Below are 144,179 nucleotides of genomic sequence, written 5' to 3' on the forward strand. Positions count from 1 at the left end.
GCAGTAGACTCTAAGGAAAATAATGAGAATGGGTTTTTTTTAATAAAACTTTTTATATAAAAACATGTTTGGGGTCACTGATGGATCATAGAGTCTTATGCTGATTCTAAAGAAAGAAGTGATTTTTTTAAGGGTTTTGATACAGAATGGAGGGGTAAACATGTGGATAGTCTAAGGGAATTACAAATTAGGATGGAGGAAAAATGTAAAAAATCAATATTTGGAGCCAAAAACTTGAATGCAATAAGAAATTTCTGCCAAAGGTTAATGATAAACAAGGGGAGAATAAGGTACCTGAGTATTATAGGATACCGTTAAAAGCAAGCCAAAAAAAAAAAAAAGATATTTAATCCATAGGCAGTATAAACTTTGTAAACTGTGGGAGATTTTTAGAAAGGGATGAAAAGCTTAATTGGGAAAGCTTAATAAGAGACAATGAAGAGGAACCATCAGAGCCTAAAGAGAAAAGAAGCAGGTGGATTGCTATTCTTTTTGTGACACTCGTATCTCTTCACATTTAGGATCTCTGCAACTGCTCACATGGTAGGATAAAAGCTATGATTCAGGGGTGCTGTGATAATGAAATACCTCTCCTTCTCCCTCTGCAGTCATGCAGCACATCAGAGAATACCCTGGATCACACCCACAAAACTACCGCAGTGCCTGTGCTTCTAGAATTTTGATGTGGAGGAGGGCCCTTTAGCACCTGGAGAGGGCAAGTTCAGGGAAGGAGAAGACTCACAGAAACTCCATGTTGCCAAAGACACCTTGGATTCCTTACTAATCAGGTCACTGACTGTCTTTATAGGCATTTGCATGTAGTGCTTGGTGAGCCAGGATTTGGAAATTAATTCTTTAACCCGGAGCTCAAGATCCTGTCCAGGGAATGAGTAGTACTGGAGTTGAAAGACTCTATGTGACTGAATTCCAACTAGGATCTCAAATGTCTTCTGTTTCCTTCACTCATTTTCTTTTTGATGAGAGAATAAGTAAAGGAGGGGATCCCTAATCTTGGTCCAGGCTCCTTTACTTTACAAAGTCCTTTCCCTTTCTTCTCTGCACTAAGAAACACTTTATTTTCATCCAATTGATAATATTTGTCTCTCCTCTATTTTGAGTGATACATTTCCTCAATTCATCCACGTCTATTCATTTGTGTAGGCTGGGAGGCTGCCTTGTATCCTTCGGGGTATATTCACTGTTCTGATCACTGTGTTGCAACTACTTAAAGAATGCAGGAAGGTATTTTACTGAATTAATTTCACTGTTGACAAAACACTAAGGACTGCCAATGTAAAGAAATGGTTATAGTTTCCAAGTAAGAAAAACCAAGTGCAGAATCCTCACAGAGGTGGCGACTTAATGGCCTTGATGACAAAACCAGTTAGATTTTAAAGAAAATGGAGCTCAACCATCATCAAAGCCAAGGCAGCAGACCTGTCCCTTGTCTTCAGAGCAGGCTGCTACCCTGTTCTGGCGAACCACTTCCATTTGCAGCAGGCACTATAACATTACCATGCATAACAATCTGTCACTATTATTCATGGCTTTTCTCCAGTCTCCATACTTTTGACATTGCCATTAAAGAGATTCAGTGTGCTTAGTAGCTCTTTAAAAAATAAATAATTGAAAGCTAAATTATATTAAACCGGGCCAATGCTGACCCCTTCACCTCAGTCCATTGCTATCTCCTTAAATGTATTCCTTCTTAAATCATATTGTAATTTGAAGATGCTGAAGTCTAAGTTTTTTGACTCAAATGCAGTTCCTTGTGATGCATAATTCATTTTCACTTTGTTACTGGTGCTGCACACGCAATCGCTTTTTTGGCAGCTAAATGCAGGATGAAATCAACAACTCTGTAAAGGGTGAGGAATCGGAGTGGACATCTTGGCGGAAGAAATATTAAGCATGTCACAATGTTTTGTACTCTGTCTGGTGAAATGGAGACAAAACCCTCCAACAACCCTCAAGTTAATGAGAGAGAATGGCATTTTATGGCTGAAAATTATCTACCACTGATGTCATGCTGATGTTGCCTTTAATTATTCTACACATCACAGAGCATGATGACTTTTGAATGTTTTCGAGCCTCACGATTATTTGGTGAGCCTCTTCTCTATGTCTCACTGTTTTTTTTAAAAGAGAGAGTGCTCTTTGGTTGCCTGTCACTCTGATACTCCCTAAGGGGAGTGAAATCACATGATCTCATGACAAAGAGAAAACAGACAGGAATCCCTGAGTGATAAGACTGTCAACACAAACAAGAGTTTGGGTGTATGGAAAATTAGGTAAATTTAGACCTGCAACTAAAAATTAAATCGACTTTAAATTACAGAGCCAAATGACCTCACATTTTACACATCCAGAGAAGTGACCTTCCTCTGCACCTTTAGAAGGCCATGTTTTCATGCTTCTTAAGATTAGTTGTGAAATCAGAATTTTTTTTTATTCTAAATATATAAAATGCAAAAGTTAGTAACAGTTGTGCTAAATGAGTATCAGACAATGCTTAATGTTTGAAAAAAAGTATATTGTCATAAAATACATTCAACCATGGAACAAGAAAAAAAATGTGCTCTGCTATATTTCCAAATCCCTACTCCCTGTTCTGTTCCTTACACCATTACACTACTAACTCTGCTTTCAGTTCTTACCTCTGTGGCAAGACATTTCTTACATAGCAGTAGATGAGGAGCTGGGGTGTGAGTGACCCAAGGGCATCAAAGTCTATCCATTTAGAATTCCTGAGCATGACCTTGAGGAAGAATGCACATATGTTTGCACGTATGTTTCCATGTGTATATGTATAAAGTGCAAGAGAAAGAAAGCAGACAGTATGTATTCTCCATATTTTAACTACATCATTTCCTTATCAGTCTACATGCTAGACTTTTCTGCTGTATTGCATTGGCTCTTTCTGAACACCCTGGAAGAAGACAGAGGAAGACAGATTTTCAGAAGTAAGGGAAAAACAACCTGAAAGGTTAACTGGTTAGAGGGACTGCTTGATCAGGGCTGATTAAAAGAAATAAATCTTTGTAACTTGATACAAGGACAATGAATGACCAAGATAGGACACAGAGAGGTACATTGTCCTTTACCATTCTCCAGTTTACAGAGTGACAAATTTGAGACAGAAGAGATTTATGAGGTTTAAGGGTAGCTTTGGGATAAAATTTAATCAATTGGTCAACCTGAGTCTACTGAACCCTCCAGTGGGAAAGTCCTATGCTGGACACTAAAAGAACATCAAAAAAAAAAGTCCTGGAACATGGGGTGAATTTTTAAAGTAATTACAAATACCTGCAAGTCAAGAAAGAGGCATTGGAAGTTCGGTATCAGAAATCCCAGGATGAACTCTTTTTAAATTGCAAATTCCACTTTGCAAGAATCAGAATCCTTCTAGGTCACAGTTATTTTCCATGATTTCACCATGTCCTTTGAGAGTAAGTAATATCAATTCATAGTTTTTTCTGTTTGGAAATGTTTAATAAAGTCAAGGAAGTTGGACTCTCTCTCTACTTGAGTGTATATATTTCTGGCTTGTTTATTTAATAAACTAGAAAGCTCTTAGCATATCAGTCCTTTTTATTTATTTCTTTTTCTTTTTCTTTTCTGATTTTGATCAAGGACAACAGGAGCTTCCTAGGAACTGGACTGATTGTAGACCTTAGACCTAACTATTTCAATAGCTGTGAAAAATGTGAAGTGTCTCTTGGACATCATAGCTACCTATGGGCTTGACCTCCCTGGATATCAGTAGAGATGTGTGATAATGTAGCCAATGATCCTGTTACTGCGGAATGGGGTTTTCTGAGGAAGTTCAGTCAAACCCACTGTTACCAAGTCTTCTGTGATTATTGGAGGTGGTGTTTCTGGACTCTCTTTTTGTGTCCCTGTTTTCTCTCTTCTGTTTCATTTTGTTAGATTATTTCTTTTAATGAAACACTTCTCTAAAAGATCTATCTACCAATATAACTAAGCAAGACAAGCAGAAAAAAAATGGGTTACTATGTTAATATCTTTCTTTAAATATAAATTTGTGAAAACAAAGGAAAGCCCTTCTGGTTCTAACATACTAACTTTATAAAGCCAGAGAGTGAAAAGCATTTTGAAAGTTTATCTTATCACATGATTTATTAGACGTACAGCCTTATTCAGACTCTACCTACTTAGGAAGTCAAGTCCAATTTCACATCAAATCAAGATGATTTTATTTTCTAAGAAGGACCGATAATCTACCTGATATGAAAGAAAATAACAGATACTTGGAGGGGGTAATTAAATTCTTTGTAGAAAGCCAGTGATATAGATTGACTCTTTTTGAAGTATAAAATAAAAGACACACTTGCAGAAAAAAAAAAGTTACAAAGTGGTTACATTTCCTCCACAAAGCAGCATTTTAGTAAAAATGACCAGTTTCAAGAACCACACTTTTATCCCCTTAATTTTTAGCTGTAATTGCTTATCATCTCTCCTTGGTCCTATTGATCTCTTTACAGAATGCACACACATCCTCCGTCCTCCCTTTGACATAGTGCTCAGTAGATTGTTATATGACTTTTGTGAGCAAAAAACTACTTTTTCTTTGTAACTTGTTTTTTTTAATATGTGTTTTTTTAGTTGTAGTTGGACACTATACCTATTTATTTTTTGTTTGTTTATTTATTTTATATGATGCTGAGGATTGAATCCAGCACCTCACCTGTGCTAGGCGCGCACTCTACCCCTGAGCTACAATCCAGACCCATCTTTGTAACTTTTTAAAGGGTTACAAAAAGCAAATAATAAAAAGCAAACAATATGGAAATTATAGGCAAAATAGAGAATATGTGACCTGTAAAGTCTAAAATATTTTCTATTCTTCTTTTTATAAAAAATGCTTGTCAGTCCTTGTTCTAACAAGTTGGACTGATTACATAAGTATAGATAAGGATTCTGAGGTAGAAAGCAGTCAACTTGGTAAGGGCTATGGGTTATGCCTGAAAGCACACTAACATTTAATCCAAAAATGAGGTTAGAGAAGGTAGTGGGGAAGAATACAAGTGGACTCAGATATTCAAAAGAAGTCATTGAACATGAAGACAGGGGAGGACAAAGGTATCAGATGTGTGATCAATCAAGTATTGTGGTACTGAAAACAGTGGGAGAAAAAATACCAGATGTTATGAGATCATGATATTAAGAGGTCTTATCAGCTGAGCCTATACTACACATCCCAACTACTAGACTGAGAATATTAGACAAATTCATCGCCAAAATCAGACAAGAAACCAGAGGAACTTGTGAACAAGAACTGTTGAACCAGGTGAGAAAAAGAATTGGTGATTTTGAACAAAAGCCCCAGGCATTGGTTATACTTAGAAAAGACTCAAAAAAAAAAAAAAAAAAAGAAAGAAAGAAAGATTCTCCAACACCATTTTAAGAAAATTAAATAGTGTAGTTCCCAAATGTATATGCCATTTGGATGGTTTCCCCTTAAGTTTCACACACACCCACACCTACAATACAGCACTCCTGAAATTTAAATTATCAACTTCCTCAAAAAATTGGCTCCCTTTCTTCACCTGCAGAGCCATGGCTGATTCTGTCCACTGCATGCCATGTGAATTGGTGGGTACTCAGTTCCCTTAAGAGTCATCTTGGCCTGAGTCCAGTACAGTAGGGAAATCTGTAACTTTGCTCAACCCCACATTCAATAATTTTTAGGCAAAAGTATCCCATACCTGTCTATAACATGAGGAAAGCAAAGAAAGTTGATTTAAAGAGATATGTAGCAAATAAGTCCATGTCTCCTGCATAAAATTGATAAAATCAAGACGCGTTTGGAACAGAATCTGGGAAATATATGAAATGTCATCTACCTTAGACAGCTTTAAACAACTATGATTTTATAGATCAAATTAATGTTTTATAAATACATGCTGGGCTCTTCTATTACAGTGATGTCAACTTTCATTTGGAGTTGAACATTTATCTGAATGGTACATAGTCAGTGATTCTGAGGTAGAGCTCTGAGCAAGGCGTTCAGAGGATGATGTGGACTATGGCAATACTTTGAACAGCCATGACCTCACTGGGAAGAGAGGCAGATGAAAGGAAAAATAAAAACTGCATCAGAAATGTCTCTTAAAAATAATATGAACACCGTTAACACTGAAGCAAATCATTATAGGCTCTAAAAAACCTTTTTTTTTGCTAATAGTTAGATATGAGGTATCCCCCAAAAGCGCATATATTGGACAATGCAGAAATGTTCAGAAGTGAAATGCATGGATTAAGAGAGAGATTACCTAATCAATGAAATAACCCATTTGATAGATTAATAACGTCAAGAGATTACTAGGTAGTAACTGTAGGCAGGTAAGGCATGGCAGGAGGAAAGTCGCAGCTGGCATGAACTATGGGAAATATATTTTGTTCCTGGTTCTCTCTCTCTCTCTGCTTACTGGCTGCCTGAGCCAAGCAGCTTTGGTCCACCCCACCCTTTGACCTTGATCTGCCTTCCTTTGGCATAAAGCAATAGAGTGGGCCAATCATAAACTAAGATCCCTGAAAAGATGAGCCCTAAATAAACTTCTCCTCCTCTAATTTGTTCTTTTCACGTATTTTGGATGCAACAAGGAAAAACGGACTCAAACATCCTTTAAAATTCCTCCCTTTCTAAAATTATAATACAAGGGTAAATACTTAACCACTATGGACTTTCTGATTTCATCCATCAGTCATACCTTTGGGTGATATATTATTACTCAGTTTAGTAATAACCTTCATCCCTTGACTTTAGGTCATTTTTCTCTTTAAAAAAAATTATTGATACTGGAACTAGAAAATCTTATATTAGAAAGAGTAAAATAGTAAAAATATTAAAAACATTCTCCTTGCCCCAGCACAGTGGCACATGCCTATAATCCCAGTGGCTCAGAGGCTGAAACAGGAGGATTGTGAGTTCAAAGCCATCCTCAGCAATTTAACAAGGCCCTAAGTAACTTATAGAAACCCTGTCTCAAAATAAAATAAATATTTAAAAAAAAAAGTCTGGGGATGTGGCTGAGTGGTTAAATGCTCCCAGGTTCAATCCCCAGTACCAAAACAAAAACTAACAAAAAACACCCCCAAAAAACAAACAAAAAAATCTCCTTGACCCACTCTTACCTTGCAAGCAGTTTTGTACACCAACATAAACTACTAGAGAGAACAAAACGTAAATTCCAACATTTCTTTTTACCTTAAATAACACTGGAGATAGCTGGAGAAGGAATCTAAGGTAAACAGGACAGCACTCACCACTTGAGATTATCTCCTTCACAACATCTGGGCTCTAAAATTCCATGCTAGAGTCACTAAGGTACATCAGGGCACCCCTATGATCCCACAGCTGGGGAAACTGAAGCAGGAGGATCGCAATTTCTAGACCAGAATGTGCAATTAAGTAAGATCCTGTCTCAGAAACTGGGGAGGTAGCTCAGTGGTAGTGACCCAGTGTTCAATCACCTCACCCCCCAAAAAAACAAAAGTTGAAATTCTGCTTTTGAAAATATATACCTTTGTCTCTTCCCATGGTTATCGTTTTTGAAGTTCAAATATCTCATGGCCACTTATAAAATGCCATACATATGATTTTATTATTGCTTCTTCTCATTATTGGAGATATCAGATGAGCAGGAGAATACCATCTATTTGTGAGAAAACATGGATCAGGGAAAAAGCATAAAAGAGGACCCAGATCTCAAAGGGATGAGAAAAATTTGAACTTCAATGATGCTGCAATTTTAGAAGGGCCCATTATGAGTACCACATTTTTTTTTTTTGGTTGTTCTGCCCTCCATTCCCTGAAGTAAAACCTGACTAATTTTTTTTTTCTCTTTTTAAAATAGTGTTCAGCAAACAGCACACATGTATTGAGTTTGAAAGGAGAAGAATGTTACAAGCTCTCAAAGGGGTGGTGGAAATTATAGGTGGAGAAAATGTAATTATCCAACTTGGAGTTTTTCCAGGCCGGATCCACCTGATCAGAGACATTAGAGCAAATGCATTACACTTTTAAAAAGTCTCCTGCTGGGCTCACTGAATGAGAGTAATATCATATTGCCTATGGTTCTGGTAAATAAAAAGCATCATTAACAATAACACAATGTGAAGAGGCTGCTGAAATGATATACTGTATTTAGCCACGATGGTGCATCAAAATCACAAGCCTGGCTTTGGAAATGGGCGGACGCACTGGAGGGGCAAACAGAGATGATTAAAAAATGCAGTTGGAGCAGGAGCAAAAATCTTTCGAGCTTCTTCAAACAGAACTTTTCTCTTTAGAAGAAATTGTACTTGGAAGCTTATTCCACTTCAGAATAGGACATACTATTGTTACTGAATGTGTGAATAAAATCTGTTCTATTCTGGCACGCGGGTGCAATCTCTCCATCAATGGCAGATACATTTGCAGTGGTGGGTCACTGGCTGGGTACAGACATGGCATAGCTGAGAATGAAAAGAGTACTGCACAATGGATAGAGCACAACAAATGCACAGCTCTCCATTGCTAGTGGACGAATTTCAATAAATTTCAGCAAGAATTTTGAGGTGTCTTTAATGCATAGTATTGCCTATGGCATTATGACTTATGAAAGAAGTATGACATACTTCCACTTCTCAAAGTCATTTCAGTCTACTTGGTGAAGGTGCATGAGAATAATAATAATTATTATTATTAATTATTAATTATCATTTATTATTATTATATTAAAATGGGTTCAATTATCCAAAATAAAAGACATATAAATTGATACCATGGAAACCCAGTGAGAAAGACCCCATGAACAGTGGTGGATAGTATCAAAACATAATTCAAAGAGGAATGGTTATTAATGTGGACATTAAACTTAGATAAATATGCCATTAATACCAGCTTGTAGGCATGAGTATGACCTCCCCAGTTGCATATGTCAACTATTTGTTTTAAGTGAACAGCTTTATACTGCATTAGATATCTTTGATTTGCATTTACAAAGGGAAGCAGGGTCAGCTTGTGTACTACATCTGACATATCTGATATGTACAGAGAAAGAATCAGATACCAAATATAAGTCTATATCACTTATTCATATTTATGTAACTGTACTATCTATCAAAGGAGCTAATTTTGGAGTCTAATTTGCATCATCTCTAAATTTCACAACTCTATTATTCTCACATAAAGATTAGAGAACAATATCTCTGAGAGTGAAATTGCTCAAGGATCTTGAAAAAATATGGCAGAATTAATTTCCACTTCTGTTGACTTGAAAAACATTTTCTTACTACTATCCTCCCTTACATACCCTCCTTACAGAGGATATATTTGGGACAAAAGTAGTAAGAGAGATGTGTAAATTATGGTCAAGTAGTGTGCTTGCATGTGAGTGAACTAGACTTTTGTTGGAGAAAGGCAAAGATGAAGCACAAGAAGACCCTAGGTAGTGTCCTTTGAGAGAACCAGGGCAGGCACTTACTACTTGATAACTCTTTTCTCTTACTTTTTTTTCTGCACCAAGATCATATTTTCAAATGCAATTTTCTCCAAGAGAGTTAGACACCAAAAGTAAATACATCTTAATGGGGATGGATTGTGAAATCTCTTTCTTCATGACTAGTATGACTTTGGCTGAGGGACAAAGAGGATTGACTATGGACATTCTCTTCTCCAAGTGGGTCTATGACCCACTCTGGTGAGTTTGATCTTTTTCTGATAGCTGCATGTTCTTTTGAGGTGAAGAAATTCCACACGATTCCAAGTACCCTGAACAAGTCTATAATCTACCAACTAGTTGTGGGCATCAACACATTACTGACTTTAATTTTTTTCCTTTAATTAATTTCCTACATGTCTTCAATCTTTAAAGCCAACTCTTCTTTAGAAGCTCCATTCAAACCTTCTTCCATTTCCCCAGAAGTCCATAGGATCCACCAAATAACAGTACCCCATCTTCTAACCTTTTCTTCATTATGACATCACAGGCCAGCTCCAGTGTACACAAATACAAACTTGCTTTAATTTGACTTAAAATTGTAGTCAGTGGTCTTTTCTTGCGTCGTGGTTCAACATTTTCCTCTCTATCAAGTCCTCATTGAATCTACTAATTAATGAATAAATGTTGTATTTTAATGATGATGAAAATAGGGCTAAACACAGTCCAGGTATTAATAATATTTGAACTTTTATAAGTAAGTAATCACATGTCATTACAATATATCTGATAGATACCTGTGTTTGTGGGCTGGGCATTATGCCATAATATGGGGAGGATTAAATGCATGAAGATGCAATTTTTTTCTATCCTTAGATAATTATCTAGTTTGCAAACATTTATATTTACTCACAAAGACTGTATTTAGGGTATCAACTATAGCAGACTTTTAGAACTTTCTTATTAAAAATTAAAATCATATTTAAAATGTGAAATTTTGAATTCATCATGGAACTAATAAGAATATTAGCGATCCTCAGTGTTTGTGAGAAAATGGAAAATGAGATGAAGGAGATTTATAGCTAACCCGTCTGGGGATTCTGTCTCATGCTCAATATATGACTGGGCTCAATTCCTTTTGCTCTCCAGTATGGTTTTTAAATTAATATTTTTATACAGAAAAGTGAACAGTGCCAAAACTGAAAGAGTGCTATTGAAGACTGATAGAGAAAGGACATTGTCAATGAAGTGACTTCAGAGAAGACCTAAGAGATGAAAGGAATAAGTCATCCAGGTTGGATATTGAGGGGAATACTCCTGAAGTGAGAAATACCCAGGGGTTACAAGGAATTGACTTTTTAGAGGAACCAAAGAAAGGCCTTTGTAAATCACACCTCTGGAGTGAAAGAAGAGGTGAAGAGTTTAGTAAGGCAGTCATAAGGCAGAACACTCTGGCAATGACAAGGAGTTTATATAGAGTCATTGATGGCTTTTGGCACAGGGGCAATGCACTTTATTTATAATTTTAAAATTATGACTTAATGTTGGTTCTGATCATGTGTGTTTTATCGATTGACATTTATCATATTATAATTTAAAATTGAGAAGAAATATAATATTTTAATTCACCTTAAACATGTAAAAAATATCATGTTAAGGTCAGTAGCATATTTAAATTAAAAACAATTGGAACACGAATTATAGTGAGAATAGTATCATTATATTACATTTTTTAAAACTCTATTTAATGGCTCACTGAAGATAGCTGGATCCTTAAATGTTTCTACTGTCAATCTATTGCAATTTTAGAAATTATGTAGCCTTTGAGTAAGTCCCAAGTTATATTCCAAGAGGATGTAGATGTCTTCATTTTGTCATGAAAATAGTTTTGATGTTGCTGACCACCTGAAAGGGTCTTGGTGACCTCCTACAGGTCCCCGAACAATTCTCTGAGAACTGCTAATTGAGATGAAGCACACTTAGGTTTGACTAGAATTTAAAGGTCTCCAGAAGCTGTATTCTTCCAAATGTAACTTCTGCTTGTCAGAATTTCCCTCCAAGGAAAACCCAAGGCTATTGTACCCACAGGGAATATGGGGCTTAAAACAGGACTTACCCTAAGGCTACAGAACATAAGAGTTGAAGCTAATTTGAAGTATAGTGCTCCAGGATAAAACAAAACTAAGCAACGGGTTGACAATCCAAAGAGGAGTCTGTCTACATAAGACAACAGGCTGCAAACAATAATTAAGAGGCTAGGGGTTTGGGGTTCAGACAGGTGATTTGAAGGCTGACCATTCCCTGGATAATTTTCAGAAAAAAAGATGGTAGAAACTTCCTGAGCTAGTACTTCTGTAAATATTTGTCACATACATATAACAAATAGCAGGGGAGATATTTAAAAGGACAATAGTATGTCAGTATATGTATTCTTAAAAATTGAAAGTATCAATATTTCCAACAGGCCTTTTGAATATGAAATACATAAATACACAATTCATTAAATAAATGGAATGAAAGAAAAGGTTTTTCTTTCAATGGAAAGGCTTCTAGACAGGTAGAAGCAAAGATGTGGTCAGAAAATCACTTTACATTCATCATTACTAATCATTCAGAGGAGAATTAGTGATAATGTAAACACTGGATGAAGAACAGAATAGCTAGATGGACTCACAATATCTCTTCATGAAAGCATGTTTTCAAAAAGAAAAGTAGAAGCTAAAATTAAAAAAAAAGAAAAGAAAAAAGGCTATACTTTAACAAAGTGGTCAAAGTTAATGTCACTATTAACAGGACATACCCAGGTTTCTAGTGATGAGCTGAGAAGACACACACCCTGACCTTATGGAATATTCTTGCTTAGGAACAAATGACCTGAGTCAAAGTGGGAGAATACCAAAAAAAAAAAAAAAAAAAAAAAAAAAAAAAAAAAAAAAAAAAAAAAAGGCTACAAACTAAGCAAACGATTTGTGCTGTTCACAACTATTTTATGAAAGACAAAAAAGAACTGAGAAATTGTTTTAGGTTAAAAGACTTGGTGAGTCATGTCATGGTAACTGAACTCAATGCATAATATAAATTAGATTCTGGGTAAAAAGTTGGCATGAAGAAAAATGCTGAGATGATTGTGAAATTTGAATACTGACTAAAGATTAGATCATATATTTTTATCACTGTTAAAATTCCTGAATGCACTTATTATAATCTGTTTTTTTCCTTGTTTATAGAGAAAGCACTCTGAAGACATTTAGGGTTAAAATCATAATGTCTGCAATCTTCTCTGAAATGCTGCCAAAATTATAAGTACATGAAGATATAATGAAAAAATCAAATGTGAGAAAAAATTTAAAAAATGAATCTGGGAGAAGACACTCAAGAGTTCTTTGTACTCTGCTTGAAACTATTCTGGATATTTGTCTGTACATTTGAAAATATTCAAATATGGTTGAAAAAATCATAAAAACAGATGTTCATTGAAACACTACTTACTATGTAGAGTAAAACCCACAAAATTCTCTCCAAGCACTGTTTTATCTAGATTCCAAGTATTCTGAAATGTAGCATTTCCATTTTATCTAAATAATTGAAGTTTCCATTTCGATTTCATCCTTCTTTGAAGAGTGTTAATTACTTTTCTGAAGGTGTGGAGCTTTTGTGGCTGCTGCTGTGGATGCTTTTAAAACATGTTATATTCTAAAGTTTTTCTTCTTCTTTGTTTGCTACATTTTTTTGCACATTCTTACTATCCTTCTCATTCTTTATCTTCATCTTTGCTATTTTATTTAAATTTTATGTTAATTTCTAATTTACTACAATGTGATTACCTGTTGTCTGTATAATACCAATAATACTAAAAATTATGGAGGCCAGGCACAGTGGCACCCGCCTGTAATTCCAGTGGCTGGGAAGGCTGAGGAAAGAGGATCGAGAGTTCAAAGCCAGCCTCAGAAAATTGAGGCATTAAGCAATTCATAATGTTCAACATTCATAATTTTCAACCATCACCACTGTTCAGTGAGACCTTGTCTCTAAATAAAATACAAAGTAGCACTGGGAATGTGGCTCAGTGGACAAGTGCCCCTGAGTTCAATCCCCAGTATCCCTCCAAAAATTGAGATTTTTATGATGGCCTAGAATGCAATTAATTTTTTAAAATCTCATGTATTTGAAGCGTCTGAAAGGAATTTGTAATCCAGAAACTAAATACACAAAAAAATAGCCAGATCAGATGTATAATAGAAGGCTTATGCATAGAAGCATCCTGTTCAGGGACCCAACCTCTTATCTACAGATAACAGACTGGAAGCCCAGTTGACATGCAGAAGTTTAGACTGCCAAACAATAACTTCTATATCCATCCTTCTGTAATTGTCCGGTCTTGATTAATAACTGAAACTTTCCTTAATTTTAATCTTTACTTCCAATTTAAGATTAGTCAGATAAAATTAAATGTGGACTCCTAAGCAATCATATGAGATGCCCTACTTCCAATTTGATGCCTACAGCTTGCCCATGCCAACAACTTCCATCAAAGCACATCTGAAGCTCCTCTCTGCCCCTTGCAAACCTCTCACACTCAGCCTGTTAGTCTTTGCCAAGCTCTAGTGATGATGGCTGGATCCCTTGCTATAGCAAACTCTCTTGGCTTATTCATTTGGTTGGTCTTTACGTAGTTCCACAATATCTCCTTTGAGGTTTCTCTGCCTCTTTCTCCATCTCTTATTCTGACTGTGTCTCTGCCATTGTATGTGTGTGTGTGTGTGTGTGTGTATGTGTGTGTGCGTGTGTGTATGTTCACATGCATACATATATTAACAAACATGCAGAGTGAAAAACACAAAGAATACAAACACTTATGAACAGGAAAGTGGTTAAATAAATCATGAACCATCTAAAGAATAAATAATTAAATATTAGCACTAAAAAATTGTGCTGTCTGTCCAATCATGATATAAGGAAATGATCCTTTCAAAGATAATGGAAAACTTGTTTTAAAAAGAAGAACATATATCTTTTTAAAACTTCGTATAAAAAATTAGGTAGTATAAACTAGCATTTCTAAAATAGCAATAATGAGCTGTCTACTATGAGAAAAAAGGCCAACAAATAAAATATTCATTGCAAAGTGCTCAATGAAATCTCAAATCATCTCTGTGACAATGTTGAGAGGGGGGAATCTTAAGGACACATATGACATAACTGTACATGTATAGCATGTGATGAATTTAGTGGGAGAAATTCAATTCACTTATTTAAACATATTAACTATTGCTAGTACATAATAGAATGCATAGAAGAATTCTTATAAAATGGATAATAGAAAGGTTTAATGACCAAAGATTAAGAAAAATCTGGGGATTCTTCAGTGAGATAAAGTGGAAGGGAATAGATGGGATCAGATAAGATGAAGTGTACTTGAACTGTCAAAAGGTTAAAAATGTCACAAACAATATCCTGTGTATTGAGCTACTAAGGAGGGGTGCACTGGGAAAGGAAAGCTGTGTGAGAGAACATCATTGAGGAATATGTGTGTGTGTGTGCGTGAATGTGTATGTATGTGCTTATGTATGTGTGTGTGTGTGTGTATATATGTATTCCACATCTATTCTGTTAGAAAAAACAGACATATAATTTTGAAAATCCCATTTGAATCCCCCTATCTCAGAGCTCAAGGCAGTACATTCCCTATAGTGAATTTCTTGTTATTTGTTTACTCTGTTTTTAAATAACAATGCTAACAATAATCCTCCCCTGGGATCCAACTGCCTCCAGCCCCACCAAGGACAAATCCAGGGATTATTATAGAGAACATTTGAACACATGTGGAGCATGGTGCTCACAACCCTCGGGGGAGACCCTGGAATCAGAATCTGGAAGTGAAAGTGTGAATAACTCTTTAGACTCTGAATGATTTGTTTCAACTTAACATCCCCATGATTCTGAAAGCAATGTCCTAGCACTGAAGCTTATAAAAATCTTGAAAGAAATTAAAAAAAAAACCTTCACAATACCCAAATCCTATATTTTAACAACCGATTATTTTATTTAAGCAACTTACTCCCAATACATTTTTGTTCCATAATATATCATTTGATAACAATCTTCTGAACACATTCAAATTAAAGTCTTACTTTGAATTTTACATAAAAACTAAACCAATTGATTTTCCTATGTTTTAAATATTTTCTTTTCTTTAATCATGACAAAGTTAACATGACATAAATTGTAACATGTTATGCATTTTTAAATATACGGTTTAGTGCTATGAAGTACGTTCATAATGTTCAACCATCACCACTGTTCATCTCTACAATTTATGTCATCTGGTAAAACAGAATCTAACCATTAACCAATAACTCCCCAGCCTACCCACTCCTCCATTACTGGAAACCCCTCTTTATTTTGCTGTGATTCTGGCTATTCTAAATAATTCTATAAGTGGGATCATAGTGTTTGTCACTGGCTTATTTCACTTAGCATAGTGTTCTCAATGCCCCTAAATGCTAAGTGTATGTCCCCAAATCCTCCATTTTTAAAGCCTAATATATATACACACACATACACACATATACATATATAGCACATTCTATATCAACTTATCCATCTGTGCATGCCTGGATTGTTTTCATATTTGAGATATTATGGATAATGCAGCTATGGAGATGGATGCAGCAACATTTCTTTAGACTGTTTTTCATTTCTCTGGGGAATATATTCAGAAATAAAATTGCAAGATCATGTGATAATTTTATTTTTGACTTTTTGAAGATCTTCAATACTGTTTTCCTTTAATCACTGTTTATTTATATTGGGTAGAGTCTTCTTTACATGTCTTTTATCTGGTTGGTTTATGATGTTTTTTAGTCCTCTAATCTCTTACTAATTCTCTATCTGGCTTATTTTTTTTTTCCATTTTTAAGAGTGTAGAATTAAATTAACAACTTTTGTGAACTATTTATCTTTTTTATATTTGGCTTTATGTATTCTGATGATCTCTGAGATATGTGTAAATGTGCATAATTGCTCTGTCCTTTGCTATACTGAACTTTTATTAATCCATAAATTCTTCTGTCTCTTGTAATCTTTTTTGACTTAATGCTATTTTGTCTGATATTAGTATAGCTACCCTTACTCTCTAGGGGTTACTACTGGCATGGGGTATTTTTTCCCATGCTTTCATTTCCTGCTTCTCATAATTTCAAGTGTCTTTGGATCTAAGGTGAATCTCTTGTGGACTGCATATAGTTGTGTCAAGTGGCTGTGTGTGTGTGTGTGTGTTGGGGGGATAGGTTGTTTCTTCATCACTTAGGAGTTTCTCCTGAACTCCAAAGTGTCCCAGAAGAAAAGTGCTGATATTCATTGAGGACTCATGTAGTTTGGATCACTTCTCTTTCACTTTCAGGAGTCTTTGTTTGGCCATGACACTTGAAAATTTGATTTTAGTGTCTTTGTTGTGGGATGCCACCAGTGAATTATTTGACCTTATTTGAGCATTCAAGCATATTCAATCAGCCTTGAGTCAGGAAGATTTCGGTTTGGCATTGCAAATTATTTTGTGGCCCTTCCCACTCAATGCATTGTGCAGTGCATGTGACCTCTGTCTTCCATCTGCTAGGGAGACTGCTCTTGGAGTGGGGTGTAACCCGTTGGAAACTGGACAGCCCATCTCATACCTTATTTGGCAAAAGAACATTTCTTGGAAAACCTTTGATGCTTCTCCCATATAAATAAAGCAAATGTAGGCGCTCTCTCTCTCTTTCCAGTGTGGAAGATTGATCCCTAAGATTGGAGAGCCATCCTGACCCCTGCTTTCCAAAATTACTTCCTGTGTCCTGTGATTTCCTCACCGTTTTCTCTTTTTTAGCTTTATTTTGCAGCTAACCTGTTACGTGCAGAGGAACCCCAAATTTCATTGCCCACTGTGGACCGGGGTGAGATTTGTGAGAGTCTCTGAGCTCATCTTACGTGGAGTTTGCTACGCCCATTAGATGTAGGTCTTTCTCCAAATTTATGAAATTTTCAGGCATTCTTTCTTCAGATATTCTTTCTCTTTCTTCTCCTGGGAGTTCAACAAAGTTTATGATGGACTGCTTGATGGTATCCTACAGCTCCCTGAGACTCTGAATTTCTCATCAACCATTTCCTTTCTGTACCTCAGACTCAATACTTTTCATTGAGCTATCTTTAGGTTTCCTCATTTTTGTTTCATCAATCTGATTAAATCTACCTTTTTAACTCATACAGTGAATTTTTCATTTCAGTTATTGTTCTTTTCAATTCCAAAATTTTACTGTTGGTTTGCCTTTAGGTTTTCTCTTTATTTATATGTCCAGTGTGTTCACACATCATTTTTATTTGACACTTTCTTCACATGTTTCTTTGGTTCGTCAAACATCTTTAAGGCAGTTGTCCTAAGGTCTTGGTGTAGATTTCTAATGAGATCTTTTTTTTTTTTTTTTTTTTTGGAATGGGTTGCAGCAGTAGGAAGAGGTGCTTTAACACATGATCACCCTTTTTATGTGAACCTCTGATCTCAGGAGCAATTCATGGTCAGAGCACAGTGCCCCAATATTTAGAAGGCAAAAAATATGTTTATTTATTTATTTTTTTGCTTTAACTCCCACAAGCTGCATAATGGGGATGACTATCTGCTACTGTGCTAAGATCTAAAATGAACTCAAATTAACTGCAATTATAGTCCAAGATTTCTCTTGGGTGTTAATAAACTTCAATAGACTCTAGACTTCCAAAATATTTTCTTAGATTTTGTCAGTACACTTATCTATTGTCTAGGTGGAAGACAGGTTCCTCATGCTTCCTATTCTGCCATCTTATCAAAATTCTCCAGATGTATTTTTTTTTAATTATGAACACATATACACAACAAAAATATGAAAATTATTTGGTCATTTCATCTAGATTTTATTATTGTGAAAATAGTACCATCATTATATTTAAAGATAAGAAAAAGGAAATATTACCATAAATAATTTATCCTGAACAGAGAGACATGCACTATTGTGAACTCTTCCTATTTGCCTGTCATTTCTTTGAATTTAATAATTAGAAATTTAAATTATAACTCTGGTTAAATATTTATCACTATGTGATTAAATTAACAAGAATAAAATTTCAAAAATACTTTAAATTTAAATAAAAGAGAGAGAGCGAGTTATGTTTTAACCTTCCAGATAAAATGTCCATATCTGTTTCCTTCTAAACCTACAACACAATAAATTAAAGATGTAAACAAGAAGTACAAGAAGAATAAGATAGGAAATGACTGAAGGAAAATGATGTTAACAAAATGTTTGAAAATAAAAAATGGATGGATGAGTAGTAATTAAGTAGGCAGAATAGATCTAAGCAAAATGTCTATATTTTTAGGTTAAAAGAACAATTTAAAAGAAAGCACATTTAGACCTTGTAATTCTGAAGAAATTCATGAATTAATGGTCACTGGGACTGGTATGTTACACAACCCAACAGTAGCCACTATGTAGTTGCTACCATTCTACAACAGGTGACAAGAAATCAGTCTCTGTAGAAACTAATGAAAAGGTGTTCTGAATTTGGACACCAGCAAGGCTGAGAATTAATGTCATGACATCCCTAGAACAAACCTAATATATTATGAAACTTGTCATGTTTAGTATTAACTGAATATAACTTAAATATTAAGATATGTTAATTAACCAAAACAATAAATAGTGGTTGAAAGGAAAGATTTTTGTTTATTTTAGAAACAATAGACACTAAGGCATCATTAAGATTAAAGGAATGGGTTTATATATTTGATTGAGCAAACTATAATAAAAAGAAGTAAAATGTGGTTTGATTGAGATGCTAGGCTCACTTGATATTGAATTTGAGTTCCATGATGATAACATCCATAGATCAAGGCAGGAGAAATTGAAGAAACCATTTCTACTTAATAACTGCTCATCTCTAGTGGTTATAAAATAGTAATTCAACAGAAAACATTCATCTGAAGTCATATGTTCATCAGCAAATATCTCTATTACATAGTCTCATTGACTTAGATTTGAGAAAACTAGAAGGGATCATAGTTATTATTTAGGTCAAAATCTTACCTATCTGAGAAGTCTTTTCTAACATATTACTGATAGTGTACCTTTCAGAATGTACTTGATCATTTTTAGTATCCACCATATTAAATATCATCCCTTATCCTCTCACATTGTTGGTAATACATGTTTTTTTATTAGCCTCTACAATGATATCATTGCAATTGCCAACACTTGATTTCAGTACGTTTCTGAAAACCTATTTAGAAAAATTATATCATTTGCATAGTAAATGTGTGCCCCCATTTCTTATTTTCTAATCCAAAAGATCTAATCAATTGACCACTTGTCTGATAATGCAATTTCCAAACACTTTACTATGATTTATTTTCTCTGAAATAATTCTAATCTTCTTTTCTTTAAAAACTCTGGAGCCATAAAAAATATAAACTACCAGATTTATCTAACCAATATATTAATTCTCCCTTCTTTTGAACACTAAACTTTAGCTCTATTTATACAATTGAGAATTTGATTAGCTATTTTGAAAGTCAAATCATATTCTTGCCTCTTCTTATCTTGGAGTCATCCAAAACTTCAAGAGATATTAGTAATTTGGATTTTAAAATAGATTTCAAATTTATATTTATCCTTATTAACTACCTTTGCTTTCATGTGTGAAACCTCACCTTTATCTTTCTAAAATTTTTTATGTGATTTATTCATTCAACTTTTTAAAAATCTAAAGCATAATAAAAATCTTCTATTTTTTCATCAATTTTTTAAGAAATAAATAAAACATTTAATCTCCATGAAGGTATAAGGGGTCTATGTTAATCTGGATCTTGCACAGTCTATTTTCCCCAAATATTAGCAATAGAGCATGCATTTGGTATATGTGTTCAAAATAGCAATACACTCTTCAGGGCTGTCTTTTGATATATATTCATTCTTAAAGAAACAAGGCTCAACTAGCCTCAAATTTATTCCAATGTTCAAAAAGTTTTCCTTTGTCTTTTTGAAAAGTATTTTATTATAAAAACAATGCTTATATCAAGCAGTATTTTTATTGAAAGTTTTTCAATTTCCAATTTGGTATCAGAATCAGAAAAAGAACACACACACACACACACACACACAAACTAGTGTAGCATGACTTAGTATTATCATTATTAGTATTATTCATGAAAAATCAATTATTCCATTATTTTTACATGAACAAATAAATTATTTAATAATTAAATGACAATTTAAAGTCATAATCAATGACAAGGCCTAGAATCATAATTTTTAGGCTGTTTATCACCTTGAAAATGGATGTACTTATTTTCTAATTCTTTATTTTAACCCCAATTATTCCATAAGTGCTGCATGATTCTGGATATTTGCACAATTTTCTTATTTAAAAATAACTCATTTTATTTTTACAATTTCTTGACCTTTATACGTTTACAGCTTTATAAATAATCTGTTAATTTTTCCCTTTATGTTTTAATTTTTTTCTTGTTTACTATTAAAGAATGGTAAGATATATACTTCTTGCAGGTTAATTTTCTCAGAATTTGATAATATAATGTGTCCAGAGTGTATTACTAAGAGGGGTTATCTAATGTCATTTTATCTTTGAATGATGTGGAGAGAGAGAGAGAGAGAGAGAGATTGCTAATTAAAGTCTGTTTTAAAAGTCAGAATTCTGCTTGTGAGCAGATATCTGGTTGAATGGCCAACTGGTACTCCTGAAAGCACCTCTCCTACCTGATCTCAGTTCTCTGAACTTCCTCAGTGCACAACCTCTGTTCTTCCTGAAAGCACATATCCTTCCCAAGCTTTGGGAGTTCACTAGGGTTTAGCAACTGTGAAAAAGTCTTCAGCATAACACCAGGTACCTTTCTTTGGCTTATTCTTCTCTTCCAGCTTCCCAGGGGATTTTCTTTTGGGGGGTGGGGTTGCTTTGACCAATTTAATAAGAGAAATCCTGCTTCTGTCATTCTCTGTGTTGGTGTGTTACCTGATTACCTGGACGAATAGTGTCTGCCTTCCCAGAGCCCCAGCAGCTTTTGCTGGCAGGGGATTTTGATCTATTCCTGAGTTTGCCGGCACATTAGATGAGATGTCCCTGTAAGCTAATTACTTTGGTAAGCAAAGGGGTACCAACAATTCTGCCAGACAGCCATAGGAGCACCTTAATAGTGTTTTAAACAATGTGTACAGAAGGGGTTAAAAGCTACACAGAGAGGAGCAGAGCCTGAGGGGAAAGACACTGCAGGTGTGTGGTTAACAAGGAACTAATTGGGTAACCAGGCAGGAGGAGAAGCAAGCATAAAGCTGGTCAGCAGGCATGTGTAGAATTCCAGCAGTTAGCTGGTACTGAGCCCTTGAGGAGTTGAAATAAAGACAAGTTGAATCTGGAGTCTATTTTTTGCTGTGATCTTTGCTAGAAACTGCAAATTGGGACTTGACAGCTTTTCTCACCGCCTGTTGCTTTATTTCAGGTGGTATTGTTTTGAAAGAGCTAAGAGCTGACATTCTGGATGCCTGGCCTGGGTGACTTGCATGCAGACAAGAATGTGCATCAACCCTCCAAGGCGTGTGACTGTTTCTTCTCTTCTTAATGATCTCTGGGTGTTGTGAGTGAGGCTATGGCGAGTGAAGAGAACATTGGCCTACTATTCAGGATACAGGATTTGAATCCCAAGTGTATACATAGTAGTGTCAATTTGAGACAGTTTTCCCATCTGTCTGCAAATGAGTTTGTGTGTTAGATTATTATCTCTTCTAAATCTCTTTATGTACAGAGTTTTTGTTGTTGTTGTTGTTTTATTTTAAAGATTGATTAGCTTTCTTTGTTGATCTTAGACTCAGTGCCTAAAAATCATCTAGGCAATATGAAAAATACAGAAAAGAGCAGAAGGCATACTTTTTGTCTTCAAGAATTCTTCCAAATGAAAAACAAAAATCAGGCTCCACACTGGTGTAGAGGGATGGGAAAGACATTCTGCAGGAAGCTTGTGTGAGGATGGATCAGCCTAGAGAGCAATTGCAGGTTTCATAAGATTACATTATGGTTGGTATATCTGTGTTCCCTAAAAGACATATGTAGAAATCCTGAACCCCAAGGTGCTGGTATTAGCAGGCATGGTCTTTGGAAGGCAGTTAGGTCTAAGGGTCTTTGAAGTTTTTATGAATAAAAGAAACCCATGAGAGACTCCTAGCCTTCTCTACCTGCATAGGAACAGGTAAAGGAGGTACCAACTCTGAGCCAGAAACAGCGCTTTACTGTATACCAAATCTGCCTTAACACTAGCTTTGCCAGCCTCCAGAAATGGGAAAAATGAATTTCTGCTGTTCATAAGATACCTAGGTTAAGGTATTTTGTTATAGCAACCTGAATATATTAAGACAAAATAGATCCTGCTATCAACCTTCATAAAGAAGTAGGCTATGATGTAGCTCTTCAAGCTGGAAAAAATGGGAAAAGTGTCATTTAGAATTGATGATACACCCATGGGGCAGGGCCATCCAGTAAGAGACTGAGGTAATGACAAGTAATTATTCTGACTGTTGAATATCATGTAGACTTAACTCTAGCTCAATAATTATTTGTTTCTAAATATTAATAATTAATGTATATTCAAAAGTAAAGTAATGTTCTAGAAAAACAAAGCTCTAAAACTAAAGGAAAAATGTCTAATTACTAATATCCTTAAGCACCTTACTTTAGTCCAAGATATTGAAATATTTTCTATGAGCCAAAATCAGTTGGCATAAAAGAAATAATGAATCAATGATATGGCAATGATTTAATGCAAAACAACTTCAGATTTTTTTTGGATATAAATGTCAAGGGAGCTAAAATAGAGATTCAATATGATATAGAATGATAACACCTTGAAGTTGGACACCCCTTTATTTACAGGTGATATATTTTTTCTATTGTTCAAGTCACAAATGTAGGCATGCAAAAATATTCATTGGCTCCAACTCTCAAGATTGTCTTGTGCCCGCCCCAGAGTATTAATTAATACTATCTCTGTGGCTTTGGGGTTCATTTCTAGATATGGCTCTTGACCAGACTCAGCAATGCTATTGTGTGAGCTGGATACTTGCAACTCAGATCAACTCTGAACTCTTACATTCACATTTGTAAAATGAGTGTTTGACTAAAGTAGATCTAATTGTCCTTCTAATTCTAATGTTCTATAGTTCTTAATAAGAAATAACCTTTTTTCTAACCTGAAGATGTGATATGACAGTTTGGAAAGTGAACAGAAAGGTAACTTCTAAAGACCAGATTAATGGAATGGAAATTGCACCATGTAACTTTTATTTTAAAGGAATTACCTCATTTGTGCTGATTTTTCTGAAGAACCAAATCACAATTCTTAAAAGAATTTGCAAAATCAGAATCTTAATTCCTGGCATGTCTTTCTCCACCCACCTCCATTCAAGTTTCAACTTAGGGTGAAGAAGGAACATTTTTAAAGGAGTTTAGAATTAGACTCAAACAGCAAGTTCTATAGTTTGAAGACATTTTCCCCATTTTAACAATAGCTGTACTAAGGCTTTAGTAATTCATTGAGATCAGTGATTCTTTTAGATTAGCTTCAGAAAAATTCAGCTTCTGAATAAAACTGGCTGGTTGAAATTTTTATACAAAAATAGAGCTATTCCACAGCATTTATATTACAGTATTTCCAATTTCCAATTTCTATTTCTGAATGGACACGGCTGTAAAATTGAACAGATGCTTATGTAAGTTAAGCATACATCATTCTTATTTATATAACCTATCATTTATTAAATATTTTCTTATCTTTTCTTAGCTTTTTCTTTATATTTTATATTTTTTATTACTGCACTATAATTATACAGAAAAATGGGTTTATCATGACATATTCAAACATGCAATTAACACACTTGATCATATACATAAGCTATGATAAAGAGCTTTTGGAGGCCACCAATGCTTCATTTTTCTGCCCTTTAATCATGCCAGATTCTTCAAGCTGGGTTATTAATTTCTCTAAATTGTGCTTAGATAACAAACATCGAATTTTCTTTCCTTTACTATTAAAAAAATATTGATGCAGTACAATTACACATAATAATGGGATGCATTGTTACATATTTGTATGTGCACACAATATAGCAATATAATTTGGTCACTTTCATCTTTATTTCACACTATTTTCATTTTTTTCCTCATAGAGACAAAGAAAAATGTAACTTGAAAAGAAGGAGCTCAGAAATAAATGATTGTCAATCAAATTATGAGATGTTTCTATATTGATATAGGGATAAGTTGAAAAGAGGTACTTACATTACTTACATTTTCCTTTATACTTATTTGACGACATGAGTTCTTAATGATAATTGCCAATGATGGTGGATTTGGGCATTAATTATTGAAAACACTGTATTTCATTCACATATATAATGTTCTTTTGATGTAGTTTTCTACTCATCCCCTTGCCCAGATTTTCTCTACTTCCTTGAACATACTATGACAAATTCAAATTGATTGGTATTTCCTCTATATTTCCTACAATTCCAAAGAGGATTTAAAATATGACATCCAATATATTTCACAAAAAATTATAAAAATTGCATAAATATGACAAAATGAGTCTCTTAGAAGCAAATAGGTATCTACAGAACTATTTAGCCTATTTTATCAAGTAACTTTTCACATGTCAAGTGTTATGTATTGACAAGGAAACCAAGATCTGTAAGACAGAGTGATTGTTGACATTTCACATGTGATATCACACAGAAAGGGTGTAATATAATGAACAAGTAAATAAAAATAAAGTCCCTTGTAAGAAATAATGTAAAAGAAAAATATAATTCTGAAATGAAAAGAAAAGCTATTCCACTGCAATGGTGGGAGTGATCTTAGGTTGGGTGGTGAGCACTGGAAAATTTATTAGAGTAGGTGACCTTCAAGCAAAGGCTCAAGGTTGTAAAGAAACTAGTTCTGCTAGGTGTGGTGGCTCACCTCTGTAATCCCAGCCACTCAGGGAAGCTGAGGCAAGAGAATCACAAGTTGGAGGCTAGACTAGAAGACCCTCTATCAAAGACAAAGATAAAAGTAAAAACAGTAAAAAAATTGGGGGATATAGCTTACTCCTAGGTGAGCACCCCTGCATTCACTCCCCAGTACTGCAAAGGGAAAAAAAAAGCCAGTACTGCAAAACTTAAGTCAAGGCCTAGAAAGCTTGGTGATTTGGATTTGAGCATGTCCTAGTGACTTATTTTCGAACAAGGACCAGAGCAGTGTGTATGCAAGGCTAGAAGTAGATGAGAAAGAATTGGATAGGCCAGGTGGTGACATGAGGAGTCATATATATCATATTCAGAGGGCTCTACTTAATTTTATTTAAGATAAACACTTGTAGCACAGGATAAGTTTGTAGATCATCTGTTTTCTCTGCTGGTTGTGGGACAAGGATTTGTTGGCAACAAGGGTAAGAACAATAAGTCTAGTTCAGAAATAGTCTCAAGACACAATTGTTTGTTCAAAACTGATTCTTCTAGAAATGGAGATGGATGATCAGGTCAGAAATTCATTTCAGACTAGTTTGAATAATTAAGACCTTTAAATTATCAGTGTAAAAAGTAATCAAGGAAAGCTGTTAGCTTTCTCATCTGAAAAGGGGGCAAACAAGTCTTCTATTTCTACATAAGTGAGCCCAAATGTGTATCAAGCATTCTAGTTCTATTTAAGACATCTATGAAATACCATTCATGTAAAAACATCCAATATGAAGCCAAGTAAGGCAGTCTCAGATTACATGAAGACAGGGAGAATTATTGCTTAAAAATTTAACTCTGGAGTTTTTATCATGGAAGACTGTTTTTAAAGTTAAGGGAATAGAGACTCTCTTCGGGAGGAACATTTATGGTGCCCAGAGAAATAAAGACTAGGACAAATGTTCAACTTGTACCGCATTGATAGACCTAAGAGGAAACAGAAGATTTGCCAAGATTTTTCAGGAAGGTCATGAGTGATATGTTCCACCAAAAAGAAACAAAAAGCAACCCCCAAAATCAACAGAAATTTTTAAAAGCACATCTACCCTTTAAAATATTCTAGTGAGCACATTATGAAAGCAAAATAAACTAATAGAATTAGTTTTAGTAACCAAATTTATTTAAAATACTATTGTTTTTTTAATGTAACAAGATAAAACAATTATTACTGAAATGTTTTACTTTTATGGGGTACTAAGTCTTGGCCTTCTACTTTGTAACAGGCATGTCAGTACCTTTCAATTCATACCAGCCATGTTTTGACTGTTCAATACCCAGGTGTGTTTTTGGGCTATAGTGTTGGACATCAGGGAGTTAAAGGTTTAGAACAAATGACCTAAGAGAGAGACAAAGAGAAAAACATAAGCAAAAGAAACTTTTTTTGAAGGGGTACCTAGTATTGAACTCAAGAGCACTATACCACTAAGCCATATCCCAGCCCTGTTTTGTATTTTATTTAGAGACAAGGTCTCACTGAGTTGCTTAGCACCTTGCTTTTGCTGAGGCTAGCATTGAACTTGTGATCCTCCTGCCTCAGCCTCCTGAGCCGTTCAGGGGAAAAAATATTTTTATCTAAAAAATATGAGAGGAAAGATTTATAAGCAAAAATACTTAGGAAGTTTGTATCTAACACATAAAGTGGGCTGGTCTTTGGAGAAGAAGCACTCTTTTAAATGTTGCTGAATGGAGAGATGGAGAGAGAGAGAAGAAGAGAGAAATGCAGATAAAGTTAGACTATATTGTTCATGACAAGACAAGACTGTAATTTAGAAAAATTCTATTTCCTTTCTGAAATAAGAGGCATGTTCCTTAACCCAGTGGGATGAGAATGTGGTCTCATCTGTAGGAAACTTTCTAGAACTTCATGCATCTTATCTAGTACATGGTATGTGATCATGGTCAGTTGGATTGATTGTCTTAGTTCCTTTGTGTAGCCCTGCACCTGAAATGTTCAGTGGTATCTAAGTGTGCATTTTTTTTCTTTTTTAAAAATTTTTTTATTTTTTTTTTAATTTTTATTGTTGGTTGTTCAAAACATTACATAGTTCTTGACAAATCATATTTCACACTTTGATTCAAGTGGGTTATGAACTCCCATTTTTACCCCGTATACAGATTGCAGCATCACATCGGTTACACATCCACTGTTTTACATATTGCTATACTAGTGTCTGTTGTATTCTGCTGCCTTTCCTATCCTCTACTATCCCCCATCCCTTCCCCTCCATTTAACATTCTCCTTCCTCACTATTCTTCTTCTTCTGGCAAACATGATTGATATGTGTGCTCTTAGAATTAAAAACCTGGCTTTTCCCAATCAATTGCAATGCTCAGATTTCAATTGAACAAAATGTTTTGCTTTATTTATTACTGGTAGGTTTTTTTTCTTTTTCTTTCTCTCCCTCTGTGTGTTGCACATGTGTGTGTTGAAACTAATATTAAAGTAGGTCCATCAGAAGCAGGGTAGCTGTGTTTCTATCAGGTCCTATTGTAAGCATAAATAATGGTTGTGAACAACTGGTGGCACTGCAAGATTTAAGTTTTCCTTTTCAGCCCGGGTTTCTGTTTCTCCAGCCCCAACCCTTTCATATTTAATCTGAGTACAAAAGAAAGAAGCCTAGGAGACAGGAAAGGCAGGGACAGCAGGCAGGTCATATGGAGCAAGCGCTGGATGGATATTGCCCTGTTGTGTTGGGAAAATAAGAAGACGGGAGTTGAGAAGTCAGATCCTATAGAAGTGCTGGCTTTGTGCTGCTTCGATGACGAAGGGAGAGACATCCCTTGCATGATGGCACAGAACTGTTCCATTCCCAAGGATGTCAAGGCTTTTAAATACAGGTCACTTCAAATCAATCCATACTGCGCGCCTCCAAAATAAAGAAAGCACTAAAACAGCTCATGATGTAATTTATTCTTTCAGAGTGGTGGCAGAGTTTTCTAAACCTTTAAGCTGTGAGTAGTTATCTTTTCTTTTTTTTTTCTACCCCTCCCCCTGCACCAAAGGCCATATATCCCACTCACTTAACCCATACTTTCTATTTTTAGTTTTCTCTTTCTGATGAAACCTTTCAGATCATGAAGATAGCATTCTATGAATAAGATTAGGCGACATGATTCCTAAGATTTACTTTCTATTCAACATTCTCTCTCTCTCCCCCTCTCTCTTTATATTTATAATATATATATATATATTTTTTTTTCCTCTGTATTTCAGTGTTACTACTTGAATCTACAAATATTCCAGGAACTTTAGCTCTAATTTTCAGCATGCATACAGTCTTAGGTATGGAGAAGGATATTGTGGTATATGAGCAAGTGCTTTGAGCATGAGAAACAAAGGGGAAAAAAAAAACTTTAGGGTGAAATTCTCACACTTAGTGTGCTTGTGTTAGCTTATCCTCTTCCTCCCTGTTGTGTACATTTGTTAAATTTTCTTTTATACATATTAGGCCTTCTTGCTGAAAATAAGCTATTATTCAGAATAGTTTTACTTGCTTTTCATCCTGGCTAATGAAACAACTTATCATTGAGAATCCATTCAATTTCTACTCTACTGTGAGCCTTCCATCTTGTTCTGAGCCTATTTTTCCTCTGAACTTCTGTTTTCCTAGAAATCATAGGAGCTGGTGGGGGAAGAAAGGGAAGTAAGAATATGGCTATTCTAGGCAGAAAAGACTTGTTTAAACCCTGTTTCTACTTCTCAGTGTTATCTCACATGCATAAGTATTATATTGTAAAATTCCTGTATGTAAAATTCACATTTCCTCAAAGAAATTTTGTGTAAATTAAATGTGATGCTTTATGAATCTATTTACAATATTGCCTCACTTTTAATAAATATAAATTATCTTGGTTCATTTTAGCTATTAAAATAAAAATGCCATAGTCTGGGTAAATTTAATATGAGACACTCTTTTCTTTCCATTCTGGAGGTTGGGGTGTCAACAAACAAGGCAGATTTAGTGTCTGGGGTGGGATTTTCTGGTTAATATATGGCGGTCTTCTTACCAAGTCTTTACCTGGCAGAAGGACCAAGAGAGCTTTTTGGTGTCTCTTTGAATAAGAATACTAATGCATTCATGAGTGTGGGACCTAATTACCTCCCAAAGTCTCTTATCTCCTGCTACAATCTTATTGAAGTTTAGGATCCAAACATATGGTTGCATTCAGTCCATAGCACCAGTAAATAGATATGCCATGAGTCGTGGTGAAGACATCAATAATGAGAAATGGAAGATAGGTAAAAATTATTGGACACAATTGGTAACTATAAATCCCAAGGCTAATGACATCAGCTCTCCCCAAGACCAAACAGAGCCACAGAGCTAAAACCAGAATTAAAATACCCCACCCTGAAATTCTGAGATCATCTGGTGTGCTAATCATCAATTTGAAAAACAGTATCATACAACACAGGAAGCTTAACCTTCACATTCCGAAATTTATGGATTTAAATCCATTTTCTAAAATGTCTAAATAATGTGACCAAGTATAACTTACTTAATATCTTTTATCTATTTCTTTCAAGTATGCACCTTGTAAGAATTATTTTGAGTTTTATACAATGTATTTTACATAAAACAGTATCAAATAATGCCATATGAAATAAGTCAGTCAAAGGTCATGAGCAAAAAGGAGATAGCTCTGCAGATTCAAAGACTCAGAGAAAGCTGTGGGAGGAATGAACGTAAGTTGGAAGTGAATTGTCAGTTGAATATACGAGTAATTACTATTTGGCCTGGGTAGAAGCTGGAGCTGGTTTAATATAAGCAGCAACCTGTTTAGAAAAAGTAAAAGCAGGAAATAGTTAAGACTATCAGAAGATATCAGCAAGAAAAATTTTCAGGGCAAGATATTTTTTTTCTTTCATTCTGCTAAGATTAAAAACCAAACCAAACACACAAACAAACAAACAAAAAACCTTCCTTTCCTTAAATGTTTACATTTATATTTAGAAAATCATATATAGTAATTAAGTATATAAATGTGCTCTGACAAAACTTAAAATGGAATCTCTTGAAAATACTACTACTCAAACTTTTTTTGAATAAAACTTTGTTTTATTCCTGAATTCAAACCTGTTTTGAATTCAGGGATAAAACAGTAGGCATGAACTATTACAGGGTGTGTGTGTGTGTGTGTGTGTGTGTGTGTGTGTGTGTGTAGTATTTGGAACAATTCCACTATCTGCAAATGGTATGCGGCAGTGTTTGTATAAAGAAAAAAAGATAGAACTCTGTGGTATCATGTTTCTGTTTTTCACTAGTTGAGCATGCTCATGTTGTTCTTTTTCTTTTTGAATTGGCATTATGCACTAGAATCAAGGGTTTTGATTTTAACCCACTTATATCTCCATTATCTTTATTTCTATTTCTTAGAAGTATTTTTTCAACACAGCTGACTATTACTACCTCTCTGAAAGACACTGGAAGATGGCTTCCAAAATTAATAGTGTAGACAAGTTTACAGACTGTCAGGCTTTGAAGTAAAAATTAGAATGTCAATCTTTCTGAAAAGAATAGAGCATAGATCTAACTACTACATTATGAGAAATTCTCCAGGAAAAAAAAATATTTCTTACATGAGAGGACAAAAATTAAACAAGTGTTTTTTTTTTCTTTTTTTTCCCTCCACCTCACTTCCTAAGTTCTAGAAGTTCATTTATATTCACATACAAACAGCAACCCAAATTTGGGAGAATCTTTTAGCAGAAAATTATTAAGTCAAATAAATCAGTAGCCATGGGAATTACATAGTGGTATATCTTGAAATTCTACTTAAAAAATTGTGCAGCTGTCCCTCAGCATCCAAAAAAGTTTGGTTCTATGATCTTCCTTCAATACCAAAATTAGTAGTTGCTCAATTCGTTCATATAAAATGGTGTAATATTTGTATATAACTTATATGTATCCTCCCACATACTTTAAATCATATAATATCAAATAAATGCACAAGTCCTTTAATTACACCATATTGTTTAGAGGATAACAGCAGGAAAAAAGTCTTTACATGTTCATTACAGATAATTATTGTTCAAATATTTTCCACTCATAGTTGGTTGGATCTGAAGATACAGAACTCACAGATAGGGAAGGATGATTATATTGACTAACATAAATAGAGATGGTTAGGAGGAAGAAATCTTGAGACCATGTGATTATTGTATCACTTCATAAAGTTAAAAAAGTAATCTTCTTTGGAATATAATGGCTAGGTTGGGAAAGACACTTCAGAAAAGTGAGCTAATATTTGCAAATTGAGTCCATTATTGGATTCATAGTCAGGCTAACATTCTGGTGTCACTAATAATCCTACCTCAACTAGTATTTTTGAGTCTTAAAATGTTAGCCCCATAGATTTGTCAAAAACTATTACCTATGTCTTCTTCATTTTTAAAATGGTAGGAGACTTGGGATGCATAGTGTGAGAGTTAGGCAGTTTGGGTTTGTTCTAGGCTTATCTTCACTTTTTGATAAAACTATGAGCAATTATCTTCTGTGACTCCCAATTTTACATAACTTACACTGTATAAAAGAATCACCATTAAAGATATGCTGGAAGAATTAAATTGTACAATAGATTTTTGAAAAAGTAGCATGTAGCTAGGACACTCTAATAGCAGATACATCTATGATGCAATGAGAAAATAAATTATGGAATTAGAATTTATTATTGGGGATAATTTGGTGCCAATCATTTCAGGGAATTCATACTATAGCATATTATCCTATAAAACTATATACTTGGTGATCTGAAAATATATTTTCTGAAATACACTTTATTCAAAAATTGATATTATCTCCTCAAATATCTGAATACAGTTTTTCTTTATCTACTCTGCTCTCCAATTTTTTTCCCACTAGAAAATGATCTACTTCACATTTCATTGACTTTATCTTAATTCTTTTCATCTATCATCTATCACTATCATCTATCAACTATCATTTAATTCATTCATCTGAATTATATTTCAGTGAGATGTTGTAAGAATGAGATATGTATGAACACTTTTTTTTAATTTTAAAATAAGTTAAATTTGTTTCAGACAAAAAAAATAATATGATTAGATTGACTGTTTTGACATGGATGCTTAAGTTTCTATACATGTGAGTACCACATTTCCCTTTAGGTAATGTGGTACTCTTACCTCTTAAAAAATATAAAAAAGAAAATTTATGACAATCAGTGTCTTATCATAGTGATGATAATATACCTCCATGAGCTCATAAACAAACAAGAGGGGGTCCTAATTTTGTCTCCTCAAAAGATGCACATACAATAAAATTTTGCATTTTATACATAATATATATTTGGCCTATCTACACTATTTTGATTTATTGTGTTCTGGTGATAATTATAAGAACTGAACAGAGAAGAAATTTCCAAAAGTTTCATAGAAAAAACTTTTTCTATGAAAAGAAATATAATCAACTTCTATTTTACATTTTTTTGCAGAGAAAGATGATAGCATCATCAATAAAATATTTTTGATCATATAAATATATTAAAGGATAAAATTATGTGGTAATTTACATTAGATATATGAGTCCATGGGAAAAAAATGATGAATTGTAAATTATTAGGCAAATTCATTTAATCTCCTGTTTTAATGATGGCAATTTTTAAATCAGAGCATTTAGATTCCATTAGATACACTTAATTGAATGAATCGGTAATTTTATACTTAAATATCAACATTTATAAATACATTTATTTTGTATCATAGTAACATATGTATAAGTTTATGATGAAAAGTTTTAGATGCTAACCTAAAACAGTATCAGAGAATAAGGAGTTTTTCAGGGGTCTTTTAGTAGTACATAACCAAACATATTTGTACACACCTGCCATAAATTATTTCCTGAGAATACTAAAAGAACACAGAAAATTCCTGGAACTATTCCCTGTTTCTTTCTTCTATATAATCAAACATGGTTTATGCACTTACTTATATAACATCAACACATGTTTTCATTATAAGAAAAGAGATTTGATAAAATTGAATACATATTGAAGTTATGATAGTAATCAGGGAAGTGATGAGACCTGTATTCTACAATTGCCATGATCGGGGACCTATACCTATACATTAATTTTTAGTGTGTGTTTTGTTTCATAATGAAAAGTGACTCCACAATTTGACCCAGCCATCCCTCCCTTCTTTTTATACCCAAAGGACTTAAAATCATCATGCTGCAGTGACACAGTCACATCAATGAGTATAGCAGCTCTCCTCACAATAGTTAAACAATGGAACCAAACTAGATGTCCTTAAACAGATGAATGGATAAAGAAAATGTGGTATATATACACAATGGATTATTACTTAGACTTACAAATGAAATGATGGCATTTGCCAGTAAATGGGTAGAGCTGGAGAATGTCATGCTAAGTGGAATAAGCCAATTCCCCAAAAGGCTGAATGTTTTCTCTGATATGCAGATGCTAATTTACAATAAAGGTTGGAGAGTAGTTAAGGGAATAATCGAGTTATTTTGGATTAGGCAGAAGGGAGAGAAGGGAGGGAGGTTATGGCAGTAGGAAGGATAATAGAATGAATTGAACATTTTTACCCTAGGCTCATATATGACTACTTGACCAATGTGACTATACATCATGTGCAACTAGAAGAATGAAAAGTTATATTCAATTTATGTATGATGTATCAAAGTGCATTCTCCTGTTATGTATAACTAATTAGAATAAATTTTTAAAAAGTGACTTCAGAGTGAAGTATTTGAAAAAAGAAAGTCTACTGTTTTGGGTGTCTTCATAGATCTTCTATTCTTATTGAGCTACAAATTGAGGGCTCATTGGCATCTGTTGTTAACAATTCTTCCAAAATATGCTGGAATCCTTTATGATTACTAGTTGTGTCGTGGACTTGGTCTTCATGCATGTATTATCACTGAAGGCAGAAAGGAGAGCCTGGCTTGAACATTTCAATGAATTCTAACAGAGTGCCATTTCAATCCTCCCTGCCTAAAATGAGCAATTTCTTTTTTCATCTTCATTTTTAATTTTTTCCCTTTTATATCAGTGCATTACAATTATACATTATAATGGGATTCATCCTGCCATATTCATACAAGAACATAACATGATTTGACCAATCTCAAACACCAGTACTTTCACTTTCCTTTCCCTTAGTATGATAGCTGCACTTTACTGATCTCTTTTCTATTATTATTATTATTCTTTTAATTAGTGCATTATAATTATATACATGAGTGGGATTCATTGTGATATGCTCATATGCACATATAGCAAAATTTGTTGGATTTCATTCCCCAGCATTTCCCATGTTTATCTTTATTTTAATACTACAGATCATTCTAAAACTTTTCTCAGATACCACCATTCCCTCAAGATACCTTTGTTCATATCACTGCCTGAAATCCCATTGTATTTCTTTACAGAACTACACTGTTTTCCAGGTCATTGCAACTCCATTCATATATTTTTATGAAGAGTGGTACTTGACCGTCCCTATAAAGAGGAGACTGATAAAGGAACAGACCATTACAAATGTTTTGAAATATTTTCTTTCTCTCACAATATTTAAATCAGTAGATTTTCCTTAAACCCTAATGATAAATTGCTTGACCCCATTTGCCATATTTCTTCTATGAACCTCCTTCTAAGTAACTATAACATCTCCCCTTTACTTACTACCAAAACTTCTTAAAACTGCATAATTTGAAATGAAGCTATTATGGATAATAATTTATGTCTATTGTCCATTCATAGTGTGGTTTCCAGAAATATATTTGAAGTCAAAATAAAGTAATTAGACTTGCTTTAAATGAGAAGTGTCATTCCACAGAAGAAATTGCAATGCCCTCATTTTATAGAAGACTTGTGATTAAGTATAGTGGTATAATAATAGACTGCCTTTCAGACTGTAAACCAGAGCTTCTATTGTGAAAACACACTTCTTAAATGTATACTTTTCAATCATTCACTTACCTCCTGCTTCCTTTATCTTCTCTGCAAGCAATGAAATGTAGGCTATGAATTAGAGTCTGAGACAGCAATTCAATAATTCAACATCTCATCCTGATAGCATCCCAACCAGTTATTAGTAAAATACATGCAGATAAATTTTATAGTTGCACCTTGGGGGAATTGCAGTCAACTTGCCTTTATTTCTTTTCCGCTTCTCTTTATATTGTGGAAGACCTGTAAGCACAAATTGAGAGACTGTCCTTTTTTGTAATGGCTTTATTAAGAAAGCTGTAACTACCTTTCTTAAGGAAAATCTGTTTTAGAGAAAGAGGACATCATTGAAGCAAAGGGACCAATCCCGTATTTAAATGGTTAAACCAGTAGAATTGATAGTTGAAATTATGCAGTGGATTTTATTATTGATTACAATATGACTACCTTAAAAGAAAGGCTAAGGTAAAAAGACTGGAAAGGAATTATACTTGAAAATGGAAGGTAAAATTCTAGACCAATTTCTGTTTACACGTGGCTAAGCAGAACCTTAGTAGTCTTGGCAATTCAAGAAGAAAAGGACTCTGGGTATCAGCCGCAAGACAAGTAGGAGCAGATGGGTTGGTGGTGGGTGCAGAAAGTATCTCAGAGCTTGGGCTCTCTCAGAAGCCACAGCAGTTCTGTGGAGGCATGCTAGTTTCTGAAGCTGACTTTATTGCCCCTTCCCAAGTGGAGGTCATGATGCTTTTCACTCATTACCCTTCCCAGCAGCCTCAAATGATCTCAGAGAGGTCTACATTCCTTCTCATCTGAGTGTTGGTCAGAACAGATTGAAGAAAATCAGAAGGCTGGATGCTCCCTCTGAATATATTTTCCAAAACATGTGTTAGAGTACTAGATTGAACAAGATATTTGTTTGGCTATGGAACTACCTGAGGAAAAGCAAAATAAAAGCAAGACTAAGAGACATGGTTGGAAGATAATTAAACTGTGGCACATTTTAATTTTTTTTTTTTAATCTTCTTCTGATCAACTGATGGCACTGGTTTCACACCTAGACTTGTGCTATTCCCTGTCCTTTCCCAAATGTTGATACTCAGCTAAATTTCCTATGCAGGAAGATAAGAGAGCAGAAACATCTTCCAAGCCAATGATTTCAGTAGTAGGGTTTTACTACCTGTTCATGTTATCACCTGCCCACTATCTAGAATTCCCTAGGGAAAAGGAAAGGCTGTTTTATTAACAGTTTACAAGTTTTATTAGAGCAAATAAATGGAAACTCTTAAAAAGAAAAATAAGAGGCAGAAAATATGGAAATAGTTAATCAAACTCAGATATGAGCAAATAAGTGAAATAATAGCTTTAATCTAATAAGAAAAAAGGTTATTTGCTGTATGAGCTGCCAACATAGTGGTTTAAGGTCACAGAAAACAAAACACACTTTGGTGGCTTTTCTTAAAGGTAACTTCTCACTCATTATTCTTTTCAGTTTTCCCTGGGGACTCTCTCACTCAATGCTCATCTTTAGTGTCAACAATTTTCACCATAAAAGAGAGAGAGAGAGAGGGAGAGAGAGAGAGCGAGCTCAGAGAACACAGTGCTCTATTCTGGGACACATTATTGTATCTTTTGAGAGAATTAGAGCTTATGAAGACCAGGGGAAACAATCCAAATCCAGGTACAAAGGCAAAGGTTTACAAAGAAAATACACATTCTGTACACAGGGAACTAATTTAATAAACAGCCTTTCCCTGTTAGCTTGTGATTAAACTAAATTGCCAGCCTAAACTTTTCTGTGCAGAATTTCAAATGTCAACACATTATATTGTGATTCCTCTTAATTTCTCACAAAGAAAATGCAAAATGAATTCATTATGCTGGGGTAAGTGGAAAAAATGATGAGTTTCTCCAGAAGAGTATGCAATGGGGAGAGATTGGGCAAGACGATTATATTGAGATATTTGAATAGCTGGCCATTAGCAAGAGCATCCCCATTACTCTGCTGATAATTATATCTCTTCTGCTATGACTTCCCAGTGGAATAATAGAATGTTCCCAGTGCAGAAGATAATGAAAAATACCATTCAGGTGGTACATATATGCCAAGAATAGAATGCAGTATTTCTTTCCTTCCTGGCTTTTGCTCTGCCTTAGACTCCATCAGCCCCAACTCCCTGTTCCTTGTCACTCTAATGGCGCACACCTACGTAATATATGATAATCTGTGTTTGGTTGTTCTATGCTGTGTACAGGAGGAATAAATGTATCTTGAAAATGGAGATGGCAATGGAATATCATTCTTCCAACATAATTATCTTCTGTGTTTAGAAAGCCTGGTGTTTTCCTGAGTACATTTTTGTTAGCTATTATGTAAATGACTTTCAAACCCACTGTATTTCAGAGAGAAGCCTATGGATGGGATCTTATAAAGATAAAACTCTTCTATTTTCATTGGGAAAAAAAAGTGTTTGACTTTCCTTCTAATTTATCCATCATGTTACAGATGCTTTTCATTGTAGCAATCAAGTAAAATTAAACAAAAAAGAGAAAAACAATGAGATTGAACAATAATACTTACTCATTTTCAATAATATTTCCCCTCCCCTTTACTCTTATTTTTTAACCTCCCTCTCTCTCTCTCATTTGAACCTTTCATACAATCTATTGTGTGTTATTGCCACCATATCATATTGTGGCATTTCTGTTGATATATATATATATATATATATATATATATATATATATATATTCAGTTTAGGAAATCTTACTGGGTGCTATATGTCTTCACCAATTCATTAATTTTATAGAAAACTTAATTTGCATCTCCTTTTTTGCTGTGCAACCATCGTTTTAAGTTTGGCATCCTTCCTTGCCAGTTTCATTTTTAAATTATATGCAAGAAGAGTTCCACCCAAATAATTTATATTAGCATCCTGTAGAGGGCAGTGAAATGTTACAATGATTTGACCCTCCTAAGGGCTAAATTGAGAACTGTTCATATTTTCCAGGTTTGTTACTTATTGGATAATAGGACAAATGAGTGGCTAAATTATGCAAAAATGTCATTATTAAAATTAAAATTGTGTTTATATTTAGAGTCAGAGAGATATACTTCATCATGTGACTGTTTACTAGTTAAAATACTTACCAAAGAATTTATTCAGAATCCATGCAGTTGCAATGCGTATTGACAAGTGGCTATGACTCAAACTATGGAAAATGAAATACCTGTGTTCATGGTGTCAGCATTCACACTCAATACTCAGTTAATATCTAACCATAGTCAAAGGACTTGTTCATATAGTCAATGATTAATGCTAGTCTAACAAGAAAATGGACTACTTCTAGTGTGGAAGGTTTAATTTACAATTGCCCTATTAAAAAAATCTGGTCACATATGGAAAATTAAAGTCACATTTGCTGACAATTTACATGATTTATCAATATTGAACGTTTCTTAGTAGCTTAGTGTAGTGACAACCATTATTATTGAATTTTTTAATAAAATTATTTGTACATATTTTTTAAAATGTCTACTTCCAAAATTAATTTAAGGTATATTCACTTGTTTATCACTAAAATAAACCACATTTAAATCTATTGTAAGGCAAAGAACATGGTGTATATATTATGTATGTATGCATAGGTACTGCAAGTTCTTTATAATGATATACAGTCAATACGTTGCATATTCTAAGTATTCTAATATTCATAAAGATTTTATTAATTTTATACTCAATGCACAGTGAAAAACCTCTTGATATTTCTAAATGTGTTTTCAAGTGTATAGGATCAAATTAGGACCTTTAGTAATCGATTGATAGGTATTAAATCATGATATCATACATAGTGTTTATTTGAACCTACTCCCTAAGTTTTAATAATGCTGCATGTAACATGGTACTCTTACTTAGCTTAACTGTGAATTAAACTTTCTGAGTTGCCTTCTGTTACAACTCCTTTCTTTCTCCCAATAATTTTCAATAGATTTCCAAACTATTTCCTTTACTTGTTAAGATATCAAGCTTATTTGATTACGTTCTCAATCCTTTGTAGAGTTCTCTGCATTTTCTTGTCTATATATGTTTTTCTTTCATATCTTCTATTCTTTATTATTATTTTTTGACTATTCCTCCTAGTCCCTTTCCAGACACTCACCAGGTAAACTATGTGTTGTTTTTCTCAAATCTGAATGGACAAATTTCAGCTTGTCTTGGCCAGGGTGCATTTGCTCATAGCCTGAAGTGAAATCTTTACCTTTTCAGAGCTAGTCCTTGCTCAGGAAGATTTTATTTCTTATTTTAATCTCAGTTTATTCTAAATCTTTTATTATTTTATTAGTGTAAGATAATGTAATATTGGCTTTCATCTAATTATTTTATAATAGTGCTTTTCCCAGATTTTGAATCAAACTTTATATTGATAGAGAATTAGATACACCATTACTTTTCTTGCCCCTCCTCTGATTTCAACTATAACTGCCAGCTTGAATGCTCATTGTGCTCTGGATATTTAGGACTAAGGGTGCTTTGTGCCTCTGGTTCTTCCTACAACCTGAGAAACCACTTGGTCTGCACACTGGTGCAGCCTGGGTATATGAGAACTTCTCTTCCAAAGTAGCTTTTACCAGGGGGTACACTCAGGCTCTCATTTCTTATCATCCTTTAAGGGGTAAATGTATGAGAGGCATTTTGTATGTGATTGCTGTGGTCCCAGTTACTATTTCATAATGACTGTCTCAAAAGCATGTACAGTGGCTTTCCCACTTCCCTGAACAATAGTCTCCGATTCCTTAGTCCTTCTGGGTCACCTCTTCACTACTTGCAGAGAAGCTCATAACTCAGGCTCTGATTCATAGGAAACATAAATTAAGACACTCTTCTTAAGATAAAAGCAATATAGCATATGACCATATTGTGGAATATGTTAAAGTTTTATGTTGCTCTCAGTATCAATTGGACTTCATGAAACTTGCATTTAATGGCAAGGTTATTTGAGATGCAACGTGGTATTTGATACATTCATTTTATATTAACAAATAGGCTCAGTAATTTTCATAAAATTTTAAAATTTTGGTTTACATAATTATTATTTTCAACTGTATGTACAGTGACAAAATTATGAATGTCATTTTGTAGAATAACCAAAAGAAAAAAAAGAAAGAAAGAAAGCCATATCTCAAACTTAAAAAGAAACAAAAGAGCTGGGTGTAGGGGCATACACCTGTAATTTCCAGAAACTCCAGAAGTTTAGTCAGAAGGATATCAAGTTCTAGGCTATCCTAAGCAACTTAGGAAGACACTGTCTCAGAATTTAAAAAAAAAAAAAAAAAAAAAAAAAGGGCTGGGGATGTTGCTAAGTGGTAAAACAACTCTAGGTTTAATGTCTAAGACTACAAGAAGAGAAAAGAAAAAAAAGACAAGAGATCCTTCAAATCTCACTAAAGGAAAGAATGTTAAAAATCTTTAGTTATGTATTATTATAATTATTGGAAGAAGTTAATATTTTTGCAATGATTTATTCATGAAAATGTATTTATCACATGTGTATTTCTGGTATTAAGTTAGTAATTAAATACTTCAATATATTTGATGAAGAAACACCTGGAATATATTTATCTTTTTGGAAGAGAATACCACTAGAATGGCTACCATACAGTTGGAATACTTATCAAAAAGCCACTATTTTCTTTCAATGGTATTTATGATTTTCCATTATTTTTTTTTAAATAAAGGTGAAAGCATGGACAGAGGAAAAAAGTTTGATGTGATGAACATCTGCAAAGATCCATTCAGACAATTGTTGGGTACTTGTTAACCCACTAGTTAAAATAAAGACTTAGTCAAAATAAATATAAGGCATTATAACTAAGTTATTAACCAGATTCCTCCATTTACTTATCCATAACATTAAAGATATTTTTTTCAAAGAGTTTTTGACTAAGTAAATCAGCAGAATATATTATAGGTTTCTCACCTGTGGCTCTGTGAATTTTCACAGGGCATAAAATCAAATAAGTAAAACTATAAGGGAACAAACAGGAAACAATAGCAAGTTGATAGATTAAAAATATTAATAATCATACTTAATTAATTAAGTTAAAAATTAAAAGAATGAGATTTTCTGACAGGATGAAACAATATTACTGAAATAAATATTATTTTCAGAAGCTATATACTTCAATTTGAAAATAGCTAACATGAGAATGAAAATATAAAATAAAAGGACACATGTAAATCTTAATTACAAAGAAGATAGGGTTGTTCCATTAATGAAAATATAAAGTAATTTTCAGAAGTCTATATGACCATGAAGAAGACGTATCAATAATAAAAGTAACAATTTATTAAGATAACATAAAAATCTTAAATAAGCATCTAATAGAATTTCAAAATAAATAAATAAATAAAAACAGAAAAGAACAATACAAAAAGACATAATTATCTTTGAAAATTTTAACATTGTTCTCTGAGTAATTAATTTAAAAAATTGACAAAACATGAATAAAAACTCAGAATAATTGAACAACATTTTTGGCCATTAAGTGGACACTCTCAGATACTGTAGCCAATGAATGACAAACAGAATAAATAAGTGATTTGATCTCCTACATTAAGAAACCAGAATAACAAGAGGAAATAAAATCCAGTGCAAAGAAAATAGAAAAAACTAACTATGGAAAATAAATTCATTATTCAGAAAACAAATTTTGAAAATAAATGAAATTATACACTCAATAAAAATAAAATTGTAATAGAATTAAAGTATTCTCCATTTTATTGGACATATCATACATAAACTCTCATCACTGACAGGTCAGAATGTCAACCAATAACCATTTTGCATAAGGGTCAGGCATTTTCTGATGAAGTTAAATATACATTATTTTTTTCGATCATTTCACTTCTAGACATTTATCCATAAAAAATGGAAACATACACAAAAAGATGTATTCAAGTATGTTCATGACAACCTTATCATGACTTCTCCACAGTGGAAACCACATAAATGTTCCTTGGCTGTAGAATGGCTAAATCAACTGTAATCACATAATGGAAGACTGCTTTTAAAGACAATGGGGAGAAACCCTTGCAGCATCTATGGCAAAACTGATGAACATCAAGTTATTATACAAATGGACAGAAAATAATTTTGAAATGGTTTCTATCTGGCAAACACTATTTTAGTGTTTAGTAATTCAGCTCACTATCAACTGTGAGAAACCATTTGATAATTTGTACTCCTGATAGAATGTGATGAAAATTAAAGTTTACCTTTGTGATCTTCTGGCCCCAAATCCACACCTTAGTCTAATCATGAGATAAACATGAGACAAACTACAATTGAGGATCACACTAAAAAATATCACATCAGTAATCTGCAGAACTGTAAAGATATCAGAAACAAGGAAAGTCTGAGAAACCATCATAACCAAGAGGAGCCTAATAAGGCTAATGCCATAAGAACTAAATGTAATATATCATCCTGAGTGAGATCCCAGAACAGCAAAAGAACATCAGGCAATTAAAATGGGCTTTACTTGAAAATAGCAACACATCAGTATTGTTTCATCCATTGTAGAATGTGTGCCATACTAATGTTATTTCTATGGGAATGATAAACTGGTGTTATTAACAAGGGAAACTGGGTGTGAGGATTCTCAGAACTTTCTGTGTTATCTCAATTTTTTTCTTTAAACATAATGATAATTAATAACTATAATAGTGAATGAATGAAGAATGCCGAAACATGAATGCACAAACCACAAAATTTATCTTATAGAAACTTCTAGAATAGACTACACCAATCCAATATGAGAGGACAAATCCCAACAGTTTCCTCTTGGGAATAGGGATGTAGGACGGTCAAGGAACTTTCAGAAATGAGAACAATGTATCTATACTTTCTTACCAGTGAGGTTGTTTGGGTGTGATCAGTTTTTTCCAAGCTTATTGAATAGTGAACTTCAAATCTGTTCATTTAATGGTATGTAGAAAAAGTTACAGTGATATAACAACGAAGTATTCAAAAACCTACCTCAATTCTGATTTAGTTGTCGTTCATCTGAAATGAGAATAGCCATTCTTTGTACCCCTTTGCCTTGTGAGATCTTTGTATAAAAGCCACTTGGTAAGTACAAAGGCTCATTGTGACTGTGCCGGATGACTCACTGCCAAGTGAACTTTTAAATAGAGAACTTTCCTCCAAAATCTTCCCTCCCTTTGTTTTTTTGATCTGAATAAATGCAGGCATTCTCCCTCTTGTCTCTTCTATTTTAAATTCTAAAAAGGAGTTGAACTCTTTCTATAGCCAGGATAAAATTTTCTTTCTGCTATCATTCTCCAAATCATATTCTTTGTCCAATTCTATTTATGTCTTCATATCATTCTATTTGTTCTTCAGATGTCCTTATAGTTGGTCACATTTTATTCATTAGAAACTGTGATGGTTTTGTATTCCAAAGCTCATATATCTGCATGGGTTCTATGGATATATGGCCTTTTTCTGATTTGGATGTGAGGTGTCCCCCCAAAGCTCAAACGAGACAGTACAACAAGGTTCAGAGGATAAATGATTGGGGGTATAACAGTCTTCACCCAATCAGTGAATTAATCCATAATAGGGATTATTTGAGTAGTAATTGAAGTGTTGAAAATTGAGTTGTGGCTTTGGGGTATATATTTGTATTTGGCAAGCAGAGTTTCTCTCTGCTTCCTGATCATCTTGTGAGCTGTTTCCCTCTGCCACACTCTTCCTCCATGATGTTCCACCTTGAGCCAGGAGGAATGGAGCAAGCCCTCTGAAACTGTGAGCCCTCAAGTAAACTTTTCCTCCTCTATAGTTGTTCTGGTAGGAGCTTTTAGTCAGAGCAGCAAAAATGTTGACTAAAACAGTGCTTACTTCAAGTCTCTATTTTAATGGAAAGCACAAAAAGAAATGCAAGGAGGAAAGAGGAAGAGACAGAAATGGAAAAGGAGTGTGGGGGAATGTCAGGAATGAAGAGATGATAGGACACTGAAAATAGGATATCTGACTCAATAGAAGTCACCTATGTAGCCTAATAATGCTAAAAATAAAGTATGTGCATACTGATATTCATTGACTAAATATTTCTACTCGTCTTCTTAAAGACTTTCCCCCTAAACTGAACTTGAATTGGAGACATTGAAAATATATTTATATAAGTTTATGGTAAAGAAAATATGGTATAAAATTGAAGATGTTGGTATAATTTTGAATTTCAATGACCTCCATGATTTCTTTTTTCTTCATGTTCTTTACCTCCCTTATTTCTATATATGTATGTTTTAATGTAATATAAAGACTTTGAGATTCAAACATCCAAGATAGTTTACAAATATATATATATAATATATATATCATGTGGCTCTGAACAGAGCTTGTCATACAGAATTTTATTTTTATACTATTTATATGAAGACTTTAATATAATACATGCAAGGAATAGTAATCGAATAAAAAGTAGCATGCAACAGCCATAACTGAATTTTTTTCTGCAAATAATTGCTTCTCTTTACTGATTTCAAATGAATATATTCCTTTGTCTATGAGAAGTTCCCTAGGAACTTTAAATACAATTTTCTAGAGAAGTAAAAAATGTCATTATTAAATGAGTTTATTTAATAAAATGTCCAGCAACTGAGAATACACTGCTTTCATTTTCTCATGAAAGACATTCTGAGTGTTCAAGGTACTGATGGATCTGTGCTAAATGTCATTAGTTCTAGGAGAGGAAGAGAACCCTTAGCAATCTAGAGATGACCACACAATAAAAGGAATTGAGTTAAAGGAGGAATCACATTTCAGGAAAGTGGAGCAATTAATTATGAGGAATAAAATGACCATCCTCAATGAGAAATAAGTTAATATTGACCAAGTTAAATGAGTAAACACCCCAATTCAAGGAAGGGTCCACTTATAGAAACCGACAAAGCCAACAGCCAAGTATCTGAGAATCATGGAGGGAAACAGAGCAGTGAAAGGGAATTCTGTCCAACACAAGTTGAGAGAGAACTGAAATGTGAATTGGTCTCACAAAATGGACTGATGACAATTAATTATGTCACAGTCTCCAGTAAGTCATTGAGATGAACATAAGGAACAAATATGTCAAATACATATGTCGATTTGGTGGGGGTAGAATAGAAAAAGAGCAAGAATCAAAAATATGAATCCTATATTTCTCCATGATTATAACATAGGTCAAGTAAGTAATCCCTAAGATTGTTACCCTTAGACCATTTCTAATATTCATAACCAAATAAAGATGGGCTTCTGATATTTTTGCCAAATATGGTTGCTGATAAGAATACTCCATCCAGAATATATTTGAATGACCATTGAAAACTTCTTTACAGATTTGATTTGAAAAAAGACTAATGATGTTATCTAATGAAGCAGATGTAGAAAGAAGTAAAAAAGAAATCCACTTTGGCACATAAATATAATTATGATAGTTGGCTGAAAGATGAAGAAACAAAAGTTAGCAAAGAGACATTCAAAAGAGAAAAAAAAAACTATCCCGTTTTAGGCTGAAAACTTGTTTGTAAAGGGGAGAGTATAAAAAGAGCAGAAGTTTATATTACAAACTAAGTATATTCCAAACTTGAACTCTTAGAAAGTTTAAGAATAGAACTCTCTGATCTGTAATAAAAGGGCTTTATTAGGAAACAGAAAAATTTGATAAATAACTCAATCATTATTTTGTTAATTTTCTAGACCATTTGATAGACAAAGAGTCTAAAAAAGAATTTAAATAACTTGACTAAGTTCATTTACAGTAAATAATGAAGCTTAACCTTTACTGCAACTGAACTGACTCCAGAATTCCTTTCTTGGAATTGATTTGGATTAACCAAATCACCACACCTTTACAATCTAGCTGTAACAAGTTTTTCTGACCAATGTAAATATGGTAGAATTTATTTGTGACCAAATACATGAATATCTCTTCTGTGATAGAGCCTTGTGGTCCTTTTAGACTGTCTAGCATAATGAGATAAAGATCAAGCTATAGTAAATCTTCTGAAAGATAAAGAAAGTAAATTTAGCATTTTACCTGGGACATTCCATCTCCAAAGTAGTCATGAAACTTGATCCAGTACTCTATTGGAAAATCATCACTAATCATCTCTGTCTGGTTAGCTATCACTAAGTTATAATCATAAAGATAAGAATGGCCAATAAGGAACTGCCCTTCAGATAATCTCAGCTTACAGGGTAGGGAGGCAATTTTAAACAAACAAGGAAATAAAATTCTATTATTATTGTCACATTGACTTAGCTCCAAAAGCTGTGGCAGAAAGGCTCATAAAAGCATCTAATTCAGCCCACAAATTATATCATGTGACTGGTCACACAGGGAATTCTTATGCAAAGAGGAGGTGTCAAATCGACTCAAGCTGCCAGGGAGAACCTTTAAGTGTAATTTTTTTCTAGGTTTCTATTGGGGTATTTAACCTGCTTTGGGAAAATGTCACTCATGCTTATTACTTCAGTCTTTCTTGCCAAAGAGGCCCCAGCTAATGCCCCAGCAGGGATTGTACCACGAGCCCCATTTTTCAAGGGCTTTCTAACTCAGTCATAAAAATTGGATCTGGGCACAAGTCTGTCCCAATTGTGGTGCACTTTCTAGCTTGTTTGTTATAACCAGATGTATTTAAATTTTGTTCAGCTGCTTTTGAAGGTGGAAGGAAAATGACATTTTCTGCTTTTCAGATGAATTTTGGCAATACTAAGAATCTAAAGGGAGTTTGATTTTAAAATTAAACATGAACTTTTAGATTCTATTAGGCCCATACTTTTGATCCAGGGCCACTGCCGATGGGCATTTCTATTAACAAGCAAACAGAAAATAAAACCCAGTGGAAATCATCCAGTTAAAAAGGAGCTGATAATTCAGTTCCATTCCAGGCCATATGCTAATAGTCAGCCAACTGAGGATGCTGTGACCTCAGTGGGAGAGGCATTGGAACATCAAATTGGGAATTTGAGCCCAGATACAATTTTGGTTAGAAATTGAGAAGGAGGCTCAAAGAGAAGGGAGACATACACACACACACACACACACACGTGTGTGTGTGTGTGTGTGTGTGTGTGTGTGTATCATATCATGTAGGAAATATATGGAAGGAAATAGTACCAAGATAAATTCAACCAATGTACTTTTGAGAGCCTGCTAATGTTTCTAAAGGACTGATGAGAGTTTCTTCAGAACTGGTCATATATGGTGTGAAGGACCATGTAGTTTCATGTTGCTATGAAACATGATAGACACAGCAGGGAATCAGAATGTGTTGATGTGTGCTGCAGATAATTGCCCAGGGACAGAAGGGCTTCTATTACAGTGGAAGAGATACCATGCAGGGTCTCACTGACATCATTCTTTTTGCATCAAGGGGGACTGGAACTAAGCTTTGGTGGATTTGGCAAGGATAGGAAGAGGAACCACATGAAGAGAGGCACAGAGTCAGGAGGTTAGTCACTTTAGAAAGCCAGAGTGACAAGGCCAGAAAGATTGGATCAGAGATGTTCTCATGAGCCACAGTATAGCTTATGACTTTTTCTTTAGTAATGCTTTCAAAGTTAATGTGGGATTTTTTTTAATAGACAAAAATATAAAATGATTCTTTTAAAGATACTTTAGTAGCTAGGTAGATCCAAATTTAAGACTAGAGAAAAGGAGGCAGAAAATTGTGTCGATTTATAATATCAAAAGTTCTGTGGTTATCAGAAAAAGAGAAAAAAAATAGCTTGGACTCAGTGCTTTAGTTTGCATGAGACATGGAAGCAAAACCAAATAAATATGAGAGATAAGACATGCAAGCATTGAAGGTCATGCATGGTGCTCTTAGGACCCTGGCTTCAGGCTGAGTTATTCTGTCCCAAACCTCAGCCAATGGGTTCTTCCCATATGACAGCCTGACCATAGGGAGAAGTTAGGAGCAGGGTATCCATGATACTTATTGCTTATATTTTGGAGGAGAGGAAAATTGGAAAATTGCCTACTAGATAATTATGCAGCCTATGGTTTTGGAGGAATTAGTTACATAATTTCCATTCTTCTGTACTACCAAAATACACATTAAAGAAAAAGCATAAACAGTAAAAAATAGCAAAATCAACAATAACAACTCAGTTCCTTAAATTCCATAGTTAATAAAGAAGCCAGCCAGATTAAAATGGCACCTATTGGGTACGATGTGGGGAAATAGCCTCAAAAGGAGTGACTTTCTGGAAAGCCGGTGATTATTTCCTCACACCTGCTTTCTTGTACTTACTTTGTGGGACTCAGGTATAATGGCTTGAGATCAAGCAGCCATATTATGAGAATAAGAGCATTTGAAAATGGAAGCTTATGGATGAAGATGGAAAAGCAGAAAGATAGAAGAATTCACCATAATTGGAAACTCATGGTAGCAAGCTCTGTTAGCCCACCTCCAGAGGTCATTTCTATGACAATCAACCCATGAGAAGATAAATATCTGCATTTTTGGGGGGTGGTGTTGGGAGTGTTATTAGCATCCTGATCCATTCTGAGTAGACAGAATGAGAAAACCACATCAATTAACCATAATGATAAAAATCTATAACTTTCCTTTATTATAATTTCTGTGATTAAGGCCTGTTTAGAGGTACATTACATGTGTTTAAATAAAAATGATTTTGTCCCTAGACCTTATAAACAACAGACATGCAGCAAAGATTCAGGAAATTATATTGAAAGAACCTGTGGATAGAGAAAAAATTAATAAACTTATGATTTATTTATTCTCTCCTAGAGTGATTAATTTCATTTTTCATTTCCTGGACATTTGGTGCATACACATTTGCACCTCATCTCTACTAGATAGTTGATGGCAAAGAAAAAACCTGCACTAGCCATGTAATGATTATTATTTTTAACTCTTTGACATCTTAGGAGAGGGACATTTAATTTAATGTATATAATTACATTAAGAGATCTTAGAGATACACAAATAAAAATTAGTGCCTGAAAAGGCCAAATGAGAAGTAATATGCTAAATATTTAAAGAACACTTAAATATTAATAAGAGAGGTTTTTACAAAGCAGAAAAAAATTGAAATATTTAAAGGGTGAAGTTGCAGAAAAGAAATGGCTTTAGATATTCCAAATTGTGTTCAGACTCACAGTATTAAACATCAACAAAATAGAAAAATAATTACCTTTAATTTTCACTAATCAGAATAAATGAATAACAAAAAGGATCTGAAGGTAGAGAAACATGCACTTTAAATTCTTAGTGGAAGTGTAACTTGTAAACACTTTGCTGGACAGTTTGGCAATATCTCTCATTATAGAAAACACACATACACTTCCATCTAGTGATTCCATGCAAATTACATGACTGCACATATGTGCAAGGCATGTACATATAATAGTGTTTGCTATCAGTGGTTTAGAAAGCACACAAATACAATTTATTTCTACTAAGAAATTTGTGGTTACTTAGTTTCAGAATACAAACATTTTATTTATATTATGAAATACTAAGCAGTTTAAAAAATGTGGCTCTTTATGCTTTAAAGTGGAAGAATCCACATGGCATATTAAGTAATGAAAATAATGAACAGCCTCTATAGACATACTTACATGCTTTTTAGTAAACAACATAATCATTTTGGTTAGTGTTCCTTGTCTTCCTAAGGTCACACACATTGTAATCTTACCCTTGAGCTAGTTATTTAGTAAATTTTGTTAACTGGAAAAGGGTATTGGACTAGTCCAATGCAATTTACCCCCAATACTGGTGAAGAAAATTAAAGTTATCTTTTACCCCGACACCATTCTATCACTTTCCTATGGGGCCCATTGCAAAGGAATGTTTAATACCTGAGCTAGGAATTCAGTCTAAAAGTAGGTCCTTGTAATATGGGAAAGTGAGCTCTAGTTACTCTGATGAATACTTTATCTGGTTCATGGGAAAATTAAATTCTCCTTGCCCTTAGGCTGATCAGTTCAGGCCTATGAGATGTTGTGTATCTTCTTCAGCCAAAACACCAGCAAGGTTATTGGTCATTAAATTATCCACTCTATAGTCCAACATTGTTATTTGATTTAAAGATGTCCTACAGTAGTGAATCCCACAAACCTATTATCACTATATTTAAGGTTATTGCCTTTAATTTGTTTCAAATTTGTCAGCCCTTATGCATTGCCCTTAGTTCTATATTTTTCCCTGCTGCATCAAAGTAGAATGGAATTGAATAGACGTGAATTTTCTTTCCTTCTGAGCTGTCAGTCTGTTTATGTCACTTTGCTAGAGTGCTAATGATTCTCTATTTCATTACATTTAGTGCTCTCTCCCCCTGCCCTCAGTTCCTTTATTTTAGTCCAGGATATCTATCTTTCGAAAGATAACTTTAAGTTTTAGTCTTGGACCTACTCCAGGTTAAATAGTTCATGACAATGACAAATATCTACCATGATGGGTGACCTTGAAAATGACTGACATTTTAATTTTGTTTGGATGAGTTCTAAAATGCCAAAAGGCACAAATATGATCCGAAAATTTCACATGACCCTGGCAATATCTTTGCTGCTTTTTTCTATAGACATGCTTTAAGAAATAAAAGGGCATAGAGGAGAGAGTAGAAGGAGGGTTTAAAAAAAAAAAGAAAGAAAAGAAAAGAAAAAGAAACAGGTTTCAGCAGAAGGCATGATTGGTTTTGAAATCTTGGGATGATATTAACTAATTGTGTTACTTTGGACAAGTTGCATAAACTTTCACTCTAGAAGGCTCATTTCATAAATCGAAGGTAATGATGATTATCCCCCCAAATTGTTCAATGTATCTCATAAAAGATATTTGATACATTTAGATTTTATTAAAATAGGAAATCAATATTTTCTTATTGATATAAATTGCTGTTGTACAGAGAGAAAATTGTGAGAAATAGTTGAAAAATTTAAATTATATGAATATATATATATATATATATATATAATAAATGCTTGGGGAATAGTCATGTATTAAATAATAATTATAAAATATAAAAAAATCATATATTTAATATAACTAACATTTGCTTTCCCAAAACAATTTAGGTAAGTAACTACAGATGAAGGGGGAAAAATATCTTTCGAATGAACCCTCTTTGCCAGTATTAAAATTAGAATCTTGTGTGGGTCAACTCTTGAGCCACTAGGAAAACATCTGTTTTCTCTTCACCTAATTGGACATTGAGCAAGACATTCACTTCATTCTCTGTAGTCTCCTAATTTATGAGTTAGTGATAAATAGCCTTTCCAGCTATGGCGTCAATTCTTTTCTTTCTGGTTTATCAATGGATATAACATGGTTTGTTCATCTATGTATACTTAGGAAATCTGTTTTTCTCATCTTAACTAAATTGTGAAATTACTTTTTAGTTCCTAAGTCTTGGCTGTGTTAAGGAGAGGCTTAATCAGCAATATGGAGTTGGTAAATATTTAGTATCTAGCTTTCCACCTAAAAACTTTTAAAAAAGAAATCCTCAACTTTTAGCATTTGCTAATATTTATGTGGTAAATACTACCAGCAGGATTTATTTCAGGCTATCAACGTGATGTTTATAAAAGTAGAGATATAAGAGAAGTGTACTAGCACATCTTATGTAGTGTTTTCTCATATAGATGTAATGTGTCATAGACATGAGAGCACCAATAATATAAAATGTAGCAAAGTAATTACAAAGTGCTACATTTTGAGTTTTGTTATCTATGTTTCAGTATAGTTTATTTCATTTTATATTTATATAATGTATATAAATATAACTTTTAACTTTAAATGTCATACATTTCTGAACACATTGTTGCTTCCTGAGAGTTGATTTTAGCTGACTCTATTATATCACCAGCATTTAGTTCTCAAGTTTGATTTCCAAAATTCTTGTCATTGAAATATGCAGAATGCCATACCTTCTAGCTGCTGGAAAAGTTTGTTCAGCCCTTGAAGGGCTGGCTGAAATTTCAGTAGCCATGACTATAACTCCAGGAAAGAAAACAGAATTATAGAGATTGGTGCAAATCATTTGTAATCATGTTTATGCTAGATATTATCAATGAGTATTTTCATATGCATATTTTACTGTAAACGGATGTGTCTATGTGTGTGCATATATATATATATTTTGGTTGATTGATACTTTGTGAAATTTCAAAAACTTTCTTATTGCTGATATGTTTTAATTGCTTACAAAGTTAAAAAGCAAATGATTGTAGTAATAGGAGCTTTTTAACAATTAAGTAGAAAGATTTACATGCCTTCCAAAAGTAACTGGCTACTGCAAAATGAAATTATGATTTTTTTTCAAATCCCTATAAACTGTCAGGAAAATAATAATAATTAGGGAATAACCGAGATGATCAAGTTCTATGTGATAAATTATTTGTTATAAGTGCCTAATTCTGAGGACATTACCTCACCTGTGATGAAAAACCTGCATAGGTACAGATGGGCATTTTGAAGAACAAAACAGACCATAAAACATTCAAAATCTCAGTGTCAGATCTAACAGCAATAATAAAATTAACATATAATTTGCATATCAGTAGTAGGTAAAAAGAGTGATGTTGGTCTGAAGTAAATCAAAGGGATAATACCAAATTATCATAAAAGTTGGTTTTGGCAGACGTACAAATAGATGTAGTAAGGGTTTGATAAAATTGATAATTGTGTTGCTCAAAGTTGCCTCATAAATGAAATTGAGGCATAGTCCAGTGGTAATACTATTCCTAAGGAAAAAAATATCTAGATTGATGTGGCCATAAGCAATATGAAGATCAATGTTTATTGTAATGAACCGGTAGTAAGGCAATAGGAAAGTTTCTGATCACCCAAAAGTCCATAGTATCTTAATAGAAGCAAGTTGAATATACCACTAAGAATGGCATTTCTCAATTTTTATAAATAAGAATTGTAATAGTGGATCATCAGGTAGCTGAGAGGAGCCTACATTATAAAACAAAATCATAATTTTCTATCTATTTCTAACTTTATTTACTTTTCAGGCCTAGAATCTTTTTAATAAGAGACTGGATTTTCAGGATCCTATGCTAAAATAGTGTTTATAGTAATGAATCTATTAGCTCCTGACAAAAAAGAATATGTGATCCTTTACGTTGGTCAAAGGAAAAAAGCCAAACATTTTCAAGTTGTGGCTATATTTATCATTAATACCCAGACACTCAAAACCTTAACATGATCTAATGCATTGGTCATTTAGGGTCCAGGTGATAGAAGACTGGACCATTGTACTCACAATGGGTCTATTAAGTCCATACACCCACCCAGTGTTCATTTTGCTTGTCTTTAAGTCTTTAGTTGCAATATACATGTTGTTGAAAGATTATTCATATTAATTCTTTGGTTTATGGAATAAAAGCTATTTTAGTAGTGAGGTCCATGTGAAAGCTTATAATATCATCTTTCCCTAGGCCAAGATAGTAAAAACTAATATTATGTCATTGTGGAAGTGCTTAGTGTCACCTTTAAAGATCTACATATGCAGAGCTATTTTCTCTATAACTCTATTAATTGGACAGACTGTCTCCTACAGAAGCCAGACAGATCCTAGAGGAGATAGTGGGCTAACTTAAACCCAATAAAGTAGTTTTTTTAAATGTAGCTACCATGCCTGTGTGACATCTTTGGTGTGTGTGTGTGTGTGTGTGTGTGTGTGTTTATGTGTGTATAATGTATAAGCACTTGTTGTTTAACTGGTGGATGTGTTATTTTCTGCTTCTATAAGAAAGAAAGATCAGAAAAATGTCATTCATATAGGACAAAAAACAACATTAAAGTTTTAGTAAAAATTAGATGAGAATACAGGATGCTAACTGATAAAAAACAGTGCAGATTCAGAGGTATCTCAGGATTTGTAAATTTACGAATGTGTCACCTCTATTACACTGATGTCCTCTTTTAAGTCATCCCAATCAGGACATTGATTCTGACCTATCCAGACTGACATGATCTACAAAATTTCCCTTCCTTGGAGCTCTGTTTTATTTCTGCTTACAAACTGGGCCTGATTCTCACCTTATTTTTGCAGGAGATGTGAGTCCTTTGATATCTTATAAAGAAATTCCTCTTTTAAACTTAGCTTTTTGGGGACAATAAATCACTTTCTACCTATCATTAATTTTATAATCCATTCTTCAACTACAAAATCTATTGTGCTTACAATGGTCATCTCCCAAATTATCTGGAGCATTTACTTACACTACTATGTTATTCTTTCTCAGGACTCATGAAACATTAGACATCTGTACTGTGCAATAGAGACTGCAAGTGTTCTTCCTCTCATCAGTGATCATTCAGGTCCTTATTGGCAGCCAGTATGTGGGAAATTCTCCTATAAAATTCTACTTTATATTATATTTTCTTAAATTACTCTTCTACCAACTATTGCATATGAAGATTCCTTAAGGAAGTAGAATTTGAGATGGGAATTTGCATGCTGGACTGTTTTGTGAACAGTATTTTAATCCACATCTGTAGGACAGTGAAAAAGGATTCAGTTCACATCATAAACCTCAGTCTGCAGAGAAGTCTGTAGTAGGGTGAACTTTCTAAGGATTGCATAATTAGTACAACTCCAATATGGACCACTGTATGCAGAATATTCTTTGGAAGATAATGAGACTTTGAGTACAATGATTGTTTTTGGCCATGGAAAATTTCTGGAGAGAGGCCTTCAGTTATAAGCAATCAGACATCAACTCTCCTAGTTGGGAAGATATGTCCTGATAGTCAAAGTAAAGGGTGGAAGCAGGGGGTACAATGTAGTTAGTGTATGTTACAGGAGACTGATAATGGAAGAAGTAGCATTGGTGGAGGTGTTTGTTTTCTAAGAAGAAAGGATTTTAAACATCAAGAAGAAAAATCTTCACACACAAAATTCAAGGGACAGGAAAGGAAAAACAATATCGAAAGAACAGAAAATTACACATTTATTTGATTAAACCACAATGAGACATTATATATATATCAGTTGTAAAAGTGGAGAATACTCATATTGATGCATGGAGAGCTATTGAGTAAACAGACTAAGCACTTTGAAATATTTTGTCTGCCTCTTTCTTGTATATATATATTTTCCTCCTAGTTATTCAGTTTATTTGGATCAAAACCTGATCAATAATTAGGAAAGGACATAATCTAAGGTACAAAATTTAAAGAGATACTCAAATATAGGTACAATAAATTGGTCCAAAAATTCATAAATATCCCTCATTGTTTTGGAATACCACTGAGGATACCAACTTGTTTACTAATGCTATTATAACTTTCTTTCAAGTTCCACTTGTGTATAACATCCATTCTTCACATGACTTTCCCTTGAAGGTGGGAAGGAAATCATTACAACTTCTATCTAAAGAGCTTAGTCCTTTCTAGATTACATAGGTAGGAAGCCCATCATCCTTAATAATGAATTATCATCTTTGACTCCTCTTGTTCCCATATTTTGTTTCTGATAGGCATTCAACATAACATTCTTAGAATACCACTAAGACCAGGAGAATAATGATATAGATCAGCATATTAATTAAGGATGCTAAAATCAATTATATAAAGAGCTTTAAACAATTTGCTGGTATAAAACAATTTCTTCCTGTGTTTTCTTCAATACCTCATCAATTACAAAAATTGAAACTTTAAAACTTATCGCAATGATGGTCCTTTTGATTTTCACAATTATTAGACTTAAGTGATGTGAATGGAGGAGTTCTCTGAAGAAAATCACAAGAGGCAAATAAATGAAAAGATCATGAGACCACTGACTTCAATTTTAGCCACTTAATAAAATATGTTAACTAAAATAGACATTAAATTCTAAAAGCAATTTATGCAACTTAACACAAGCCTTCAATAAAATACAGCACATGATAAATTAAATATAAATGACATCAGAGTATGGACTTGGGTTAGGGCTTGTTGACACAATCAGGTTATTCTGATCCATTGCATTATACATGTAAACTTATTAGCTGTATTAAAGAAACCTCACTATCAATTTGATTTGAAGACTAAGAACCAGCTTATACCTAATATGAACAAAGAAAATGAACTTCAAGTGGCAATAACACCAAGTCAATCTTTCACAGTATCAACTAATTAACTAAGAAATCCTTAAATGAACTTTTCAATGAATGTCTCTTTATATCACTTGGCAAGATATTTGTAGAAGGTGGCAGTCAGAGACTGGAAAAGTTTGTCATAGGTCCTGAGTCCCCTTCCAGGAAGAGTTGATGACTCCTATTAAGTTTGAACTTCGCAAACTTGTTTAAGCACATATATCTGAATGACTATGTGAACCAATAGGGTAAACATAAGCTGATTTCCTGGGGCTTTCAATTTATAGCATAAAATTTTTAAAAAGTGAGCTGAGAAGTAATTTTAAACATTCTTATTTTTTATATTTCAACAAATATCAATGTACTATGGAATAAATGCAAGATATGTGTGAATTTACGAGATAAAACAGGAACTTCAAAGGAATTTCACACTTGCTATGGGCCCCTTCAGTCTAGATCTCAAGCCCTAAGCACACACTTCATTTTCTCTGTGCTGGGGGGGGGGGGAGTCATTGCAAACGTTGGAGTGCCTTCCTAAAATGGTTTGTTCAACAGAGTCTTTCTGGGTGCAGTGGCACTTGGAGAGGGAAATAAACTTCTACCATTGACATGCGTGGCCTAGTAAGATGTCTAATAAATTGAAGCTGAGATGTTACCAGACATGTAAGATATGCCATTCTAACAACCCCCAGGATGGATAGCAAAGTAAACCCTAACCTTGGTGTTACCTGATAAACCTCTAAGACAACTAAAGTGCTTCAGTAAAAAAGGTGTTCCTGCTGGATCTGCCTCTAGTTTGAGGGAAATCCCAACTTTAAGGTGTGAGAATCAGGTTGGGGTTTGTAAATTAAAATGTGAAGCCTTTAGAAACAGCATAAGTCCTCCTTGCAGGCCAAGCTTCTGTGGAGATCAGGTATTGCCCAGGTTAGCTTTCAATGGCTCATTTTTATATACCTCTCAATCTGAGCAGTGCTTACATTTTTTATACTGTTAGAAAAAAAACTCATATTATTTATAGACTTGTGTAAATTAATGGAATTCAGATTGCAGGGTCAATGTTTTTCTGACATACAGCCACAATTTTTGTTTATGTATTGCCCACGGATTGTTTCATGCTACAGCAGAATAGTTGAATCCTTATAATGAAGCCTAAAATATTTACTGTCTTGTCATTTACAGAGAAAGTTTGTTATCCTCTGGTTTGGATTCTTATAATGTGTGGCCTTAGACCAGGAACTTGGTAGCAATTGGGAGATGGTTAGAAGTGAAGAATCTCATTGCAACACTTTCTCTTCTGAATCAGATTGTGCCTCTTAGCATGTCTAACCATTGATTCTCATGTGCCATATGTAATCATGTATAAAAATATTTAAAACATGAGAGACACTCTACTTTTTTCTATAACGGCAACTGTAGAAATAAATGGTGAGGAAACAGCAGAACTAAGGGAGACAATTTACTAAAATGTATGGACTGAGATCCACTAAGATGAGGAAAGGACTTTGCACACTGGTGTTGAGAGTGCAGATATATACTAGGCACTCTAACACATGTCTTGTCTCTGTGGCTAGGGGTGAAGAAATTCATGCTGTGCAATTTATTTGAACTGCTTAGTTTAGCGGGTCCATGAACTTCATCTCAATCCCATGGGATCTTCAGAATCATGGCAATGTTTTCTGGCAATAAGGATTTCTGAGTTCTCTCCAGCTTCATTAGGACTTTGTAAAAAATTCAATAATATCTTGCTATTGATTTTTAAATACAGACCCACTTAAATGCACTCTTACATTGGGTACTATGCTTCACAAGTTACAGACATTATTTCATTTAAGTTTTACAACTCAGTGCTGGGTAAGGTGGGTATCATTTTCCTTTTATAGAGAGGAAGCAACTAAGCCTCATAAAGATTTGATCTTGCCCAAGACACATGAATATTATGAAAAATGTACAATTTACACTCCACACACTTTTCACTTCATTTTGTTGCCAAACTTTAGGCCTTTACTTAGAGATGCCACTTTAAGCATCAAGAAGCATGATGCCCATACTTTCCCCATTCTTTTTATCAATTTGCACAAAGCTTTGGTCAGCCTTAGAATCTCCATAGGAGCAGTATTATCATTCTTATCTATCTATTTATTTATTTTAGTTGTTGATAGTCCTTTATTTATTTTACATGGTGCTGAGAATTGAACCCAGTGCCTCACACATGCCAGGCAAGTGCTCTACAGCTGAGCCCCAGCCCCATCCCCAGCCCAGTATTATCATTTTAATAAGATAATTGGAACAAGATCTTAAGTTCAAATCAATAGTGGAAGGAAGTTCTCTTCTGCACTAGTTGTGTGTGCTAAATATGTACCATTTCTCTTCTCAGTAAGCACAAACTCTTACAGTATTTGCACACACATAAACACACACACATATGCACATATGCACAAAAAGTTTAAAGATTATTAATAACTTTAAATAACATTTAAAATTATTAAATGTTAGCTGAGTGTACAAACTAAACATTCATGAATATAAGGTTAATACGTTGGAGTTTTTCACTAAAATAAGGTACATCTATATGTGATGCCAACCTGTGTGGGAGATGAAAACCTGAAAGAGCAATAAGAAAGTTTTTCACAACTGGAAATACTTCAAATTTCAACAATATTATGACTTTCCTATGATATGGATTAACATGAAGGATTCCTTACCATTTTACCTTTTATTCTCCATGGTGAAAATTAACAAATGGATGAATGCGAAGTCTTGAGTCTCTTGTGATTCTTAGAATTAGAAGGGAGAAGTTTTTCTTTTTTTCTCATTTTAGTAAACATATGACATATGTCTTTTATAAAAAATAATATTTTAGTACCAGCATAAGAAAAAAAAAATCATCAGTGTTCTGTTGAAGCTCACTTGCAAAGGGCCGTATAGACTTTGTTTGGGAAACATGGATAGTGGTTTCATGACCTCTGATCTGTATTCAGTATAATCATAGGTTCCTATAATCTCTTTCTGAATTCTACAGAATACCTTTAAGTTATGATAACATGACATATTTGGGGGGGGGAAATCAACACTAAGATAGTAGATTAAATCTACACATTAAACTTACAATGGTTCTGAACATCCTTTAAGAATGTGTAAAAGATTTAACAAAATTTGTTAACAACTTAAAAACATTAAATTTACAAATACAAATTGTGTTTCAGTTTCCTAAGAAAGCTGTTGTGAAGACTGAATAAGAAAGTACAAATAAAGAATTTAGAGTGTCTGGCACACAGTAAGTGCTCAGCAAATATTATTAATGGTTTAATAATTATTAGTTGTAGTCAAAGATTCACTACACTTTGGCCAATAGCTTTTCATCAAATATTAATGACCATCAGTATAATACAGTGGCTTTAAAAAATGGTAATTGGACTGCTGTAGGCTGACTAACATGGAAATGACAGGCAAATATATTCATACCACTCAGATGTGAAAGTCATGTTCCCTCTTGGGGCCTTTTATGGGACACCTACCCAGAGGGCACACAGTCAGTTTCAATGTCCTTCATTCCCAGTGGGAGTCCCATTGCTAGGACACAGTGGCCTGTCACTGCTTTCAGAGGAGCCACAGCAGGAAGCCTGATTTGGGCTTAATGAACAGCCTTTGGGGACTTTCACATAAATGGTCATTAATGTTTAGCATATTTGCAAGGTGAATCCATCTCCATTCTTCAATAGGTCTTCATGCAATGGCTGGCCTTCATTCATTTCACAGTAAAAAGATGAAGAGCAAACTTAAAACATAATGGTTCTACACAGCATTTTGAGGATCAGACATTCAGGACCCAGACTGGGTTACAGGATTATATTGATTACATTGTGTGTGTGTGTGACTGTGCATGGATTAGGTTCATGATGGCTTCCCTGATTAATGCAGATTTATAAGTTCATATTTCAGAAAAGCATCTAAAAATAATAATTGACCTTGAGTTTACTTCCTAATGGATATTTGCTTAATAATATATTTCTTGGCCATTTCACCCTATTATCATTCTATGATATCACTGCACCTAGATTTTCAAATATATTGAATCAGGCTATATAATAGAGCCCTTGTGATTTTTAAATTCATTTGTTTCTAAGGCCATTTCCCTCCTCATGTCATATGTTTTTGCTCCCTCCTTGTATTGCTTAATTAAGTTAGCTACTGGTTTGTATATCTTGTTTAAAATTTCCCAGAAAAAAAGTAGTATTTTGATTGGTTCATTAGATTTAGTTCTCTCTTCTCCTCTTTAATTTATTCTTTTATCTCTATTCTTTTCCACTTTGTGTTTTCTGTTATGTTTTCTTTACCTGTTTCTATCTTTCTTAGTTGGAAATCTGTCATTATTTTATTTCTTTCACATTTATGGATAAAAAGATTAAATGCTATGAATTTTCCTCTGATCACTGCTCTAAATGCATCCCATATAAAGGTTTTCTGATTATTGTCATTTTTTTTCACAAAGGTTTAAAATTTCACTTTATATTTCTCCTTTTGCTAAAGAGTCAATAGAAAACTTTAAAATATTCCGCATGGAGTGACCGTTTTTTTGTTTGTTCATGTGAATAAATTCTAATTTCGTTGTTTTTTTTTTTTGATAGAAGTTTTTTTTAATTTCTACTTCATTGAAATTACTGATGTTTTCTTTAAATGCACTTTATAAACAATTTGGGGGATTGTCCCATGGATGCTTGAGAAGTAACTGTATTTCCCATTATTAAGGTATGCATTTCAGTATGCATTCTTAACATCTGTCCTTTTTTGGGGGGAGGGGGGATGAATCCAGGAGCACTCAACCACTGAGCTACTTCCCCAGCCCTATTTTGTATTTTATTTAGAGGCAGGGTCTCACTGAGTTACTTAGCACCTCAGTGTTGCTGAGCCTGGCTTTGAACTACTGCCTCCTGAGCTGCTGGGATTATAGGCATGTGTCACTGCACCCAGTAACATCTATCCTATTGATTTCATTGTTTTGGTCTTCTTTCTTCATATTTACATTTTACTTAGTTGATCTTATTCAAAACTGATGAAAAAAAAGTACCCTATTATAAGTGTTTCTTTATGTCTTCTTACAGCTCTTATGTGTTTTATTTCATTAAGGTAGTCATGTTACATGTCAAGTCAGTATGCATAAATTTTATATATTCATTATAATTTGTGGCTTTTAGCATTAAAGCATGCTATTTATAATAATCAGTGCTTTCTGGTTTGAAATCTTTATCTAATATAAAGATTATTCTCTTTTTCTTCAATTTTCATCCTAGAATCTATCTAATCCTTTACTTTTTACAATATTTTTTAGTTGTAGATGGACACAATGCCTTTATTTATTTATCTTTATATGGTGTTCAGGATTAAACCCAGTGCTTCACACAAGCTCGGTGAGCACTCTACCATAACCCTTGATAAGTGAGCCATAACCCTTGCCCCCTAGTCCTTTACTTTTAGTGTTTATAGATCTCTTTAATTTAGATGTCTTGTTTGGTGAATCAACAGTTTTTATATTTAATTAAATAATTTTAAACCTCCCACATTCATTGATATGAATGATATGTTTAATCAAGTTTGCATTTTCATTATTATAATATTTTATATTTATTATAAATTTTACATGATGTATATTTTTTCTTTTATTTAAAAAAATTTTCATGTGTTATCTAGAAAGGCTTTTACTTTTCTTTTATTCATAACTATTGCATTTCTATCTTAAATGCTCATCCTCTCCTGTTATCTTATTCAAGTTTTTCAGTAGGATTTATGATTTTCCTTAGTGTCATTTAATGCATGTTTCATTTACAATAAAGAATTTATTTATTTTTATTCCTCTCCCATTTTCCTTATTATTTAGTGACATTATTTTTACATTGTCAAAGCACATTATGTATATATATTCATTTTCCACCATCATTTACTTCTCTGTTTAAATCTTAAATGTAAATTTATACATTTTAAAAGGTTCATCATCAGCCTTTGTGTTGAAATTGTGTCATTCATTAGTTTGTTGGGTGAATCTCATCCTTGAAAAGATTTTGTAAGCATGGTGATAGCTGAAGAATTCCTAATGTCCTTGCAAGTTCAAAATTCTGCCTCTGGCTTTGACATTTAAGTGACAACTTCACTGGTTAGTAAGATTCTTGCTTCACCATGTTTTTTATTCAGTACATTTTTAAAATACTGCTCCATTTTTGCCTTGTTGTGTATGTGCTTTAAAAAGTTTGATACCAGTCAAATTCTTTTTCCAATGCAAGTTCTTTGATCATTTTGTTTGTAGTTCTTGAGGATTTTATCTTTATCTTTGAAACCCAATTATTCTACTAGGATTAGTTTCAGAGTTTCCTATTCTAGTCTTATTATCTTCCAAGTATTCAATGTGGGTTCAATCATTTTCTATTTATAGGAAGTTTTCCTGAATTACAGTTATAAATATTAGCTCTGTTCCATTGTTCTAGTTTTTCTTCTTTAGGGAAATTAATAATATAAATATTAGTCCACTATTTACTCTCTGGCTCTTTTTTATCAGTGCATAATAATTATACAGGATAATAAGTTTTTATTGTGCCCTATTCATAAATGCACATAACATACTTTGATCAATTTCATTCTCCAGTACCTCCTCCTTTGCTATCCCCTTCTCCCTCTCCCCAATCTGCTTCCTCTATCCTATTGATCTCACTTCTATTTTCATGAAATTCCCATTTTTTTTCCTGTTTTTTTTTTTTTCTCTCTAGTGTCCACATAGGAAAGAAAGCACACAACCCTTGACTTTCTGAGTCTGGTTTCTATTGCTTAACATGTTGCTCTCTGGTTTCTTCCATTTTTCTGCAAAGGACATAGTTTTGTTCCTTATGGCTGAATAAAACTCCATTATGTATATCTAATACATTTTCTTTATCCATTCATCTTTTGATTGACAAGTAAACCAGTTCCATAGCTTGGATATTGTGAATTGGGTATTCATATATATATATGGCATGCAGAGTTTAGTTCTTTGGGGTGATTTCTGAGAGATATATAACTGGTTAATATAGTAATTTCATTCCTGGTCTTTTGAGGAGCCTCCATATTGATTTCCATCCTGGTTGCCATGATTTAGATTGTCACCAAAGGTGTGTAAGAGTCCCCACATCCTCGCTAGCATTTATCGTTATTTGCATTTTTGATGATCAACATTCTATCTGGATTTAGATAATATCTCAGAATAGTTTTGATTTGCATTTCCCCCATGTCTAGAGATATTGAATATTTTTAATATAATGCTTGGCCATTCATATTTCTTCTTTTGAGAAGTGTCTGTTTAAAATTTGCCCAGGGCTGGGGTTGTGGCTCAGAGATAGAGCACTTGCCTACCATGCATGAGGCACTGAGTTCAATCCTCAGCACCACATAAAAATAAAGATATTGTTATAACTAAAAATAAATTTTAAAAAATATTTGCCCAGATATTAAATGGGTTATTTGTCTTTGTGGTATTGTTTTTAAATTTTTCTATAGTCTATATAAATTAATGTTCTGTCAGAAAATTAGCTGACAAAGACTTTTTCTTCCACTCTATGAGCTCTTTTTTTCATACTATAGTTCCTCACTGTGCAGAGCTTTTTAGTTTGATGCCATCCCACTTACTGTTTCTTTGTATTATTTTCTGAGCGTTAAGAGTACCATTGAGGAAGTTACAATCTATGCCTATAGCTTGGTGAGATTCTTCTATGTTCTCTTCTATCAATTGCAAACTTTCTGGACTTATTCCAATATCTTTTATCTATTTTGGATTGACTTTTGTGCAGGGTGAGAAATAGGGATCTATTTTCAATCTTTCACATATGGATATCTTGTTTTCCCAGCACCATTTGTTAAAGAGGCTGTATTTTCTCCAACGTAAGTATTTGGCAACTTTGTCAATAATCAGATGACTGTAGCTGTGTGGGATTGTCTCTGTGTCTTCTATTCTGTTTCTTTGGTCTGCATATTTATTTTTATGACAGTATGAAGCTGTTTTTGTTACTATGGTTCTGTTGTATAATTTGAAGTTTAGTTTCGTGATATCTCCAGCTTTACATTTTTTGTTCAAGATAGTTTTGGCAATTCTGAATCTCTTTCATATAAACTTCAGGATTTTTCTTTTAGTTTTAAAAACAAAATAATTAGTATCTTGATGTGGATATACTTGAATTTGTAGATTCATTTTGGTAGTATGGACATTTTAACAATATTAATTCTGCCTATCAAAGCACATAGTAGATATTTCCATCTTCTGGTATCTCCTTCATCATTTCTCAGTGTTCTGTGATTTTGTAGAGTTCTTTCATCTCTTTGATTTGTTTCTTTCCAGGTATTTTATTTTTTGAATCAATTGGAAAGGGAATTATTTTCCTGATTTCTTTCTCAATATATTCATTACTGGTTTATGGAAAACTGTTGATATTTATATGTTAATTTTGTATCCTGCTCCTTTGCAGGATTTTTTTTATCAACTTATAAATTTTCTGATGGAGTTATTAGGATCTTTTAAGTAAGGCATTACATCATCTACAAATAGGAACATTTTAAAGTCTTCCTTTCCTATTTGTATTCCTCTTATTTTCTTCTCTCATCTAAATATTTACTAAAGTGTCAAGTACCATACTGAAGAGGAATAGTGAAAATGGACATCCTGTCTTGCTGCTGATTTTAGAGAAAATAATTCCAGTGTTCCCCTATTCATTATGATATTGGCTTTGCATTTGTCACGTGTAGCCTCTATGATATTAAAGAAAGTTCCTTCTAGCCCTAGTTTCTTTATGGTTTTTGTGTTGAGTAAGTATGCAATTTTGTTTAACATATTTTCTGCATCTGTTCAGATGATCGTGTGATTTTTTGTTCTAATTCTATTATGTGATTATTACTTTTATTGATTTGCATATGTTGAACCATATGCATCCTTGGAAAGAAACCAACTTGATCATGTTGTACAATCTTTTTAATGTAATGCTGAATATGATTTGCTAGCATTTTATTAAGGATTTTATTATCTATGCCTTAAAGTGTCCTTATCTAGTTTTGGTTATCTATGTTATACTGCTTAACAGAATGAGTCTTGAAATATACCCTCATTTTCTTTTTCAAGGAAAATTTTGAAGAACCTTGGCATTAGTTCTTCTTTAAAGGTCTGGAAGAATTCGGCTGTGAATCCATCTGGTCCTGAGCTTTTCTTTGTTGGAAAGCTTTTCAGTACTGCTTCAATCTCATTTCTTGTTGTTATTCTGTTTAGGATTTCCATACAATCTAGATTCAGTTTGGGTAAGTTATATGTGTAAATTTATCCATTTCTCTCTTTGAGATTTTCCTAATTATTGGAATGTAAGTTTTCAAAATAGTCCTTAATTACACTAGATTTCAGTGGTGTCTATTGTAGTATCTTCTCTTTTTTTGTTTCAAATTTTATTAGTACATTTCTTTTCTTTTGGTTAGTCTGGCAAAGTGTTTATCACTCTTGTTCACCTTCTCAAACAACCAACTCTTACTTTCATTGATCCTTTCAGTTGTTCCTTTATTCTCTCATTAATTTCAGGTGTCATTATTTTTTCTGATTTCTTTCCTTCAACTGGCTTTGGGAGTGGTTTGCTCTTCTTTTTTTCTAAGACCTTTAGAAGCTTCATTATGTTATTTACTTGACATTGTTCTGGTGTTTTTTTTAATGTAGGCATTCATGGATATAAAATTTTCTCTTAGAACTTCCTTTACTTTGTCCCAGAGATTTTGGTATGTCGTAATTCTATTTTCATCTGATTCTTAAAATTTTAAAAGATTTTCTCTGATTTCATCAATGATTCATTCATCATTTGAAATTTTATTGTCAAAGATTCATATATCCGTATATATTAACAGTAGGTTTTTTGCTATTAATTTCTATTTTCATTCCATGATTATCTGATAAATTGTAAGGAATTATTTTAAACTTTTTGTTTGTTTGTTTGTTTTTCCTGAAGATTTACTTTTTGGCCTAAAATGTGATCTATTTTGGGGAAAGTTCTGTGAGTGGATTAACAGAAAGTCTGTTCATCTGTTGTTGGATGAAGTATTCTGCAGATGTATGTTAAGTCCATTTGATTCACCATGTGATTTAGCACTGAATTTTTTTTCTTAATTATCTTTATAATATCAGTCTCCAAGTTTTAGACATTTTTTATTAGGTGTCTAGTATGGGAATCTCTTTTTCTCATCTACAAATCTTTCTTATTTAATTTTCTTTATTAATATCTACCTTTATACTTTAAATAGGATTATACTTCAATTAATTTGATTCTACCTCCTGACTACATAACTTTTTCTTTTCCCAACTTGTACTATTTTTGAAATGTCTATATTCTCATGCATATTACTTTGCATTCTGTTCCATCATGTGATCATTGTATTTGTTCTAGTCACAGGATTACAATTAAATATAAACATTGTGTCTTGCAGTGCTTCTGCTGGAGTGCCCCTGTTTGTATGTTGATTGACTCTAAACTTCAAGGAGAATTTATAACAAATTCATATAAAAGCACCTTTCCTGAGGTCCTGAATGTTGAAAAGCTTTTGTCAGCTGGTGTTATAATTGATTGACATTTGACCTGTATATAAAATACCTAGTTTACTATCCTCAAGAGATGTTAGGCATTCCCCTTAATGTCCTCTGGTGTGCACAGTTGCTATGGGGAAGGTGTAGCCAGACTTGCTTGTTTCTCCCCACCCCATTTGTAAGTGAATTAATTGTTGTTCATGGTCACCCTAAGAATTCATTTTTGTTTTTTAAGTACAGTGAATTTATCATGAAGTATTTCATACTTGATAGGGCATACCCTGGCACAAGATAATATGTAATATAATTTCTTTTTTAAGTAAATAAAAATTTTCTCAAGTTGCATCTTCAAATGTTTGACTTATATATACTTTTTTCGTTAAAATTTCTGGTTACATGTAAGATAAACATATCCTCTTTTTATTCTTTTAAATCCTTTATTTCTATTTCATTTTACTTTTTTGTTTTTATGTCCTATAGACCTTTTTATGTTTTATTCGTGGTCACTTCTAGTTTACCTACATTTCTGTGATTGTGTTCTGTTTTGTTTGCTTCTTAAGCTATTTAAACTAATGACCCACTCCTATTTTTACCCTGTGACCACTTAGTTTTAAAGCATTTTTGCTTATGTTACTGCTTTATAGCAGAGCTGAACATATTATCTTTCTTTAGTACTGGCGAAATATTCGGTCCACATGATCATTATGTCTTGGAAGTATTTTTTTTTCCTTATAAAATTCTTTTTCTTCTTTGCCTTCTGTCTTTCTGCCACTCTTTTATTGGTGACTTTTTCTTATTTTTAGCAAAGGGTGTGAATTTGTTCTGTGCTGAATTGTTTCAGGAAATATTTGTGGAAGATATGTGTCCAAAGCCTTTTTATAATATAGTTGTGATTTTTTTCATAAAAATCTAGATTTTGCATGTAACCAATTCTCCTAGACAGTGGAGACAGGCCAATAGAGACCGTGGGACTGTTTTCATATTGTAAGAATTCTCTTTTCCTCAGCACCTCACAAGCTATTTTATAAAGACATGAAGCATTTGTGTGTTCCTTCATTTAGCCTCATTCTCCCTGCCTCCTAACTAATTTCATGATGTCTGCTGCACTAGCTAACACAGAAAAGCTTCCACACTTCCTTTAATTATATAACTGGCATCTTCAAATGCTGGCTGTTACCTCATGTATGTAATTCATAAATTGATAAACTCTTTTCCCTGAAAGACTTCATAATCTCTCTGGTACTACAACACAAATGAAGAAAAGCAAATTGAACATCTAAAAATATAATTGAATGATACATGCAACAAGATTTCTAAAAACGTAAAGAACTTCCCAGAATCCTATGCCCATGCCCGGAGAAAGAAAATGAGACAATATTTAAGACAACAAATAAAGAAAAAAAGAAGAAAAGTAATAAAGCTATAAATAATGGTATTGGTGGGTCATTATTTTTGCATATTCACTGAGATAATCTAACATAAAAAATCATATGTGATTTTAGTTTCAGGTTCATCCCACTTGGTCAATGCACCTTCAGATTTAGCAATGTATTTTATTGATTTCTTTGCTCACTGTTGTTTCTTAAATTCCATTTCCTTATCTAGCCTTCATTTATTTTACATCCTGGAATGTATGCTTTAGTAATTCATTCAGGCTTGAATCATAAAATATCTATGTCCAAAATTTTTTAGTTTCTTTATTTTTCCCTGAAAAATTAATGGCATTAAACATCATTTCCCACAAAGAACTTGAGAGGAAGTGAGCTTCCTGCTTCCAGTGTTACTAAAGAGAATCTGAGGACAACTATATTACTTTATGGAATATTCTTTTGCATCCTTTCATTTCTTGAGATATTCTAAGAGGGTTCTCTTTATCTTTGGATTTTTAAAATTTCATCAGGATACTTCTGTGTCTCTTTCTTTTTTAATCTTATATTTAACATTTGGTGAGCACTTCACTTAGAAGCTCATAGCATCTTTTAGTCCTGAGAAATTTTAAAATTTTATGTGTTTGGCCATTTTTCCCTTCCATATTCCTATGATCTCTTCCTAGAAAATTGTTTGGTATATATCCAAATTTCTGCACATAAAATTTCATGTGTTTATCTTTTATATTCCAGGAGGTGGGAGGAACTTTTCAGTTTCATGTCAGTACTGAAGAGTTTTCACTCTGTAGCATTTGGAGCGTTCCTTTCGCTTTCATTCAAGAACAAAAATTTCAGATTCTGAGTATTTGAATTGAATCCTTTTAAACAATCAGAACATCCCCTTCTGCCTCTCAGGGATATATATGATGTCTTTGCTTATTCTATTTGCTCTTTCTGAGAATGACTGTCCTATTTGCCAAGATGTTACCTCTCCTGTGTGGTGTGCCTTTCCCAAAATATTTGGCTATGCTTTGTTGTGTTATGTTTCTATGTGAGATCCACTGTTACCTTGTGTGATGCTGTGTTGAATGTTACCTGTAATGCTGTGTCTGTTTTCACAGACTCCATGGGCTATGGGCTAGGTCACAAGATGTGGTTTATTATTGATGTCTAGGTAGTTACTATGAAGCTGAAGTAGGATTTCAGGTTCCTGTAGCGCTGGCTACTTTATCTTCTAGGTGTGAAGTTACCTTATTCCTCCTGAGTTTTGGCAGCCATTCAAGTGTTTACCTGGCTCTTAACTCTAAGTGCTCACATTCATTATGATTGCCTAGGCCCAAGGTGTTACTTCTTCCTCACTTGGCCAAAGATTTGAGGGGGAGGAGAGATGCAGAAATTTCCACACATGCCCCTCAAAATAACTCACCTCTGATGGCCACAGCTCCCCTACTTCCCTGCTCCTGACACCATAACACTTTGATATTCTGAAGCAGTGTGTAATCTAGCTCAGGTTGTTTTTCACACTTTAAATATTAGTGATTTTTTTTTATCTAATGGAGATACCCCTCCCACAATACTGTGGATTCATCTTCTATATAATATACTGACAGCCCCCTTATTTATGATGGTTCAACTTTTAATTTTTCAATTTTTTTGTGACGGTGCAAAAGTGACATTCATTTAGTATAATCACAAGTTGAATTTTGAATGCTGATCTTTTCCTAGATTGGTGATATGCAATGAGGTTCTCTCAAATGATACAGCAGTGAGCTACAGCTCCCAGTCAGCTCCATGATCATGAGTGGGAAATAAATACCAGATGCTCAAAAGCACATGTTGCTAAACTAGGGTATTCTTTAGGTTGTGAATAGCTAATGTGTTTCTAGTTTAAAGTATTTTCAATTTATGATGGATTTTTTTGGGGGGGGGAGATTTAACTCATTGTAAGTTGAGATATATCTGAATTTTCTACTGATACTCTGTATTAAATCAGATGGAGGGGGGCGGTTATTTTTGTGCATTCTTGAACTTGTAGATTGGGAATTAGACAAGCACTCAACCTACTACTGTGAGGCTATCTCTGGTAATTTCATATCCATATCACTTGTTGATATCTTAGTTCCCTACCTAATTGCTAGTTGAGAGCAACCATCAAGTCTTTGAAAGCTTAGTGTCTCTTCTCTCCAAACTGAGAGGTGTGGGATTTTTGATGTTGCCATTCTTACTTCGGATTCCAGTTGGAAAATGCTTGACAAATCCATGAGACATGCCCAGCTGGAGCAATCATCTTCCTTCTTATTTAAATCCTCAGTTACTGATGCAAATCCTTTTATAATTACATTATACAGGATGAGTAAATAATGTAAAGTTCTCCCTAAATCCCCTGTCCTTTAGTCCTTTCCTCTTCAAAAAGCTATTTCTGAGCCATGAGACCACACTTAACCAATACGTACTCAGGGTTTCAGAGTCAAGAATGAGGATGTCTCCTGTAGAAAAGGAAGACCACCAAGCTTTTTGTCTGTTACCATCTAGTGGCCAATTTAATTGAAGGTTTTTCAATTAATTGTCTCAATTTACAAATTAAAAAATGACATCGGTACCTGGAAATAAAGACGTTAAAATAAATAACTGGTGAAACTGCATTATTGGGGAAAATGTTTGCACAAACCATCAAAATCTCTGGAAACCAGGGCACTAAACTCCACTGATGTCTTCCTTGTAACATTTGTCTGGCTAATGTTTGACCCAACTTGCTTTTTGAATGTCCTTCTCAATCCTTAGGAGCTCAGTTCTCTGCCATTCTTAATGCTATGATTTTTTTTTTCTTATTATTGGGTCCAGTCTGAGTTTCTTTTTCCATCTATTGCACCTATTTCTGCCATCTGAGATTACATCACTTCCACACTTCATTTATAGTTTTACCTTCAAGGTAGGAGCTTGTCCCTTTTAAACCATTTCTACAACTCCCTCTTGCCCCAAACTCTCCTGCTCATCTGTAAAGATTTGTTTTCATCCTTTATACATCTCTCTAGGTTTCTTCCTTCCTTCCAAAGAAAGTCAAATACTGCAGGTGCTGCGGCGTGCAGTAGGAGAGGCAGGCGACCATTATGCCTCCTCACAGTGTGTCTCCTCCTTAGAGTAGAGCCTCAGAACTGATAATGGTTTCGCACATAAAAATAAGCATAATCTCAGTCAACTAGCCCTGTTAATAAATCAGAGAAACCCGCCATTCACCGGCTGCTTCCACTGCTCCCAGGGTCTCTGCAATATAATAGGGCATAATTCACTCCTCACAAACACTTAATACCGAATTTCCGCCATTTACAATCTGATAATATTCAAATACTATTGCTGTATTATGCAGCTCACAATTGCAGATGCGATTCTATAACAGCCTCACACTTTGGCATGCATTATGTAAGTTGGTATAAAATTGCCTGTCTTAAAACTCTTCTTCAATTGCAACCCAATATCATCGTTTCACACACAGAGCTTCAGGAACATTAAAAATTTAGCTTCTTCCCTATTTAGCAGGTTTAGCAAAAGGGAGCAAAACAGACAAACAGATGTTCCCTCTTCTGAGTCCCCAGGAGGTCTGAGGCAAAATAGAGAGACCCCAAAATGGAGACAACGGCAATGACACTGAAGAGACATTCATTCAGATTTTAAAAGAAAAGACTGGAACACGTTTACTGTCTTCTGTGGAGAAGTGGGAATAGTTTGCATTTATTCTGGTGAATGCACTTATGCATTGGAGGAATTTTTCCAGGGGGCAAGTACCTTAGGAATCCTAACTTACTCATGTCATAAGAATTCATCAACTCCCCACATAACTTTCTAGAAGATAAGGGGACATGTGCATTTTGTATTGCTAAAAGTAGATAGTACTTCGTAGATTAGAGTGTCAAAAACTGTCCCCTTCCTACCCTGGATCTGCCCTGACAGCAAACGCTTGAACAGGAGCACATGTCTTCCATTCCACAAATCAGAATATATGGCTGAACATGAACACACCCTCAGGGAAGGTGGTGCAGGGCTTCTCATTCATCTTAAGTGGTAAAAGACAGATATAAAACATTTTCCAATTGCAAGTTTTGATAGAAGAGGATAAAAACTAAGGCTCCTGGTCTCAAGACAGGAAGATGGGAAAGGCAGCTATCAAAAAGGCTTAAAATAGCATACTGTAAAAGAAAGATAATTTTTAAGTAAGGTATTATCCTCACAAGATGCTGCTGAATAAGGAATGAATCAGAATATGGAGTTGGTAGCCCTGGTGCTATTTCTAGGGTGCTACCTGATCCTGCCTGAGTTCCCTGAACTTGTGAGCCTCAGTTTTCTTGATTGATAAAGTGAGGGTGTGGGCTACAGACCCATCCAGCCCTGATGCACGAGGAAGGCTTTGCTGAGGAGCAGATGAAAATATATTACACACTTTAATGTCTTCAGGCTTAGATCAATGAGAACTTAAAAAGGAAAGTAGTGAAGGTAATGTAGGGAGATAACACATATAGACAGATGGTTTGCCAATTAGTCATTAAGATCTTTTTTTTTTTTTCTTTTTCTCTCCTCTTGCCTTGCTGTCCTTTGCCTTTGAAGATGACTCTGCTAATGCCGCTGACTCGCCACGTGTGGGTGTGGCTGAGAAGATGAAAGAAGGCTGTGAGCAGGGCTCCCTCTCCTACAGAGGTTGTCTTTTCTGTTCCCACTTTGATTTATGTTCCTGGTTATTTGGAGACCAGTTAATCCATAGTGACAGCAGCTGACCACTTCCACAAAACTTCAGAGAAATCACACCCAGTTCTCATTTCTGGGAGGAGGTATGTCTCAGAGAGTCTGGGGATGATGACCTCCTAGAGACTACCACTGCCTCCAAGGCTGGGAGAAGTCACTGATGTGTTCTGGCCTTGTCTCTGAAGATCAAGGGAGGCCAGAGGAAGAAAACAGTCTGAGGCAAATGAAAATAAAAGCACAGCAAAACAAAATAAGAAAACAAACCCCAAACTCAAAACAAAACAAAGAATCGCCAAAGAACACAAGTGGAATGAAAATTTTAGTTCAGTTTTTTTTTTTTTTTGAGTTTGCAGGAAATTATCCAGTTGCTTTTTCCACAGAGATTTTTAGAATTGGGTGTTTTCCCATTTTTGATCGTTAGTTTGTTCATACGTGTATATTTGTGAAATTGACCACTTACTGGGATTCGAGTAACCACCTTCAAATGGACAAAATCATTCATTTTAACTTATAATCTATTTAGACATTAGGACAATCAGCTCTCAATTGGATGTAAAGAGCCCTGTATGTCCCAGCCTTGCCTCTTCTCCCTTTGATTTGGAGTTGTGTGTCAATCATTTTAACCTGGGGATCTTGAGTCATTGCTCAGTAAAAATAAGCTGTACTTGGTCTATGATAATCTCCTCAGTAGTAGGTCTGGCTCTTTACCATTAACAAAAAATTTATAACATGGTCAGGGGGTTAGTGTACACAGCAAGGAAATTTGATAGAATGGAGGGAAGACAGGAAGTGCCAAACTCACATAGAGGCTACATCAATGTCAGCGAGAGAGGTGCAGAGTAAAAGCCTCACGTGATGGGAGGCCAGATAGAAGATGGCAAGGCACTGCCAGCATAGCTTTCTGCACAAACATGCTACAGTCAGAGTCCTCTATGATGTCATTGTTTTAAGTTGGAAGCAATTAGAAATATGGTTTGTTTCATTGCAAACAGAAAGCAAAACCTGAGCAAGCATACTTCTGAAGAAATCTTAAAACCTAATATTTTTCTTAGTGGCTATGATTGATATTGGTGATGGCCATGTAAATTGTTGGACTAGATGAGTTAAGAGGGAATTTTTAGAAAGTGATAAATTTAAGATTTAGAAAACACCAGGAGCTCAAAGCAATATTTCATTTTTAACTTCTACTTCAGAGATTGTAAAATTTGAAATCGTGTAAGAATCACCTCTTGTTGATTTTTAAAATGCACATTTTTACTACCCTTTCTATGCCCAGTATAGAATTAGGGTACAGTGGCAATCTTAAACAAACCTGACATGGATAGAAACCAAGAGGAGGCAGGCAAATCAATAGAGGTGTAGAGGGACAGAGTCAATGAGGTTCTTGATAGCCCCAAGGGCAAATTCAAATAAAAGGTTGAACAATCATTTGCTAAATCTAATGAAAACTAATGACAGTATTTTCATTACCTGTACATTTATCAATTCACTTAATAAATAAGGAACTGTTAGGGAAATGCATTAGGTACTAAGAGTATATCAATGAACTAGATACATCCATGAGATTGACCCCTGTCCTCAAGAACCATATAATTGAACAGAGAACACAGTCAGTGAGCAAGTAATTTCAATTACAGTGAGAGTTATGAAAGGCCAAAGGGGCAAATTAACTTAATCAAAAAGACAAAGAAGCACCTTAAGACATGTACTTTATAAAATGTCCTTTAACCTGAAAACTTACCAAAGGCTAGGAATACATTGGGCATTGGTCAATAACCCCTAGATATTTTATAAAACCTTCACCCTGGCAGCAGGTGGAGGCTTAGGGTAAAGTTTAATGGCAACATTCAAGGGTGGATGTTGATTGTCCTGGGAATTATATAGGTCAGTAGAGAGACCATGGGATGAAGAAATGCACTACAACTATAAGCATATTTTTAGAAAACGCCTGATCTGCTCCTCTGAACATGAAGAGGGATAGAACAAATAACTAAAGTGACATTCCCTAGAGAAATGGATGGAGTCTTTTAATTTCACAATGTTTTATAGCATACTTCACTGGGCTTCCTCTGACTGTGGGATTTGGATTAGTGAAGATGCAAGAGGTATTAGGAGAATCCAGAGAATGTATGCGAGGTAAAACTTTATACTTTTGAAAACAAAAGAAAAGTATGAAGAATGTACAAAATCTAAAGAAAGCTGGTGATGGATCCCCTCTAGGGTTTATTAAAATGCATCACTACCAAGTGCAGTACCATGCATTATTTGCCTCACTGACTCATCCCACCTAGCTATGAAATGCGAACTGTGATGGGGGAGAGCCACTGACTTGCAAGGAGTGCTTTGTTTAAATGTAAGCACAAAAGCCCAAAGAAATCTCTAGAGAAGATAAGAGCTGCTAATAAGAAGCAGGGTCTGAACCTTATTTCCAGGTAGTCAGATTGATGATCTGCCTCCCCCCACACCCACCACCTCCGGCATGCAAGCAAAGCTGATGTAAGGAGGCAGGTAGAGAAGGAAAGAGACCACCATTGCTCAGTCCACTTAGCCAGACAACAGTGTAGGTCAAGTGGACTACAGACTTCGGTGACTTGCTCAAAGTCCTCCCTATAGAACTGCATACTATGTGGATAGTTCTAAGTTGCAAGAGGCAAGGAAAAGGTTTAAAATTACATCCACATAAGGAAAAGGGACATTGGCTCTTTTCCTTCATCCCTGTACTTGGTTCCTAATTCTCTCTGACTCTCAAGGAGCTTGGGCTTAAGAGAAGGACAACTGCAGGGGAGTGAACAATGCCAGTCTGTCTGTAAACCCACAGCGACAGAGAGGGATTAGAATTAGATACAAGATGTAGCTTTTCATGTGGACTCACCAGTTTTAATATCTGAAATAGCTGGGATGTTATAGAATCATCCCAAGAATGTTGTTTAAAAGGTAAGAAAGAGGAGGAAGGGATTTGGTACAGCACAGTTTTAGACAGTGTTTAGAAGAAATAAAATCATCTCTTCTCATATCTCAGGAGCATGAAATTCCTTGGTAAACAGGTGGGATTTAATTGTATGTGGCTTCTCTCTGGGTCCCCAGCCCAGATTCCATCCTACCTCCTGCCGGTCTCTTGCTATAGTTTTGAAGTCAATTACTTTCCTCAAGACAGGTGGGTTTTTGAGCACATCTTCCCTGCATAACATCTGGGACCAGGGAATAAACAATCTTCTTAAGAAAAAAAAAAAAAGCAAATGTTTGGCAATACAACTCAGCCCAGAACGAAGTCACTATTTTACCATAAATGCAGAACAAATGTTGTTCCATTCTTCTTTGGAGAATAGGATGTTGGCTTTACTTTTAATGTAACCAAAATTCTCTTTACCCCACTTTAACCCCTGTGCATTAGATTATCTTGAGAAATGATCAAACCCTTGCTTCTACAGAATTATAAAATAAGATGAACTAAAGTACTATAAAATAAAATCCCACTTAGTATTTACAATGATAACTTTCCCCCTGAAGCCCCATCTAGCTATTATCATGAGTGGGAACTTCAGAGCCCTGGTAGGTTTAAAGAGCTGAGGAACTGAGATTCAGACACGTAGGATGCATGTGGGCAAAGAGAGGCCTGGCTTGGGAACACCTCAGGGATTCTTATTATACCATTGGTGGCTGAGGCTATGGATATGAATGACTTTGTGAGAAGCAGATGTGAGATAATCGAGGAACTCAAAAGTATGTATAAGTAAATTTCATGCCAAACAACATATTTGTGCTTTCTCTGAAAACTTTAGTTTCATCATTTTATTTGCATTATTTGAATACCCACATGTAAAATGAATATTAGTCTTTTCCTTATATAATTAGTGAATGAACATAGAGAATGTTTAAGCCTCAGGAGCAGATAAAGAGGCTAAATGAATCAATGCATTTCCTAGTTCTATATCTGTCAATTATAATCTGGCCAATTTCTCATTCTTTTCCTACACACATCAAAAATTTTTAACTTTTTATTCTCTGAATTCAACACTCTACCTGAATATGGAAAAATATATTTAAGACATTGATGGTTAAATGGAGAAATTTTATAAATCTAGAAAACTGTGTATACTGAAGATAATCTCAATCAATGCTATCTTTATGTATTTAACAAAATTAAAGGCAGAGTCATCTCTTCTCTTTGATGCATAGTCCAAGTGATAATTTTAAAGATATTTGAGGACGTATTTTCCCATGTACCACCACCACCACCACCAACAACAACAACAAAAACCACAGGCATTCCAAAGATTACCCTCTGTCCACTCTTCTCATGAGAGTGGATGGAGGATAAACACTGCCCCTAATGAGCCTGATTTCTGTTTATTCCATTAAACTCTAGTTATTACCTCAGGTAGAGCACACTCTGGGTGATTTCTTTAGTACCTCTCCTTCACCCCAGTGGAAATCAGCAGACAGGAGTTTGCATTAATGCTCTTGGAAGAGCCCTGCATTCATCTTAGAATCCTTGTTTCCGTTTAGAATTAAGAGTGAAACGCCTCTTCCTCTATGAACTGTCAACTTGTCAAAACACACTGAGATTGTTTGAAGTGGGGTATGGTGTGGTGGGGAGACCATCTGCTCTCTCTGACATGATGACTCCCCATATTTTGCAAGATGTAATTATTCAATCCCTTGTACCCTGGCTGTTTCTGAGTTAATGTCCACCACTAAATGCTTTTCAAATAGAAAACAGGATTTTATGACCCCGCAACTGCAGGATCAGTGGTTTTACGCAGCTTTGCCTTCTTGGTAATGTGCAAGTGCTTCCCCTGTGCAGGCTGAGCTGTGCTTAGTGTTGACTCAGGAGAAGTTTCTTCTTTCTTCTCTATGGATATTGTGTCTATGGAAGACATATTTTTTCCCTGAGAAATACTGTCGGTATTAACGTACGCTTCAGTAATCCTAGCTCTCATTTTGTGGTTTTCAGTACAAAATAAGGAAACTGATTATAAAAGAATCTTCAAGAAATAAAAAGAGAAGGAGTCAAAGGGGGTGTGTATACAGAAAGCAACTGAGAAATGGGAGCATTCGAACAGCAATGCATCTTAAAAATATGACTTAGATATCAATTTAGTTAAAAATGTATATGTATACATAGATATATACGTACATACAAAGATAGAGAATTTTATCTTTCTCTTGTAAACCATAGATGATGGCTTAGCTTGTGTTGCACAGAATTTAATGGAATACACTATTACAAAAACCAACTTTCTGGGAGATAGAAACTTGTAAATTTCTGCTCACCCAGAGTTTTACAGTTAAAAGACTCACATAACCTTTTTTGACCTTTAGAAAGAGCTGTCAGCCTGGTGGGCCTGATTGTTTGTAGTGCTTTGTATAAGGCCACCTATCTTTAAAGGCAGTACCTTGTCCTCTGAATCTCTGTAACACAGATCCTGGTTATAATGAGGACGCCTTGAAATTGCTCATCTGTGCCATTGTTGTGTCAGGCCCATTAAACCCTGAGCTCATGAAAGAAAGGAGTTCCATCTAGTCTCTACTAGGTCGGGGGCATATAGTTCCCAAAGAAAAGTGCTGGCTGGAAAGAAGTGATTGATTGGGTGTTTCGAAGTGTTTATACAAACACGTGAACTGGTTACATAGATATATTGTACCGGTGGCCTGAAGAGACAGTAATGGAAGTGGCCGTCTGGCAGCTTGTACCCTGTCTCAAATTTTGCTTTTCTGTAGGGACAGTGATGGAGATGATAGAGGTAGAGGTGACTTTCCTCCTAAATAAGGTCCAAATGTTCAAGATTATACGTATTTAAGGCAAAGCAACCAAAGGGTAATTTCGCAAAGTATTTATCATTTGTTGATCGATTATTCTTTTCTGTCATTTTCTCAGTGATGTTGAAATGTAACTTGTAAAAGTGAAAGTGATTGATTGATCACATGATGATTTAAAAATGGCTGGATGGAACTTCTAAGTGCAACTGAAACCCTTTGCAGTCTACACTGTGAGGAAGCAGAATACTCTTTCTAGACATACATAAGGTTAACTTTACCAATTAAATGACATAGTTTATGACTTGAGGGAAATCAATGTTCACATGGGCCAGAATAAGGGGATGTTCTTTTGAACAACTATACCTCTCCTCATGATCATAAAACAACAGAAAATATCAGGCATGACAAAGAACATTCACATAAGGCCTCTGAAGTTAGAGTGGTTGTACTTTGATGTAGAAATTAGTAAGATATTTTAAGGTACATCATGTAGATCTGGAAGCTGAGACTAATTCACTGGAGGTGGTAATGACTGAAGCAAGATCTAGCTGCACAAAGAAAACAGAAGCTGTGTAAAACATCAGAAGAATTAGAAGACACTGGAAAACAAGAGATCCAGATTTTACCAGGCAGATTCTCTTTTATTACCATGTGGGCTGATTTTTCTTAATTTCTTAGTGAGTAAGAAAAACAAAATTTTATCAGAAGTCTCCTCTAAATCATATGTTGTGTGCATAATTGCAAATATCAGATAAATAAGCAGAAGATGTAAGTGTTCTGTAGAACACTGTGTTGCAAATATGTGGTTTGGAGTTCATTACTAAAATGTTTCTCAGGCTAAGGAGGATGATCTGTAATTCTATTTTTTCAGGAGAAAATAATTTGTGCCATGATCTCTGATGTAGAACTTGGGATGTTGATCATTCATTATTTTCATATATTGAGATGGTCACAGTTGAGAATGTTAACAAAAATTCTGGCCCTCTTTAAGTCCCCACTTGGTCTATATTTTCATAAACAAAGGAGCCATTTATTCATAAAGACTATTATTATGTGACCTTATTTTCTTAGAAAATATTATTTTTTATTCTTTTTATTTTGTATTCTTTAAGCTATGGTATACCAATTTCAGACAAATTTGACAACCTCAGATGTTCGATTTGATAAATAACTGTAAAGATGTATGAATCTATGTATGTTAGTCAACTTTTCATTGCTGTGATCTGGCAAGAACTTAGCAAAGAAAAAAATTTTGACTCACAGCTTCAGAGATTCATTCCATGGACAGTCGAATTGATTGCTCTCGGTGAGAGACAAGGCAGAGCGTCATGGCAGAAGGGCTTGCTATTCAGTGCATGGCATCGAGTAAGCATGGAGAGATCAAGGCACCGGGAACAAAATATAACCTCCAAATGCACATGCCTAGAGACCTTTTTTCTCCAGTCACCAAATAAATGCTTACAGTTATCAGCTAGCCACATTACTTTTTTTCAAATTACTAATTTATGAAAGGGATGAATCCATTGATTAGGGTATAGATCTCATAATATAATCATTTCACAGTGAACTCCTTCCTGTGCATTGTCTGACATATGAGCTTTTGGGGATATTTCATATTCAAATCATAATCCACTGACTCTCATTCTTACCCTTACCCCTGATTCTCTCACACATATTAGAATCATCTGTATATGAAGTACCTGTCTAACACACACACACACACACACACACACACACACACACACACACTTGGGATACAATTTTTTAAATCTGAATTTGTACCACAGGTAGGGGACAGCACATTGGTATTTAAAATTAGCTCCCAATGGAATTCTAATTTGCAGCTGGGGTTGCAACCCACTGGTCTATAGCATGTAGTAATCTGCAGTTTTGCTGAGGCACAAAATTGAATCACTTGTGCTTGGAGTGAGTGATTCTGTTGGTGAAGGAGGCCAGCCTGCCACTCAGCTTCTACACCTCTGGACAGCCTGCTTTTACTCTATCTGGGCTTTACACATACACAGTCTCTTATGAAGCAAACAACAAATTCAAAGAAAGCAAACAAACAAAGGCAAGCGAAAACAACATTTTGCTCCTCATTCTTAGTGAAAATTAACTGAACAGAAACAGTCATTCATGTCTCAGATGTAAGTGTTAAGAATTGTAAGTAGGCCTGGTAGTAGAGGGTTGGATAAATGGATTCTAATTAAGCAATCTTATGTTACCTGTTTTTCTCTCATTTATAATGTTGATCCTTTTGGAGTTTTAAGTTAAAACAAGGAAGAGAAGGGTTCATCTGATAAGCTGGTTGTCAGATTTTTGTATCCAGGATACATCAACACAGGAGCCAAGACTATTTCCATACTAGCTCAAGAATGAGTATTCCAAACAAGGATAGGATCTCCTGGGATTTCATGCCACGAAAGCCCACGTTTGCCTTTATATGTATGCACACAAGCAAAATTCGAAGAAATAAATTGAATGACTTCTTGTGTATTGAAACTGTTCTTGACAAGATGGCAGAGATTCACAATCTGAACAATCACCGATTTTTCTCCTTGTTTGAAATTAGATGTTTGTCTCACAGATCTCTCTTTCTTTATTATTGTTAGCTCCTGGCACCTGCAATATCCACTATTCATAGACTGTAAAACATCTGAATCATAGTATCTGTTTTAATAGCTATTAAGATTATCTATGTAGACATTAATAGATATTTTATTAGAGTTAGTAACAATAGTATAATATCCAGGGATCTAGGAGAATGAACTGCTTCAAGAAGAAGGGTTTATTTTCATTCTTCTTCTTCATTTGTTTTTAATGAATCCAAGTTCTATATTTTATACACTAAAGGCCTGTTTCTAAATATTTGATTCACACTTTTCGTGGGCTCCCATTCAATGTATGCCATCATCTTTCTTTCCTGTTAGTAGTCATTCCTTGAATATTTTGAAGTACCTCTTGATATTTGCAGTATGGGAAGACTGTACAAACAAAGATAAGGTGATAACAACATTCAGATTTTCTTATTTTTTCCTTATATTCTAGACATTATTTTATGCCATAAAACTTAATATAAATCAAAAGAAGACTAAGTAAGTAGATATCTGATCCAACATACAACTTCTTATAGATGCAGTAGTTTTTGAAAATGTCCTTTCCCTGGTCCCATGATTTTTAGGTTCAAACTATCATTTCTCCCATTAAACTTAATATGATAACATGATGGACAAATGACACTGGAGTAAAGGCTTTGCTGTGAAAAATCTTACTCGGTTCACTGGTCCATCCAATATTTGCATAGTAACCATTAAAGTCATTATATCTCTCTTTCGAATGCCAGGCATTCATGGATTCTTCACATACAGAAACTCTACAAACAGTAAGTAGCTTTGCTCACAGGGATAAGGTGCTCCACGCTTGACACCACCAGATTAAATGTCTCTTGACATCCCCTCACTTATTTGTTCAGAATTGTGAGCAGCGATCTTGAAAACTCTTGCACAACATTCCTATTAAAGACACAATTTCCTTCTGACCCTGCTTTGGTAATACTGCACCTCCATATCATGTTGGACTTGTCTGGTCACCAAGCCCAATGAAACCCTAACACCTCCATATCTTTTCCCAACTAAATAACATGGATTTTTCTACTGTGGAACCCAGGTAAGATATGCTATAAAAAAATTGTTATAAAAATGACCCAAGCATAAAATTTGTATCTGAGTTAGGAAACTCTCATGTGAGCACTTCATATCCCAAATATATTTCTACACTATATGTCCCTGCATGCATTTTGCACTTGTATTGTGTTGGGGATTATCTCCCAATTTAATTTATTTATTTGAGTATATGAATTATGTTTTATTACTACTTGTGTTTTCTCATAATGTCTTGCATTTGCTTTTGTTTGGGGTGGGTGGGTGATGGGTACTGGGGATTGAACCCAGAAACGCTTAACCACTGAGCCACATGATATTTTTATTTTGAGACAGGGTCTCCCTAAGTTGCTTATAGTTTCACTAAGATGCTGAGGCTCATCACAAACTTGTGATCCTCCTACTTCAGCCTCTTGAGTCACCAGGATTATAAGCTTGTGCCACCATGTCTGGCCATGTACTTTTCGTGAAGTAGTAAATTCATTTATACCATAATTCATTTAATAACTAAATTTCAAAAAAAATATACTTTATTAAACTTTATAGTCATCCCTGGGCTGCATTTTTAAAAGGCTTCAGTCTTCTCTTACTCTTATTTTTGTTCCCAGACTGCAAGTTATTGCTATCTCATTAAAATTTTCTGGAAACATTCTTTTTTATTTTAATTTCCTCTGAGCTAGAAAATCAGATAACTAAATATTATTAAAGTTTGTGTGATGTTAAATGAGCTACTCTGAATTTGTGAGATTTTCTTTGTATATTTAAGAAAACACTATTTTTATTATTGAGCTTCTACATGAGGCTTTTGAGAATTCATTAGACATCACTTTGCTTCTTCTGTTATTTTCCTACTTCTTTTTCTTATTCCCTTATCCTTTCCCCTACTTTTTTTTCTCATTCTCTTCCTCCTCCTCCTCTTTTTGTTCCTCTTTGAATTAGACTACTAATGATTTTAAACTGACTGAAATTTATACAACTAGAAAGATATTCCTTTATGATATTGATCATAAAATCTAATAAGAAGAGTAGCATTATTGTCAAACCGGAACAGAGAGAATTGGCAGCCTGAGAATGCAGCCCAGTGGTATAAGAGGTGTGTAACATGCCCAAAGTCCTGGGTTCAATCCACAGTAACCCAAAAATAAAAAATAAAAAATAAAAGTCAGGAATTGCGAAGACATGTAGAGGCTACTTATATATAAGCATATAAGCTGTTGCACTCAGCATAACCAAGAGAAGTAAAGTTTTGGTCTAATACATTTCCTTTCATATCTCTGGTCCCCACTCTCTCATACGGGAATGAGTGAAAAAGATAAAATATCCTACAATGATATTCAGTTAAGTTATCTTAATAGTGGTTTCATTACATCCAGCCATTGCAAAACGCAGAAACTGGACCCTGGGGAACTGTAATGACTTTACAAAGGTCATTTTAGCAGTAAATGACATAGAAAAGAGGGGTTCCCAGAGACCTGACCTCCAACCCTGTCTCACCACACTAACATTCAACTTTCCCCTGATACTTTCATAAATGCTTATGTTATTTTCATGACAACATAATAGCTATGCTTTTTACTTTATGTTTTTAAAGATAACTGTATTTTACTCAAATGGAAAGATTGGCAATACTTGAAAAACACAGATATTGACAAAATGAACTTTTTCTTACAGATGCATGCATGAAGACCTAAAAAGTTATATCCTTGGTTTGCTTTACTAAATCCATGGTTTTGCTTCTAGAATCTTAGTGTGGAGATTTCAGGTTCAAATCTCATATAAAAATAAAAGGAAGAAAAAGAAAAAAGAAGGGAGAAATGAGGGAAAGGAAAGGCTTATATTTCCTATCTTCAGTTAGAACCACGGTACAAAAACAATTCAATATAAAACTCTTCTGGCCAATCACTGCCACACAGAAAGCATCAAGATAAAAAGCATTTCAACTTTATCTTACAACATAGTGAGTCTGTGAGGTGCTCTAAGCATATTCTATAAGGAATATGAAAGGCCAACTGTTACCTAGATACATAAAAGATGACTGTCACGTGGTATGATACAAGAACAAAGTGCACACAACTCTGCCTGCCTCTCTGTTAATCATTTTCATATTCTATTTTCATTTTTTAAAAATCTCTAAATCTCCATTGAACAACAAGTGATGTTTTCCTGTAAAAGGCACAGTACTTTAAAATTTAAAGTGTGACTTTTATTTAACTAGGAAATCGTGGGGCAATTAAAAGCCAGAATTTGGCTTGAAAGGACCCTAGGAGTGAGAAAGAAATAACGTTTTTCAATGGATTAACCCAGTAAATGAGGGGCTGGGGATGTGGCTCAAGCGGTAGCGCGCTCGCCTGGCATGCGTGCGACCCGGGTTCGATCCTCAGCACCACATACCAACAAAGATGTTGTGTCCGCCGAGAACTAAAAAAAATAAATATTAAAAATTCTTTCTCTCTCTCTCTCTCTCTCTCTCTCTCTCTCTCTCTCTCTCCTCTCTCACTCTCTCTTTAAAAAAAAAAATAATAAAACCCAGTAAATGAGAGTTCTGGCACATACACACAGTAAATGGTGTTTAAAGGGGCCTGAGAGAGCTTGGAGAGGTTTCTATCAGCCTGGTCTTCCACGGAATGGAAATGGTCCATTCCGGAGGTGCCACAGCTTTCCAAATAAGCTCTGTGCCTGAAAAGTAACAAGATGTCCTTGCTTCTACTTCTGAGTATCCATGTAAAGATCTTTCTTCATAATGTGTAGTAGAACTGAAAATACAGCAAAATAAAAACAGAATTTTTAAAACAAAATTATTATGTTCTTCAGTAAAACACTGCTAATAGACAGATTAAAAATGCCAGTAACAACACTTTTTTGCTTCTCTTAATCTTCCCCTGTATCTCCATAATAACATTATTTCTGATTTTGGAAACACATCTAATTTTCTCATATTTTTCTAAGTAACTATAATTGTAAAAATTCCAAATGTGAACTAATAAATGTAGATAATGGAAAAAATACTACTTTTATTACTTGTATGTCACAGTTCTTTAAGTTATACAGAATTCTTGTTGATATTTCCCATAATTGCATTCTATTAACTCATATAATTCATCTTGAAGGCAGCTAGAATCTCAAGACAAAGTGCACTAAGAACTATCTTATCCAGAGATTTAAAATATGCTTCTTGATTAATCAGCTTGACAAACACAGATCATCAATCCATCAACCAATAAAATGCATTTCATACCACACTATTCCATGGCATGGAAATTTGAAGAAATGAAAAAGATATTCTCAGAATAGCAAAGCACCTTTTCAGGGCCGTGTGTAATATTTCCAACATATTCTTGGTCTCCCCTCAAGGGGTTGCAGTGGGATTGTTCCTGGACTTTGGTCACTTGGGTAATATGTCCAGATAACTCAAAAGGCTGTCAGTGGAAGTAAGATATCTAAACCCTTAAGAACTCTTTTCCTTTTCTTCTGTAATAACATTGGTAATTTTATAGATAGCAGCTGATCTTCTAGACAAGGCTCCAGGGTGAGAATAAAGCAGAGAAACTACTGTTTCCACAGAATAATTTCAGATCAAGAGTAAAACATAACTTTCTTTGATTCAAAACACTGAGATTATTGTTTTTGCAGCATAACCTAGTGTTTTCTAATAGGTAAGAACAATATGTAAACAACTCTAAGCAGAAATGAACCAATCATAATACATTTATAATTTATGGATAAACATAATTTTATTTATGCTTATTATAAATTAGACTTATGTGAAAAAGTTGCACATTCCAAGTTTCTGATCCAGCTATTTGTTAGGCAATAGTATGCATTCTACATTCATCAAATATAATCAAAACTTTCAATTGTATTAATTTCCTAGGGCTGCCATAGCCTATTATCACAGAATGGGTGGTTTTAGATAAAACAACTTTATTCTATCCTAGTTTTAAGGGTAGATGTCCAAATGTCAGCTAGGCCATAATCCCTCTTAAGATTCTATGATCTTTCCTTTCCACTTCCTAGGTGCTGTTGTTTCCTGACACCCTTGGTGCTTTTGGGCTGCAGTTGTATCAGTCCAATTTCCACCTATGTTTTCAATAACCATCTTTTCTTTGTATATTTGTTTGGCCTTGTTATAAGGGTTATTAAATTCAGAGCCAATTCTGCTCTGAGGTCCTGAGTGTTCATGAATTTTGGGGGTGATACCACTCAACCCAATATAACCAGCACTGCTCAAACTCTATTTTTAATTTCAAATGCTTTTTGTACAGTTATGGAGTCAGTGTCACAAACACAAAACGATGGAGTTATTAGGTTTAGCTTCTGTTCATTTTTATTGTTGATACTCTGTGTAGCTTAGAACAAATAATTGAGGGAAAAGATAGATTCTTATTCATCCTTGGCTTCTCCATAGTTAGATAAATATGAAATAAATATTTGTCAAGTGATCAAACTGATTGGATATATAATATTATCCTTTATCAAATGGCAACTAGATTTTTAAGACCAAATCCAAAGAACTGAGGTTCCTGTAATTCTGCTGCTGTTTTGGTAATTGGCATGCCTGGAAGGAAAACCCAGAGCAGTTTATTTTTGTTTCATTTTTTTAAAAACTTTTCCCTGTATGTTACAGTGTTTTTTTTTTTTCTTTAAGTGGGCAAGTAGTCAGGCAGTCTGGAAAAGCTTATAGAACCACATTTGAAGGTTTATCAATATTTATTGCATCTGCATCATTATTAAATAGGAATTGTATATCTACTCAGTGTTGCTGATGATAAATAGAAAAGTGGCTAATTTGTATATTGTTTAAGAAAATTAAGCAACTATTTTTTTAGGTCATTTAGAATTACAAATTCCTTATTGTGAAAGTGATAAATATATAGAATGTAGCCCTACTGAAGTATAGTTTGCTGACAATTAATTTCAGGATTTATCTTACCAAACCACTTTATTGCAGATAACTTTAATCAGGATCTGGGTTAAGGTATTGTACTGTTTGACAAAGTTAAGTCTTTAAGGAATTAATGATCTAGCTCATTTACTTTATTTGACTAAATCTGCCATTAGACCCTGGAGTAGTGAAACACAATAGTGAAGAGTTTTGGAGAAAAGAAAGCTGAGAACATAATACACTTTTTGGTTATCAGAAATTTGCAATTTAGAACTTTTGATTATCAGGAGCTGATATCTTAGAGACAAAAGGAGCTTAGGCAGGGTACCTGAAAGGAGGAACTGTATGTCCCTGAATAAAATTTCCTTTTCATTGCAGTTTTGCTAAAGATGTCCTTAAAAGCTTTATAAGTCTTGGGCTCTTGGATCTTATTTATTGCCTAGAATAGTACCATGTTGCACTGTTATTTAGCATGGCATATCAGAGTATATGATGAATTTTTTTTTCCACCTTAAATCCCTGCAGAGCACAATGATAGAGACATAATGTATCTAGATACACATACAAGGTAGTTTGAATTTAATGCATTTCATATCATTAAAGTTAACATTTCATGTATTATATTTCCTTTTAGAATACACTTGCATACATCCATATCCATATAGATATATGCATGCACACACACAAAATCCCATTATGTAGATCAATTTACATGATCACAATGTTCATATCCATAAAGCAGTGAACTTCCCAAATCAGATGCATGCATAAAAGCATTGATGCATAAAATTTCCATCTTGCAAGTACAGAGAAAGTTCTAGTAGGCATTTAGTGCCATGACAGGTCACTTAGGTTACAACTAGCTATATAGGACATGCTAATAAGATTTAACCTTCTTTGTCTGTTGCAGAAGAGGGGGAAAAAGGGGAGGGGAGAGCCTTTCTTATCTTTGAAGATATCAAAGAAAATTAAAAACAACCACTTTCCTTCTGATCCTTGTGGCTGAATGTTTCTGAGCTGCATAAATGAGGTATACACAAAAGAATATGTTTTTAGGAAGACAATTCAAGGTCCTAATCCCTTCTCTGCTGATCATATCATAACTAAAATTGATAAAAACAATTTGATGGAGTCAGTATATAGAATTATTTCCATCTCCATACTTATTATGACTCTTCATCTAAAGTAAACTCCACTGGGATTAATATTTAAAATGTAAAGCTAAAAACTCAGAGTGCAATTTGACAACACTGAAGTGAAAATTTATTAGACTTGTCATTTCTGTTAATTATTGTCATTTCAGCTAATTACTAGCCATTCCTGTTGGTTATTAGACGTGTCGTTCCCCCTTCAAACTGCCAGCTAGCACCATCTCTAATTCTGGTGTCATTGTACATTCTTAGGCAATGGGTCAGTGGAAACCCAGTGGTTCCTGCAAACCCACATCAGAAGAACAGTTCTTCATGTTACTGAAAGACAGAATGATTAGTGAGGTGTCATCAATAATTCTTGTCCTTGCTTGCTAGGATGAGAGGAAAAGAAGCAGAATTACTTTGTTATAAATTTTTTAAAAAGAAAGAAATTTTCTGTGGGGTAAAGGTAATCTATAAAGAGTTTGTCTACAGCTTAACCAAACTCCAGAAATATCATGAACTCAGTAATGGTCCTTTCCCCAGGGTCTTGCAATATATATTGGACAACATAAAGAGAGGTGTAGGCTGAAGGTTAGCTTAGGGAGAGGAATATGAGGCTGATTTTGTTTTAAAAATTCCTCCTGTCTGAAATTCTATCAGTGAATGTTGGAGTTCTGTTTGGATTTGTGTGTATGCATGTGTTTATTTTTCCCTTGGGGAGTTTTAAAAGTAAAATTTGATAAAGGTAATAGAGAGATAAATCTAGGAGTTGCATCAATAAAATACAGTTCAACTATCATGAGAAAGAAAATAAGGAATGCAGACATTGTATTTTAAAGAAATGTCAGTAATCTTAAGCATCCCTAAACAATATGGACTCCTTATTTTGTTTCTTTAGAGTGTGACTGGGAATTATCACATGGTCTGCTTGAATAAGATGGGCTGTCTTAATCATGAAGAATATGTATGGCCAATATATTGGATAGCTATATAAATGCCCTCTCATTATACTTTGATTTTATATGAAATCAAAATAAAATGAAAAATTGAGAGATTATTTTGGAATCTACTCAATAAAAGTAGACAAATTCATCAAAAAAATTACTTTTGTTGTGGAGGGCTTTTACAAACTAATCTGAATATCCCATTACTCAACTTACTTAAAATTGCCACTGTAGCCTCATCTGCCCTTCCTCCTATGGCTTTTTCTAAGTTTATAATTCACTCATTTTTAAATGAAGACATGCTTATTAATATCATACCATTGGCTTTCCCTTTCCATGTTGGGCTGAAGCAATCATTTTTTTTTTTTACCCTTCTGGACTGCTTCTTCAGTGTTAGTGTAGTTTCCATTCTGGTCAATAGCACTATCACTAGTCAGGGTTCAAGGTCATCTTCTAAGTGTAGTGAAAAAAGGGAAGGAAAAGCAGGACAGTGCCTAAAATTTGACATAGTCTAAGACACATCTGAATATTCTAACTACCAATATAATATTCTGAGGCACTTAAAGATGCTTCTAAGGGGACAATGGTACTAATAACCAAAATGAAGATCCTGAAAAAATAAATTCAGCTATTTCCTGGACTAAAATCAGATGGTTTAGAAATGCTGACAAAAATATATAAAAGACAAAGGGATATTTATGATAAAAGGCGCAAATACTAAATTAGTGATGAGACAAACGTTTTACACCTTGATTATATGGTTAATGTGGTAATGATGATGCACAAATTTTATGTTCTGCTTGGCATAGACAAAAGAAAGTGAACAGAAAAGGACAGGAAATGATCCAGGAAAACTCTACTTCACAAATTTCTCATATTCTGTGAAGTTGTCCTTTCTAATTTGTCTCAAGAAACCAGAATAAACAGAATGGGGTGGGGGGAAGAGAAATTCCTCACTATGTGAAAACAGCCAGTGGGCACCACTGGGTTGTTTGCTACCTGGGCAGTTTCCCCCTGAAGCTTGAGAACTTTGTTTCTATCTTCCTACCAAAAACCAGCAATAGGATACAGGTATTTGCCTGGAGCAACCCTGGGACAAATTGAGAAGGGAATAGAAAAATAACTTGCTGCACGTGAGTGTGCGTGCGTGTTTCACCACAATCAATCACATTTTCCCTGACATTGCTTCATTTATGGATTATTGCAAAAACACAGGAAAAATGTGAAAAGATAATGTTGTAAAGCCACCAGAATGAAATTGGTGGGAGGAACCCATTTCTCACTGTGTTCCCAAGCACCTCTGCACTCAGAATCCCAGCATTGTTTAAACCTCCTTTCTATATAAGAAAGCTAATCAAATGACACTCAGGAAAATTGACTTGGGTTTTCAATCTAGTTTCAGATCTCTAGTGTACTTATTTCAAATGGCATTTGTTATTCTCTGCATATCCTTAGGAACAGGCCCTGTCAAGAAATGCCATACAACTTCAAACCATGTTTTTTCCCACCTCTATAACTTTTTATGTATTCCCTTTTTACATTTTATTACAGCATAACATCTAAAAATGAAATAAAGATTATAGGCAATGCTTCAGGACCTAGAGTTCTATGCCTTGCCCTGAATATAAAACCATGTTGATAGAAACCACTGTTATACTTCTGTAAATTGCTCAAATCTCCCCACTGACCATCACTGTAATTATTTCTGCTTGAAAATGAAAGGTTTGATCAGGAGAGAGGTTATTTTTTTATGTCTATCTTTTCTTTCATTCACTTGAACTACATATTTCCCCTTGGTGGTGGATTCTGGAGATTAGATTTGTATTTATTTATAATATTTATCTCCGGGATGGGGGTAATCAAACAGATGTGAAAAAGAAAACATTAAATTTATGTATAATTTTAAAGCTAATACAAAGAACTTTTCCATCCTGATCATGCTTTTAGGGAAATTAGAGTAGTTAGAGTAAGTGCTCTGATTGTACAATGTGGGGAATCGTGGGGCACGGGGAAAGGAAGGAGGGGGTAAGAAAGAGACAGCAAATAGAAGAGAGACCAAAAGAGAATTTAAAATAGAAATGAAATTTTCTAGAGACAGAAAAGTTTCTCCCAATAATCCAACCATTAAAAATACCTGCTGTGGTGAAATGGCCTTAAAGCCATTTAATCTGTAAAAATTTTGCAGGAAAAAAAAAAAAGAAAAACCTACATGAAAGCTCATTTCCTATAAGATCCAAAGGTTTATGTCACATCCCTTCTCCATTCTTTTGCCAATTACAACTTTTTAATTTACCTCTCATTCTTTTCCTCTGATTCAAAGCTAATAATGTAGGGTGGATCAATTCCTCCTCTCTGAACATACCCTATAGGTTCTCCCTATAGTTTATAAGAAATCAGGAAGCATTTAAAGATGGAACAGTGGGCCATTGGTGTGGGGTTGGTGTTATGGGTTACATGTGAGGTGTCCCCCAAAAGATTGTGTATGACACGATGCAAGGAAGTTTAGAGGTGAAATGATTGGGGAATAAGCACTTAAATGTAAGCAATGCATTAATCCACTGGTAAGGATTAACTGGGCAGTAACTCTAGGCAGAGAGGGTGTGGCTGGAAGACAAAGGTCAGTAGGAATGTGCTTTGGGCATTTATATTTTGTTTTTGGTGAGTGGAGTTCACTCTCTTCCTCCTGGTTGTCATATTCTGAGTTGCTTTCCTCTACTATGATGTTATGCCTCACCTCTGATTATGGATGTCCCAGACTAATGAGACCCAGTGTATAGTGTTATAAGAAATTTTCTCCAGTATTCAAATCCATACCTTCCCTGGTTTCTGAAGAAAACATGAATGGAAAGATTCTGCTGTCCTATAGGATGTGTTTGCTCTGGAACTAAAAATGCACTGATTTCTTCTACCTATTAGTAGAGTGGTACCAAAGGAAATCATGTAAGTTATACACAACTCTGACTTCAACATCTGACTTTTGGTGTTTTAGATTGTGACTACTTAGGACAATTTAGTTAACTGGGATAAAAATTTTAAAAAATAAATAAATAAGAAAACTTGACTGCTTCTTAGGATCACTAGATTCCATTCTACCCCATTTTTCAGATGAGGAGACTAAGGCTATGAGCAGGGAGGCAACTTATTCAAAGCCACAAACCTAGTTGGAGGCAGAACTGATCCTGGAATCTTCTTGCTCACAAAGCAGAATCAGTAACCCAGTAGTCAGGAAAGTAGAACTGATCTCACTGATGTGCACTTGCAGTGGATCATTTAATAAGCATTCATGAGACGTCATTAATCACCAGTCACAGGACTGTAGGCTAATTAGTCCAATGGTAAGTCCCAGTTTAATCTTTCTATGGTCACACAAAGCCACCCTTGGTTTCATGAAACCAAAAATGTTCTAGCAATGACCAGAGGTCTAAGAGCATACGAGATGAAAGCAAAGTGTTCTTTCAAAGAGGGAAAAGGGTGCCATGGAAATTGCTAGTATGGAATTCAGAAAGAATCCCTGCCAGCTCTGATTTCCCCATGCTTTAGTTGATTTCAGGTTTAAGAATTGTTTTTGATATGCATATCACTTCTTCTTGTTCGAGTTAATTTGTTTAAACATTCATGAAGGGAAAGGTTTTTAATAGAAATGTGCCAAATGTTTTTTTCAATTACAGACAAACTGGGGTGTTTGCTGATCCATGAACAACGTGAATATTCAGTTGTAGAGAGTTTTACTGCCTAGTAACAAAGTTGGGTTTTTTTTCTCTCTTTTTAAAATTTTTACTCTCTCTGTTAAATGGCAAAATTTGTAAGGAAAATTATAGGAAGTGCTTTAGCATCAGCTTCTTCAAGAGTGACTTGTTCTGAATAAGGTGGGGGTTTGAGTGTGGTTTAGACAACAAAACCAGCCAAATACAAGGCAGTGGAAGAAATGACTGGGGATGAAAAAATCAGCAAGGATGCAGTAGGATCCACATAGTTGGGATCATATTAATTTTATGACCCGATAGATTGAGGTTCATTTTAAAGGCAGTGTTGGGGAAAACTGGATCAGAGACTCCAAGGGAGATTATCATAGGACCATCTTCATTGATCTACCAAGAACCATCTGGCCTATAGGTGGCAGGGGGTAAAGATCAAGAAAGGATGAGGAAGGAATAGAGCATTATAAGTGTGAAGTCTGGACCATTTCGGGTCTGCTCTTATCTTCTCCCCAGCTGCAACAGAGTATCTGGCAAGTACTATCAGTTCAATAGATATTTTAGAATGAATGAATACAGGAAGAGGACAATAGGAGGATGTCTCAGCAGACTGGCATTTAGAAATATGAAAGGTCAGTTGCAAATAACCTGTTCCCAATTAAGAAGGCTACGGTTCACAAACAGAATTCCTTTCCAAAGAAGCAGGCGATGAAACGAGGATATAATGTCACAAGTCAGTTATAATTATATTATAAGAATTTAGTTATTAGACATAGGAAAGGTCATTAATGAGGTGTACATGGTTGTGAACTGCTAAATTCAAAAGCTACTGACTTTAGGCTTCTGAAATTTTTTTGGCCTTAGGACTGGATAATTCCAGAGCCTGGGATGAAACAAAAGTAGAAAATTGAAGATTTGACTTTTACCATCTGCCATCTATAATGAGGCACTGTCATTGCTTCCTTTATTGAGTGTTGACTGGCATAACCTTCACGAGATCTCCTATCCTTTTGAACCCAAAGAAAGATTCTCTCTCTCTCTTTTTTTTCTCTGTTTACACAATTCAGAGAAGAATCCCTTCTCTTATTCCTAAGGCATTTCTTGAAACAGCCTCAAATTTTCAGTCTTTCTCTGAAGATTGGTTTAGAAGAAGTGATATTGAGCTTTGCATTTTCTGATATGAGATGGTCCAGATTAGGACACTGTTACAGGAAAAAGCAGTTGTAAGAAATCCCCATGGAAGCCAGGTCAATGCCCTTAGGAGTTTGAGGACAGATGTAGTCAGAATGAATCCAATTGGTTATTCATTCTCAGATTTTTCTGGGAAATATTGAGGGTTGGGTTTGCAATACAAATTGGGTCGAGTTCCAGAAGTTTCAGTAAAGGCAGGAAACATGGGACTTGTCCTGCTTGGTGAGAAATAATGTCGAATGATAGAACAGCATGCACAGTGGATGACAGTCATTCTTGATTTACAATATGTAAGCAATAATCCAATGTCTATTTATATGGCTAATCTTATTATACAGTATCTTAAATTATGTTGATACCATGACTAAGCAAACAAATTTATTTATTAGTTTCCATTTGAAATTTTACTCTTTGGATCCCTAGTGTTCAAATGAAGTGCCTGGGGCCAATATAGAGGTAAAGAGAACTCTAATGATCATCTGATAGTATGGGAACATCTTGGACTTCACCTTCTTCATTCAATGTAGTTTAACTTCCATTTGTTTCAGATGATGGCATGTTCCATAATATTTTTCTTCCTTTAAAATTCTATTGTTTTCCCAATATGAAAGTGCTATTTAGAGAAAAGGATGCAAAGATATATGTATATTGGGAGTTCTTGATGTTCTTTATAAGGATACAGGAAGACTTGGTGAATCTGAACACCTCCTATCAGCTTGTCAGTGTTAGCTCAATATTTCTGAAGTTGAAACATGTTTGAATGAGAAGTTTTATGGGTGAATATACCTTCTCTCTAATATCCAGGAACACCAGGCCAGCATGTTCTACTCATATATCCTCTCATCAGCTCTGTTCTGAAAACCTTCAAACTGAATCAATCATTGAGTCCTTTTCTCATCTCCTCTACTCTAACCACTCTGAGAAATCTCACCACTGAAACTCTCAGAACCACCAACAACCTAGAGTCCTCAACAAAACGTTAAACCACTTTACCAGGATTTTGATAAAATTCTTTCCCTCATCTCTTCAATTTTCCTGAAAAAAAAAATGATGAGTGCTACAACATTTTTGAAAAAAAACAAAATGTTGGAATCACCAGCACTAGACCATTGGACATCAAGTCTGATCTTAGTCTTTCCATCAAAATTTCTCTTTTTATTTGAGCAGCAAACTTCAGTTGACTTTGTGCCTTTACTAGTGCGAGTGTAATCCAATAACTGTGTTTGAATTTCAGAAGGTCCTTCCTTTTCTTTGATACCAATTCCTCTATGATTATTACTCAATATCATCCACATGGTTTATCTTGCTAAGAAATTTCTCTATCAAAAATTGGCCAAAGTTTTTGCTACACTCACAAATCTTTCTTATCTGTTTATCTATTCAAGATCATATATGCTTTTTTCCCTTGATTTCTATGTGTCCATCTAGTAAAAACTTGGTGTACTCACAACATCAATAGAGCAGGGAGGGTGGCTCAGGCCTATTATCCTAGCTGCTCAGGTGGCTGAGTCAGGAGAATAGAGAGTTCAAAGCCAGTCTTAGCAACTTAGCTGAGAACTCAGCAATACCCTATATCTAGAGAAAATATTTTTAAAAAGGGCTGGAGATGTGGCTCATTGATTATGCACCCCTGGGTTCAATCCCAATGCCAAAATTAAAAAAAAAAAAGAAAAGAAAAAAGAAAATCAATGAACAAAATATATATATATGACACATATCTATATGTATAATATTCTACTACACACATAAACATAGAAAGTGTGTGTGTGTAAAGTCAGTCTGTGGTACATATGCATATCAATCAAGTATTATTATCTATAATAAGAAAACCCCAATTAAACCTAAAATAGACACATGAAGATATTATTTTTATCTTGTTAGCCAACAATTTTAGGAGTTTTGAAGTTGGAAGTTTTAAGATTAGTCACCACAGGTTCACACCTTTCTTCCATTTTCAGGATATCAATGTGTGTCCTTAGGTTTGCCCACAGTTGCCTTAGACAAGTGTATCCAAAGTTTGCAAGTGGAGAAAAGGACATGACCCTTTCTGTATCTTATTAAAAACCTTTACCATAGCTCAATAGCACATTTGTCCTCATGTGTTGCCCAGCATTGACAGACAATAAAAAAAGGCCCAGTTCCCCTATAGCACATGACACTTGATGCCCAAACTAAATTCTACTTCCATTAGCAAGGAAGAAGTCAGGGTGAAGGTGTGCCAAAGGCTCCTTAAACTACAAATCCAATTAATCAGACTCCCAGGCCTGCACATCTTTGTTGGTTAGGGTTTTGCTCTGCTGCTTACACAGCTTTGGATTCATCAAGGTCTCTGATAGGATATTTTGTTATTATTTTTGTTAATTGACCCTAGGATTAAAGAGAAAATAAATAGGTATCCGTGTGTGTATATTTAGGAAGGTGGGAGGGAAGTGAGAAGAGCGTGGAAAATCCAATAAAAGTTATAAATTCATGACTAGGTTACTGAACAGAATTCTTAATCATTTATAACACTTGACTGCTTTTTATACATGTTGGGAAATACACCATTTAAATAGCCATAGGTCTATTGGCCCAGAAATAGAAGAAATTAGAACAAAGGATCAGGCTCAAATTCAGGCTTGAGTAAGCATTCTGCATTACTTTAAATCCTAGTCCTCCTGTGTTACACACTCCTGTGGCTGTGAAGGAATGATTTTTGACAAAGTCCACGGATGGATCTTACTATTTTTCTATGCTGCCTCAGGCTAAGTATTCATATGTTTGGTTCTATCATAATATGGACTATTAGAAAATTGAGGAGGGCTCTCACTGTGAGCAGCAGTCTCTGCTATTGGTAAACTAGAATATAAGTCAAGTTCAGGGGTTAAGTATTCTGAGAGAGATTCAGGACTGCCGAATCAAACTCTCATTTGTTTCTCACTGTTTAATTTCTGTTCTCATTCCTGAATAACCTATTTTCCTACTCATTCTTGGCCTCTCCTTCCTTTTCTTCTTTCCTCTTTATCCCCATATCAGAACTCAATTCTTCTCCATCACTTCCTTTTTGACTCTTGCTCTTCCCTTTGCTTCTCTTCTCCCATCTTCTTTAACTTTAGGAGTTCCCGGGAGTGAACCATGGCCCTTTTGGGCACAATCAGAGTCCATCTCCTTTTGGTCTGTACCTTAGTTCCGGGAAGTATCAGACAATCTGCAATCAGCTGAGCCCTTGTTTGAACAGGTTTGACTATGTAGACAATCTAGATAAATAATTTCCAACCTCCACTCATGAAAACATCCTCATACCTCCTTTGTAGTATGTTTTCAGGCCTTAAATTTTTTATGTCCCTGCTTTAACACTTCACTTCACAATACCTCCATAAAAAAGTAATGTCTTTTCTCTTTTGTTAAAAGAGGAAATCCTCCCAAGAAACTATCTCAAGATGTGTTTAAATCCCCAGAGGGATGGTGTTTTACATTTTTTAAAAAATACGCTTTCCTGTGTGTCATCTTGTTAGATACTCCCCCAAATCATGTGAAGTAAGCAGGGAGGTAAAACAGCTTCGAAGAATTTTCTGCAATGATAATATACACTAATTAAGGGGAGAACCTAGATCTTTCTTAGTCTTCATAATACAGCCAGCTGTGAGCTTTCATTCGAGTAATTTTATATAAAACAAGCAGGTATAAAGACAGTGAAAATACAATGGATAAACACATATGCTTTTCCTCCTCTTTATTTTCAAGAGGAAGTGACATTTGCAATTATTAACTCCATGGAAAATAGAATTGCTTCCTCTGGTGACAGACACACCCTTATCTCCACAAGCACAGATTGTATGTCTCTTTTCTTAGAGACATTTAGCTCAGATGTGTGTCATGGCATTAGTTCCCACCCAGAAAGGAACAAGTGGCCTTTCCTCAACCCCTCCTTTTTCCCAACTCTGTCCCCTTCACTCTATTTCTTCTCCTTTAAAAAAAAAATTCTTCACTTTCTTCCATCCCTATGGCTAAGATGAGAAATCCTCGATTCTCTGCTTTCACATTCTTTTTGCTTTCATCCCTCTTCCCTTCTTGGTCTTATAATGTAATGCCAATTATTAGAAAATATAATTCACTGTGTCTCAGACTATTATTTATAATCTACTCGAGCATTTTCTTCAAATTCTTAATATCCCCGGTGTCGGGGAGAATTACGGCTGGGAGGCTGGCTGCAGGCCTCTGGGCTAGGAAAAGAGAGAAGAGCATTGTTTTCACAGGCGAATGCTCTGTTGTGCGGTGAGGTTTCATGATGCTTTTGGAACAGTTAGAATTTTCATGCATTTAAAATTGCTTTGGGAAAAAAAGAAAAAAAAACAGACATTTATGATTAAGACTTTTCTCTCCTTACTGCATAAAAACAAAGAACTAAAAATCCTTCAGTAGTTCTACTTAAAGGAGGGAACCTTCTCCCCATGCATTCAGAAAAGTGTCCACTAAATGGGGATTCTTGAGCAGTTGTCTACTGTATACAGCTCTGAGCATGAGTGGCTGGTCCTGTCCCTTTGAATCTATCATTCCTCAGCACCTGAGTGCTCTCTCTCCCTCTCTGTCTCTATCCCTGTCTGTCTACACAACACACACGCACACACACACAAACACACACACATACACACACAGCACATCTAGATGAAATTTTGAAGATAAACAAAAGAAGTCTGGTTCTTTCCTTCAAATTCAATATTTAGCAATTGACTTAGTCTCTGTCCTGGACAATCTGATGTAACTTCTTTTCTACCTTTCTTTTCCTTCCATTCCATTCCCTTCTCCCCCCACTTCCTTCCTTCCTTCCTTTATCATAGACAGGATTCCTGAATTTACCTTCAGTCAAAACCAACTTATAAAGTAATAAGAAAGGTTTTTAAAAGTACACATCTTGGCAAAAAGATGGTGAATAAAAAAGGAAGGGACGAGAGAATGGGAGATGGAGGTGAAATGGAGAGAAAAAATAATTCCCCCTAGGCAAGCATTATACTATCTAGTTCACTGGATTTGAGGGAAAACCATTAGAATTTAATATTAAGACCCTGAGTTCTTTTTCAAGCCCCCAGTGTCTGTCTGTCTGTTTGTCTCTCTCTTTCTCTCTCTCTCTCTCTTTCTCTCTCTCTCTCTCTCTCTCTCTCTCTCACACACACACACACACACACACACACATACACACACCCCCCCACACACACACTCGCAAACACACACAGCATTTCTTTCTGTGCCACTAGCCCAGAGACAGTCCCTATAATTCCCTGGTCATTACAAACACTCATGTACCCTTTTGTGTTCCTTCTCCTTGAATATCTCAGGTGTGACAACACTCTCTCTCGCCCTCTCCTGCTCCTGCTTTTTTTTATTCTTCCTGAAACAAGCATACAGATGTTTTACATTGGAAAATTTAACAGCTAATCATGATAGGAAAATAGACATTATCATCATCATCATCATCAAAATAATAAACTAGAAGGAGTTATAAATGTTTTAGGATTTCTTGTATGATTAAGCTTTCTAGTGTACATTTTATAAAATTCTCTTAACATCCATCCATCCATGCAGCTAAGTTATACTCTTGCATACCGTTTATATAAAATAGGCCACAGCCCTAATAGAAACATTTTGATTTTCTCAGATATATTTTCTTATTGTTAGACTCTCGTTCAGTGAATGAATCAATCTTTCATTTAAAATTTTGTTTTGCTTTACTTTGTTTCCCTGTCTTTTAACTATAGCTATGCAAACATACATACATACACAGGGTGTATATATATATAACAACAAAGCCTATGAGACAGCCACTGACCTCATGACACATAGCTCATTTAGTCAGGGAGACAAAGACAAATTCAATTACATTTAAGAATCATCCATCTCCAATGCCCAGTGGTGACCAAATAAGAAATGGTGTTTAGATATCCTAGGACTACCTCAACAAATCACCCCCAAGTAGGTGGCTTAATGAAAACAATGGACACTTTTTTCTTAACATGTGGAGGCTGGAAGTTGAAAAAAAAAAAAGTGTCATCAGGTTGCATTCTTTCTTAGGGGCTCAAAGGGAGTACCTGTTCCATGCTTCTCTCTCTGCATTTATTGCTGACAATTGTAAGCATCCCTTGGCTTTTAGATACAGTAATCCAATTTCTATCCTTGTCTTCACATATGTACTTCTTTCTCTGAGTGTCTGTGTCTACATTTCCCTCTTCTTATAAGAACGCTGCTCATGTTGGATTTAAGGTCAACCTTAATCCAGAATAATCTCATATTAACTAAATATATATGTAAACAGTGTATGTCCAAAGAATGTCATATTCTGAGGTTTGAGGTGGACCAGAATTTTCCTGAAAACCATTCATCCCTAAACATGTGGTAAACATCTTTCTACTTACCTGAAAGCTAAGCTGAAACAAAATGGTGTCCTCAAGTATTTTATTTCCTGGTCTACTTAGTGCATGTTTTGCTTTTCTAAAGTACACATAAGAAGACTTATGTACTCTTTCAGGGTGCAGCAGGCCACATGATTGACAGTTACTTTACATCCAGATCTTTACTTAAAAACCAGCACCACTAGTCAGTTACATGAATGGTGTCTAGAATTCTGAAAATGAAATAAATGCAGTCTTTGCTTAGAATTAAAACCATAGACTTATAGTTTACATAAATAGAATATTTATGAAGTCATGTTAAAAGAACTAAATAGTTCTTAATCTAATCTCCTCGAAAAGTTCCTAGTAAAGAACTAGAAGTTAAAAATAAAGCAAATCAATAAAAAAGGAAAGAAATACACACAGCATTCTCATTGTCTTTATCATTTTAACTTGGTTATAAAAAATGTTTAAAGTTCAAATTGCATGAAGTTATATCTGTGCAAAAAATAGAATGATCATTCCCTGGTGAATCATTTGCCTCTTAGATTTTTGTCAGAGCAGGTTTCTAATCAAACTAGTTAAATTTTGTATCAAACTTCTCCCTTCAGTCTGCACTTATAATTTCATTTTGTCTTATAATAAAATAATTTACCAATATGTCTTAGAGTCACGATTAGCAATTAAGAACACTGAGACTGGAAACATTATTTGGATTCAAATCCAGGATTTTGTGAAAATTAAAGTATAATGTATAAAAGTGGCTCATACCATATAACCAGTCAAACACTGATAATTCAATAAATGTTACAAATTTTAGTTATATTATACGAATTGGAGCTGGCTTCATGGGTTTGTAATGTGTAGTTGAATAGAACTCTGTCTTAAGAGCTACATAATTGGTTTTATGTTCTACTGTCACCATTTTGAATTCTTAATTATTCTAACTTTGAACCTGTGTTTCATAAGCCACATCGGAAGAAACAATGAAAAACATCATGTGATCAGGGGAGATAACTCCTAACATGCATGATTACCAGTGTTTCTTACCAATCATTTACATTTAACATTTACAAGATACTGAGAACACAGAATTTCAAAGACTCAAAGTGATTTGGAATTCAGTAAGACCCCAAAGTACAAGGTAAGTGTGTGACAGCTATGACTCAGTGGGAGAAGGGGGGCACCTTTTCCCCAAGAAGTCATGCTTGCCATTTGAATGGGAACTTGCTTTGAATGTAAAATGAAGATAATTTCAGGAACATTGAGAATCCCTAACATATCCTTTCACACTCCAAGATATTTCCTTGTATATCAGCTAAATAGTTACTTTCAAAATAATGCCTTAGAAACAATGAAACAGAAACATATACAGGGTTCTTTTTTTTTTTTTCAATACTTCCTATCATTACAGTGGAGTTAGAGAGTATTGGCAGAATATATGCTGTCAGAAAGTATGAACAATCAACATGTAGTTGAGTTACTTTTGTGTAACTTCTTTTCAGTTTTTATAAGAACCAAATTCATGTGGATATATGAGCTTGAAATGCAAGTGATACAACTTAGGAGATTCCACGTTCATCTAAATGTCTTACATTTGAATTTAAAACTTGTGTTGCACAATATAAAGATGAAACATAAATTTTTTTAATAATTTATGTTTGCTTTTCTAAGTGTGACCTTAAATAGCAAATTAAAAAATATATATGATTAGCCAATCAAAAAGCTTTATATTTCAAAACACTTAGTGGGTATATTTTCAATGTAGTTTGTATTAGGACCTTGCCATTCCATTTTGTACTGAGCCCCACTGATTGTGTAGCCAGTCCTACTATCAGTATTATAATCTATTATAATCATTATTCACAGGTATGGGCAGGGCCTTTATGGTTGAAAATCACTAGTAAAACTAGAAATGATTTTGCAAAATTACTATTCAGATCAGGAAATCCTACCTTATCTATTGAACACATTTCTTACTCTGTAATTTATTGCTGAAACTAAGAATATTTTTGCATTGCACACATATTGGATTCTGAGAAATGCCAGATTAATTATTTCATATTTTACTCAGATTCCCCTCCAGGAAGAAAATAACAGCAGAGTGTTTGTTCCCTCTCATTCTAGCTAGAATTGACCTCTCCCTTGTCTGAATGCATGCATCATTTCGGTCGGGCCAAGCTTATGACACAGACTGTTCTCACCTGCATTGTGATTGCTGATGGTGCCTCAACTCCCCATCTATACTGAGCTGCAGGGAGCCATCTTTGGGACTCCCTTCATTCAATACAATCAAGTATTTTTCTAATGAGTGAATGACTGAATAGGCTAAAGAATTGAACAGACTATAATAATTGCCATGGTGAAGGGGGTCAGACTCTGAGGCATTACATTAAATTCTGATTCCGACTACATTTATGTTTTCACCAGACAGGAAGCAGCAATGTGTCAGTTATCATAGAATGCTGTCTTCATCTTGCAGGAAGGGGCTGTTTGATGCCACTATTCCAATTTATTATTGTGAGATAAATAATAGTTCTTATAATTGAAACTGAGCAGGAAGACATTGGACACAGTTTCCAAAGGTGAGAACTGCCTAAGTCTGTCTTCAACGGATGCAGTGGCTGCTTTATTTAGACATCTTCAAATCCCGATTCCATTCATATAGTCCCATCCTGAGCAGTGAAGGCTTTCACCCCATATATTGCACTGCACAATTGACTCGCTGCCTTGTGGGGATGGGGAAAGTCTGCTCTCCTCTGGTGCTTCATGTATCATCTGGTGCCAGAGGCAGTGAGAATACAACATTGATGGACCAATGGACTGATCCAACATGGCAAATCCTATATTCCTGTTTGGGTACAAATGAATAACCTCATATACTTCTGCACACATTGAACAAAATGATGAAAGGAAGGGGGGAAAAAACAAATGGAATTTCCTGATCATTGCATTCCACTTTATTTCTCTGTTCTAACTTTGTAAGTGAATTCAATGTCTGTAGAAGGCAATTGATGGCTCTAAAAGAGAACGAAAGAAAAATGTTAAAGCCCCAAACCACAATTTGAGCACTGGTAGGTTTCTTTCCCCTTGCTGAAATTTTTAGCTGGAATTCTCATCTCATAGCCTTCAAAGGCTATCTCATCATTTAAGGGCCAAGAGATGGACTCCTCAGGACCGAGATGCAGCCCTAGGTTTACTGTCTTTTATTTAGTAGAGTGGGATCAGGCTGTAAAGACAAAGATGTATGAGAAAGATAAGCAGTGGTCTCTCAGATTGGCTGGAAATTTCTCAAATGTTTCGTATCTTACCCAAGGGATCACCTTCCATGCCAATCATTTCACCTTCCTCACAGTCTACATAGATTGAATTTGTATCTTTCTGGAGAGTCCTTCCATTTGCTGTATCTGCCTCTTTCATTCCTGTACTATTTGTTTTTTGTTCTGTAGGAGTTTTCCGTAAATAACCCAGATGTTCTGGGTCAGATGTGAGGTGTACCCCAAAAGCTCATGTGAGAAATAATGCAAGGAAGTTTAGAGGTGAAATGATTGACTTATGAGAGCTTTAACCTAATCAGTGCATTGACAAGCTCATACGGATTAACTGGGTGATAACTGTCGGCAGGTGGGGAATGACTTGGGAGGCAGGTAATTGGGGATGTCATTGGGGTTTATATTTTATTCCTGGTGAGTGGAGAGAGACTCTCTCTCTCTCTCTCTCTCCTTCCTGATTGACATATTCTGAGCCACTTTCCTCCTCCATAACCTTCTTCCATGATGTTCTGCTTCACCTTAAGCCAGAGCAACAAAGCTACGTATCTATGGATGGATACCTCTGAAATTGTGGGTGCCAAATAAACTTTCTGCCTCGAAAATTGTTCTTGTCAGGTGTTTTGGTCACAGAAATGAAAAAGCTGACTAAAATTCCAGATACTCATATTCCTCACTATGAGTTTTTAAAGAGTATGTTATGTAATTCTTGATTATCATCATATTGCTCTGAACTTTAAATGCGTTTGGCACAAATAAATGATTTTTTTGATTGAATAAGTTCATTAAGGAATGGTCTACATTTGTTTTTCCACCTACAGTTTTCAGCAGTACCTTTTACAAAGGTTCACAATTAATATCTGTGAATAAAAATTATTGTTATCCTCAAAGTAAGTACATATAGACATGTGTTTAAAACTGTGTGTTTGAATGTGCCCAGATAATTTTCTCTGCATATTTCTATCTTAAGTATCCAATAAAAGAAATAAAGGGAAAATAATTTGATTATCCTAATACTTCTAGGCTGTCTAGAATAACTGAGGCAGAGTCTAAATTTCCAAGTGCCAACATCCACTGAGCACTACCCTATCCTCCTGTTATTTTTTTTCTCTCTCTCTCCTATTGAGCATCAAGGGCCAGAAGATCTGATCCCACCTTGATTATATCCAGGTAGGGAAAGTTGGAAGGAGGATAAACCTATCTTTCATAACCCAATCAGCCAATTTAAAAGATCAGAGCATACGAGCTACGAAAGCCAGCAAGAAAGGGCAGGACAAATGTGCAAAGAGGCCCAGTGGGCATAAACAATATGTGCAATACAAGGAGGCAGTACTGAGAAAGAAGCTCAAAAATAATTGAATGTGAACACTATACATAAATCTAGATGAGATTTGAGCTGTGACCTTGAGGTGAAAAGTCTCCTTAAACGGCAACCAAAGCTTTCTATTCTAAAGGGATTAAATCTCTGAAAATCATTCTCTTTCTTTGCATTCATGTTTCACACTTTGTAATGCTCACATTAAAAGGGCAGATATACCAGCGGTTTGGTGTTTACTCTCTTGTGTTTCTTTTCTTCCCAGATAGCGAGTATCGGCTTTACTGCAGATCAGAGTGGGTGAGCCCTTTTCACCTTCTGATTGTGGTTTGTAATCATCAATACCAGGTTAGCAAGCTTTCTAATGGAAATTACCAGTGCATGGAGGAATAATAAAGCAATCTACTCAAGTGGGAGACATATAGACTCTGGAGCCTAAGTCATCTTTGCAAGGGCTCACAATAATTATGAGAGCAAATTTAATAAACTTTGCATGAAACTTGTAACAGAATACCTCACAATCCTATTGTTACCATTGCATTGCAAACTAGACAATAACAGGAGAGAACTAAAATATTCAAAGACAAGCTGGGTAAGGCTTAGTCTCACCGCTCTTCTGAGTCTCAGAGTAAAGTTTGAATACAACTTCGGAGACAGAGTTGCTTGTGGCATTCATCAATTTGATTCTTTCTTTTTTACCAGACAAGTGGCACTGATCACAGAGCCCAAACTTATTTAGAAGAACAGCTACCACAACACACAGTGGTTTCTTAGTTCAGAGCTTGAAAGGATTAAAACTGGATTAGGAGAAGGAAAGATGTTTTCCCAAGGGGCAATATTTATAGGAAGGAGAAAACATTTTTTTTCACCCTGTCTACAAGAATAACAAGGAGGAAAAATGAATCTGAGCAATGATTCTTAACATGGCAAGATGGGGGAAGGACTTAAGAAATACACCTTTCTAATTCTCAGTCAATTTATGTGTGTATGCCTAAGTATCCAATTAGCAGGCACAGATGCCATTTTGCATTAAAAAATATAGGGTTTTACAACTGCAAACCAGCTGTGCCCATAAATTTCACCAATCACTTTACAGAGGTCTACCAAGAATTTGGACCTGAATATTATGGAATCTGTTATCCTCAGCATTGAATAATCACAGACTGATTGGCATATTTTGTCCAGCAAAATATTTTTCTCATAGAAGAGTAGAAAATAGTAACAAATGTACAATGGAGAGCCTCAGAAAAATCAATTAAACTAGATTAATTCTAAGCCATAAAAAGCCTACATTCTACCATAGTTCTATTTGACAGAATATTTTGCAATGATTGGAATGTTCTATACTCCACTCTCCATTTTGGTAGTCACTTGCCAAATGTAGAAATCAAACACTTAAAAGTGACTAAGGCAACTAGGGGACATTATTCTTGATTTTATTTAATTTTAACTAGTTTAAATGTGAATAGTAGTCATAATTATATTAAAAAGCACAATTCAAATCATCCATACTATTAATATGTCAAAAAATCAGCAATGAAAGTCTTAAAGCAAATAGACATCTACTGTTTACTGGTCATACAAATTTATAGACATTAACTTTTTTTTCTTCATTTTGTAAATGGCAATATTAATTTTTTAACTGACTGTTTAAATGTACAATATATTTAAATTATTAAGCCTCTTGCCTGAATAAAGTAGGTCTTTTAACCAATATTGTTGTTTTTTCTATCTTCTTTCTTTTCTTACTTTTTCCTTTTCTTGTTTTCTTCCCCTACTAGATAGGGAGGAAGAATCTCCTGCTCCCAAAATAGCATATCAACAATATTCCAATAAGGGATATTGCCATACCTCTCACTTGAGCAGATGCTTTGTTCTAAATCAGAATTTTACATAAAAGTTGTCACAAAACAGCCTAATCTACAGGCAACATTAGAAAATACTAGGCACTCTGGCAATGTATTCTATACCTATTTTTCCTGCTCTTTTTCCCCAATGCATTGAAATATAATTTTAAAAATATTTGAAGGTTTCATGAGAGAAAAATGATTGCCATTTGATCAGGAAGACTAGGTTGTAATAAAACCAAAGGATTAAATAAACAGAAGGGAGGAGATACAGGGAGAAGGAACAAAATAGAGAAAGATTCAAAGTAGTAAGTTAATAAGATATGACTTATTGTACATGGATAGTCTTGTTATAGTTAACAAATGTTAAAAAAAAATAGTACTCAATGTTTATGAACTTATTTGTTGCAAAGAAATAATTAAGCGCTCTATGAAGATGTGATTAAAAACAAAATATAAAAACTGCCCAACTCACTCTTCCTTCTCAGCACCCCTCCTTCTTCCTGCTTGTTGGCTACTTAGAAAGGAGATGAATCAAAATGGGCTGGTTCTTATCAGGTTTCCTTTTTATATTCACCGACATCCCAAGGTGTTCCTTCTTCTCCTTTGTGTTTTTCCTATTTATTCTCTTTTCATTTCAATATCATTCTTATTTGTTTACCTGTTGACTGCTCTATTTTCTCATTTGTTTCCCCTGTGTATGAACAACATAATTTACTGAGATGGTGTAAAAGTGCTACTTAGCTCTTGGGTATTTGGAAAAAGGCTTAAGTAGTTGGTTCATATATGAAGTTTACATTTCCAGTATGAATCCACAGGGAAGGTAATCATCAAAATTACCCATATAACTAAAAGCTACCAGAAAATCATTGATCTGTTTTGGATGCAAATGACTCTTCACAATGTAAGAATATTCATTTTTGCTCCCTTTGAGGACCTGAATTATCTTAATGGACAATATAGGTTGTGTACCTATAGAGAGAAAAAGGAACCCAAACATGAAAACTAAAACGAATTATCTGAATGAATGCATTTAGTATACTCACGTATAAATGTAGGAGCTTTAAACCAATGGGAACAGGTAACAATTTAAATGATAAGGTATTTATATGGAAAGGAGCAAAGAAAACCCTGGTGAATGGAGGGAAGTCTTCACTGTGTAGATTGACATGAGGTAGAAGAAGACTCAATAGACAAAAAACGGGTCACATGCTCAAAAACAAGAAAATCTGGCCTGGATCATAGAAAGTAGTGTTCTCATACCCACAAATTTAAGGATTCTAACAAAGATCCTAATAAGGCATAACTAGCACCCCTCCCAGAACTGTTCAGCCATGCTTTTCCTTTTAAATGCACACATTTAAAGGTCTCAGACCTTCCACTTTGTTCTCAGATATTGGGTTCTGTTTCTCAATCAACTTTTTTTGTATTATCTTCATAAATTTCAGGTTTAGAGAGAAGTAAATGGATTGAGAGGATCTTGTAAGATTATGACTTTCAAGACCTTGGAGCTAAATATAAACCCAACCGAAAAGCTTCTCTCCAGGATGTGGATGGGATCAAGGTGTGCTAACTTGTTTCTAATAAAACATGACTTTAGGGTATATGTGGACAACCCTATACAGCAGAACATTGATTGAGCTCAAACATGAAAATTAAACAAATAAAACAATACTAAGAACAAAACTAAAACTTTTTTTTTACTGATGTTTCTGATATTTGCAATACAATTTTGATATATATATATATATATATATATATATATATATATATATATATATATATAAAATTTTTTGTACCAGGGATTAAACTCAGGGGCATTCAACCACTGAGCCCCATCCCCAGCCCTATTTTGCATTTTATTTAGACACAGGATCTCACTGAGTTGCTTAGAGCCTCACTAAGTTGCTGAGGCTGGATTTGAACTTGTGATCCTCCTGCCTCAGCCTCATGAGCCTTTATAGGTATGTGCCACAATGCCCGGCCCAGATAATTCTTATATTTCTTATTTTGCTCCTTTCACCAGTTTTTGGAAAGAGATTTTGCTAATGCTATTTTCCTCATTTAATGGATGTATAAACTAATATGCAGAAAAATTAAGTAGGGTGGTCAGTGTCCTTTTAGTAGCCTTTTGCCTAATGCTGCCACCCCCTAGATAGCTTTGTATTTAATTGTGCAGGTAATGCAAAGGAGCAGAATCCAATTAGACTTTAAGTAGTTGGAGATTCTGCTAGGATCACATCAAAGAATGCTTTTATACCATAAGGCACACTCTTTTTTTTTTCTTTTTCTTTTTTTTTTTTAACTTGGCATCTTTTTTTTTCTCCTTTTGCAGCAGTTATTAAAATGTGCCACTGGTATCCTGTGCGCTGACAGTTAGGAGGTTTCTAAGAAAAGCATTGTTATTTGTTATGTTCGGAGGGTTTGTGGAGGAATAAATTGCATGCACATAGTGTGATGGCAGCTGGCAGTCAACTGCGACTGCTGTGGTGCACTTCACAACATGCTTTATGTAGCTGGAAACATTTACATTAAGGTCAATTAGGTTGCCAAAATGGGGAATCGCAGCTGAGGGATGCTTAGTGAAGTGCATTGGTGTTTGGCAGGGGAAATGGAACTGATAAACCTACAAGTGCTTGGTCCGCCAGCTGGTGGGTGGTCCCAGCCATGCTGCTGGAACACTATTCAATTCAATTCAACAAATATTTATTGAGTAAATAGATTGTGCAGCACCCTGAAGAAAGTGCTGTTGGGGCGGGAACATAGGACAAACCATGATTCAGGTCTTACAAAGGTTTCCAATAGCATTAGATCCTACCATCTCACAATGATTTCATCAGCTCCATATGCTACACACTGTCCTGAAGGTTCTGTGCATTAAGCATTATATGTTCATAACAACACTTATAAGATATGTGCCTCTAGTTCTCCATTTTATCAATGAGGAAATCCTTTTGGTGAGGCAGGTGATTCGGTCATGCTTTTGACAGTTCTCACAATATCTTCTTTCTAAGCATATGACAGAACTGAATTTCACTGCCACCAAAAAATGGGGTGTAGTCATAAATCTTGCTTGGGCCCAGGGAATGTGATGTGTGTCACTTCTTGTGGAAATGTTGAAGAGTTGGTGTAAAGTTTTCTGCTGTCATGGTATCCATGGGTCTTCCAAATGGAGTCTCCATTAGTCTGGGTCCTGGAACAAAAATGAATTAGAGCAGAGACCTCACTATATAAAGACACACCATATCATTTATGCACCAGAGATTTTAAACTTGCTTGTTATGGCAACATAATGCAATATACACTGGTTAATAAACGATAAAAGTAAGAATAATATCCATATACTTAACTATGGAAAAATGTCACATGATTAGGACTAAATGAAAAATACCAGTAAGTAAAGCAGCTACCATTTTTAAGTGCTTAGGATGGTGTCAAGCTTATTGAACATGTTTTTCCTACTGCTCAAAACCTGCAATATTATAATCTCCCTCTTACTGATAAGAAAGAGAAACTCAAAATGGTTAACTGAACTACTTAAGATCATATAAGAAGATTCAGAACTATGAATAAAGCCAAATCATTTTGTCTCCAGAATTCACGCTACTTACAGAATGGGACAGAAAGAACCTCATAAAGTGGAGAACTCAATCCTGGAATAATTATAAGCCTCTTTCCTTTCTGCTCTCTCCTCACTTTCCCTTCCCTACAACTTTTCTTGATCATTTGTACTTTCTCTTCATCTCTACCCCACTGTCCTTTTATTTTCCATTCCCTCTTCTACTTCTCTGTCCTGTTTTCTAGCTTCTCATCTTTTATAGATACTTATAATGTACATGGAATTTTCTTAATGTATGCCTCTCCTCTGTATTCTTTGGCCTTTTAAAATATTTTGACCTCTTTCAGAACACAATTTATGTGTATTAGTTTTATTTCCATTCTAGGCACAACCATCTGACAAAGCTGGGCACCTACTATCAGCCAAAGAATTTACAATCATATCATTTCTTTTCACACAGCTAATTGTGAAGTTACACATAATCTCCATGTTAAGACCTACAGCTAGTATGAAACAAAATATAGATTAATAAAATACTTTACAAAAACAAATTAGTGGTGGAAGGTATTATAAAAGTAGTGACAATAATTTCCATGATTTCTTCTCACTGTCTTCCAGTATTTTCTCATTATTCAGCTTGATTAAGTTCCATGAGAAATTTCTCCTCCTCTATTAGAATCAGCTTTTCCTGCGCCAAACTGGCAAAACTCTAAATGAAGATGTCAAAACTTAAGGCCAAATTTGAGTTTAAATATATAACACTGTAGTCCTTTACAGAATGCATTTTTTTTTCCTTTGGAAATTTTTGAGTAGGAATTTTCTCTATCCTTACAATATCCCTTATTTCCACTCGGAAACTTGCTAAAAATTATGAGACTATTATGAAAACCCTGACCCAGGCTGGTTAAAAAGAGAGCTAAATTTTACATCTATGATGTGTCACAGCATTTGTCATCTAATGTTGAAATGGTGTGCCTTTGTTTTTTTCCTCTACTACTAGAATATAATAGGGGCTAGGGTTGTAGCTCCTGGTAGAACACTTGCCTAGCACATGTGTGGCATTGTATTCCATCCTCAGCACCACATAGAAACAAAGGTCCATCAACTAAAAAAACTAAAAAACATATTTAAAACTAAAACAACTAAAAAATTTAAAAATATGATATCTTTGTAGAACTTCACAAGGTTTATTTATCTTTGTGTCTCCATGAGTTAGCCATTTGCCTTCCCTCAGTATAAAGTCAACATAATGAGCCAATATAAGGAGCTTTCCTTTGACATCAGTCCCTCCCATTGCTGCCTTCTTAGGATTTCAAAAACTATTCTCTCTACCACTCCATCCCCAACAAAATCCTCCCTTTTCTTCAGATAATTTCTCCCTTTGAGTCTACCGTTTATAATACATAATATACTTATTCAATGGTTATTAATGGGCTCTTCCAATTCCAGCATTTGCAATACCTTTTCTCAGTATTCTTAACAGGAGTTGATTTCTTTTCTATTGTTCAAAGTGAATTTCTTACAACATTACCATCAGTTTCTCACAATACACAGTAGCACCTAGAGGCCTATTGTCCTTCTTTCCAAGACTCCAACTAGTGGTGGACTTCTTAGGAAGATAAATCTCTTTCTTGGCTCAAAAAAAGAAAAAAAAGAAAAAAAAAAACAAAGAAAGTATCAGTAGTTTCTTTCAAATTCAGAATAAAAGAGAGAGAAAGAAGGCTGGAGTGGTGGCTCAGTGGTAGAGCACTTGCCTGGCATATATGAGGCACTGGGTTCGATCCTCAGAACCACATAAAAATAAAGAAACAAACAAACAAATAAATAAAAATAAAGGTATTTGTGTTCATTAAAAAAAGAAAGAAAGAAAAATAGATATAGAGAGAAGACACATATTCTGTGCCCAATGTTGACTCAACTATTTCTGCCTTAGGTTCTATCTTATGATTCATCCATTTACCAGATGTTCAGATCCTTATTCTTTCAAATCATCCTTTGAATAAAAAAAAAAGATATATTTTCTAAAATTCACTATAGTTGAAAATATAGGAATATGCAAACTATTAATAGCAAGTATGATGAAAATACAGAATACTTATTTTTTAGAGTGATTGTATACTCTAACAGACACATGTTTTGGAAATGAAAAATCTTAGGCTAAAATCCTGACAGAGCTATCTGTTAGATGTATACTCAAGTTACTTTATTTCTCTCAGTCTTCAGTTTTTCATCTATAAAATGATGATAATAAAACTTAGCCCACAGGACTCCTGTTATGATTAAAGATAATAATGTCTGGCATGTAGAACATGTATAATAAATAATAGCTTTTTTTCTATTACAATATCATTCCTGTAAGCAAGGGTTGAAGGGTAAGAGATGGAGTGAAAAATAACTGAGATCTGAGGGAAGTGAAAGACAAGGTAAGGAAGGTTTTTTAGACCATTCTCAAGATCTTTTTCTTTGGTTTTTCTTACTTGGCAGACACAGAAAGATCCACTTGCTAGAATGTGGTCTGACATCAAAGAATCCCCCTTTGTCTCCTTTTCTCTGTGGGACTTGTATCCTCTCACAGAAAGCTCTCCACATTAAATGCCTTCAGCAATTCTATACTACAGTCCATCTGAATGGCCAGGCCCCTTGCAGTGCTAGGTGACCAGAAGAAAATGGAGTCAGCAGCTCTGTCCTTGGTTCAACTACCCTATTTCAATGGCTTATGTTACAATAAAATTCTGCAAAGTGGTAGGAAGCCCTTTCCCTAAGAGCTTAACCCCAGCCTGATAACCTATAGCACTGGAGTAAAAAGTTAAGAGTTCTTGCTACTGCAATGAAGATAGGTATTTCTTAATGCCTTATAGAAGGGTATGCTCTAGTAAAAAATGGAAGGTATACCCCAGGGATATCTGGAGAAATGTGCTTGTCATAAGGGAGAAGATACTATTTACATCTATAGGTTAAATCCATGAATGCTACTATGTCCCCCACAATGCACAAGACAGTCTCCCCATTCCAGGGGATGATCTAGCCTCATGTCAATACTGCTGAGATTGAGAAACCCTGCTTCAAATAACCTGCCCACTTAGCACTATTACTTCTACTTCAAGTTGGAACCTGGGAATCTCCATCTCACATAAAGTTTCTTGTTTCAGCTGAAGTTGACTTCATTTCTTCTTAAGCAGAAAGTGACTCTGTTTTGTTTCTTCCTTCTTCTTCTTACTTTCTGAGGGTCCCATGCTTATTTCTGTCCACTGTCTCTGGATCAGAGTGGACACTTGTCATTTTTGAGCAGAAATGAAAGTAAGATCTCAAATTCTAGTTAGATCCATCTAATAAAACCATGTTGTACATTAGAATTCTAGAAATTTAAGGGTCTAAATGTATCATGCACTTCCAAAATTTAAAACCACAGAAAGCAGTGGTCATCCTCAGTGGAAAAACAAATTTAAAAGGTCTTAAATTTCAAAATGTTATGATGAAATTAAGAAGATTTTCTTACTTACTGTACTTTTTTGTCCTTTCAATGTACCATTATGATTTGAGAATTCATATAGTGAAAATGACGTATGAGTACTCATTTAATAATATGTGCTATCTTTGTACCTTTCTTCTCCAAAGAATCATTCTGGAATCCTCTGAGTACATTTTGTGCAAATTGTGTCTTGTGAACTCGTTCATCAAACTGAGGTCCAAAAAGTGAAAGGACTCATTCTAGGTTACATGGCTAACTGGAATATAAATCTTTTGATATTTATTTACCCCAATTCACTGTAACTTTCATTAGATGTGAGACAAGAAGATGACATATTGATTCCAGGGCATTCACACTATTCCATGTATTTCCATTTCCTTCAAGTACTTTTTTATAATTCAAATATGCACACTCTGGCATAGGAATAACTATACACTATTATGATATATGCTATTCTCTTGAATTTTTTCTCATATAATAGGTTTATAACAAAAGCTTTAACCCACATGTGCATGTCCAAAAGTCTGTATTTTTGTTAAGACTTATATATATATCATTAACTGAGGAAGAGTTTTACTGATGTTTATGGCATTACTGAGTTTGATTGATCCACAGTATTTAATGTTGCTCTAAGAATTCTTTTGGGTTCTTTTATAGGGGAATATAACTTATTTCACTAAAATACTTCTGTTCTCATAGTTTTTCCTGTATGATGTTCTGGATCATTAGATACAGTCTATTGTTGTCTTACTTATCTTGGGTCCATTGAAAGCAGAACTTAAGATTAAGAATAAAAATAGAGAAAAGAAGAAGAGGCAGAGAAAGAAGTAACATGTACAGCAAAGTAGCCGAGTGCTGCTCTCTGGCCACCATTTTACAAGGAGCTGTGAAGCATCATAATCATGTTTTAATTCATTTCTAATTTTCTAACTTCACTGCTGTTTAATTTAGGATATTTCTAAATTTTTAAAAAAGATATGAAGGTAATCCACTTTATTTTCAAACTCATATGCAAATTTTTTAAATACCCTGACCTACGCAGAGGAATTTGATTTGCTACTTTCCTGAAATTTCGACGTGTGCTATGCTCATATATCTCTTATCTAATGTCTTATAAGAGGGATTCTTCTGGACATGTCTGATGCTCCTGTTAGATTATAGAAACCCTATTTCAGCAAATACTTTGCCTTTTAAAATCTCTGTTTCTCCCTCAGTATCTAGAAGAGGCCCGTGCACATTGTCCATCCTCAACATGAATTTGCTAAAAATTGTTTGTTTTAACTCTGTGTATGTTTTCTTTCAATATACAAATATACAAGCTTCCGTTTCTTTCCCCAACTCTGACTTATCTTCTCTTTCCCTCATAACTTTCAATCCCTATTGATATAAGGCAACTGAAGAAAATGTACATAAGAAACTGTTTTTCTTACATAAAGCTTTAAAATTTCTTGCCAAAAGGAATAAGGTGATGTAGTTACAAGCACAGCAGTCAAGCCCATGTTTCTAGTCTGTTCTCGGATACTAATTAGCTAAACAACCTTGAGAAAGTCATCTTTCCTTACTAGGCCTTCATTTTCTTATCTTTAAAATGAGCTATAGTGCTTTCTATATGAGCTACCTCACAGGACTGTTTGAAAGAACAAACATTATCACGTAAATACATTTTGGAGGTGCAGAACACCATATAATTGGGAACACTATCATGAATAGAAAATAATAGTGTCTCTGAGTAGGGCAGTACTTTGAAGGCATTTAGTCCCATCCTTCTATGTTAGTGATGAGGGGACTTTGGATGCTGAAAGGTTATAGAATGTATTCAAAGTCACAGAACTGGTGGAGGCCAGAGCTAACAAAAGAACACAGGCACAGAATTACCCAGTTCTATAATACCCCTAGCCCTCCTGCTCACCTGATCTGTCCAGATTATTAAATTATTTCCATTCTTTTACGCCAGAGGCACTCACTTTCTAACTTACTTTCTATGGCTCATGTTTCTCATTCTCTGATTCCTTGAAGAGGTCAGCATATGGTCATTGGCATTTGTGTAGATGCTTTCTTTCCCCTTTTTGAGTTTTACTTTTAAAAAGTGTCAGGTAGACCTCAGGTAGCTGAGGTCTTCTGCACCCACATTGGATGGCATATTCTTCCTCTGGCCGGGCCGTGCAAAGCCAACCCACTTTGAAAATCATAAGTAGGCTCCTTGAGTTTTCTGATTCGATAACCTTCCCTTCCACTCCATGTGAGTTATTCTTTCTAGATAAAATGTACTTGCCAGCTGTTTGTGCTTTTGTAAAACAGGAGCCATTCTTGTGCCTTACAGTTGCCAACTGCCTCATTTGGTCATGTCATCGGCCCTGCTCCCTTCTCTGGATCTTTTTTGTTAACTTATAATTAATATATTTCCACAGATGAAGTATGAGTCCCAATTTCTCTAGACTGGGTACTCAAAGTGCACAATATTTTAAGCAGTAAAATTAAGTGCAGATGTTAGCAACAAATTCTGGCCATCTGACTTCTTGACAAGTGTTTTTTCCTCCCTTTTTCATACATATTGTCCTTCATTATTTAGTGTTATCATTAGTGTGATTATTATTTTCAAGAACATGAAAAATAAAGATGCCTTATTATCGCAACTCAATTTGTATTTTCTCATTCTTTAAGAGGATGTTATATTAGTTGCTCGAGGCTCATGAACCTATTATTTCTCTTAACAGTGAAAAAAACATCAGAAAATGCAAGCGATTTCCTTTGGCAGTAGTCAGATGAAACTCATATATACAAAATGGAATGAAAAACTGTTTGATGAGCTGGACTTGAGGCAGGAGGACAGGCATCATATATCTCATTGTTTTATTTGCCTTCCTTGGTCCTCCAATAACTATTCCCAATTTTGTTTTGCATCATCTATTCCCTCAAAATATACTCCTTAGGGTTTTATATTTATAGGCCCTGCTTTTCTTTTCATTCCTTTTATGTTCTTTTTTTTCTTCCCTTTTCTTCCTTTCCCAATTATTCTATGGAGGTTTTTATTGACTTTAGCCTTTGATAGCTCTATGTATTTGAAAGCAGCCATTCACCACCTCCTCTGGAGAAGTACCAATAAAGTGCAAAACCATTATCACAAAACTGTTTCTCAAAGTTTTGTCACATCCTAGACAGTTTCATGAAGATATGCTGAAAGGATTTGTTTTGTTTGTTTTTGCTTTAGGGATTGCTAAGGGCAACAGGCATTCCTGAAAGGGGCTGTAAATCTGTGAGTTATCAAGGCATCTTATTTGTTTCCGGGGGGGTGTTTGTTTTCTCTGGGCCAAAAAATTCAAAGCTTGGTTCAGAACTGTTTTCTAATGTCCCATGCCATCTCTGTTTGAAGTACTAAAAACTTTCTCAACTAGTTTTAAATTATTCCCAAGTCTAATAGTATTGCATTAAACAGAAGGAGAGGAAGAGGAAAACAGAGAAAGAGAGAGAGAAAGCAAGGGAAAACACTAGAGAGGAAGAAATAGACTTCACATTTTCAAGGCAGCAATTTGCAGAAACCCATGCTGAAATGGAGGGAAACAATTAGAATTGCTCAAGGTAGACCATTTAAATGTACAAACCCTCAAAAGAATGCTCAGTGGGTCAGATCTCCTTTTAGGAAACTGCAGTGTGAAGACAAACTCTGGGAATCCTGCTTCAGGAGCTGGGCCTCTGATCAGAAAGAATTAACAGTCCAGAGGCTATGTTACACTTTCTGGCAAGGAAGATGTCTGGATTTATTTTGAGTGTAAGATGATTTACTTTTTGTTTGTTTATTCATTCATCATTATTTGGGAAATTCTGATTCAGAAGCCTGAAAATATCCGTATGAGGCATTAGTCTGTTGGTTAGCAAAGCTGGAACTCAAGAGAAGATCAGGAGTGGAGATGCAATTTTAACAAAAATGTGTCTGTGCTATTTCTATATGAGGTCCACCTTGAGGGGAGGATCAGAAAACCTGGGGATGCAAAAGAAAAAAAAAGGAAGACAGTTTTTGATCTGAGAAAGATTAGGTTTAATTACATTGGTGAGCAATTTTGAGCGAGAACCAAAGGGAAAAGAGAAGTCAGATGGACTTAAAAAAAATACAATAAAAATAGAAGAGCAACATGAAATTAACAAAAGAAGGTATGATTAGGAAGGAATTTTTAAACTGTATTAATCTTTTGTATAATATTTTAGGAAGGTCAATAGTAAAAGGAAGATACTGAATTTGGGGTAATTAAGATGACACATTTTATTTTGCAGATATACAATTCTTTATACGTGCTAGGACACTGTCAGTAACAAAAATAGTTGTCCATAAGACGTCAAACTTCTCTAAATTATACAGGTTTTTTGACATTACAGATTATTTTTTTTGTTGGCAAATACTTCTGAAAATGCAAATTCAAAAGGATAATCAGGAACATTTTAATTACATCCCCCACGCAAGACATAAAACAAACCCTGAGAGGAGTTACAAATGTGTTAATTATTATACATAAAAAATAAATAACAATTCAAGGTAAAAATTGTAAGTTTATGTTCAGGAGCATTCTTATTAAATCCACTGATCCTTTTATTCCATGCATATCTGTTGAGATGGCCCGTAAGAATCCAAATCTAGGATTATCTGTTTATGTAATTTGATGACTTCTAATCCATAAGGAGTCTTAGAGTTGACTAAATTTTTTTCCTAAGTGTGTTCTTTCTATCTAAGCACCTTAAAGAAGGGGTCAGAGGACATAATTTTTCTTTGTATAGTCTCTAATTCTGGAAGCATGCTACAAAAACAAATAATTTTGTTTTCATAATTTCCTTATAAATAAAACAAGTAATATATATATATATAATATTGCATATTATTATTACTAATAATATATTACATTATATTTTATATATTTGTATATTATTATATACCACATTACATTATATATTAGTGTATTAGTATATATAATCATATAAACAAACAGATATAAAAAATATATGTCCTCTAAATGTATGGTCATCATCTCATCAATATGTTTTTACCTCTATGTAATTACTTATCTCAAGCAGTTTGCTGCTAAACTATAGAAGGAAGTAGCTTTGCTAACTGATAAATCAAACTGCATATAGTTGCTTTGATGTGATCATTTTTATTCAGCAGGCTGTCTGCAGAAAATAGTTGTTTTTTTTTTTTTAATTTGGCCACTTCAACGTAAACCCATTGTTTTGTATATTTTTGTTTTCATTTATCAGGGAGAACACTTAATGAGGTCTCTTGACTATCAGTCCATTCTTGATTTTCTCTCTAAAACAATTTCTATTTCTGGTGTAAGGTAGGCAAACAAACTGTCTCATTGTACATTCATTTGTATTTGTGCCCATTCCCAGCTTATTTGAGAGTCTCCTTCTTTTCAGTCCAAATAACAGAAAAGCAATCTGATTGGTCTGTTTAATCATCAATAATGCTATTGAGTAGGGTTATTATGATGGAGCATGCTATGTTCCCCATGGTGAGTCTGGTCCAGTTGCATATGAATCCCAAGGACATCTTATCTGATTCATTCAATGGCTGATTTCACCTGAAGAACACTTTACTACTTATTTCATATGCACTGATTTATGAATAGCACAAATTAATAAGAAAGGAGATATTGGGAAGAACTTGGATGAAACCTAGGTGCTAATTTGCTCAGAAGAAAAATCCAGCTTGTATCAGATTTCTAGTTCACCAATCCTTTCTCAAGGATGGTAATATAAATACACAGTCCTTTGTTATTGGCTTCCATCTTCCCACATATATAGTTTCAAAGATACACTTGTCTAAAGTGATCCATGTGAACAAACTTAAACAGGATTTTTGCCTTCCAACAGGGAGGAAATTCAAAGCCTTCTCTGATTACTGTATCCACAGAGAATATCACAGGCTCCTTTAAATGCTGTTTGTCTTGGAATTCACAATCTCCATATGTTGTATATTTCTCTGCTAATTCTATCATAATCCCACCCAGATGTTACCAGATCATTTATAAACTATGGACTGCACAGTAAATTTAGCTACCAATACAACACCTTTTGTGTAGAGAAGGGAGAGCAATCAGAACACATATGAACAACAGTAAAAGCTACTAGGCATAGTTGAAAACAGCAGCCCAGATTTCTATTGCATATCTCAACACTTTAGCTCATATTTACCACTTATGTTCTCTAAGGCGAATTCTGCAATCTCATGCCTTCAGCCAGAATCTCAGTTGGCCAGAAATCTTTGTATATAGTGATGTGAGATAAACCCCTGTTTGCCAGGAATTCAAGGCCTTTGGGTTATTGCCTGTGCAATGTGGCTGTTGAATGCTGGCATCTTTTATCATTGATCATGGCTATATGTGTATCTGAATAGGGAATTCCCTAAGTCCCAATTCATCTGGTTCCAAGGTCATTCCAAAAATTACTACATAGCACTGAAGCACCTCTGTTCATCTCTTTGTAGAAAATGAAAGTATTTTGAGATGACATGCAGTTCTCATTCCCACCATAATGAAATGTGTCTTTTGGGTGAGTTGAATTATCATTCTTTTGCCTTTTATCATAACAAAAGAATGACAAGTCACAATGTTGATTTATTCATTAAGAAAAATCATGAGACAGTCAATACAACATCTCCAAACTATGATCTCAAGATTTAAATACAGGGTTGGGGTTGTAGCTCACTGGTAGAGCCCTTGTCTAGCACATGTGAGGCAGCGGGTTGTATGCTTAGCACCACATAAAAAAAAAAAAATACATGAATAAATAAAATAAAAAGATTTTGTATCCATCTACAACTAATAATAATAATAATAGTAATAATAATAATAATAATAATAATAATAATAATAATACTGTTGTCAGGGAAGATAGCAAATGATGCTTCATAATGTAGAGGATGTCTTGGAAGACATGTTCACAAGGAAAGCCCAGTGAATTCCACTGGGATGAATCTACTGCACTTCTGGAGCAGACAGTGTTGATTGCCAATTGTAATACTCATTTTTCTCTTCTGATTTTTTAAAACAATTTCACTTTTTTTTTAACTACCTGATGATAACACGGTTCCAAGTTGTTATGCCAAGTAGGATAATTCCATTATATTTGTCAGTTATTGGTCTAAGGATGAGCATATGAACAAAGAGATCTGTGGAGGAGCTTCTAGGGAAGAAATGTACACATTTCTTATTCATAAAAATACTCCTGAAACTCATGACTTTTACTTCTGCTAAATATTGCTTTGTTGTCATCGGATTTTCAGAAGTCTTTAAAAATTTAAAGTAAGGTTGAGTTTTACTTAGAGGAAAATATTGAAGGTCCACAAATCTACCTACAGGAAATTTATATTGATCTCCTGAGGATGTGTCAAAATGTATATATAATATATATATATATATATACATTTTGACACATCTATATATATATTGACTATATATATATATATATATATATTGACTATATATATATATATATATATATATATAGAGAGAGAGAGAGAGAGAGAGAGAGAGAGAAAACTGACTCTGCCTTGAAGAGTTGTAAAACATTTAAGTAATTTTTTTAATTGAGAATTAAATAGATGTTTATCAAGTGCAAGAATGGTAGGAAAAAGAGATTCATATAGAAGGAATAGAACATTCAAAGGTGCAGAGGCTTAAAAGAGCATATTAGAGGAATTATGTCAGGGAATTATTTCTGTGTAGGTAAATGAAGCTAGAGAAGTTGATGGAGGGCAGATCCAAGAAGTTATTTTATAAGGTGGTTTGAAGAGTGTGAAATTAAAAAGCATCTGATGAGGAACAACTGGAAGAGCTTCAAAATTGCATATAGAGATTCACTTCTAGAAAGGTTTTTAAGAGAACAGGAAAATGTGGACTGAAGAAACAAGGAAAACCATTGACAGACAGCTGACACAGTAAAATAGAAGTATGGGGGAGCTGGGGATGTGATTCAAGCAGTAACGTGCTCGACTGGCATGCGCAGGGCACTGGGTTCGATGCTCAGCACCACATAAAAATAAAATAAAGATGTTGTGTCCACTGAAAACAGAAAAAAATATATTTAAAAAAATTCTCTCTCTCTCTCTCTCTCTCTCTCTCTCTCTCTCTCAAAAAAAAAAAATAGAAGTATGGGAACTAACAAAAGACACTGGTTTCACTTAATTCACTGATCTTCTTCTTCTTCTTCTTTTTAAAGAAAAGTTTGCATTTTGCAGCTGATCCAAAGTGGAATTGAAACCTTCTTTGGTTCCACCAATTTCCATTTGGCAGGTCTTCATAAAATTTTCACAAATAGTTTACGACTTCAACCTAGCATCACTAACAAATCTAATTTTGGGTGTCCTTTCCACATTCTTAAAGAACAACATGAATTGTCTTTATGCTGTTTTTCCTCTCTCCTAAATTACATTGAAAAGCTTCTGCCAAAAGCATAAAATCATCATTTAAAAAAAATTCAGTAGGCCCATCTGTTGCAGAAGTGTTCCCTTCCCTGAAGACCGCTAACACGTTTTTCTCCCTCTCCAGCAGTCAATGTTGCTTCTAAATTCCCCAATAGAGTCTTCAAGAAATTTTCAACTTCTTCCCCAACCTTTTCTGATTCACTCTCTAAAACATGGACAAGATTTAGGTGTGGATGTTAGAAATGACTTCCCATCACTTCAGTATTTCTTTCAAGTTAGATATAACTTTTGGTCTTTCACAATCAAAGTATTCATCATTTCTTACCCTGAATCTGACATAAAATTTGCTTTCTGCATAGGCTAATCAAACAGATGTTGATGAACAGAAGTGACTGCTCTGGAATGAGAAGCCAAGGTCCTGGTCCCTAACTTTAAAGAGCACCTTTCGGGGCTGGGGATGTGGCTCAGCGGTAGCGCGCTCGCGCGCTCGCCTGGCGTGCGTGCGGCCCGGGTTCGATCCTCAACACCACATACAAACAAAGATGTTGTGTCTGCCGAGAACTAAAGAATAAATATTAAAAATTCTCTCTCTCTCTCTCTCTCTCTCTCTCTCTCTCTCCTCTCTCACTCTCTCTTTAAAAAAAATAAATAAATAAAGAGCACCTTTCCAGCTGCTTTGTCACATGCCTCTGACAGTGAGAAACTAAACAAATATGGTCATTTGAAGCCCTCTTCCACATGCTACAGTTGTTTGGCATCTTGGAATTTTATCCCCCAAAATCCAAATCTTTCTTCTAACAACTGAGCAAGCCTCCTTACTATGCCTTGCTTCTAAATAAGTGGCCAGTATACTCATCTCTAAGGCAGAGGGGTGGCCAAAGTGCAGCTAGCTGTTTATAACAAATATTGAAGGAATTTGATGTTCAGTTTTCCTGCCCACTGTCACATTCTTGGAAAAAATCACTGAAGAGTCAGAGAATTCTAAATTTAAAATAACCTTTCAGGTTATTTTAAAGGTATAATTTTTTCAAAGTACAAGTCCATATATAATTTGGCAATTTATTAGCTTGATTCTTAAAAATATAAAATTTTAAACTCATGTGATTTTTCATGTGTATTCTTTCCCTCAAATAAAATAATGTAGAAAAAGCATATAATAGAGTATGAGTTGATTGACTATGGTTAATCCTTGTTCTAAGGTGTGTGTATGTGTGTGTGTCTATGTGTGTGCGTGTGTGTGAGAGAGAGACAGAGATTGAGACAGAAAGAAAGAAAGAGAGAGAGAAAGGGAGAGAGACAGTAGGAATTTAATCTAGGGATACTCAAACACTGAGATATATCCATAACTCATAACTCTTTTTCTTTCTTTCTTTTTTTTAAAATTTAAGACAGGGTTGTGCTAAGCTTCCCAGGCTTACCTTGAATTTGTGATCCTCCTCTATAACCTGTTGCAGTGGCTGAAATCCCACCACCATAATTTCTTTTTCAAATGCAAGCCACCTGGATATCTCTTGTGTAGGACTGGCATTTCCAAATTCTTTCCAGATGGTAGCTTTGGAGAACAAGTTGTAATAAATGGAAGATGGAAAAGTTATGAAAATAAACAATATCTGTATGGATATGAAAGAACACCCAGGAGAACCTAAGAGGAAGAAATGGTAGAGGAAACACACACAGTGACTGAACAATTTATTGAGCTATGTAAACTACTCCCCAAATGCTCATCAAATTCAGGTGCATCAAATCATCATGCCTGACCTTTGAATCACATGGTCATTTTGTATACTTCTGCCCTCATAGAAGGTCCTGCTTTTCTCTGATTCATAGTAAAATCAAACAGATGGGACAAGAAGAATTATGCTCTATGCTATCTCTGCTTCTGCATGTTTCATGGTCTTAGAAACCCCTGGCCAATTTCTTCCTCTTTAAAAGGGAGATAATATTTCCTGATACGTCTCATTTTGTAAAGTGTTCTTCAATAATTTAACCTGAGTGTTACCCTTTCTTTACATGTTTGTTTTGAATTTGATCAGAATGAATTTGAAAGGACTCAATAAATTGAATAGTTTGCTAAATATTATGAGAGAGAGAGAGAGAGAGAGAGAGAGAGAGAGAGAGAGAGAGAGAGAGAGAGAGAATGTGAGTGGTATGAGGTTGCCCTGAATTTCTAATCATATTACACCCCAAACCAGAGGGTTAAGGCAGTTTAATTCCTATGATTTAACATAAGAAGGGACTACCTCCACCAATCCCAAGAGAAGAGCACATGGAAATAGAAATAGTTCATCAAAAGCCAAGTTCCCTACAGATATGGAGGTATACCCCTGAGATCTCAGCTACTTGCTAGGGTGAGTTAGGAGAATCACTTGAACTCAAGAGCTAGAGACCATTCTGGGCAACATAACAAGACCCTGTCTCAAAACAAACAAATTAAAAGCCAAGTCCCTGTTGAGGCCGAACAGGACCTGAGGTAATGGATACTTTCAGGACTACTGGAACCCTCAGAGTAAACTTTAGGGTAGAATTTTCCTTTTAATGACTGAGAGAGGAAGAATGTTACCCACACAATGATTTCCTAAAGGCTATGCCTTATCTAATGCAAAATGATTCTAAAATCAGATATTAATCCAAACACTGTTTATAATCAATATCTTGGTCAAATATTTATTCTATACATAATATTGTTTAGCATACATGGGAGGTTTACTATGTACTAGGCATATACTGAATAAAAAATTAAGTCATTTTCATCCCACAACTATTTCCCAGGGGGTGGGTAAAATTTCTGGTCTCCTGTGTCATAGGGATCAGGCAAGGAAATAGAACTCTAGAGAATAATCCTGAAGTGGAGTGAGGAAATGGAGTGAGAAGTCATGACTGCCGGAGGGATAAGTGTCTGGGGAAGCTATTGTGGTAAGATGTCAGCGAAGCAAACTACTGAAGGTCAAGTTTGTTTCAATTCCCAACCATGAGTCACATATTCAAGTGAAAACAAAGACAAAAACATAGGATGCAAGAATGTGATGTCTGGTGGAAACCTGACAGGACATCAAATTATGAAATTAAGATGAATCAAACCTTCATGTGAGAGGCAAATATTCAAGCAGAAATTACAACACAGTGTGATAAATGATCAGTAGTTGTATGTTCAGCAATAAGTAGAGGAACTGAATAATTTAGCACATGGGGATCTGGGATGGCTTCATCATGGGAGAGGAGGTATGTCTGCCAAAGTTTCCAAGGAGTTCCCAAAGAGAAGAGGGAACTTGACTCAGGACCAGGGAGACCTTAGGTTACTTAAGGGCAATATTTCCATATGTGCCAGTCAGAAGCATAGACAGAGTTTATTTAGGAAAGTAGGGTACAAATTCAAGGAAGAATGGAGGAAATTTTAAGAAAAAAGATAAATTTAAAAATAAAGTATTATGAAGACAAACAACAATAAGTGTTGGTGAGAATGTGATGGAAAAGTCACACTCATACATTGTTGGTGGGACTGCAAATTGGTGTAGCCAATGCGGAAAGCAGTATGGAGAATCCTTGAAAAACTGAGAATGCAACCACCATTTGACCCAGCTATCCATCTCCTTGGTCTATACACAAAGAACTTAAAAACACCATAATACAGGAATACAGCCACATCAATGTTTATAGCAGCACAATTCACAATAGCTAAACTGTGGAACCAATGTAGATGCCCTTCAGTAGATGAATAGATTTAAAAAATGTGGCATATATACTCAATGGAATATTACTCAGCAATAAAAGATAATAAAATCATGGAATTTGCAGGTAAGTGGATGGAGTTGATGGAGATAATCCTAAGTGAAGTTAGCCAGTCCCCAAAAAACAAATGCAGAATATTTTCTCTGATATAAGGTGACTGGCTCCTAGTTGAGTAGGGAGGGAGAGCATGGGAGAAACAGAGGAACTGTAGATAGGGCAGAGGAGCGGGAGAGGAATGGATAGGGAGGGGGTTAGCAAGGATGGTGCAATGTGATGGACATCAATATCCAAAGTACATGTATGAAGACGTAATTTGATGTGAATATACTTTATATACAACCAAAGATATGAAAAATGTGCTCTATATGTGTAATAAGAATTGTAATGCATTCCGTTGTCATTTATTTTAAAAAATGTAAAAAAAATATGTATATCAATTAAAAAATAAAAATAAAGCAAGAATTTGTGTTCAAGGGAGAATGAAAACTATCTCAAGAGTGAGTGACATGCTTTTGAGATTATTGACTCTTCTTTTAAAGGAAACTTGGTGAGGGGCGGGTATGGGAAAGTATGTGGGGAAAATGATCTCAAGACAGGTTCCAGTGGTCTGCTCATTCTCAGGATTCTCAGGTTGATCCTCAGTACCCTCATTATCTGATCAATAGACAGCTCTGGAAAGTTCTCTAAGTGAAAGTTTCCTTAAGATGTCCTATCTCTCTTTCCTTTACCTATTTATTGGGGTGGGGGAGATTAATTAACAGTACACAGGTAGTTGTATTGATTTCCCAGGAATTTGGGAAAATTGGAAAAGAGACTGGATTAGGAAGTAACAGGACTGGAAAAGTACACAGAATTGCTGAATTAAAATCTTGTTTTCTTTTATTTCTTTTTTGTCTCCTTTTACTTATTCTTTCTTAGTCAAGCTTTATAGGAGAGATAACAATGAGTCTGGATTTTGAGGGGTACACAGGGCAATAAACATATATCACAGGATATCTGCAAAAATTACTGATGAGTAAGCCACAAAAAAATAAGCTTGCAGCAATACCTAGCCCAAACAAGGAATGCTTATGTTAGAAAATGATCAGACGAAATTAAGCTGTTCTCACATATCATATTAGCAAGATAATTTTTAATACGATAATATATTATCCTTGAATCTGTAGGCTACACATTTCACCAGTTGAATTCTCTCAGCCTTAACAACAACAACAACAAGAAAAAAAAAGTAAAAAGAAAAATTAAGTCGCAGAAGGAGCTTGATTTTGTTTTCTTCCAACGACCCTTCATGCGTCCTTCTTGTTCTTTATAACCCACTCTCTTCAGATTACACAACCCCAAGGAAGATGATACAATTTCCAGATAAATACGTCCTCCCAAGCATTGAATAATATTTAATATTTCTCCTCAGGTGGTAAGGGGAGAAAAAAAAAAGTCAGGGTGCTGCTTGTCACTATTCAGATCTGAAGAGTCAGGGAAGCTGTTTACACCCGGGAAAGACAAATGAGGTCAAAACAGCAGCTGCAAATAGCCAGAAGTTAAGAAGTCCCATAATAGGAAGCTGTAAAGTGCTACCCAAACAGATGAACAAGAGAAATCAAGCAGAGAGAGAAGCCGAAATGCTGCTGATTACTTTGCCCTAATATAAATCATTCTGTGTGGGGCTTTGTTGGTATTATGGTCTCCAGTGAGTGCTATGCTGGGGACCTGCGGTAGCATCTGATTAGAAAGGTGCAGTTGTCAGTGCTTTTCTACTCTTTGGAAATGTGAAGTGATGAAATATCAAAGTCAATATTTTTGCCAATCTTCCCTGCCCTTTGCAAATCTCGCATCTCTCCAGGGGCCTGAAATCTGCCGGTCCTGGAGCGGATCCATGTGTGACTGCCAACAAAGCCTCTCTGAGGAGAAGCCGAGTGTTTGATTCCACATTGGGCAGACAAACATGCTCCCCTGTGTTCTCCCCAGTGAGAGGAGGAAATTCCAAAGGCAGAGGCCGCAATGGTCTGCCGCAACAAAGCAAAGGATTCGGTTGTGATTTTTATTTCCTTAATTTGTTTTGTTTTGTTTTCCACTTTTATTTTCCTTTTTGAAAAAGTTGAATATAAATATGTGCTCAAGGAAATGATAAAAGAAAAAGTTAGTGCTTGGCACAACACGGAGGAAGAAATTCTGGAAAATTCAAAGGGGGTAAAATTTGGCTGTCTTATCCTAAATGATGATGCTAACACCTGGATCTCTTACCCATATCTTGGACCAGGGCTACACGCAGACAATTGTGACTTTTCTTCTATTGGTCATTTTAAAATTTTTCCACCTTTGCTATCCCTTCAGTGTTAACTTTCCCCCCCCCCCCTAATTATTTAAAATACTGTTTCTAACAATTTCATGATAATTGCCATTTTCTGCACTAGGGGGCTCCTTATATGACCTGTAGAGAGGAGGGACTGGAGTTTTCTATAGTAATTGGGACAGTTGTTGAGTAGAGGCTCAATAAGGGTGAGTAAACAACATGGTTATCATTCAAAAGTTTCCCTTAAGTATACGTGTTCCCAGGAGAAGTCCATTTGAGATAAGGTTCGAGATAAGTAGACTGATGGGCTGGGGGGAGTAATCTGGGAAGGAAGGGCCTGGGGTGGTTTGATTAGCACCTCTCTGTTTGCTGGGATCTACTTCATTAACATTTCTTTAGGATGGGTTTCGGGCCTTGGGGACATTAACATTTCAATTTCCCCAGGTATTGTTCTGGTTTCCTGGATTGCATTCTCCATAATGGTCTCATTTTCTTTATCCTAAAGATTTACCTAACTACACTAACTACCTATCTCTAAATCTGGCTTCAAAGGCTTGATTAGTTCTAAGAGTTTGAAAGCAGTGGGGTGAGGGGTTCAGAACCATTTACCCATCCTCTCTTATCCTTCCCAACACCTTCCATACTTTTTTTTTTTCTGTTATTTTATCGTATAGTATGAGGGTTAGAATGCAAGTTTTAACAGGAGGTATTCTTAGAATTATTTTTTTTCCACAACAGATTCAAACTTTACTTTTACAACTTTATAGGAGTCTCTATATAGTTTTATTCTCAGTGTCCTAATTTGTAAAATGGGGATCATTTAGATTGCCATATGTGTCCAGAGCCAGATTCCTGGGAATACACCCAGTAAGGTCACATGGATACTCTTTTTTTAGAAGAGCCCACATTTTATTCTACTTTTAGTGTCATGAAATTCTTTTAATATTTTTTTAAAGCCATGCCTTTTCACTTTGAACAGGATCTTAAAAATGCAGTAATTGGTTCTGTATGAATTAAGAGATAACTCAGTGACATTGAAATATCCCTGATGCATATTTAGTTGTTCTTACATGTCTCTATATCTTAACTTGGATCATGTTGTAGCCAGTCTTGCTTTGAGAACATTGCTTTATGAATGGTCAAGGAAGGAAATGCTAAAATAGTCAACACAAATGATCTTCAGTATTTGGTGGGGGTTAATGGGGAATGAACTCAGGGGAACTTAACTATTGAGCCACATGCCCAGACTTATTTATTTGTATTTTATTTAGAGACAGGCTCTCACTGAGTTGCTTAGTTCCCCCACTTTCCTGAGACTGGTTCTGAACTAGTGATCCTCCTGCCTCAGTCTCCTGAGCTGCTGGGATTATAGGCATATGACACTGCATCAGGCTGCTCTTCAGTATTGATTCAAAAGACAAATTAAATAATAAATACATTGCCAACTTTCTTTCTTGAGAATAAATTATCTGAGTATATATGAATGCAGAATATTCTGTTTTAAATATTTGATCTTGAACCCAATAAATTCCTTATGTAGAACTATTAGTTTGCATGAAATATATGGGGTAGAGGAACAAGCTCAACAACACTTAAAAGTCCTATAAAGTAGACTTTAAAAAACAACCTAATCTAATAATTGACCTAATTTGGATGTTAATTCCATTAAGCATTAAGGACAATGTAACTGATGTAAGCAAAAAAAGAACAACAAAAACAGAATGGAGAATACAGAAGTTAGACCAATACATACATGGCCAAATGATTTTGTGACAAAGTTGACACAGTAATTTGATTACAAGTGAATACTTTTGTCATCAAATGATACTGCAGTATTTGATTATTCTTAAAAAAGTAGCTAAGTCTTAATGACTACCAGATAAAAGATCTACAGGTAAAAATCAAAACTGTAACATTTCTATAGTATACTAGTCTCTAATTACTCATGGGCACTATCTTCTAAGACCCTGTCATGATTCTTAAACCGAATTCTGTGTATCTAACAACCAGGATAGCTACTAAGTGGACAAATGGGCAGATCATGTCTATCCTACAAATGCAGTGTGCAAGGGGCGATTCTCGTCACAGGAAGTTGGGCAGCATGGTTTGAGGTATCATCAGGTTACTCAGAATGGCACATCATTTGAAAATCATGAATTGTTTATTTCTGGAATTTATGTTTAGTATTTTGGACCACAGCTGACTCTGAGTAACTAAAACTGTGGAAACAATAGTTGTAGAAAGTGAAGCTGTGAATAAAGGGGATTACTATAAAACATGAGAGAAAAAGGTGACTTAGGACACAGAAACTCTGAACCATAAAAGAAAAAGCGACTAAATTAGACTCCATGCATTAAATTAAAGACTTCTGTTTTTTGAAAAAACCCAATGACTTAAGATGAAAAAGTGACCTGAAAAACTGTATCAGTAATGATCTTTAACCCCCAAACAAGAAGACAAACTAAAAAAAAAAAAAAAAAATTGGCCAAATGTATGAGCAAATGCTGCATAACAGAATATGTTCAACTGGCCAATGAGCACTAAGATCTCATCATAATTATTAATCAGAGAAATGCAAATTAAAACAACAATGGATAGCACTATACAACTACGAGAATAAGTTAAATCCCAAAAATGAGTTAAATAAGTTAAATCCCATATGATGGTCAAGGTAAGAGTTAAATAGATCTTTTATATTTATTGGTGGGAAAGTAAAATAGTAAAACCATCTTTGGAAAACTACTTAGCAATATCCCATAAAGTTAATTATTCACTCAGCATATAATCCAAAAATTTCTTTTAGGAATGTACTTAAGAGAAATAAAAGCAGCTTCAAATGTTTTCAGTAGTTGTATTTATAAGCTCCCACCTCAAATATACATCAACAGGTAAAAATATTTAGAAAAAATATTGTATATCTACATGGTGGAATGTTACTTACCAATAACACATTAAACCACTGATACATGAGGAAATATGATTGCATCTTTAAAACATGGTGGGAAGTTAAAGATACCAGATACTAAAATGTATATATGATACAATTACAATTGCATGGAATTACAGAGAACATAAATTACTGCAATTAGATCATTATTTGCTTTGTGCCAAGTGTCCAGGTGAAGTAATTAATGTAAAGATGTAAAAAGACAATTTGGGGGTTGATGGAAATGTTCTATAAATTAATTATCATTAAATATATGTACACAGTTGTCAAAATTCACCAAATGTATACTTCACTTTATTTCAAATTTTACTTCAGTTAAAATGAATTCTCTGTAATTGAGTAGAATTCAAATAAACTGAATTAATTGGCTGTTACTCTAAATCAAACATTTTTATATAACACATAGATTGTGTTAGTCCAATCTTTTATGTAGGGATAACTATGTTAAAGACCTTAAGGGAAGTTTGAAATTAGTTCTAAATATAATCAAGAATAAGCAGTTTGGTAAAATTTAAGGCTAGGTGATAGTACAATAAACTTTTCTTCGGGAGTCTGGTGCACATGTGTTGGTGGGTGCCCAAGCATATTTTAGAAATTGGTAATGGAAGAAAGTTTATGGGAATTATAAACTAGAAAAGGATTAGTGCTGATAAATAAGGTGTCAAAACAAGGACAAAGCAAGTATTCTCTAATAGTTGAAGGTTAATTTGGATTAAAAAGCACAATTTGAGGTACCAATTTTACCCATCTGCAACCATTCACATTGTATTATCAATGTAACTAATGGAATCCAAGCCTGTGAATGTTATGTGACTTAGTGAATGAAACTTTTGATCATGGTAGTTGGTAATTTTGTAGCTGTGGTTTTGGGTGCAGATATGAAGAGAATGGCACATAGTTTGAAACTCAGGAATTCTTGTGAGCAAAAGTAAAAGAGAATTGTAGGCTGTACTGAAAGAAACTGGATCATCAACTTATGGGTGTTTAATTTTGCTGATTGAGAATTTCTTTTACATACTTACTTACACTTTTCTATTTAATTGACCTCCATCTAATTTTTCTCAAAATGTGCTTCGTACAGCACCTGCAGAGAATCACATGCCTGTTAAAAATGGGATTCCAAAGATTCCCCCAAGCACATTCAATTGAAATCATGAATTTTATATTGGGGAATCCACAAGAACCCCAATTAACTGATTTTTGAGTACCCTAAGGTTTGAAACCTCAGCTAAGAATACATCCATTTAAATACTGGGGGCATTCTGTCAAGTTCTGTGGCCCACATTATACAAGTTAAGTCCTAGTTTTGGTCATTTAATTCATCCAATTTCCTGCAAAAGAAGTGTGAAAACGAGATGAAGGAACCCTAGGAAGAACACCGGAGGAGCCCTTACGGTTAGAGAATGACATTGCAATTGTTTAATCCTGAGGCATGAAATGGCCTCAGAAAAGGGGTAACAGATGAATTATAGTTTCTGAAACTGCAAAACATCATGAAAGGGAAACTAAAAGTTTATAATATATATTCTTTTAAAATTAAAAATAAAACTCTTCCAATTATTACCTGCAGTACAGCCCTATTGGTGAATTCATTCTTTATTCCAGCCATTCCTCATACATTTCCTACCAATGCTAAGATTAGTATGCTGAGGATAAAACTAGATTCATATCTCATGACCAGCAGAGACTATACTCCTCTTGATGAGACCAGGCTGGTACACAGGTCTTAGAAGTTTGTAGAAGTCTGTATAAATCATATACAAATGGAGATGATTGGGAGTCAAAACACTGGAGAATATTTCATAGAGAAAATGAAGGATGGCCTAATCTTTAAGAATGGTTTAAGGTTGGGTTGAATTCAGATCAAGCTTTGTGTGACTGCTAATACTTGGAATGGGACATACGAACAAGGTGTAGAATGAAGGACAAAGAACATGCTCTGTGGATTTTATAGGAGCAAAGGGTTCTGAAAGGACACTGCCATATTGTGTTTAAAATAAGACACCAGCCTCTACTGCCCCAACTTTTAACTTATTGGAGAATCAAGTGGGTAATAAATGTGAATAGTGAGCAATCATTTTCAAAAGGATTAAAGTTATCTTGCAGGAGAAATCTTCAAAATAATGAGGCTACAGGTGAGTCTACAGAAAGGAGAGGTTTTTGATGGGGGGCAGTAGAAAAAAATTGGAGGCAAACCAAATAAATACATTAAAATAAACCAAGTCTTGGAGATCTGAGCAGGTCCCCAACGTAAGTTGTCACAAGGCTCATCCTGAAGGGTTTTCTCTTATCTGGAAAACCTGAAGAAGGCTGATTTTTTTTTTAATCGAACACTAAAACAGACATATTTTGGAAAGATAGTTCTTGATGAAGCCCAGGTGGAAAACCTAATGTGGCATACTAATTCTTATCAGGAATGCAATGATTTCACCAGGGTCGAGAGAAATTTAAGGTGGGGGGCAGTGTAAAGATGTAGGGATGGAGAGAGAGCCATGGGAAACAACAGCAGTGATGAGTAGAATTTCCTATCATCCCTCCGCCTCCACCCTGAGAGACACTTACAATCCTCATTCCTCCATTTTTTTTTTTTAACAGTGTAGTATCTCTATTACAATAGGTAAATGATGTCATTTGTTTAATTTGTGGTACTATTAATTTTCTGGTGCCCATACTCAGGGGTGTGTGTGTGTGTGTGTGTGTGTGTGTGTGTGTGCATGAGAGAGAGAAACAGAGAGAGACAGAGATGAGGTAGGGTGGGGATATCTCTTCCAAGTGTAGGGGCATTCTTAGACTGGGGTAACATCTTGTTGGCTAAATGGAGATGCCTGTCATCCTTCATTAATAAAAATTAACTGTAAATCTCCCTGCTTCCCACAGGAGGGCCTTTTAAACATTCTATCAGGGGCCTGCGGAGGACGTCTGGCGGCGAGTCAATCAAGAAGCAGCAGGAACTGGCAGCAGAAACTATGAGGATGTTTTAAAAATATATATTTATATATACATTTGTATACTCTTTTCTGTCTATCTGTGAGTCCTAGGCAGTCCTCCTCTGAATGTATTTCCGTGATGTCTCCACAGACAGCCACTGTTTCTCCCCCCTCCCACCCCATCCCCTAATTCTTCCCTCAACACCCTAGCACCCCACCCCCGCAGTCCCCCTAGTGCTGGAGACCTGTGCAATATCATTTTCCGCATAATGAAATCTGGAGTGACATTAATATAAGTGTAATTTTATAGAAGGGAATGGGCCTGGCTGATAGTTTCTACCTGCTGTGTTTTGATGATAGACATCGGGATGTCACCATCTGTGTAATGAAATTTCACCTCCGTAATGGTTCAGATTATCAAACGTTCCTCCAAGCTGGCTCTGGGAATCACTTATTTATTTATTTATTTACTTGTTTATTTATTTTTCTGCAAACAGGGGCTGTAGATCTGCTTATCATAGAAGGTACTGGTGAAGAGGGTATTGAGTGCACCAGGCAGAAAGTGAAGAAGAAGCAGATCTAAGCATTTGCTATTGTACCACAGATGCTTTGATCAGGAGGAAAAGTTACTATATTCAATTTTGGAAAGAAGTTTTTTTTTTTTTTCCCCTATTTTAACCCCATAGCTCTCTATTGAAATCTATCATCTAGTTTAATTCTAGGTGAGTGTAAAATTAAGAAATATGCATGAAGTGTCTACTCTGTAGATGTTTACACATCATATCAGTTCACTTCCTGGCTATGTTGTCAAGATGCAATATGGTGGATAGGTCTAAGATTCTGGAACAAACACAAGGCAAACAGATTATACTCACAAAAAGTGGGTGCTATTGTTTTATTAAGTAAAGAGCAAGATTCAAAGATAATTAACAAAGGGATAAAACATAACTCAGAACTGTCTGCCCCCGAAATTCATGGTTCTTCCATTACACTATATTCTAGGCACTGAAGCCATACTGGGCCAGGTGGGGTGGATTCAGAAAGGAAAATCTCAAATACTTCCAGCTGCTTCTATAAGGCTCAATATATCCAAGTTGTGATACTATTTGTGTGTCCACTTGATAGCAATAACCTATACTTTTCTTGTTTTCTGTTTCCTGAATGCCCAGCTAAGATAATGTTATTAAGAAGATAAAGAAGAAAGGACAGAGAATAAATATTGATGTGTCAGTTAGATTGCATACTGCTTCTTCCATTATATAACAAATCCATTTATGCTTGAATAGTTAGAACTACATTTCAGCCTATATCAAGACACCAAATGATATTTTTGATGATCAATTTTCAAATTGTATGGTTGATTATGTTCTGTCTCTTATTTTCATAACTGCTAGTAATATTAAATCATGATTGCTCAGTATTTACAATCTTTATTTATGACCCTTATTTCTAAAGTAAGAAAAACTCCAGACATTCAAAACCCTGTCTCAAGTTTCTTCAAATACTGGGAATCTTTAATTCTGAAGTGTGTCACAAACGATAAATCATCAAAATTGTAAATCATCTACCCCTAATGCAAATATGTTTGTACAGATTCAAGAGGACATTTCTTGAATTCCTTAAATTGGAATTCTCATGTGACTTCTTGATTAAGTAAAAAAAAAAAAAAAAAAAAAAAGATAGTCCCTATTGTTTGCTATGTAAAATCCAAGGTCTTTCTTGTGTGTCATGGCCTATGAGGAAGTGAAATCCACTTAAAATTTGCATGTGTCCTCACAAAAGCTTGAGAATCTTGTATCCAGTTAGTTAAGTGAAACTGGTACTCCATCATCTCCTCAAAAAATGTCAGATTGTTTTTCCTCCCACTCCTTCTGCTCAGTTCTCTTTTTAGGTTGGCTTTGTTTATATCCCAGAAGGTGTATTTGTTTCACACCCTGATACTATTGAAACTTCTCCTCAAAATGAGGGACCAATTGTACTCATCTTTTTTTCTTGTAACATCTAGCATAGTGCATTGAAAACTCAGAGACTCCACTTACACGTGTTCAGTCACCGTCTTTCAACCATTAAAGCTAAGACTACAAATTTAGGGGACACATTTCAACTTAAACTCAAATTTTCCGGCTTTGATTGTAACTCCCACATGGTCTTTCTGGTTTTACATTATTCCTGGTTTCTAGATTCTTTGGCGTTAAAGCATTGAGTCTTTCTTCACCACCTTAGTTAGGAGTCTCTGTGGTTGGAGATTCAAAAAGATCATCCTTGATTGCCATTTCATGTGGGTTGAAGGAAAAATCAAAATACTAATACCTGGACAGATGGCCTAAGAGTCACTGGAGTGTGACACTGGCAATGTTTCATTGGTGGTGAGCACATGCTTATCCATTTCCGAATAAACAAACCCAGTGGTGTAGGTTTGTTTAACAACAGGGGGTAAGGATAGAGGTGGGGGACAAGTTTATTTTCTTGACGTCTTCCATCTGGGTCTTGGGCAAAAACCCCTGCTAATTCAAGATTAGCATATTTCCCATAAAATCTGTTTTGTAGCTCTAAAACCTTTGCTTGAACCAAAGATCAGAATTTGGGGCACTTACTCTGCGTTAAATATAGCCCCTTAATAATTTTGCCTTTATTATGGGCAGCTATTACCTTTAAAGTCTCTCCTTGCACTTTATATTACCCTGTTTGCTCTCCTGTCCAAATCATATTTAACTCCACCTAGGAGGATGACAGACATACATTTGATTGTCATTCACATTAAACAAGATGAATTTATCCTGATCAAGATTTGTTAACAGAAGCTTAATCTTATCTGCCATCCTTTGTCTTAGTTTACCAATTCTCCAGAACCCCTCATCTTTCCCTTTTGGGAAGATTTCACTTTTCAAGATTGAAGAAAAATTATTTACCAATAATTCATCACAAAGACCATAAGAGTTATGCTCATTGAGTTTCTAATCCAGAATATTCAAGTTTCAACACTTACATATGCATAAAACACAGTGCAGACTCACACAACATCTATTCTTTACTTCTGGCTATATTTTTATGGAGTCACACTCAGTAAAACTTCTTTGACTGTGTTGACTTGGTTGTCTCTTTAGAGGCTAGGATAGGAAAGATGAGCAGTTCAGGTGCAGGCAATTTCCCTCACACTGGATCAAGAGACATACCAGCAAGAGAATTGAAGACAAGGATTGAGTTTCATTTAATTGGAACTCTGCTCTATAAGTTAACGGTTATAAAATTTGTCTTTACTAGAGATTATGAACAGACACAATCAGGGTAAGTTGGGAACAGTTAGGAGGAACAGAATGAGTCTGTGGCCATAAACTATATGAGCAGATGGGCTTCTAAGGAACAAGAGGCCTCAGATTTCAAAATAAGCAGAAGTCCAGGCAGTAACACAGGTACTGCCTGTGACTATGAAGGTGAGGTAAAATGGTCAGAGAGGGAGCATCTTTAAGTTGCTGGAAAGTGGAGCAAGGGCCAGTGTCACAAAGGTCAAATATTTGGGAGTTTCTTAATTATGCAAAGTGTGTTCCCCTTAGGAATGATGCAGTCACTTTCCCCACTGCTCTGTATCTACAAGTCAGTCTGAAAAATGTCTTCGGGTTTGGCATAGCCTGTTCTCACCACTTTATTGAGTATGCAATCTGCTCAGCCACCAATTGGTACTAGTTTCCTGTTTTTCAAAGGGAAGCCAGCAACCTGGTTATAACCATAATAATGTGACTTTATGTATATCTGTGAGTTACAATACAGAAAAAAAGTTCAGATTTAACAGAAAGATAAAGAAAAGGGCAATGACACACATTGTTTCAAATTCCACCATGTACAATGAATCTTGATTAGAAGAAAACTGAAAAATTAAGACTTTAATTGGTCTGTATTTTTCGAATGTTGTTTGGACTTAAGAAGGCATAGATAAAATAAGTACTACAATAGGGGTCACTAAGAGCTTCAAAATCATCCTTCCAAACTGTTAAAACTATGGAGGTCCTCATACAGAAATCCCCTAATGATCTCAAAGGAGTGCTGTGTCCAACCAGAATACAGAAATGAACGAATCAGGTTATAAGAGTTAGCAATCTATAGCTTCTGCACCCAAACCAGTAAGCAGCCTGCTTTTATAAATAAAGTATTATTAGGACAGAGCTGGGATTATTTTTTATGTATTAACTGTTAAAGTTGCAGAATCAAGTAGTTAAAACCTTTGCCCTACAAAGCCTAAATTATTTGCTATTGTACTTTGGCAGGAAACAATTTGCTGAAGCCCAGGTAAGAGAATATGGATATTAGAAAAGGGTGTCATGTAAAAATACTTTAGGTGACTATATGACATAAGATAATATCTAAATAAAACCAAATAAACAAAAATTGCATATCCTTTTCCATCTAGATTTTATTTATTTATGTTAGGTTTTTTATTAATACATTATAATTATACATAATAGAGGGATTTTTTGTCACATATTCATTCATACCCTGAACGAATGTAATTTGACCAGTTTTGTTCTCATGTGTATTGTTATATATAATAACTAAGTAATAAAACATTGTGTCATCTGACAAATAAATTGACATTAATTGTGAAGAGGAAAGAAAGTGATACTAAAATTTTTAGTTTCAAGGTCTTCCACAAAGATAGAACTTTGACCATTTGTCTCAATTTATAGATGCAAAAGAAAATACAACTGAATTTCTAAAGAAAGGAAGAAAAATAATTTGAGCTATTTTAAAGGAATAAGAAAGTACTAAAGACTTATTATCTTCATAGTGAGCAAAAATTCATTCATGTTGAATGGAACATAAATGTTACATACACAGAAAAGAAAAGGAAAAAAAAGAATTTGGAAAATGATGGGTTTTAAAGTAATACTCTGCATCTAACTGAGTGCTTTTTGAATAATTTTTGCATTATTAGATGATCAGAATACAGTTATAAACACTGCAAAACCACTTCTGAGTCCTTCTATCATAGTAAACAAATGATGAGCTAGAAATAGCTGCAGAGATTATTACAGAATGTACAGGCACCACATTACTAGAGGGATGATCACTGAGATGGTTTACATGTTACACCATGAACAAATCATGTCTGCTAGAGACACTCATATAAAAAGCAGGTATAGGTTTGGGCAAATGGTGCTCTCTCTACCTGTCACATATTTTTTTCCCCCTGTACTGGGGATTTAACCCAGGGAATCTTAACCACTAAACCATATTACCAACCCTTTTTTTTTTTTTTTTTAAATTTATTTATTTATTTATTTATTTATTTGCTAAGTTGCTTAGGTCCTCACTAAGTTGCTGAGGCTGGCTTTGAACTTGAGATCCTCCTGCCTCAGGCTAAGGGGCCACTGGGATTGCAGGCATACATCACCATGCCTGGCTGTGTTTTTACTAAATGACTTTTCTTCCTTTTACTTTTAAAAAGCAAGAAGAACTATCCCAGAAGAGCTTCTCAGATATCACCTTCCATTTCACCTGCCAGTTTTGTCACCCTCCTATTTTGAACAAATCGCCAGCAAGGGAATGGAAATACTATTCTTAAAATAATCCAAATTCAAAATCCAGTGCCTGGCCAGGATCTGGTGAGAAACCCATCTATTCTGAAGCACGACATAGAAAGATACCTGATTTGCAAACAAGGAAGAAGGGCAAGGAGTGTTGCTAGGTAAGAAAACTCCTTCTAGCCTTCAGTAGCTCTTACATATTACAACGTGCTGAAAGCAACAGTGCCAAGTTCACAGACATGGCTTGCTCTGGTTATGACATCTGCCTGTTTTTCTCATTCTGTAGATAAATAAAAACTTTAAGCTGTGACCACTTTAGATTTACATGTGGATTGCACTTTTATTTTTGTTAGATTAACTTTTAACAGGCATCATGCTTCAGAAAGAAAGCAAGAGTAAAAAGCTAAATAAAAAATGAAATGGAGGGGAGCAGGTATTAAGAAAATAATCATAAAATAATTTGAAAGCTTAAATTATCCTGAGTTTTTAAAAATGTTCTTTCCATCGATTGACATCATGTGCATACTAGTGCTTGAACCTCAATAATGTTAATTATAAACCTATATATCAGGAACTGCAATAGAAACTCTTTGGCCTTAATTTCCTTTAAACCTCATGATTAATCCTTTACAGTTGATATAATGGGTTTCATTTTCAGGTTTAACAGGGTTAATTTAAGTATCCCATGTCAGAGTTCATAACTGGAAGAGGTAGGGTTTAACTCCACAGTTCTTGTTAATTCTAGTTCTTGTGCTTTACTATTACTTTAATAAGATGTAATATAGTTGGTCAACATATGCTTTTGAGTAAATGCATCTTTTGTTCAGCTGAGATCTGATAACTTTACAAGATGGTAAAATTTCAGAAATGGTTTTAAGTACCTACTATTAAGATTTTATGTACAATGCTTATTGACTTTAAATATTCCACACTTACATCATGTAAATAGGTCTAAGTCACAATTTATTAAATTCAAAGCTATTCTGGCTCCTTTTCCTGTGTCATTAAAACATGTCACCATTCACCTGGTTTCCTATGTCCCATTTTAGGTTTTCTCCCTCTGCCCATCCTGTACCCATAATCCATTTTCAAATCATGTAATTTCCTCTGTGTGGAATCGCAAACCCACTTACATTTCTCCCACCACCAATGTCCAACATGGCTTGAATCATCACTGTCTTTCAGCTGGATTACCATCACAGATTCATAACTGCTTTTGCCTATTTATATTCATTTCCCACAGTTTTGACAGAGTGTCCCTTCTATGCGGATTTGATTGCATCCTACTTTTACTTAAAATTGTTAAAAACCTTCCAGTTGCACTGAGGACAGAGGTTAAAATCCTCAGCCTGACCTACAAGGACCTTCCTCATCTTTCCTTCTTTAGTTCATATCCTGGGTATAAACACCTGTCATATCAACATTCATCCTTGTCATGGAAATAATTAACTAACTGCACTTTTACAAATGGGCTGCTCTAAGGTCTCAATGCCTTCACAGTGTCTGCCTTTACAGGTTCTACAGCCTGAATGTCCCTTTCCCTCATCTGGTTTAATTCTTAGTAGGGCTGAGCTAGATGTGAATCTTCCAATAAGGTTTATTTGTAGATGCCAACTCAGTTTTCCATGAGCTCCTGAATTTTTTCCTGTTATAATATTACTATCCTGCTCTGTTAATTGTTCACTCTGCTCCCAGTAAGTAGAATCAATTGAGAACATAAGTCATGGCATCTTAATTTTTTTCTGATTAGATTTCAGTATGCCTCACACAAATTTGATGCTCAATAATCCATATTTATATTGTTATCAAATAACTTAATAAATAAATAGATAAATTAAAAGGAAGAAAGAAGGAAAGGAAGTAGAAAAAAGAAGAAAAAGTTTAAGTCCTCTTATTCAAGAAGAATATAAAAATAACACAGTTGGGTTTGGGGGTTTAGGGATGGAATCAAGCACATGCTATTGTAAGATGCAAGTGTATTTTTAGAGAAAATAAATTATAGTGTGTTTCTTGTATAGAAAACTGTAAACCTATCACCTCCTGCTGTAAATCTGACCCTCCATGGAATAAATCTGTCCTATAATCTCAGTGTTTTTCATAAAAGAGCATTCTATTCTTTAAAAGAGTAAAATGATCTAATCGGCAATTCCAAAACTTCACTTTTCAAAAAAAAAAAAAAGGTGGGGGGAGAGGATTATTGAAATTTACAGATTTGGCTATGACAAAATGGCATTTATGTTTTTCAGAGTTAAAATGAAATAAAATATATAACTTGTTGGGTTTTGCTTTCATGACAAATAGGCACTGACAAATACATACCACATTACCATCCTTGATTGCTCTGATGGAACTCATTTTCATCTTGTGTTCCTCTAATTACATGAAAATTGCATACTTTTTATGCATGACACATTTTGCACAGCTTTAGCAAAAGGTTGTGAAGAGAGGGGGGAAAAAAAAACATTTATCAGTTTTTTCCCCCGTTCACAGCAGCAATTGATCATCTTCCCAGCAATCAATCTTGCTTTATGGGCCCACTTTTCTCCTCTATTGTTGTAACCAAGTGGCAGCAGAACGGCACTGTACACAAAAAAATATGGTGGGGGTTTTTAGGTGTTTTCCTCTACTCTTAGTAGATGAGATTTAGGATGTCCTGCCTTTCCAGTGGTTGTTCCTATGTTTTATTTACTTTTTATGCCCCTTTCTACTCGGATTTCAAGATTTTTATCTTAGACATTACATTCAAACCATTTTAAATTTATAGAAAATATTCTAAATTTTTAAGCGCTTATTTTTTTGTTATTTTATAATTAAATGGGATATATTTTGAGAAGGTTACTTTAATCCACATTTTAGCCATGGGAACACTGAATGTTCTGACTAATGTTCTGTGGTTTGCCTACACTGATGTCATTTATTTGTTTTGAATCCTGAAGCTGATTCAGAAGTCCTGGCTCCCTGGCCCAACTTTTCTCAGACAGAGTGGCTTTTCTTTACTGAAGATCAGGGAAAACAGTTTTTCCTGCTACCTATCCCTAAAACATGCAAAAAGAATGCATCAATAAGAGATACAGGAGCAAATTACAGGCAATCAATTGGGTGTTTCTTTTTCCCATTCTTTATTTCTATTCTCTGAGAGAAAGAAGACATTGGCATTCACAGGAAGCTCAGCGTCATTGTATTTAACTCGAAAGGGATTGTAGAAGGCACATCTCATTCCTTGAAAATAATGACAAATTATGCAATTTTTGTTTTACCCAACTAGATTGAAAACGCCTGGGGAATAGCCAAGCTGCCTGGCAAAGGGAGGCATTTGATGTTCGGGGCTTTGGAGCTGAGGGAGCGACATTGCTTTTTAAACAGGTGTGGGCTCCTAAAGCGGTGCTTGCTTCCCTTTTTTGGACAGGCACAGCACCTGACCAACTTCAGGAGAACAAAGCCTCCATCTGGACGGAAGGGAAAGAGAGCTGGTTTCCTGTGGAGCAGCAAAGAACAAGGCTTTGCTTCTCTTTGAAGCTCTGGCGTTCTTGTTAATCACCTGGCAAAGTCTTAATTTAAAGAGGGACTTTTAGAGAAAGGGGAATCTCAAGTATATTTGACTTTCATATCAAATCTACTTACCTTTCATCAGGTTTATTAAAATTGGTGGCGCCTCATGTATTAATTGTGAACCCCGTTTGTATGGGCATATAAAGTATTGCCTTTAGGGCTTCCCTCCTTTGGTCCTGGGATCCACTAGTGTTGCTACCTTTGCTGTGGAATAATTGTTTCCAGGTCAGGCACAAGGATTACAGTTGTTTCAGGATAAATATAAGGGGACTCTATGTTTTTAGAATTCTTAATTAGACCATAAAGAATGCATTTGGGGTGGATGAAAGTTCCAACCCTAGAAAGTACTGCATGCTTCACCACTGGGTGAGAAACTGATGTGACTCCATTTTTGAGAAACCAGCCTCTAGCCCAGAGCAAAGCCTGTCTAAGGAAGGGGGCGTGGCCCTTGTCCTTGGAAAAACACACAGAGTACTCCTAGGCACATACCCACCCTGCTGAGTTGTTTGTCTGCAAATAAC

Source organism: Urocitellus parryii, chromosome 7 (assembly GCF_045843805.1).
Source record: "Urocitellus parryii isolate mUroPar1 chromosome 7, mUroPar1.hap1, whole genome shotgun sequence".
Classification (NCBI taxonomy): Eukaryota; Metazoa; Chordata; class Mammalia; order Rodentia; family Sciuridae; genus Urocitellus; species Urocitellus parryii.